Raw genomic sequence first — 125,351 nt, 5'->3', positions numbered from 1 at the left:
AGGAAAAGACGGGCACAGAGAGAAAACATGAGTTGGTCAAGGTCATGCCGCAGGCCAGCAGTGGAGCTGGGAAGACAACCTGGCTTCCCTTGCTGCCCAGTCCTGTGCCTGCAGCCACTAGACCACACTGCCATAACTGTCCAAGCCTCTCTTTCCCTGTGAGGCGCATAGATCAGCTGGTGGGTAGCAGAGTCCCGTGATCTTTGCTCATTTCCACCCCCTAACTCCCAGTTGTCTGTCCAAAAGCAGAGGTGGCGGGAGCAGCAGCTCTTCATGGGAGAGCAGGGGGCAAACCCGTCTCCTCTCTTACACCACGACTGAAGAGGAGCCTGCCCGTGAACAGGGACAGGCAGCCAGATCTAATCGCATGGGGCACAGATCCGCGGGAACTCCGTTGACATCCTCTGGGCTGTGCCCATTTGAGAGCAGAATCCAGCCCCAAACAGGCTGCCAAGGAGACCCCAGCATATTTAGGCACCCTACGGTCCACCCAGCTGTGAGTAACCCAGCACTGATCACAGATCGTGCAGCGCCAGGAGGTCATGACTGGAGTTTGCCAGCTGTTTCCCCAGATGTTCCATTTCCCCCCTCCCCTCCGTATGATGCACAGTGGAAGTTGCAAACCACAGCAAAAGCAATTCATTCTAGAACTCTTGCCACAGCTGGGAGCCCAGCTTGGCTGAGGACTTACATCTGGTGGGACAGGACATGACAGCCAGAGTGGGATTAAGGCCGAGGCGCTATAAACCTGGGCCGATCACACGGAGTCACGTGGCGAGAGCAGAAGCTCAGCTCTCGCTTAAAAATAAAAATCAGGTTTCTAGCCCTCATGGAAGCAAAAGAAAAGCTCAAAAACCTGATCCACGGGCAACTGACGCCTGCCTGAGATCTTGTCTACACGAGAAAGGTTACAACTGCATAGCTGCAGCACTTCAGTGTAGACAGGCCTAGGTAATCCACCTCCCCGAGAGGTGACAGCTAGATCGACGGAAGAATTCTTCCATCAACCTAGCGCTGTCTACGCAGGGACTTAGGTCGGTTTAACTACACCACTCAGGAGTGTGAATTTTTCACACCCCTGAGTGATGTGGCAATGCCGACCTAATTTTCTAGTGTAGCAGGCTCCATAAACAGGCACTTCTTGCTTGCCTGAGTCTGCAGAGAGCCTGAAACAATAGCTCCAGGAAGTGTGAATTGCCCCACTTGTCTTAATACTGAAACCTACCGCCATAAAGAGAGGTACAACCACAGCTTGGGGGCAGGGCTATGAGGGACCCCATGAAGGAAGTGGCTAGGGCCCCAGAGTGCCTTAATTTGACCCTGATGGCTGTCATTGGCCCAAGGGCGATAGGGACCAAGGCAACAACTGCAGAAAGGCCAGTAAAAGTCACTCCTGTTTCTGCTTCTCTGTGGCACAGTGAGAGTCAAGAGCTCAGGTGTTGTTGAACAGCCGGTTAGCGTGAGGAAGCACATTGTTTCGAGGCCGGACTAGTAAGAAGTCAGGACGTCCGTTCAGCTCTGCAAACAGCAAACCCAGCATTACGGATTTAAATGGGAAAGCATCCACCTGGTGACGATCCAGTGCTCTGCGCCCCGATTCTCCCCTGGTGGAGTCATGTCGGGGGGGGGGGAGATCATGGTTTGTCCAACAGGAATAGCTATTGTGCTTTACATACACACCTCTCTTAATCTGAGTCCACTTTCCAGAGTAGACGCTGCTAAACCAGAATGAGAAAAACTCACCCCCCCATTTTGCAGGGGTGTCCGAGCAGCCCAAGCTAGAGTGGAGAATCTGGCCTTTTGTAACTGGCTACTGGCTTTGTTACATGGCCAGTGATGTTGGGGGCCCAACTTGCCAGCCATTGGCCTCGTTACCCAAAGGGTTAACCCCCCAGCTCTGACAAGTTGCCCCTTCCCATAGCGCTGACTTAGTGACCAACCACTCCACCGAGCCCCCAAATGCCGACAGCGACAACCTCCCAGCACGCTGGCTAAGCTGGATGGCTCTACACGTGTTTCGCATCTCCGCTCCCAGCCGGGCCCATTGCTCTTCAAGGCTGCATTCTCCTTCCTCTCCCTGTTCAAAGCCAGGAAAATGCATCTGAAACCACAGCCCAGAGCGAGCAGCCCAAGGCCACTTGACATGAGGAGGCGAGGGGAGCCGCGCTGAGCCCAGGCAGCGAGTCCCTCTCACCGCACCCGCATTCTTCCCAGGCACAACAGAAAGTATTTCCACTCGCTGTTTCATTACTGGTGCTCTCGGTCTGGCCCCACTCCATTCTCTACCTTCTATTAAGGGACATTTCTTAACTTTAACCCTCTTGGGGGCGGTGGGAGAGTTTGCAGCTTGCTTGCTGTCTGCACAGCTCCAGAGACACTTGGTCTGCTCCTTAGGAGCCCAGCTCCCGTTGGAGGTTCCTTGGCAGCTGTCTGGGGCCAGGACCCCGCAAACCAGACGCTGGGGTTGCTTCTCGGCAAGGCGTCTGATGCAAGGGGAGGTGGCCCAGGGGTGCAGCCCACTGGGACCACATTCAGGAAGCACCAGGCCAGGCAGACCCAATCGGGACCACTTCCTTCTTGTGGCTACGCTCTGTGACCTTCTGAGCTGCAATCAATGAATCCCCCTTTCGCCCACTTGGCAGCTGAGAGTTCCCCCTTGCCCCTTCCAGAGCAAAGGCCCCTCACCACATCCCCAGAAGATCTGCAGGCTCCTAAGGGCTTCCAGGCCATGGTTTGCCAGTAGGCCGAGAGCAAGGTAGCTCCCATCCTCTTCCCCAGCGTGCCCCCACCCCAAGCAGCCCAGCACTAGGAGCAGCAAGGAGCTGGGCACTAGGAAGCAGCAGGAAGAGCCCGGCACAGGCACACCGGGCAGCGCTCAGCTCAACCGGCAGCCCGCAGGGGCCCCAGGCTCAGCCTTTCCAGGGCACCCAAGGCCGAGTCTCCCGGGCCCCTGCAAGGAACAAGCCCTCTGGAGTCACTTCCATTTGACGAGAAACTGCTGAGATCTCACTCCCCTCAACCCCGAGAGGGGATAATTGGTTCCACAAGTGGTGGTGGGGGGATCTCCTACAAGGCCCAACACCCACTGAAGGCAGGGAGCCAAATTTTCATCCACTTCGCAGAACTAAGGAGCAACCATCCAGCTGCATGGGAATCTGCCCCTTCCCCTCGGTTCGACTGGGCCTCCGCAGAGCACCACCCAGGGGAAATTAGACCAGTGACTCAGGCTTGGGGGTAGATGTTGCTCACTGCATTCTCCATTCACTGAAAGCCTCAAACCACCAACGCTCTGGCTTCCCACCAGCCCCCCAGAAAGCGGGGGACTTTCCAGCCCTTTTTTCCCCCTCCCCATCCACTCGAGGGGAGGGGAATGGCAGGAAAGGGGAGGGTCTAGCATCTTTGGAAAGGAAGCCGCCTTTGAGCCAGGCTCTTGGGACCCCGACCCCCTTGGAAGTCAAGTCACGTTGAGCAGGGCAGCGGGTTTCACAGCGTCTGCCTAGGCTCCGGTAGGGGCCCAGGGGCCCCAGCCTACACCCGTTAGCACCTTTCATGATCCTCCCTCCAACCCAAATAACAGCAGCTTCCCCAGGCCCATGGTTGAGACACCTCAGGCAGCTGGCGGGTAGGGGAAGGAACACCCCACAGCCAGCCCAGCACTGCTCTCCCCAGCCCCTCCGTTAGGGGAGCCCAACACGGCGACCAATGGGGACGTGCCAGGGCTACTCCCTCGCTTACTCATTCCCCAGGGAAGCGGGGCCTCCCCCGAGCTGAACCCAATCCCCAAGCCGGAGAAGGGTCAGAGGGATGAGACAAGGAATTCGCCTTTCCCTGCGTGAGGCAACGCGCCCTCAGTTTCTGTAGTTATCAGGCTGATTGTTGGAAAGCTCCTGCCTGGGAAGTTCCAGGCTCCACCCCTGACTGACCCTGCCCGGCCCAGCCCACCTTCCCGGCCAGATCCTTGGGAATTACCCAACTTGCAACATAGGAAACGACGCTCATTGCACAGGCAACGACAATGGAATTCAGCCCCCTAGGGACCACAACTCAGACCCAACTGGGTCCTGCAGCCCATGGCTGGAGATACCAAAGCTGCAGACATGGCGGGACTCGGTGGCTAGCAACCAGTGCTGGCAGGAGGCTCTGGGGCAGGCAAAAGGAGAGGCGGTATCAGCCCGGAGAGATGAAGCACAGATACATTGGACAACATACTGGTTCCAGGGGTGGGGAAGAGAAAGAAGCTGGTAACCACCCCTCGCCGGGGCATGCACAGAGAAAAGCCACAATGTAAGAGCTGGATTGTCACAGGGTTTCATGTTATCCCACTCAGGCGATGGCCCTGGCCCTGCAGCTGGGTCAACTAGCCAGAATCACTCTAGAGTAGCCTGGGGAGTGGCCCTCTGGGGCCACCCCCACTCCAAACCAGCGAAGATCCACTTGCTGGACCCTTCGTGGAACGGAGTTGTTTTAACCCTATGGTGGCAGGATGTACATTTGGCCTGCACAAGCAAGGAGATAAGGCCCTGTCACAGGTTCAGCTGGTGGTAATAGCAGAGCCTAGACTGAGAGCAGGAGGCTCCTGCGCTAGGGGCTGTACACACATAACGAAGACAGTCCTTGCCCCAAAGAACCTAGTCTAAGCAAGAGGAGGCCGAAGTCGGCTTCTCTGTCTCCATAGTGGTAGGATCCCGACGAATTAAGCTTGTGTCTCATCCCCCCCAAAATTTCTCATAGCAGGGAGTATCACAGACTGTCCCTCCTGCAGCTCCCTGGCAGGGCTCAGGGGACACCTGTGCATGGCTGCACAACAGTCTCACCTGGCAGGAGACTAAAGGCAGCAAATCACCATTAGCACTCAGCAGGGACGGCTCCCCTCACCTGCTGGCCTGGGCTGGAGAGGCGGTGCCTGGAAAATGGGCTGTGCTGCAGACGGAGCCCTGGCTGGGATCAGGCCGCTCAAGGAGCAGCCAGGTTGCAGGAACAGGGTGAGCCCACAAGGGGTTGACACCTAGTGCCACTTCCAAGCCCAGGCCTGGGCGACAAACCCCTTTTTGCCACTAGATCCCTGGATCACCATCCAACCAGCCCGCAGCAACCCACAGAGAGCCCAGCTGGGGCTGGGAGTTTACGCTTTATTCAGAAATCGAACGTGAGTGAAGCTGCAGACGGCCCCTGCCCGGCACAGTCTCAGAAGTAAAAGCAATGGCTCTGGGAGTTCGTGGGCAGCAGCAGAAGCAGGCAGGGCTAAGGGGATGCTTGGGACACTCCTTATGCGTCTCTCATTAGGAGACGCACCAGCCTCCCTGTATTCACGGCATCGAGGGCTGCCGCTGGCATCGTGATCCAGGCCAGGCCACCAGCCTGTCTGCCCCGGCAGCACCAGGCGAGGGGCACAGGCCTCCCCAGAACGCTACACGGCTGCAGGATGCGGTCCATGACTATCCGTCTCTCGGGTCCACAGTCACGTGTCCGGAGCCCCCCGGCACAGCTCTGAGCCCAGCGCCTCCTGCAGGGCTTCGGCTTCGATGCGCTGGAAGACGGCAGGGAAGGTCTTGCCGCCGTTCCGTTGGACTTTCTTTCCCTCCTCGGTGGAGGTCCCCAGGCGCCCCACGATAGGGTCGTCGCCCTGTTGGAGAAAGGGCAGTTGCCACATGAGCTGCCAACCGGCCGATGCCTCCCCTTCCCCAAGGGACTCCAGCAGCCTGGCTTGTCTGCAGCGTAACGGGCACATGGTCTGGCTGCTCCCATCACAGCCGGCCCCTGAAGGGAGATTAGACCCGAGCAGGCATCAAACCATGTGAGCCAACGGCGACTGACCCCTGCCTGGCTGAGTTGGGGGCAGTCGGTTGATCCACCGCCAGGATGGACCCCCGTGGCCCAAGCATGGGCCATATAGCCCAGCCGAACGGCAGCAGGGGACACTGGCTGGGTCCTGAAATCCAGCGTCTTTAGTCAAGTCCATCGCCAGGGGCTTCCTAGCAACAGCGCCCCCTCCCCTCACACAAGCCTGTAATAAGCAGCCAGCGTGTGAACATGAAAAAAGAGAGAAGAGGTTTCAGTGCGGGACCAGGTTTCACTTTCCAGCTTCTGCAGGCTTCTTGGAAACCCCAGGATGAGGGAAGAAACTTTTGCAGACTGAGTCAGCCCAGGACGGGTGCAGGCCTCACGGGTAGTGTAAACATTCCCCTTTTGAGCTCCTTCCCGTCCCAGCGCCCGCAACCCTCGCTCTTACCAAGTCCTCCAAGGGCACCTGGACGAAAAGCGGGTGCCCACTGAAGTGCCCGACCATCCACTCGTGCACCTCTTCCACGTCGGTGATGGTATACACCAGGCCCTGTGCGAGAGGGAGGGAGCAGCCTGAGGATCCAGCTAGCTGGCACCAGCCCAGCAAAAAGGGGATGTGGAGGGGCCACTGGACACCTACGCAGGGTCGGGGATCTGTCGCCCCATCCCAGCCATGCGGCAGTAAAATCTGAGAACCCAAATGGCTCATGCCATAGAAGGGAACTTCTCCGCAACCACCAAAAGCTCAGGGCCCTGATGGGGAGAGGGAAATCTCTGCTCAGAGCAGCTTACGGTCAAGGGACTTCCTCCCTAACTATCTGAGCTGCCAACTCTAATTAGCCAAATCAATTATGCTCTTTTGAATAATTCATGAGGCTACTTCCTCACCTCATCCTTTGACCGGGTGCCCACCCCTTCCCCTCTACGTCTCTCCAAGGTTGCCGATTTTGGCGGGACGTATTCTTGGATGTTTCATCATATGACATCATCTTCAATTAAAGATCCATCTTTCATTCCTAGAGACTCTGGGACAATCATGGAGGTTTGGCAACCATAGCCCTGCCCCTGGGGTCGGCATCATGGGGAAATGTTAACGGATTTGCCTGTGACTCACCCAGCCGGGCAAGGTGGGGCCCAACACCTATTCAACGACCTCAATTTGATCTGCCGGTTACGATCCCCAGGTGACGGCACAGGAAGGAGCAGACGGGTTGCCCGAGGCAGCTAAGTCATGAGCAGGCAGGTGGGAGCTGCAGAGGGCAGGCAACAGGCTTGCTCTGCCAACAGGAAGCCCTCCTAGCACAGCTCTGCAGGAAGCAGGGCAAAGGCCAATCCCTCCGTGCTGGGACCCATGCAATAAGTGGGGCTTACTCACCACGCCCTTGAGGCACAGCTGGGTTTGACAGAAACCTACAAAGTCTGTTGGTTGAGGGCAGACTCAGAGCCCTAGGAAATCGTCAGTGGAACAGCCCAGAGGTCTGCGATCAGCATGTTCCAGGAATCTTGTGCCTCATCTCTGACCCTTGCAATAAACTGAACCCGTCCCCACCCTGCTGGTTAATTTAGAAACAATGCAAACCCTTTCAGGGGAGGGTGGGAAGAGAGGGGTTAAACCCCCTTGTGGGGAGGAGGGGCTCTTTCCCTAGGCAGAAAGGCTTCCCTTAACCAGAGATCCCACGCAAGCCTCAGCACCCCCGCCAGCGACCGATCCCAACTCACCCCAACGCGCAGGACATAGGCGTATTCAGCCAGCAGCGTAGAGCTGATGATCCGCCACTTGTGCTTGGTCTTCTTAAAGTGCGGGTCCGGGAAAAGGAACATCATCTTGGCCAGCTGCAAACATGGGGGGGGCAAGCCAGGCAGGGTGGAGAGGGGAGACAGTGAGCCCTTCTAGTCACCGTAGCTAGCAGTGCCAATACCTGCTTGCCCCATTGAGATCACCCTAGTCACGGATGCATTCTCTGGCTGACCGGCCCCATTCTCCTGGGCCTGTTAATTCCATCAGTACTGCAGTTCTCAGAGGAACCTGCTCACCCTTCCCTCCCCAGGCAGGAGGGGGTATCATTGTAGTTATGGGAGCAGCCCCCAGCCAGTGTCAGTGTCTCAGGGACCGATTTGGGATAGGGGTTTTCCCCGCCACTGAGTTACAGCTTGTTTAAAGAACATTCAGGGTTGGGGGTTCCTCTTTTCAAGTAGGAAGGTAAAGAGTCTTTCGTTCCACAGCGATTTTCCTTCAAATGGGAGTAGACAAAGGGGTGCCCAGACACCACGGTGATAGGTGTCTTATCGAAGCTTACTTGTCATCTTAGAGCAGTTCCCAGGATTTGAGGGGTGGGGAGTGAGGGCTGTGTGCTCCCCAAGGACGGCAAGGATTGAAAACAGGAGATTCTATATATGACTGCCTAGGACAGCAGTGGCAGAGCCGCAAGGCCCCTGGCACCTCACCTGCCCCTTGTGAAAGAAGTTGGGTAGGTGCTTCATGGCATTGCTGCGGATACAGGCGATGTTCTGGTACTGCCCGGGATGGGATGCTCTCAGAGACTGGATCCGGTCGCGGACGTAATCCGAGACCTTCACTCGGATCTCCAGGCCCAGCATTAAGGTGTTGGGGAAGAGGGGTGACAACTCGACTGTAAAAGATGAAAGAGGAGTTAGCATCTGCTCACAGGGCAGAGCCAGAGCCGAGGAATCCCAGACAGAGGCAACTGTTCAGAACAATAAACCCCAGAGTGGCTACTTGGGGAAAATTCACCTGCCTCCCAAAGATGGGAACTAGGGTATCAGACAGGTCATTCCCACTTGCTCAGGGAAAGGCAGTGGGAAAAGCCCAGTAACAGAATCTATAAGGACACCAGGGTGAGACAGCCCAGGTCACCAGCTCTCCCTGATCCACACCACCGACAGTGTAACCTGTTTCCGATTTCCTGCATCGGGTCTGAGCTCTGTGCAGAGCAGTTCAAGGAGCTAGTTCCACTGGTGAGTCAGTGCTAGGCCCCAGCTAAGCATGCATAGTTCCACACCAGGTACTTCGGGACACATGGCCGTCAACAGACAGAGAGTGACGTGCCCAAGATGCTCTCTAGAGTCACAGCATGAAGTCAGGCATGGACCCGAATCTGGAGGAGGAAGAGGCTTCCCTGAGCAAACCTGCACCCTCCTCAGGACCATCCCACCACAGTAGCCTCGACCACACCCGCCCATCTACAACCTGCTGCGTCCAGATGGACGGAAAAGCAGTGCTGGGAATTTACCCAACAAGCCCCCATAACCGCAGCCAATATCAGCGAATTCGACTTGCGCCGCGGGCTTCGCTCTCTCCTCGGAGTCCTTCGGGTCATCGTGACGGTCATCTTTGGTCAACGGGGCGAAGAACTCAGGGTAGTGCTCAGCCCAGTTCATTTCCTCGGGTTTTGTGGGACTAAAAGAGAGGGGCAGGGACAGAGCTGGATTAAAAGAGAGGTCAGGAAAGCAGCTATTTGATTGGTGAGGGGATTTAAGCTGTGCAATAACTTTCCAATGGGCTAAAAATGTCCTTGCTAGGACTATTTCAAGCGGGACAAATGCCCAAAGATTTCAGGGACCAATCCTGACCCCAGGGAATGAGTCAGGGGGAGCCTAATCTAACTTGGCGTTAGAGGCTGTTTCTCCACCCAACTGTCCCAGTTCCTCTCTGGATTGTAAGCTCTTTGGGCAGGGACTGTCTCTTCCTCTGCAACCTGACAGCAATTCACAGAGGTGCTTTAGGAAGTAACGAATCAACAGTGTTTTCTTAAACACTCTGAAAGATGTACACGTGGACATCACTAGCAGCCTCTTAAGAGTCCTCCCAAGTAGGCTTTAAATGCTATTGTTGGAACAAGAGAGTCAGTAAAAGCATGTCAGGTCAACACTTGGAAGGCTTTGCACTAAAAGCAAATACTGCTTAAAGGGGCACAACTGCACTTTTGCTGATTAGCTTATTTCAGTCTCCCTGAGCGAGACAAGCAATACCGATAAAAGCAGAATTTTGTCTGTGTAACATTCACGCTTTTACAGGACAGTTATGTTGGACAAAAATCACAGCTCCTCTCATATTCTCACCCTCCCGCCCCATGACAGATACAGTGGGCTGGCACAAGCTTGGGTAGGGTAGACCTAGCCTCCGTATAACCTTTTACACACACGCTACCTAACCTAGGCACAGCTTCAGTTCCACCAGCAGGAACCTGAAGGGAGCATTCCCTGCCTACGCAGATTTATAAAATGTCAGCTCACACGTTCTTGCACATCCTCCTCAAGACAAACCCAGCTGCGTTACACCCTCTGCACCCTGATTAGTTCCCCGGGGCGGGGGGGGGGGAGAGGAAAGAGGCCTGCTTGGATACATACAGGGCTCCAGGGAAGGGGGCTCTCTCCCAGCCCAGGGGCTCTCCCACATGGGGGGGAGGAGGAATCAGGAGGGCTCTTTCAGAAGACAGGGAGCTCAGAGCGCCTCCCCCTCAGGATGAGGAAGGGTGAGATCCGGGGCTTGCCCCAGGGCAGTGAATTCGGGATCGAGGGGCCCCAAAATGGGAAGGGGGCAGGATGCAGGGGGCTCTCCGGGGCATGTGGGGTTCAATGGGGCAGGGGGCTCCCAGGGTTGGGGGGCTCGAGGTGATGGGGGTCAGGGGACTTGGGGGGGCTCTGGACCCCCCACTCACTAGCGCAGCGTGTGGTCCGCCAGGGGGTTGGAGTGAGCCCGCTGCCGGTAGAAGCGCTTCTGGGGCGGGGCCCCCGCCATGGCGCCCCCGGGCCCCCGCGCCGGGCCCGCCACCCACGTGCAGCCCGCGCGGCCCGGCCACAGCTGGAGTCGCGGGAACCAAACGTCACAGGAAACGCGCCACCAGCGCGTGCGCGCGCCTGCTTTAAAGGGAGCCCCTCCCCCCCGCCAAGCCAGGCCTGGGCCAGCTGGGCAGGTGTCACCTGCCTCGCCCCAGCCCCGCCCACTGACCCCAGCCCCGCCCCTCTGAGCCCCAGCCCCGCCCACTAACCCCAGCCCCGCCCCTCTGAGCCCCAGCCCCGCCCACTGATCCCACAGCCCCTCTGAGACCCACCCCAGCCCACTGACCTCCATCCTACTGACCCTCAGCCCCACACCACTGACCCCTCCAACCTCCATCCTACTGACCCCAGCCCCGCCCCTCTGAGCCCCAGCCCCTCCCACTGACCCCATAGCCCTTTCCCAGCCTTGCCCACTGACCCCCCAACCTCCATCCTACTGACCCTCAGCCCCACACCACTGACCCCAGCCCCACCCACTAACCCCAGCCCCGCCCCTCTGAGCCCCAGCCCCGCCCCTCTGAGCCCGCAGCCCCTCTGAGACCCACCCCAGCCCACTGACCTCCATCCTACTGACCCTCAGCCCCACACCACTGACCCCTCCAACCGCCATCCTACTGACCCCAGCCCCCACCCCTCTGAGCCCCAGCCCCTCCCACTGACCCAATAGCCCTTTCCCAGCCCTGCCCACTGACCTCCCAACCTCCATCCTACTGACCCCCATCTCCACCCACTGACCTTCCATCCTATTAACCCCCAGCTCTTCTGACCGTCACTGCATCTGAACCCAAACCCATGACTCCCCATCCCAGCCCCGCTGAACCCCAACCAATCCTACTGACCTTCAGAACCATCCCCCTCCTACGAACCCCCAATGCAAACTCACTGCCCCTCCAACCCCCATCCTACTAACCCCCTACTACCATCCCATTGACCTCCAGCCCAAATCCATTGATCCACCAGCCCTCATCCTATTGACCCCAAACCCAGTGAGCCCCCTGACTCTTGAATTACGTGACAATCTTACCTGTTCTGTTCATTCCCACTGAAGCACCTGGCCTTGGCCACTGTCAGAAGACAGGACGCTGGGCTAGATGGACCTTTGTTCTGACCCAGTATGGCTGTTCTTATGACTTCCAACCCCACTGAACCCAAACTCACTCGTCCCCCAACCGCCATCCTACCAGGGGCGGCTCTAGGTATTTTGCAGCCCCAAGCATGGCAGTAAGGCTGCCTTCGGCGGTTTGCCTGCGGGAGGTCCCCAGTCCTGCAGATTCGGCGGCACGCCTGGGGAAGGTCCACCGAAGCCGCGGGACCAGGGGCGACCGGAAGAGTGCTTCCTGTGACTTGCTGCCCCAGGGACGCGCTTGGCGTGCTGGTGCCTGGAACTGCCCCTGCATCCTACTAACCCAACTTCTACCCCTACCAGCCCTCTTAACCCAAATCCACTGACCCTGCCCATCCTTACTGACCCCCAAACTCATCTAGCTGCCTTCAAATCCACTGAACACCCACCCCAATGATCCCCTCCAGGCACCCCCCTACAACCCCACCAACACCCCACCCATGAACTGTCCAGTGAGAGAATTTCCCTAAAACCCCAGCATGGACAGAGCTGCTGAGGTCCTGGGGGGTTACAGGGATGTGCAGAGGGATGTGCAGAGACCGCAACCACACACACCTAGCAACATAGTTGCACCCACAGGTTGTTTCTTACACTAGCAGATTTCTTAGCTGCAGCTCCACCGAAGGTAGCAACGGAGGAAGCTGTAGATTAAAGAAGGTACATGTGTTTTTATCACCATGTCATCTGCCCCATCTGGCTACCACTGGTGAAGCTGATGAGCTGGTGAATCACAGCTACAGAATTTGCTCAAGCAGACAACCAGGGCTTGACCTTAGTTACAGATCGGGTCTGACGATGGGCAGCTTGGATGTGGCCTGGATCTGGGAACCAGCCCACAGAGGGGTGTGGGACAGAGATATACAATGAGAGTAAAAGAGGAAGAGATGCAACTATAAGGAACCTTCCCCCCCGCCCCACATACACGCACACATGCACATCTTCCCCGTGGCTGACACATGGGATGTGGCCAGCACATTACTGGAAACCAATCCATAGCGGGAATTTTGGGGTTGATGATAATTATGAGTCATGCACCTTGGGCCTTTGGCTGTTCACATCTTTTCAAATTAATGAGCAATTAGCAAAATGCATAGGAATTCTGAGGAAATGGGGGAGTTGGGTAAGATTTTGCAAAGGACAAAGGCTGATTGCTTTCCATGGCGTTTCCTGCCTTGCCTCGTTATTGATAGCTCTTTGCATGGCCCTGGATCCCTTTCCTCGCACCTGAAAGCACTTTACAAACAATTCATGAATCAAACCTCACAGCTTCCCCTGGCACAACTGAGGCCCAGAGATGGGAGTTCACACAGTAAGAAAGAATGAGCCAGGAAAGCGCGGGCAGAGAGAACTGATTGGTTTGCGTACTCACTCTGTCACTCTCTACCAGAGCCTGGATGTGCCATATACCTGGCAGACAATCTCGAAAGCAGCTTTATTTATTTTGTTTTAAATAACCAGGATCTGATAGAGCTCTTTTCTGCTCCCTGAGGCTCTGAAAAGTAACCTGCTTCCAAACTGTGACTGGGTAACTAGCTGCCAACTTCCATTCATTAAAAGAAATGTAACTAGTGTTTAATTTCCAAAATAAGTCCAGAGACATGCTACTAGAGCTGCCTGGATGTGGCAGAACAGTGTCCCTTAGTGTCCTCTTATGTGGGTATTTCTGATTGTGCTTTTATTAAAAAGTTGCACCAGTATCCTGTGATATGGATTAAGTCATACTGGTGCCATTACCATGCAGCCCTGCAGATTACTGTAGTATGCTATTCATGTAGGGGAATGTGTCACTTTCACTCTGAACAATACAGCTGCAGCCTAAGGACAGACCACATGCCTGCTGAGTGTCTCTCGGTGAGTCAGAGGGACACGAATATACATTGCTCTTGGGGCACATCACTGTACTGGGAATCCAGGCAGGAGGAATTATCATAGTCAGCATGGTTCTGCGCTGGACACTTCATGCTGAAATGGCACGTTCCGTGCCACCCTTGCTCCAAAGTTAATTAAATGCTGGTTCTATCCAAAGCAGGGTGCAGGGCTGAAACTGGGTGATTCTCAATTATTTCTCATCAATCCCAGTAAGAATTCATCCATGGTGAAAAACGCATTAGGCCCAAAAAATGATATCCTGGATCCCAACACAGGAAGCGTTTGGAATGGGACAACTTTTGCAATATTCTCTTGAAATGCCCACAGAGGATTTAGGAGTCTTGTTACTAACAGCAGTGACGTGACATAATTTTGTGGGCTAGGTCAAAGTTTCCAATTGTGATAAAAGTGGAGTAACCAACTCTCATGCTTCAGTGGGGCACAGACTGATCCCAGCAGGGTCAGGAAGGAATTGTGCAAAAATGGCCAGGTGCATTTTGTATGTGTGTGACACTTCCCCTACAGCATCAAATATATTAAGCATGGTTAGAGTCAGAGCACTGAACTAGATGGACCAGCAGGCTGATCCAACAGGGCAAATTCTGTTTCCCATGTCTGTTGATACCAGACACCCAGGAGCGGTGCCAGGGTTTTTGGCGCCCTAGGCGCAGGGCCGGCTCTAACCGTTTCACCACCCCATGCACAGCGGCATGCCGTGGGGGGCACTCTGCTGCTCGCCAGTCCCGTGGCTCCGGTGGACCTCCCACAAGCGTTCCTGCAGAGGGTCCGCTGGTCCCGCGGCTCCGGTGGACCTGCCGCAGGCGTGCCACCAAAGCCGCCTGCCGCCCTCCTGGTCGGAGCCGGCCCTGCCTAGGCGGGGTTCCTTCCCGCACTCCCGGTTGGCGGCAATTGCCGAAGACCCAGAGTGCGGAAGGACCCCCCACCGCCAAATTGCCGCCAAGGGTGGCAAAATGCCACCCCCCCCAAATCCTAGTGCCCTAGGCGACTGCCTAGGTCGCCTAAATGGAAGTGCCGGCCCTGCAGACACCTCTGTGTTCTTGGGGAACCAGGGTGCCGTATCCAGCCTGACTCATGAAAGACACCCCCCCCCCGCAGCCTCTGCTTAAACCAAAATCCATCAGAGGAAAAAAAACTTGCAGAGAGCAGTGAAGGGCTTGAGAGACACACCTAGACCCCCCTGACAAGGGTGACAAGATTAAGACATCTCCATTAGCATACAGCATACCCTCCAGTCAGTGTTCTGATGCTCAGATCCAAACTCTGCACCAGTTCCACTAGGACTCCCTACACTCCTGACTGACCGTTCTGGGGGCTCTGCCTGCCTCCTGCCCTCAGGACCCTCAGCTACCAGCATCATCTGGGAACCTCAACCAGTCCAAGCTTCAGGGAGTGGTGAGATCCCCTCCCTCTCTCTCTTTCTTTTTTCATTTTTCCTTTCTACCTTAGGTAGTAACCTTTAATAATGTATGTTATGTCGGTTTAGCCCTCCTTGTGTAGTTATCACCAGTATTCAATAAATAACTTGTATGGTTAAGCTGGCTGCTTCTCTCTCTCTGGCTGAACTTTACTCTTTTGTGTTTTTAGCTTCCCCCATTCATTCTGCAGCAACGCTTCTTTTGCCTAAGCTAAAGATCCCTGCAGCGCCCCAGATCCTGTGGGGTTTGCTCATCAAGTGGGTTACTGCCAGTACAATTGTGTTGCGAAGGTGGGGCTAGGGATGTGCTGAATTTGGGACACATAAGGGTAACAGCTTGGAAGTGCTGATTGACCCAGTTTGCTCAGACTTGTTCTGTTGATGAATGTGTGGGTGGGTGTGGGTTCAGCCGGTTCTTGGGCTAGAGAAACCCAGCCCCAGGGAACCTAGGTCCTGCAGGATAGCTCCATTGGGAGAGGACTTGTAGAAGGGAGAAGTAGAGCTCCATATGAACACACAAGTGACACAAGCAGTATATTGATAGAATTACAGAATCCCCTTCCCCAGAAAAGTAACCCAAATAAATGAGCATATCCCAAAGTAATGGGCAAATCTGGTAACACTGTGGTGCAGTCCCAGCTCCAAAGTAGATAGGTGTTTGAGAACAGGTTGAAATGATCTCCCCAGCCATCTTTCCAGCTCTGTCATCTCCCCTCTCCGGTGTCTCAGGGCTGCTCCAGCCTGATAGATATGGGAAGAAACAAATTTCTCTTTCTGCTTTCCCAAGGAAATATAGGGGCTCCTCATCAATCCCTCTCCTCCCCACATGGCCGTCACCTTGTGCGGCTTTTATGGCATTGCTGCAGAAGCAAACAGGTGCATTGTACAGCAGAGAGACTTGTGGCCCAGCCTGGGATGCTCTGAAGATGATCATCTCTGTGTGCGTGTATGACAGAAAAATTTAACTGTGGATAAGGGAGGAACCTGGTTGCTATACCAAACTGGTCTACCACTTTCGGGGTCCTTGCACAAGCCCTCCATTGCCCGGAGAACCACAGAGTAGTGGGATGGATTTTGCCATAGCCCCGCATCTTTCTTGTGATCTCTCTGCTGGGAGCCAGACGGGAAGTTTCTTTCTCTCTCAGAACTTCATCTGAGATGTTTTGCTGAGTTCTTGGTGATTCCTGGAAGGAGACGGGCAGCCTCAGCACTCGAGGAGTCCTGACATCTTGACAGGAACGGGAACTCACCAGCTGTGGGGTTGTGCAACAAGCCTTTGTGGTCAAATGGTATCCTCCTTTACTTCACGGTAATTGAGGTGACTCATGGGTAGAGAGCATTCACAGCCTCTGAGAGATCCTAGAAGATGGTGCAGATGTGGGGCACTTCCCGACTATTCACGTTACTGGACCTGAAAGCAGGGCTTCCGTTCAGATAAAGATGTTTTGGGCAAAGGGCGCATGGTAGCGTGGAAGAGTCACACCCTCTGCGGGAAATGCTCCTTGCACAAGGCGAGCTGCAGAGGAAGCGGAGGCCGTGGGACCTGTGCCGACGTAGAAACACGGGGCAGTGAGGCACAAAGTGCTCATCAGATTGGGCAAATCTGGGAAGGCAGGTGCTGCCCCACCCCTGCACCCCCATAAAGCAGCTGAATCGTGATGAAGAAGGGGGCTGCTTCCTGTTCGCACTCTTGAGCCTATGAGCCATCAACCCCCAGCCTGGACACTCTTTCTGAAGTTCTGGAAGTTTTCTGGAGTTTCCCTTAAGACTTGCCCAAATCACATCCCACTCCATCCCACAGCCCCGTCGGAACACTGCTGGTGAGGAGAGAAGACACTTTCTCAGCATGTCCCACAATGCACCTCACCTCTTACAGCATCTGCAGTGCCAAACCGGGCTTCCCTTGAGCAGACACCAAAATTCACAGGCAAACCACACGGTAGCTTTCCAGGCCCTCAAATGAGGGGAGCATGATTGGCCCAGGAGAAGCTAAACTCATGTTGCTAATGCAGTTGGGGAGAGCCCTGAGCCATTGACTGACAAAGAAAGGAACCTGGTGCCTTGAGCCTGTGTTTCTCGTGGTGTTTGCAGAATCCTCAGGGAACACTGGGAAACTTTCCCCTGCCCTAACCACAACACGTGCAAGAAGTTGGCAGCCCTGGGATTCCTGTAACATGAGTTTCTCATTGGCGCTATGGCCATGGCCACTGGCACAGGCTTGCCACCCGCATTAGCGACGGAAGCATTAACAGCCAAACAGCTGCTGCAGGACGCTCCAGCGACCCGTGGCTCTGACGCACTTCGGGGCCGGTGACTGAGGAGCCTGGCTCCTCCGTCAAGAGGCGAAAAGGACGTTGTTAAAGAGTAACGGACCCCGGTACGACCAGCAGCCCCGTGTGCTCCAAGAAGCTGTGGGTGAGCGAACACAAGGGCAGCAGAGGTCCTTCCAGTGACGGCGTCGGCGTGTTTGCAAGCTGGCAGAAACAGTGCCGGGACTTCTGCTTGCTCTCATCTCTGACCTGACGAAGCCTGGCCTGGCCTCGCTCAGCCACTGCTATTCCCTGCCCGGCTGCACCCAGCTCTACAGTGGGAAAGAAAGAATGGAGAATTCAGCTCCTTCTCCTCACCGCTCCCCACTTTAGAGGGCTCTCGAGATGGCTCAGCCATACATGGCGGGCGTCACAAGAGGCAAGTGAGAAGTCTTTGGTTTGCAACTTGTAAACCCTGTTGACTTGTCCAGAGGCATGTGCAATCTGGTCCCTGGGCTCTATTTACCTTAGAAAGGAGACAAATAAAAGGAGAAACTATAAAATAATGACTGGTCTAGAGAAGGTAGACTGGGACCTAGCTGCTGTTCTCCCTGTCTCATAGCACAAGAATAAGGAGACATTTAATTAAGCTAAAAGGTGGAAAAGTCATCAATGAGCAAAAGAAATACTTTTTTTTTCACGCTGTGTGCACTTAGCCTGTGGAACTCATGACCACTGGATGTTGTTGAGGCCAAAAGTTGGCAAGATTCAAAAAGGGATTAGACATTTATATGGATAACAAGAATATGGAAGGGATAGCAAACATCATGCTTCAGGCTTAAGCTGCTAGCTATAGAGATCAGGATAAGACTTAATGTGGGAGGCAGATTATCCCACTTCTGCTACAATGGGGTTCTTACACCGTCCTCTGGTGCACCTGGTGCTGGCCACTGTCAGAGACAGGCTATGGTGCCAGATGGACCAGGGGTCTGATCCAGGTCTCTTGTTCCCGGGGTTGATGCCAAGGGCTGTGTCCTCTCTTGAAGAAGCAGCAAATCCTGTTACCTATTCAGAAAGTTTGACACCTACCCCATCCCTGCTTCTGATTCCTTCTGTGATAAGCCCCCATCAAGCCCCTTTTCCAGCACCAGACAACGTTTATTCCGATCTCATTACACAGAACTAAATGTCCTTATCAGATGCAAGATGAGTTTGGTGCTGGCCATGTGGGGTTTAGGATGCACCCTTTGTTATATGAAGACCAGGAAGCGATTTGCACCATCAACCTGGGATGTGTGAATGGAACAGAGCCTGCAGATGGCTTAGGATAGGGAAAGTACCCCAGTGTTGTTAGCCCTGGGTAGCTGTGTTAGTACCACAGTGTTCTGCAGGGACTGTGGGTCTGTCCCTCATTGGACAGACATGGGATGCTGTGAGAGTGTGGGCTGAGCCTGGAACGGACGTCCCTGTAAGCATGGGAAAACAATGAGGATCCAGCTGCCACGTGGGATCTACTATGAGGCTAAAGGCCTAGAATGTAGCTGATCATTAGCTCCCTGGCTGTTTAACTGACCTAATTCTATCACCCAAACAAGCCAGGCTTGGAGGCCGGGGTCCCTAAGCATTGCCCTGCCGGGTTAACATTTAACTGCAGTGTGCGTCGAGTGGTGGCATTACCCCTCCCCATGGCTCAGCAGTGGATGCGGGTGGCTTCCGCTGGAGAATGAGATGTCGCAGGTAGGGTGGGGTTCCTGCTTTCTGATCCGAGTCAAAGGGCTGCGAGTGACGCTTCAGATAAACATCCCAAAGTTCAGATGTATCCCTGAACAAGGTGAGGCCCCCTCTCCCACTAGTGCCCCTGCCGATGGGATTTGAGCAGCCACGTTCCCAAGACAGCTTTGGAAATCTCGGCCATAATGCGTTAGCATAGACACCTGTCAGCTCCAAGCCAACACCAACATCCCAGCTCTAAGGCCAGGGCCTTCTGCCTTTTAGGAGTCTCTATGCTGTTGACTTTCAGAAGGAGGGTGCAGAGGGAGAACCCCGCAGACTCGGTTGAGTGTTTTCTTGTAGGAGCAAGAGCAGCGCATTAGGCCAATAACTGTGTCATTTACCACCCTGGATTTGCCTTGGTGCTGTGTTGCTGGGACAGGACTACCACAGGGAGGTAGGCACCTGCTGAGATAACATAACTCTCGTTGTCTCTGTTGCAGACAAGAGCATTGGGGGAGCAGCAGAATGGCCTTGCCGGACACGTTCCCATTCCAAATGAACCCTTTCCTGGTCTCGCTGGACACACGGACATCTCTGACACACACCCACACTCTTTATTGTATGTAAGAACTTCTGGATTAACATCAAAACCAACAAGGAGTCCGGTGGCACCTTAAAGACTAACAGACTGGTTATTTTTACCTACGAAAGCTTATGCCCAAATAAATCTGTTAGTCTTTAAGGTGCCACCAGATTCCTCGTTGTTTTTGTGGATACAGACTAACATGGCTACCCCTCTGATACTTGGATTAACATGGCTGCGAAACCACAGTCACGTCACATGCGTGAGCTGGCAGCAGTGTTAGAAAGGAATGACAACCTTGTGATTAAGGGACTTGGGAGAGCTAGCTTCAATTCCTGGCTCTGCCAACCCCTCCGTGCTTTAAAACAGGGCAAAAACAATCTTGCCTCCCTCTTTGTCTCTACTGCATGAGAAAGGTAGGAGGTCTGGCGCATTGGGCAGTAGAGTGGGATCGGGAGATTGGGGCTCTATTCCTGGTGCTGCTACAGACTCCCTGCGTTTAAGGGGACCATTCAAAAGGATGGCCCCCCACCGTCCCCGTTTCTTCACAGGTGCAATTTACACAAGCATTTTGGCCCCTGCAAACTGAACATCCGGGGCCAATCGGCGCATTCACGCCTCTAACGTAATTGCAGGTGTGGCGTCGCCCACTCTTGCAATTTAATCATGAGTCTTGCGAGACTTGGTTTTGGTCTTAAAGTTCCAACTGCTGGAGTCAAGAGATTGCAGGAGACATTCAGCTTTCACTGGGGGGAGCTGTGAGAGAAGACCTTGATGGAGCTACTAAAAGGTGGGTGCATAACTGGCAGGAAACTGTTCCCAGAGAGTAGTTCACAGTCATGCTGGAAGGGCATAAGGAGTGGGTTCTGGCAGGGATCAGTTCTGAGTCCAGTTCTGTTCAATATCTTCACCAATGATCTAGATAATGGCACAGAGAGTACATTTATAAAGTTTGCGGACAATATCAACCTGGGAGGATTGCAAGTGCTTTGTAGCAGAGGTTCTCAACCATTTTCTTTCTGCTATAAAAACTCCATGGCCCACTTGCACCACAATAACAGGTTTTCTGCATATAAAAACTAGGGCCGGCATTAAGGGGATAGTAAGCAGGGCAATTGCCTGGGGCCCCCCCACGCCACAGGGGCCCCCATGAAGCTACATTGCTCAGGCTTCAGCCCTGGGTGACGGGGCTCGGAGACCAGGACTTCAGCCCCATGTGGTGGGCCTTCAGTTTTCTGCCCTATGCCCCAGTGAGTCTAATGCTGGCCCTGCTTAGAGGCCCCCCAAAACCTGCTTGAGGCATTGTAGGGGTCCCCGGACCCCCGGTTGAGAACTACTGCTTTAGAGGATAGGATTATAATTCAACATGATCTGGACAAACTGGAGAAATGGTCTGAAGTAAACAGGATGAAACTCAATAAGGACAAATGCAAAGTACTCCACTAAGGAAGGCACAATCAGTTGCTCACGTACAAAATGGGAAATGACTGCCTAGGAAGGAGTACTATGGAAAAGGATCTGGGGGTTCTTGGTGGATCACAGGCTAAACATAAGTCAACAGTATAACTCTGTTGCAAAAAAGGCGAACATCATTCTGGGATGTATTAGCAGGAGTGTTGTAAGCAAGACGCGAAAAGTAATTCTCCCGCTCTGCTCCATGCTGATTAGGCCTCAGCTGGAGTATTGTGGCCAGTTGTGGGCACCACATTTCAGGAAAGATGTGGACAAACTGGAGAAAGTCCAGAGAAGAGCAACAAAAATGATTAAAGGTCTAGAAAACATGACCTAGGAGGAAAGATTGAAAAAATTGGGTTCGTTTAGTCTGGAAAAGAGAAAACTTAGGGGGGACATGATCACAGTTTTCAAGTACATAAAAAGTTGTTACCAGGAGGAAGAAAAACTGTTCTCCTTAACCTCTGAGGGTAGGACAAGAAGCAATGGCCTTAAATTACAGCAAGGGAGGTTTAGGTTAGACATTAGGAAGAACTTCCTGTCACGATGGCTAAGCACTGAAACAAACTGCCTAGGGAAGTTGCGGAATCTCCATCATTGCAGATTTTTAAGAACAGGTTAGACAAACACCTGTCTGCCAATATCATGATAACAAGTGGATGTTAATTTCACAGGGGCCTTTCCCCTCTTTGTGGCCCAACTCAGCTGCCTTCTCTGGCAGTGGGGCTGGCCGGGCTCGGCCCTTCCATGCCCCAAGTCGCTTGGATGCTAATAATGACGCCCCACGGAAACAAATGCCTAGGAAAAGCAGCCCATAACGGACCACTTACCTACCCCAGGTGAGCAGGGAGAGGCTCCTCCCCCCCGAGCCAATCTTCCAATGGGAGCAGCAGGTTGGCTTCGCCTATCCAATCAGGGGGCGGGGGCGGGGGCGCCTGAAGATGGCTGCGTCCAGGCAGCCGCTTTTTTGCCACGTGGAGTTCAGCGGGGCGGTGGCTGTCCGGGAGCCGCCGGAGGCCGCTCCCGCGGGGCTGGAGGCCGTGTTCCCCAGGGAGGTCGGGCTCTTCGCTGACACCTTCCCCGAGGAGACCCGCTACTGCTTCTGCGGCCACGTGTTAACCATCGCCCAGCACCACGGGGCCCGGCTCGGGGTGGCAGCGCCCGTCTGGGAGGCGGTGAGGGTCAGGGTGCAAAGGAGCCCGCTGGGGACGGGGGGGGGGGTGAAATGGGAGAGGGGTTGGGTGCAGGGGGAGGTGAAATGGAGGGTTAGGTACCTGAGGGGGGATGGGTGCAGGGGTTGAAATGAGGAGGTGCGGGGGTGGGGGTAAGATTGGGGGATGGATGCCCTAAAATACAGGGGGAGGATTAGCTGAGAGATTAGGAGGATCTGGGGAGGGCTGGCTTGGAGGTGGTGAGAGCAGGGGTGGAGGGGTCGAGAGGGAAAAATTAGGATGTTTGGCAAGGAGATGGGGAGAGCTGGAACGTGGGAGTTGGTCGGAAACCTTTGAGCTCTGGGGCTGGGGCATCCCACAGCACATGGAGCTGGGGCTGGTGGTGGCTCAGCACAAAGTGATGTGTACCTCAGTGCCTGTAGGGTGGCTTGGTGCTCCATTCACGGGGAGTGGCTGGTTCATCACATAAAGTGGGGGCTCTCTGTGCGGCTCAGGAGATGTCCCTGGCCTTGGGAAGCTGTAGCCTCTCAGTTGTTCCTCTACCCCAGAATTCCTGTTCTCCAGCTGCAAATGCCGTCCATTGTAGGCACGTCCATGGAAGATCAGACCTGCAGCTCATCTAATTCAGAATCCCGTCTTTGTCAGTGGCCAGTACTTCAGAGACAGGTGTAACAGGTCATTAAGAAATAACCAGCCTAAGTTTCTCCCTAAATCTATCAATTAAGAGTCAGTGCAGGAGGATCTGTCTCCCTTATGCTTTTGTTTTCCTGTCCTGTCTATCACCGGATGGCCTCATTCTCCACCTGTCCCTCTGCTCTTCTCATCTCTGCGCTGAAGGCTCTAACTCTGTGTAAATATTTTGAGAAGCAGAAGCTCAACTTCTGGGGCAAGAAGGTGATTGAGCTGGGCGCTGGGACAGGCATCGTGGGCATACTTGCCACTCTGCTTGGTATGTACAGTTGCTTCACAGATGAGCTGAAGCTTTGGGGGAAGGGGCGGGAGGCGGCAGTCATGCATCTGAACTGTGGCATTTCTAAACTACCTATCACCATAGTGTCTAACCACCTAAATGGGACCTGATGCAGACACATTGTACAGAGAGACCTGCTAAGGTTTTGTAACTGGCCTGCTGGCGACAGCTTGCAGGTGTGCCCAACTTTGCTCATCTCAGGATGGCATCAGCAGCTTAGTGGAAGTCCAAGGGCCTCCTCTGCTTATAGCATGGCAAAGATAACAGCTGTCCCCCAATTTAGTACAGCCTGTAGGTTAGAGGAGGCTGCTGGCTGAGTGTGCGGGGCCTCCCCCTAGCCCTGCATTAGCTGGTATGTATAAATAGCCTGGGGATGGGAAATATGGATCTGTTGCATGGTCATGGATCCAGGTAGCCAATGAAAATCCTGCAATGTCTGGATAATGTGTAGCGGGAGGGTTGGATTCTCCTAACCAACATCTACGCCTTCTGGGTTGCTCTTGTCTTTTCCAGGAGGAGATGTAACCATCACAGATCTCCCTCTGGCTTTGGAGCAGATACAGGAGAATGTCCATAGGAATGTCCCTGCAGCGCATTCAGCTCGGGCCAGAGTTTGTGCTCTGTCTTGGGGTCTGGACCATGAGGAGTTCCTGAGAGATTACGACTTCATCCTGGGTGCAGACATAGTTTATCTGAAAGACACGTACCCCTTACTAATAAGGACCCTCCGGCACCTCTGTGGCCCCCATTCAACCATCTACCTGTCTTCCAAAATGCGGCAGGAGCACAGCACGGCTGTGTTCTACGAGGCGCTGCTCCCACTGCACTTCGCTTCAGAACTGGCCTATAGGGATGAAAATGAGAACATTAACATCTATAGAGTCACCAGCAAGCAGAATAGCTGAGGTTAGGGTGGACCTTTCTCCCTGGCTGGAATGGTGCTGACTCTGCCAAGTTGAGAGTGCAGGGGGCCAGATTCCTTCTTTCTGCCACCAATATGGACCGGTGGTGGTGGTGGTGGTGCTAACAACCACCTGGGGAGAGAAGCTGGGTTTTAGCTTTTCCCCAGAGCTGGAGACAGTTTCTTGCCATCAGTGGAAGTTCTAAAGGCAAAGATCTTTAAGAGGATGGCTGTTTTAGGCCCATCCCTGGAACCCTGGCCTTCCAAGCCAAAAGGTCTTCTGCCACTGAAGTACACCAAGTGACTTGAAACAACCACCAAGAGCATTAAATGTCTCTAAGAGACACCATGGTGCCTTGTTCCTATAATTTGGGTAAATATATTTTTTCATAACTTTTCATATTTAAATTAAAGGTGGATTTCATGTGTCACTCCTCCTTGGGAATTGTGGTGAAGGGAAAAAGAGTTAATCAAACTGTAAATAACTGCAAACTATTTTGTACACTGGCACCCTGTCTTGGGTAGGCTCTAGCCCCCTAGATGGCAGTGCAGCTCTGCTTATGTGCAGGACTCGTACCTTCTCTCAAGAGAATGAAGGCTCTCCCTTGGGTTTTATTTAAGTAGAAATGGATGTGTGCGTGCCCAGTGTCTTAAATGTTGCAGGTGCTAGAGGCTGCACCTGCTGTGGGAACCACCCTTGGCCCCTGCCCCAGGCACAGCCACTTTCTGTGGAGGGGAGGGAGGGAGAGGCACTTCCTTGGCTGCTGTGTGGTGTGTCAGCAACCCATGTGTACACCCTTCACTTTTACCCAGCATGGGCTGTGAATATACAGCTGGGTGCTTTCCAAGTGATAATATCTACCTTGTAACTACATAGAAATGTTCCCTTCCGGGAGAAAGCCTTGGGACTCCATTAAACAGGCATGGCTGTATGTATAGCATGGGGGTTTTGTCAGAAAGTATAGGGGAAATATAGAGGCGCGAGGACTTGCAGTGAGCGGGCCAGGTCCCTCTTCTGCTCTGCACCCGGCAGGAAGCCTGAGTGTGTTACACGGGGCTGATATGACTCCACCAGGGCAATGAGCAATTGGCCCTCAGCACGGTATGGACTTTGCTTTGCTACCTCCTCCTGTTCTATGGTTTATTGGTAATGAAGGGGAGAGCGCAGGCTCCAGGAGAGGGGCTCAGGACTCCTGGGTTCTATTGCTGGCTTGGGTGGAAATCCTGGGACCGAAGGGAGTGGGAGGCAGGATGCCTGGGTTCCATTCCTGGCTGGGGGAGTGGAGGCAGGACTCCTGGGTTCCCCAGGTGGGTGTAGGGTGACCAGACAGCAAATGTGAACAATTGGGATGGGGTGGGGGGTAATTTGTACCTGAATAAGAAAAAGACCCCAAAATCGGGACTGGCCCTATAGAATCGGGACATCTGGTCCCCCCAGGTGGGAGGGGCATGGGCTGGAGGTATGGGGGGCAGGGTAGCCTTGGGTGGGGAGATAAATGAACTGGAGGTGGGTTGTCCCGCCCTTCCTGCGTCTGCAGCCAATGAAGCGGCTCGTTCCTTCCCCGCCTCCGTGCCATTGGCCCCTGTCGTTATCCTCTGCGACGGCCAATCGGCTCCGCGAGGGTTCACGGCGGGGGCGGGTGGGGCATTTCTCGCGCACGCGCCCTTGGGTTGGCTGCTGACGCCGGTGCCTATAGGCTGCGCGACGTGTGACGTATAACGTGCGCGCCGCGGCGGCCGGCCCCGGCAGGGAGCGGGATGCAGAGGGTGGCGCTGACCGGAGTTTGCGGCCCCCTGCGCGGGGGGGCCCGACCGGGGCCGGTGAGGGGGGGGTAGGCCGGGGTTTGGCCCCCCGCCCTCGGCCCGTCTCCCCCCAGTCTTATCCTGGCTCCTTGGGGGCGGGGCAGGACGCCTGGGTTCCCTCCTCAAAGCCCCCCCCCAGGGGAGCTGGTCCCAGCCCCCCGCCCTCGGCCCGTCTCCCCCCAGCCTATCCTGGCTCTTGGGGGGCGGGGCAGGACGCCTGGGTTCCCTCCTCAAAGCCCCCCCCCCGGGGAGCTGGTCCCAGCCCATCCTGGCTCCTGGGGGGCGTGGCAGGACGCCTGGGTTCCCTCCTCAAAGCCCCCCCCCAGGGGAGCTGGTCCCAGCCCCCCGCCCTCGGCCCGTCTCCCCCCAGTCTATCCTGGCTCCTGGGGGGCGGGGCAGGACGCCTGGGTTCCCTGCTCAAACCCCCCCCCCCCCCGGGACTCGGGGTATGGGACTTGCTTCCGCCCTCCCGAGCGTGGGGCACGGTGACCCACCCCCTCGCTTCCCCGGCCTGGTGGTGGCCTGGGGCGGCTGTCACTGAAGCCACGTGCTGCCCCAGCCCAGCCTGAGGGCCTTGTGTGGGCTCCCGGCCTGTGCATACACTTGCAGCAGGAGGAGGGGGAAGCAGTAAGGTGCATGAAGCCAGTGGGAGCAAATGAGAGGAAGGGGTGACATAGTAGGGGGCTGAACTAAGTTAATGCTGAGATAGACAGCAGGGCTGGGGCTTGGTCACCCCCAGCACAATCATTCTCAGCATGAGGCTGTTCCTTACCCCTTTCTTCAGCATCCAGTGGGCCTCTCCTGCATGCAACTTCAACTTTTATCTTCTCCCCCCCACCCCCCACAGGTCGTTTCCTGGCAGCCGGTTTGTCTCTTTCACGCTGGTCTCTGTGCATTTGCGGCAGATAAGGAGCTGCTGGTGAAGCTCAGGAAGAAAACCGGTTATTCCTTCTTGAATTGTAAGAAAGCCTTAGAGAAGTTCAGTGGCGACTCCAAACAGGTGAGAGCTGCTTCAACTTCATCCTGACATTGCACTGAATTTCAGTGGGATTTGGGTACCTAACTCTCTTAGGCTTTTTTCAAAGGGTCAGTCTGAGGTGAGTTGAGACTTGAATTCCTGCTTGGTTGCGGGAAGGGTGGCGCACTGCATTCAGGTGTATAAAAACAAAGGAAGGATATATTTAAAACTGAGCGGTTACTTACCTCAGTCCATACTAAAGGAGATGGTGTATAGATACCAAGGCAATAGGTTTAATTGCATTTCTGTTGTAGTCATTATGTAGGATTCTCTCCAACGGGCATTGATCATCAAAGGCTTGATTTTTAGAAAGGTCTGGATAATGCTGTGATCTCTATAGCTGTGCAAGCTGACACTGAAAGATGCATGGGGAATTTAGTTTCCTGCTCTCAAGGCATAAGTAGATCAGTGGCAGAAGGTCAGAAAGAACATATCCCTAATACATACAAGATAATGCTTGGAAATCCACCCAAAACATATTGCCAAACTCAATGTCATCCTCCCCCCCAAGATCACCCCATTTAACACTACTGTCCAAACCAGAGGAACAGCCATCAGTACTGGTGTGGCTCCCCACTTTACCAACCTCTTCATGGACTGCCTCAGGGAAAAATTTCTGGAAAAATGCACCATGGTACCAACAAAATATCTGAGATACTTCAATGATATTTTCATTCTCTGGGCAAGGATCTAAATTCCCTTAATTTCCACCACAATTTCAGCAACCACCACCCATCCATCAGATTCTCTAGAACACATCCACACGGACATCAGCTTCCTGGACACCACAATCCACTTCAACAATGGGATCCTACTAACAACTTTATACGAGAAGCCACTGATCACCATGCAAAGCAACCACTGCAGACACACCAAAAAATCCATAATCTACAGCCAAGCACTCCGTTACCACAGAATTTGCTCCAAAGAAAGAGTCTGGAATACGCACCTAAACACACTTAAAGTTGCCTTTGCTAAACAAGAACACTTCCCCAGCAAAGTAGATTGTATCATAGAAAGGGACATCCAAATACCCTGGAAGAACCTGCATCAGTACATGAAAAAGAAACCCACTGACCTCACCTCCCTAGTTGTCACCTACTACCCCACACTGGAACCGCTGTAGGTTATCGTCAAACAAGTACAACCTATACTTGATGGGAACCACATCCTGAAAGAAATGTTTCCTGAACCCCCTCTTCTGGCCTTCAAACAACTCCCAAGCCTTGCCAAACTCATCAGAAGCAAGCTCCCCATAGACTACGGTGGATAAAAATCAATGATTTAAAAGATTTTTTTTTCTTATTTAAATTGGAATTTTTTGATAAAATGTTTTTTCCTCACAGAGCATCTGAAGATCGTTTTAATTAAGATACGTTATAGCTCAAAGATCTCTTATCATGGAATAGGGATGATAAATTCTAATTCTATAGTGAAACAATATATTCATGTAATGTTTTAAGAAAAGTTTCTTAAATAAGCTCCAATAGTTCATGGATTAGGGATCCAGGGGCTTCTGTACAGATAATTTAGGTTAATCTTTCTATCTACCCAATGGAACTCAGTGCTCAGTCTAGAAGATACCATCAGAGATGCTTAGTTTTACAGTTCTCAAACTATGGATTTGTGTCTCCAGAGATAACATGGTTAACAGCAAAAATGTTTTTAAACAAAGGAATATATAGAGGTGAGAAATAACAGACTTCAACCCTTTTGTCCTGCTGCAAATTTGTGTACACAGAGTCAATCTCTTACCTCTCTAAAAGTGCAAAGTTTCAAAAAGTTCAATGAATAGAAAACTGTTGGGGGCAGAATAGATCTGCACAAGGAGACGAAGTCTGGAGATAAATGTGAGAATGGAGGAACAGGCAGTAGAAACAAAAGTGAAACTGAGCAGCATATTCCAGAATGCACTTTTATGCAGAAATCGATAATTGAATAGAGTCTTCCTGACTAGTGATTGAAATCAATTTGATATAAATCAAATCCACCCTGCCACAGACCAGAACGCACCAACTCAAAAGCCCACCAGACCCTGCCAGAACAACAGATACAAAACCTGCAGATACATCTCCATTGCTACAGTGACCAACACTCCCCAGCATACCTTTCAAGATTCATGAGTCCTACATATTCCTATTGCAACATGTGCTGTACCCCATCCAGTGCATCAAATAACCCACTAACAACTAGATGGATGAAACCAATCAGCTCTCAAATGAACTCACCCAGAAAAATGGTATACCACAAAAGCACCATATCACCTGTGGGTGAACACTTCACAAAGTGATTACTCCATATCTGATCTTTCAATACTGTCCTACGGGGGAAACCTGCCCAACGCCTTCAAAAGGCAAGGCAGGGAACTTAAATTCATAACTCTGCTAGCCACCAAAAGCCATGGACTTACCAGAGATGGTTATTGCAACAACTTGTAACACCTCACTGCTGCTACCCTTAATTGGCCACTTAATGGGCAGTAGGTTTAAAACAAATAAAAGGAAGTTTTTCACACAGTGTACAGGCAACTTGTGGAACTCCTTGCCTGAAGAAGTTGTGAAGGCTGGGACTATAACAGGGTTTAAAAGAGAACTGGGTAAATTCATGGAGGTTAAGTCCATTAATGGCTATTAACCAGGATAGGTAAGGAATGGTGTCCCTAGCCTCTGTTTGTCAGAGAGTTGTGATGGACAGCAGGAGAGAGATCACTTGATCATTACCTGTTAGGTTCACTCCCTCTGGGGTACCTGGCATTGGCCACTGTCAGGTTACTGGGCTGGATGGACCTTTGGTCTGACCCAGTATGGCCATTCTTATGTTCACACTCTTTATGCATAAGAATTTAACCCCTAATTGCGCACTTCATTTCAAGAGACCACCTCCAACATGCATTACTCCTCTTGCTTAACAATCTTTCCCAACTTGTATTTAGCTCAGATACTCTGCTTTCTGTCCCAGACCTAGAGAAGAGCTCTGTGTAGCTTAAAAGTTTGTACCTTCCATCAACAAAAGTTGGTCCAATAAAAGATATTATCTCGTCTCTCTCGTGTCGTGGGACCAACATGGCTACAACGGCACTTATAATCATCCCAAATGGGACAGCACCACACAGCTGGTCAGTGTCCTGTTGGCTTGGGTTTCTTGCATTTTTTGGAACCATTAGAACGTGGTCTGACCATTATGGTCTCTCCTGTGAGGCTGCTTTTCCACTTTCAGAGTTACAAAACTTAGGTCAAGCAGAGAGTTTGGGCTCTGAACTGACTTTTGTTGGGTTCATCTTCTTGGTTTTATCTTCAAAGGCTGAAGCCTGGCTGCATGAGCAGGCCCAAAAGGAGGGATGGAGCAAAGCTTCCAAACTGCAGGGCAGGAAGACAAAAGAAGGCCTTATTGGCCTGCTGCAGGAGGGGAACGCGGCAGTGATGGTGGAGGTAAGCTCCTCCTCTAGTGTGTGATGGCATTGGGATGGAGTAAGGTGTATTAACCTGGTAGCTTCCCCTGTCCCTTGAGCTGACCTGTGTGCATAAGTTCAAATCTTGCAGCTGTGAGTTTAACTTGGTTAAAATATTAGACAGACAAATCTGTCTAGTTAAATCATGATTAACAGAGAATGACTGGCATAAATGATACTAAATGGATTCCTTTTAACTGTAGGACCGACTGAGGATTTGTTTCTGTTTCTACGTAGAATAGTAATAGCCACAGGGAATTCCTGCTCTGAAAAGGTGGAGGACTTATTTCTGTCACATTGGGCTGCTGACTTCCCTGACAGCAGCTCTAACTGCTGTAACGGCCACCCCTTAAGTGGAATGGCAGCTGTCAGACAATGACTTCAGAATAATCAGTTGTTTCTCACTACCAGGTGAACTGCGAGACGGACTTTGTGGCCAGAAATGTCAAATTTCAACAGTTAGTTCAACAAGCAGCAACTGGGACAATGTTTCACCATCAAGGCGCTAAGGACCATTTAACCACCTATATCAAGGTAAGAGAGATCTATCGAAAGTACTTATCCTCCCCATCTGACTACCTCTCCCTCTTTAATGTAGATTTTCCTCCCAGCACCTCCATGAGGTAGGGAAGTGCTATTGAGCTACAGAGAGATGGTTGCCTTGTCTGCACTTTGCCAATATAGCTCTGCTGGCAGAGCTCCCCAGTGGAGAGACACCGTAGGCCGACAGACGCACACTTCTAGCAGCACAGTTGTCTACACCTGGGACTTTGATGTTACAACTATGTTGTCTGGGGGATGTGACTTTTTTCACACCAACATAGCTATGTCAGCAAAACTTTGAGTATAGGCATAGAGCGAATCTACACTAGAAAATTAGATCAACCCAGCTACTTCGCTCAGGGGTGTAAAAACCCCACTCCCCTGACAGGTCAGCTTAACTATGTCGAAGTCCCATGTAGCCAGCGCTAGGTTGACAGAATAGTTCTTCTGTCAACCTTGCTGCCGCCTCTTGGGAAGGTGGATTTACTACATCAAATGCTTCTCGCTGATGCTGGCCTGACTAAGACATCCTTCCCAGTCATGAGCATTCGGCCAAGCCACTTTACTGGGATATGTCCCAGCGAAGCAGCTATCCTGCCTCAAAATCCTTGTTTGGATTAGGGGATATTATGAAGTGTTGGAGGAATTTGTTCTGCGTAATCTCCAACATGTAGAAGTCGATTGAATAGGAGGTTTTCTGGCGGTGCTGTGTGAGACTACACCGCGTGAGGCATCTCTTGGAGTTGCTGGGGGTGGGAGGCTCCTGCTCTCCCAGAGTCAAGGGGCTTGCAGTTAACCCATTGTCTCTCATCTCTTTCAGCGTTTCATGAAGGCAGCTGAGCTTTCTCAACTGCGGACTGGGCCTGCTGGATGTTTGCTCAGCGACCAGCTGGCTCTAGCTATAGGTGGGTGCTCTAGTACCAGATGCCGGTTAGAAATAGAAATCAGGGAGGCGATTGTGTGGCTTCTGTCAGCCTTGTGTGGGATTGACTGAGAAACCCCTTCCGCTGGGAGGATTCCACCTTTCGTCCTGCGTTCACGGGGCTGACTGCCATGAGTCTTGTCTGTTTCCAGCCTCACGGAAACCGTTTGTGCCGATGCCTCTGACAGCACGGAGGATGCAGTGAGGCTTAACTGGGGACCATTACATTCTGTGAACTGTCCTATAACCACTCTCAGGCACTCAGAAGTTGTGCTGCTGCAAAGTAGTCCAGAGGGAGTTTTCTGATGTGGGGCATCCCTTTAGGCTACTGCAATGTACTGTCATTCCAGCATTTCTAATAAGCAGTGAGCTAACCAAGCTCTCTTTCTTACAGAAAGGGGTCTTCTGTTTTATTAAATGCAAGGGAGAGGGTCAGATACTGTGAGGACAGGCCTAGTACCTATATTGAGACAACTCTCCAGCCTTGAGCAGTAAAACTACCAAGGAACCTGACATCTCAAAGGTGGGGCAGGAGAGGGCAGAAAGCTGCAGCAAATGGCCCTGCCCCTGAACACTTGGCCTGATCTGTATCTTTCAGAGTGAAATAAGACCTGTTCTTGTTTTGGGTTTTTAAAGGTAAACTCGGGGAGAACATGGCTATCAAGAGGGCTGCCTGGGTGGCCGTGCCAGCGACCTACTACATTGGCTCTTACGTCCATGGGGCGCTGCCAGTGGATAGTCCCTCCCTGTCTAATGTGGCGCTTGGGAAGTACGGTGCCTTAGTGATCTGCCAAGCCTCTGAGCAGAGCCAGAAGTCAAATCTTGCTGATCTAGGCCGGAGGCTGGGTCAGCATGTAGTGGGAATGGCCCCTCTGTCGGTGGGATCTCTGGAGGATGAACCTGGCGGAGACACGGAAACCAAAATGCTTGCTCAACCTTTCTTGCTGGACCCCAGCATTACCCTGGGCCAGTACGTGCAGCCCCAAGGTGTGTCTGTGCTGGACTTTGTGCGGTTTGAGTGCGGAGAGGACACAGAGATACCAGAAGTGGAAGAGACGCAGCAACGTCTCCCACAGGAAGAAAACTCTTCGTAATCTCACGTCTGCGGCCGTGGGCCAGGCATTTACATATCGGATCAGTAAGGAAATAATTATGAGACAGGATCAATAGTGAATTAATCTCACATGTGCTGGACATTTCATACAGGTAACTTTTTTTTGCAAAGCATTAAAGGACCTTGGTAACTGTCCTGTACTAAGCATATGAGGGCATTTTATATCCAATGGGCTGGCCTGTTTCTAGGGAAGTCAGCAGGGAGCGTTGGATCGTGGCTGATGGTTCAGGCTACATGCACAGACTGCTGGAGTATATATTGAAATAATCTTAACCCCATGGGGCCAGGATAGGGACCCTCTGAGGTTTAACTATTTAGACCAATATCCATCTGCTGATCCCAGACTCTCCTCCTCTTAAGGTACTCCCACAAAACCAGACTAGCCCCTTCGCTCACATCCCCTCCCCTGGACAACAACAGTGTAGGGCAGCCAGCTAGCAGTACTGCGGGGCTGTTGCCTGATGTTGTTTAGACCCACCCGAAGAACAGTTCCTGCCCCTGGGCGCACGCGATCTTGCCAGGGAATTGAGTGATGTCTCAAGGGGCACAAGCTGTTTCTTCAGCAGGTGCAGCGTACGGGGCCGTGTATGCTGCCCACTAGGAAGAAGGCTCCAGTGCTTGACTAGCCATCTGGAGAAGATTCCACTTGATCCCAGCCCAACCAGTAGTGAGTATTTGGCCTGTATGCAGGACTGCCACCTTCCTCTTCAGCTGGCTCCAACCTGTGATAAAAGGGGCCACGATTTTTGCCTGGAGGAAATTGTTTCAGCCTGTAATAGAACTCTGGCCAGGTGTGTCTCTGCTACAGCGTGAGCCACTCCCCTGGAGACAGAGCTGCAGTGCACGAGGGTGCATTTTGAGACACTGCTGCATCCAGTCAAGGGGGAGCCTGATCTGTTACTGGCTGCAGCTGTGACACTTCACAGCCTTGGGGTGCTTGTAGCTTGGTGACTCAGTTAAAGGCCCAGCTTGCTTGGTAGTAAGCATTAAGGCACAGTCTCTAGTTCATATGATACATCTTTATTTTTAAAAAGTGACCCAGGCGGGGAGGCTACAGGCAGAAGATGTGCTAGAACTGGACCGTCTGCTGTTTGCAAACTAGCATCACCTGCATGCAGTGCTCCTCCAGAGAGGAGATACCGGCAGGTACCGTTGTCCTGCCAGCAGCACTAAACGTTTGAGACAATTGCTGACGTCTGGAAGCCGGAGCTAGTGGTACGTAGTATTTTGTTTTCCAGCCTCCTGCGCTTGGCTGGCCGGGTGAAGCTGAAATGCAGCCCGCATGCGTGGCTGCGCAGCCACAAAGGAAATGACCGTAAATGGGTATAAAAAGCTAAACTATCAGCTGATCGAATACACTTGCAAGAGTAAAAACTGCCCCCCCTCTCCTGTCCCTTACTGCGTCAGTCCCAGGTGTAGCATAGCCCCGGTGAGCCAGAGCCCACCCCTATGATGTGGGGCTCTGGATGTTCTCCACCTGTTGGCTGGGCGCACTGCTCTCTTCCTTAGAAGAGCCCTTTTTCCTTCTTCAAGTTGATCTGCTTCCAGCTGGGAAGAGCAGCAAATTCCTCCCTCCTGATTCCAAACACAGCCACAAAGTCACTTTCGGAGAGGTAATTCTGGCAGAGAAAAGGCTGAGCAGGTTAGCAGGGGTGGGGTGGGGTGCAGCTAGGTAGGAAAGGAGGCCAGGCTGCGTTTCCATAGAGCTGAGGGGGTGCTGGGTGGGGACTCGGCCTCCGGCAGCAGAAAGCTGAGCTAGCAAGAGCTAGGGCAGTGGGTACTCGCTCCTCCCCTCTAGGCCTCTCCAGTAAACCCTCAGCTCCTTTAGGGGGCTGCTGGCGGGAAGGAAGGTTTCCAAACCCTTTCACATCAGCGAGCCAGGCCTGGCTTCCCAAAAGGGGTTTAGATGCCTGTTGAAATCAATGGGAGTTGGGGGGCTAAATCCCTGCAGGATCTGAGCCCAAGTGCCTGGTCCCCAAAGCTCACCTCTTTCTTGGCAGGATCTACGTCTCCAGGCAGTTCCTCCTTCTGGTTGGTTAGCACTTCTAGAGGGTAGATCTGAGCCGCGCCAGCACTCTGGGCCCCAAGGCTGGGGGAGAGAGCCGTCCCGTTCAGATCCTACACAGCGTGGGTGGAAGGAGAAACACCGCAGAGCACGTCAAGTTCGCTAGCTCAGGAGAGGCATGCCCCTCCCTCCTGAGACTTTGGTCCTAACTCAGTTAAGTGGCTGCATGAAAGAGCCCCAGGGCCCAGCTGTTCTTGCTGGGATCCCTTCAGTTGCATTCAGCCGCCCTGCGGGTCCCCTTACAGTTTTACGTAGCTACAAGATCCCATGTCATCTGTGCCCAGAAATGGGCTTGTTTTGCTCTGCACTGTTAAACTGCTGTTGTGTTCTACGCCAGAGGTGGCTGCATTTCTCTGGCAGGGGAAAACATTCCTACGTGTGCCATTTGCAGTGTGCCTTGGGCTCTCTCTAGCTGGAAGGTGCAAGGTAAATGTAGTGGGTTGTCGCTTCAGCTCTCTGCCTGAGCACAGCAGTTTGTCTAGGCACTTAGGGGCTGATTTGTAGCAGTTTTGAGGAGATTACTGGGAGCAGCAGGTGCTCAGCGGTTTAGCCTGGCGAGTGGCTGCCCAGCCCAAAGTCTTGCATGAAAAAGGCAGGAAAGACCCAGTGGATGTGGTCAGGGCACGTAGGACAGTTTGCCCACAGCCTCGCTATAAGTTGTAAGTATGGGCACAGTGGGGCAAGGAGGGACCAGGTAGGGGAGGAGCAGCGTGCAGATTCTCTGTGTGACTCCCCGGAGGACTAGACACCCGCTAACCTGGCAGGTGGGACATGTCCCACCCCATGTTCTGCAGCAGGGGGTGATGTGGGCTTCCTGGAAGTCATCCCTATCTTTGGCCACCTGAGCTGAATCCCTCCCAGTTCCGGCCGCCTCCCTCCCCCCTACACCACAAACACAACTCACGGCTGTGATCCTGACAACGGCACAAGCATCTCCCAGCTCCTCCTTCAGCTGCTCGTAAGTCTTCCCTTCCTGGAAGAACGCAGAAAGCTGAGAACCCCACAGCTCACCCATTAGCCATGGTTATAGCAACAACAGGGTGGGGGGAGTCTTGCCCTGTTCACGGGGAGGTGCCCAAGTGGGTACAGGACTGCCCAGTTGTTACTGTACCAGAACTGGGAACTCCTGCGGTCAACCTGGGAATGCAACTAGAGGAGGAGAGAGCAGCTTGAGTGAATCCCTTGTCAGCAAGTCTCCAAAGCCAGAAGGGACCATTGTGATCATCTAGTCTGACCTGTAACAGGCTGGAGAAGTGCCCCAAAATAATTCCTAGAGCAGATCATTCAGAAAAATGGCCAAGCTTGATTTAAAAACCGTCAATGAAGGAGAATCCACCATGACCCTGGGGAAATGGTTCCACTGGTTAATGACTCTCACTATTAAAAGCTTACGCCTTATTTCCTGTCTGAACACGTCTAGCTTCAACTTCCAGCCACTGGATCGTGTTCTACCTTTCTCTGCTAGAGTGAAGAACCCGTGGTGAAATATTTGTTCCCCACGTAGGTAATTACAGATGATGATAAATAGATTGAGCTCTGTGAGTCTATCACTATAAGGCAGGTTTCTAATCCTTTAATCATTCGCGTGGTTCTTCTCTGCCCCGTCTCCAATTTATCAACATCCTTCTTGAATTGTGGGCACCAGAACAGGACACAGGATTCCAGCAGCAGTCGCACCAGTGCCAGATACGGAGCCAAAATAACTTCTCTCTTCCTACTCGAGATTCACCAGGTGATGCAGCCCAGGATCACACTGGGAGGTCATGATCAGCTGCTTGGTCATCATGCTCCCCAGGCTAGAGTCCCCCACACCGGAGGGATGGCCTCCCTTCCTTGTTCCTAGATAGTTACATTTAGCCCTATTCAAATGCATGTTTGTTCACGCTCAGTTGACCAAGTGCTCTAGGCTGCTGGAAGTGAGTGACTTGTCCTCTGGCCCAGCCTTATTCCTTGTGTTGTGACTTTCTCCTCCCCTGTTTACGTTCTCCATTGTTCCCACCCCAGCGAGAGGAGAGAAGAAACTGGAGACTTGAGTGTGGAGATCAGCCAGGCCTCCAGCCTCTGGGGAAAGGCAGTGGATACTGGGAAGCTGACTGCCCTGGGTGCCTTCAACAATCTCCCCCGTTGGCTCCTTATCAGCAACCAAAAAGCCCTCACTGGGCCCTGCTAGTCTCAGGCTCAGTTTCCTGTCCCCATCTGCTCAAGGCCAGACCCTGTGTTAGCAGAGAGCACAGGCAGGTGCCCCTGGACTGTGCACTCTAATCCAGAGCAGCAGATGAGCGTGAGAAACCCTGTCCCGTCTCCCGGATGGAGCCTCCCGCCCCACTCTCACATCAGCCTTCCACCTTGTTTATACTCACGCTCCATTTGTGTGTGTCCCAGGCTACGAACCACCCAGTGAAGTTGGGGGGCTCAAAGCCCTGCTTGACCACCAAGATAGGCGTGTCAGTGTCCCTCCCACTGGGGTGGGTGCGGAGATATTCCTGAGCAGTGGCCAGCGCTGCCTCCTTCTCCGTGGCGTTAGCGTCCGTCCCGAGCCACAAGAAGACCTGCAAGGGGAAAAGTCTCTCTGGTCAGTGGAATGCAAATTAGCCAGGAACAGGACTGGAGCTGGAGCTTAAGGCCAGAAGGGCCGGTTGTAATAACCTGGTTGACCTCCTGCCTAACAGAGGCCAGAGAACCTCAGCTGGGATTTATGCATTGTCCAGTCCTGGGTTCCCCCCAGCTCTACCAGTCCCCCTCAATCCTGACCCGCAGCCCCCCTGCTAGTCCAGCTCCAAGTTCTTCAGACAGACATTTCTACCAGGACCCCCCCCCCCGCCCCCGACCTGTAGCCAACCCCTCCACTATCCCACTTCTGGGCAACTCTCACATTGGGACAGCTGACGTGTCTTTAATTAAAAAGCCCCCTGGAAAACCCAAATCCCAGGGATTTTCCTGGCTAACAGGAGCTCCTGTTTGGGGCTGGGCAAATGGAAGCCGGTGGCTTTTGCTCTCCCAGCGCACCTGGTCCCACGTGTCGAGCAGCATGACGTCGCTTTCGCTCAGGTCATCCTGGCTGAAGTCGGTCACTTCCGTCACCACGAAGCGTCCGGTCTTCTTGGAGCATTCAAAGAGCCGGGGCGGGTGATCTGGGACCTCCTGCTGGAGCCTGCAACACACAGTTCCTTCAGCAACCCTCCCTGGCTGAGACCGTCAGCGCAACCCTCTCTGTGCCCTGCTACCTTTTGTCGCTGGCGTAAGGGGCTTTGCCTCCCAGCACTTCCCAGAACGCTGCTGGCTCCTGCCCCTCGGCCACGGTTTCCTGGGTGCTGTCACAGATGGTTGCAGCCAGCTGCTTCGCCATTTCCCGCTCGTCCCCGCTGGAGCCCTGGCGGGCAAGGAGAGAAGCTGGCACACAGCGACAGGAGAGGAACACTCGCGGGGGGTTCGCTTCCCGCTGGTTGCCGGGCCGGCGCCAGGCCGCCCCTTACCTTGCCGTACCACAGGTAGTGCTCGGTCTGGGTCCGGAGCAGGAAGACGTCATTGGAGTTGAGCGACGAGGCGAATGCCGGGACTTCCACGGCTTTGGTGTTGGACTGGTCGGTTCCGTGGATCTGGAAGAGCCTCACGGGCGGTTCCGGTTCGTTGCTGCTTTTCCTGGATGTCCCACCCTAGAGAGAAAGAGGGGGTGGGGGGCCCGAGCCCTGGTGCCTGAGAACGAGCCCCAACCGCGCCCCAGGAGCGAGAGCGTGGCCTAGTGGTCCCAGTTGGGTTAGGGCAGGCACGGGTAGGGTTTGTGCTGGGGAAGGAGAGAGCTAACAGGGGAACCTCATGCTGCAGAGGGTTTGGAGGGAGGATACAACAGCTGGGAATGGAGAAACACTCATTAGAGAAACAATCCAGCCCCTGCACAGGAGAGTTATGGCTCCAGGCCGGTCAGCTTCTACCTCACTCCAGCAACAAGGTGGGTGAGGGAGGAAGAGTCTCCGCCCTGTCACTGAGGCAGTGTGGAACACACCTGGGTTCCCTTCCCAGTTCTGCCACTGATCTACTGCGTGACCACGGGCAAGTCCCTTCCCCCGCTTCGTGCCTCAGTTTCCCCTCCCACCCCTTGTCCGTTGCAGATGGTGCTTTTCAGGGTAGGGGCTTCCTCCAGCTCTGTGTTTGTGCAGTCCCTGGAGCAAAGGGGCCTTGATCTTGGTAGCAGCCTCTAATTGAAACAGCAGCTGCCCCGGTGACTGGAAAATCCAGCCCAGCGTCTCCTGCCCCCAGCCTCCTCTTCACCCTGCTCCCACCAGCACGGCCGTACCTCGAAGATGACCAGCTTCCCTTTGAAGATGGCCAGAAAGTGGCGCGGCTCCTTTCCCATGCTCACGCGCACCTGCACCGGCTCCCCGTCCAACTGCCGGTCCACTTCCACCGCCTGGTACGCGGAGGCGGCCAGCTCGTCCGGCGTGGCGTGCCGACCCTGGGCATGCACAGAGGAGCCAGCTCAGACCGGCAGCCCGGAGGAGTCTCTGCTCCCGCGGCCGAGGCAATGCCCCAGCGCGGCGCGCCGGGAAGTGGAGACAGGGTGCCGGGTTCCGCCTACCTGCCAGATGTACAGGATGTAGCGGGACTGGTGGTTCACGCCATAGGTGTAAAGCACCAGGTAACAGTCTCCGCCGTAGAAGAAGCCGTGCCACTGGGATTCCACCGGGGCCAGCTCCAGATTCTCGATCCTCCAGACCTAGAGCGAACGGAAGTGACAGTAGCGCGTGAATCCTAGCGCTGGGCTCTTCTGGTGGCTGGTCGGTCCACGCTGACCCCGTGACGAGAGTGGTCTTCATAACGGGGCCGTTAAAAGCAGGTTTCCACCCCCACCCCGCAGACTCTAGCTGTTGTGCCATAGCATAGGGAGCTTTGGTTCGTGTTCTGCTGACAGCGTCAGTCCAATGGGGAGGCTGCACCCCACCCGTTCCCTGCACAAAGCTGGGAAGGGGGCCGTGGGAAATCGGGCAGATGCGGGACCCTCTTTGGGGCAGGAGCATGCGCAAGGGCGGAGCAAGCAGGGGCATGGGCCCTCCCCAGTCAGGGGGCACAGATCTCCTCCCAGGCCAGGGCACAGAGAGCGAACTCCTCCAGCCCAGCGAGGGTGGGAGAGGACAGCCCCTTTGGCCCTGGGGCTGCAGCAGGGAGAATCGGATCCTCCGGTCGTGGGGAGAGCCGGCTCCTCCAGCCACAGGCGGGGAGGGGCACAGAAAGTGCCCCTCCAAAAGCGGTCAAAGTTTTAATTCCTGGGCACACCCCTGCTTGGGGTCATTCAGAAGGTCTTGATCAGCACTGACCAGGGCTGGACGGCCCAGCCTAGAGACTCCGCGAGCCACTCAGGAATCTTCTGTGTGCAGCCAGGCCCGATGACTAAGGATTCCCAAGCCTCTCGCAGGCGCTGGACTCCCCTGTGGCTTGCCAGCTTGGGCACTGCGACGGCTGCCAGTGCTCGCTGGGGTGCAGCCTGGAGCCGAGGGGCCCAGGTCCCCCTGGTCCCAGCAGGGCAGGGGGCGGTGTGCCAGCAGCCCCAGGGGCTAAAGAGACACCTGCCCTGCCAGGGAAAGGGCAGAGCGTTCGGCTTCAGTGCCCCGATGGCAGCTCACAGCTCCTACCTCCACCTTCCCTTCCCCGTTATCCACCATCCGCTCCTGGGCTGCCAGCTCGGGCCGGGCGTGCAGCAGTGTGGCGTCAAACTTCTCCTGGCTGACTTTGGCTGCAAAGAAAGAGCATCAGGGTTTGGTCGGCAGCCTAGCAGGAAGGAGGGAGGCAGCAGATGCGGGCGTCAGGGCCACAGCAGTCAGTGTGGACCCTATACACTGTATCCCGACACCCTGAGGAAGACCTCGGCATGGGGAGGTAGGGGGCTAGTTTAGGAAACAGCCCGAGCAGCCGTGTGGCCCTCGTCTCCCTGCAGCCAGATCGGCAGCTGCGCCCTGCAGGCTGGGGGGGAAGGCAGCCGTGCACGGCACGGGATCCAGGAGCGAGGAGGCTCTTCCTCACCGATTTTGCCAGCGCTGTAGGCTTTGCCCAGCCCCACCGTCTGGTCCCGGATGGTCCACGTCTGAAACAGCTGCTTGAACATGGCGGATTCGGCGCCGTCGTTCACCGTCTCCACGTTGGTGCCGCAGGGGTAGCCCTTCATGTTGATGAACTCCTGCCGGGCCGGGGGCGGAAAGCGGCAAGGAGCCCCGTCAGTGGTGCGACCCGGCTGCCCGGCCTGGGGCCCCCACTCTCTGGCGGCAGGGAGTCAGGAATCCTGCTTTAACTCCGGGCCCCCAACTCGTCCCCGGTCTGTATCGGCTCCTCCCCCTCTCCACACGTGCATCACGGTTAGCGAGACCCCCCCCCCAACCTGGGTCCTACCAGAGCTTTGGCCATGGCGGTTTGCCTCTCTGCCTTGGTAGCCCCCTTCCCCTTCCAGACGTAGATCTTGGTCCCGGCGTGATCCAGGATGTAGCAGTCCTGGGGAGGAAAAGGTTAAACCACTCCCTGGGGCTGCTGATGAGGCCCCATGCTGTGCTCTCCTGCCTTGCCCTGTGAGGCGTGAAAGGGGGTTGGGGCTTAAAATGGGGCGCAAGGGACCCAATCAGGCACCACACGCCGGTTCGGGGGGCTTCCCGGACCACACCCCAGCGCTCCGTCCAGCCCCGGATGGAAGGGGCTGTAGGAGTTGCCAGAGTGGATCAGCCTCGACGTCTGTCCAGCCCCGTCTCCTGTCTTGGCCAGCGCCAGACGTGGCAAAGGAAGGCGCGAGACGCCAGCAGATGTGGGATGATCTGTTCCCCCAGTCTGGGCGCTAGCCCCATCCTGCAAAGAGGACTCCAGTTGGCTGGGGACCCAGGGCAGAGCTGGGCAGGCAGAGGTGGGGCTCTGGGTGAAGTGGAGTGACAGGAGCAGAGCCCCAGGGCACGGAGGTGGGTTTTAAACGGCAGGAGCCCCCGTCTTTCACTCACATCATGGTTCAACAGCTCCTGCACCAGCGGCCTCACAGCCTCTTCCAGCACCTGCATTTTCCCTCCAGAGTCCGAGACGCTAGAGAAAGGAGAGGGGTGGTGGATTTATTCCCCTGGGAGCCGGGGATGTGGGGGGTTCTGGGCCCAGGCGGGGAGCAGACACCAGGGAAATATGATGGGAATGTTCCCTGGGCTCTGGGACAGTTTCCACCCGCTCCCCTTTCTATGGGTTTCGGGCTTGGGGCCGTCAGGGCCCATCCCAATGATGCTGTAGCAAATCCAGGAGCCACCAGGAGACCTGCTTTGTTTGTGAATTCGCCAGCCGCGCTGGGAGCGTGGGGGGGCGTCCCTGGAGGAAGATCCCCGAGGAACAAAACCCAGCCGGCTCCGTTGCGCTTGGGTCAATCGAAGCCTGCGTGGGAGATGCGAATTAGCGAGGGATGGGGAGTGAGGCCAGGCAGACGCCCTGGAGCTAGCGAGATGGGGAAGCCCCTGTCTGATGTGCCCTCCTGCCACTACCTGCTGCTTTGCAGTGCACCCTCCTCCCCGCTTACCGGTAGAGCAGGACGGTGGCCTTCTGCTGCTGGGCCACCACCTCGTCCGGGGTGCTGGGTTTGAGCTTCCGCGGCCTGTCCCCGAGCACGCTCTGCAGCACCGTTGTCAGCTCCAGGCTGGCTCCTTCCCGGTCGCCGTCCACCACCCTGATCTCCGCCCGCCCCCCGCGCTCCCGGTCGCGGATGTCTTTGGCCAGGAGCATGGCCTAGACGAGACCCCCAAAGAGAACAATTATCGGCTCCCCGCAGTGCGCTGGGCAAAGGCACCAGATCGCCCCCGCCCCGAGAGCCTGTGGGGCCAGGCGAAGGGCAGATCACAGACTGATTACAAACACAGACCGGCACCCCGCACACTCACCTGGTCTGTGGAGAGAGAAACCAGCGCTTGCCAAATGCCCTTCCAGGATGTCGTACAGAGTGCACCTGCCTCCAGGGGACTGGGACGCAGGGCCTTTCCCCTCCAGGGGGCTGGTTCCCATCCAGCCTAGTAGGGCCAGGGCGCGGGATACAGGGCCTTCCCCTCCAGGACGCTGTTCTGATCCAGCCCAGTAGGGCCAGGGAGTAGGATACAGGGCCTTCCCCTCCAGGACGCTGGTTCCGATCCAGCCCAGTAGGGCCAGGGCGCGGGATACAGGGCCTTCCCCTCCAGGATGCTGGTTCCGATCCAGCCCAGTAGGGCCAAGGCGCGGGATACAGGGCCTTCCCCTCCAGGACGCTGGTTCCGATCCAGCCCAATAGGGCCAGGAGTGGGATACAGGGCCTTTCCCTCCAGGGCGTTGGTTCTGATCCAGCCCAGTACGGCCAGGGAGTGGGATACAGGGCCTTTCCCCTCCAGGGCGCTGGTTCTGATCCAGCCCAGTACGGACAGGGAGTGGGTTACAAGGCCTTTCCCATCCAGGGCGCTGGTTCTGATCCAGCCCAGTAGGGCCAGGGCATGGGTTACAGGGCCTTTCCCCTCCAGGGCGCTGGTTCTGATCCAGCGCAGTAGGGCCAGGGCGTGGGATACGGGGCCTTTTCCCTCTAGCGCACTGGTTCCGATCCAGATCCAGGGGGAGGAGAATGCTCCAAACTTCTCTTCCCTACAGCGGAAGGAGTAATCGGAACCCCGGGTGGGGTGGGGCAGGTCCAGCAAGGTTCCTACCTTCAGCCGCTCCCTGGTGTTGCTCTCGGGGCCGTTCCACTGAATAATGACCTTCCCCAGGTCCAGCAGGAACACATCCCCCAGGTTAAAACTGTCCCAGCTCATCTCCACCTGCGCCCGGGGGGCGGGGGAACGGAGAGGAGGCCGTGAGGAGGCTGGCACCAGGGGAAGCAGGAGGACCGAGTGGCAGTGGCCCTAGTGGCACTGACGTGGGCAGTGGGGCAGCCGCCATGCTGGGGGAATCGGGAGGCAGGGGCTGCGCCAGCACCAGGGTGGGAAGGCATCGGGGGCATGGGGCGGGGAGAGCGCTGGCTACGCTGGCCCCAGGGAATCGGGACCGGGGATGCAGGGGAGAAGGGATAGGGCAGGCGGTGGCCCAGGCCAGGGTTGGGAGGTGGAGGCCACGCTGGCCAGCTCAGGTGCTGGAGCCCAGGCTCACCTCGGTGGCCGTGACGTTCCGTCTCCCCTTGACGTGCAGCAGGCGCCGGACGTCGTAGACGTTGGTCTCCACGTGTGTCATCCCAGAGGCCACGCCGCCCTTCTTGTAGCTGGGGGAGAGGGGCGGGGGAAGAGTGAGCACCCACAGTGGGGAAGAGGGGCCCGGGCCAACCCAGCAGGGAGGAAGGGGAGACAGACACGGGGGGCACCAGGACCTCACCCCGGCAAGCACGGCCCTGTCGCCCCCAGCCCCCAAAGGTGCTGCAGCCACAGCTCCTTGCAGTGCTTGCAGGCTGACGCCCCTGTGTGGGGCCTGGGTGGGTGGAGACGGCCTGGAGTCCACTCATGCCCCAGACGTCCCTGTGTGAGGACTGGGTGGATGGGGATGGCCTGGAGTCCACTCATGCCCCAGACGTCCCCGTTTGAGGACTGGGTGGATGGGGACCGCCTGCAGGCCACACACGCCCCTGATGTCTGAGTGCAGTGGGCAGCCGGAGCCCCATGGAGGGACAGGATCTCACTCCAAGCGGGAGGGTCGGTGGGCCAGGCCCACCGGGACCAGGGCCCCTCGGCCTCCTACTCACATGATGCCCTGCTTGAAGTAGCCTTTGAAGAGGTCCGACTCGTGGCCCTGCACCTCCCGGTGCTGCACGGGGCTCCCGCCCAGGTAGTCGTCCAGCTGGGTGGTGTAGATGGCAGCGCAGCCCTGCTCATCCCGCGAGGAGCTCTTCCCGACCCAGTAATGGATGTCGTAGGCCAGGACGCCGCCCAAGCGCCGGGTCTGCAGCAGGCACAGAGCCTGAGAAGTGACCCTGCGTCTTCCCCATCGATCAGACCAGGTGCTCCCAGACCCCAGCCGGCAGATGCCCTCCCACTCCACTGCATGGGGGAGGGAGGGAATTTCTTCCTGACACCCAGCCCCGCTACAACCAGGGATCAGTTTGTCAGGGCCTGCCCGGAAGCCGAAACAGACAAGCCCTCCTTGCTGTATCCTCACTCCTGCCACTAATCCTAACCAGAACGATTGCCTCCAAATCATGTGGCAAGGAGTCCCACAGGCTAACAGGACATCGCACAGAGCATTTCCTTTTGTCAGGCTTAAACCTACTGCTGTTGCTTTTGCCTTTCATCGGTGCTTACCCCCCCCCCCACACCCCTTCTCTGTAGCTCTTCCAAGGCTGAGGGGAGGGGGCGGAGGGAGGAAATGGAAGAGATCAGCCTCCCTGAGCTGCTTGTGTGTCCCACACACATCAGGGTTAAAGCAGAGTGAGGGGCCCTGGGACGTGACATCAGGATGCTTCACTCCCAGCGCCACGATTCTACTGCCGGTGCCCATAGCGAGTCCCAGCCGTTCGGCTGCCTGGGGGGGTTAATGACCCTCCCCCCAGCAGGGATTGCTGCAGCCCTGGGGGGCACTCACCGAGAGGAGGACGTAGCAATCGCCTTCATAGAAACTGCCATGGGATTTTGGAGGCACCTGCACCAGGTCCATTTTCTGGGGGGAAGCAGAAGTGCATTGAGACCAGAGCAGCCCCCTCTTGTCCTGGCATCAGCCATGGGGCACACAACAGCCCCCCCCCTCCCAGAGCGTCGTCCCCCCCCCCAGCCGTTTATGGAAGTCCTGCACATCCATCACTGGAATGCAGCCACCTCTGGGCAGGGGCGTGGCAGGTGTTTATGGGAGTACCCCACATCCACCACTGGAATGCAGCCACCTCTGGGGAGGGGCTTGGCAGCTGTTTATGGAAGTACCCCACATCCCCCACTGGAATGCAGCCATCTCTGGGGAGGGGCATGGCAGCTGTTTATGGAAGTACCCCACATGGAGCACCAGAGGCAGCCACCCATGGGGCAGCACGGGGCAGCTGTGCCAGCAATGTTACGCCATTGTTTGGGACAGGAAGTGAAGAGGCCTGCCTGGACACTGGGGACTTTACGGACACACAGCATAAAGGTTTAGAGCTGGAATGAGGCCAGGGCACCACACCCCAGCCCAGCTCCCATGAAAGGGCCGTGGGAAAAGACAAGTGGCCCACTGGAAGCACTCGCTAGCCCACTGCCCAGACCCCTTTTTTCTGCACCCAGGAGGTCTCCCAGCCAAGCCCTCATTACCAGGCCAGACCTGGCTTAGTTTGGGATCTCCAAGGGGATCCCAGTCCCCGCTCACCTCGACCCTCCAGACGATGACGCCGGGCATGTTGTTAACTGCCTTGAAAGCGCTGCTCAGAGCCATCGTGCCCTGCACCGGGGACTTGCCGGGGAGCTGCTGGGCAAGAGGAGACAGTCAACCCAGAGCCAAGGCCAGCCCGGAGGAGCAGCCCAGCCCCACGCCTGCTTGAGAGCAGCTGCACACGTCCCAGCTGGGCCAGACAGGGGTGTAAAAAGCTTCTGTAAAAGCTTTGCCCAGAAGCTGCATGCTTTGAGGTGTGTGTGTGGGGGGGAATTAAAGGGGTGAAGCGAGGGGATGAGGGATAGGGGATCCCCCAAATGGCATAAGATGGAACCCAAGCAGCTCAACTGGGTGCACCATCCAGATGAGACACCCTCCCCCACACACCCCAAGGGCCAGACCGGATCCTGGATGCAGGGGCTGCCTGGGCCCCAGAAGAGGTGGATACTCCTCGGGGGTGATGCGTGCAGGGTGAATCAGCAGCCAACGCCCAGGGAGAAGCTTCCCCCCCCAGCCCGCCCCCACTCACGTGTCTCGCAGCACTGGGGATCTGCCCCGCCCCACATCTCAGGGGCTCACCTCTGTGATGCTAAAGGCTGGTGTCTGGTATTTGGGGCTTTCCCTTGGAGCCAGAGATCCCCGGCCTCTCCCTGAGTCACGCCAGCCAAGGGTTTGGGAGACTCCATGGCCCCTTTAAGGAGGAATACTCCTTCCCAGGCCTGGTCCCCCCACTCCTCCAGCAGAAGGAAGCTGTTAGGGCATGTGGGCCCCACCCAGCTGGTTCTTGTGCCATCCCAAACGGAGTCAGGCCGAGCTGCGCAGTCACACTGCACAGCAGCCTCTCCCGCTCTCCCTGCACCGCCGGGGATGGAGCCAGGCAGACAGCAGGTTTTCTAAGCTCTGGATCCATTCTCCATGCCCTAGATCCTGGGGCGGCTCCATCGCCCTGGCTGGGCTGGGAGCCTCTGGCTTCACCGGGGTCAGTGGCTTCACCGACGCAGCCAGGGCTCAGACCCAAGGTCACCCTGCGGATACTTACGAACACTGCAGGGATCTCTCCTGCCCACTGGGTGCTCCCTGCCTGCCCGGCACTGGGGTGGGGCCAGCTACCCAGCACGCTGGCCTGGGCACAGACAGGGCATGGGTCCTGCTCTATCCACGCTGCCCGTTGCACTGCAGGGAGGGACACGCCCTGACTGCAGGCTCTGGAGGAGAACGGGTTAGAGGGGCCTGGCTCGCAGCAGCCCAAACCGTAACCGCTCCCCTACCCCCCCATGTCTCCCCCAGTTTTCAGTCATTGAAGCCAGATGGTGTAACCTGACCCAGGGAGCCGGCCCAGCCGCAGCGCTAGGAGAGTGTCGGCTCGGTGAGACGCCATCAGCTGGGTTTGATTAGCCAGGAATGTGCTGGTTTCGGGGCTGGGCCGGCTGCGTTGGCAAGAGGCCGTTCACACTGTTTTGTTCCCCGCCGTTCACAGACATGGCCAGCTCTTTCCTACCATTGCCTGATCTCAGGCCCCCACTTTAGCTGCAGGGCATGCATCTTCTGAGCCCCTGGGGGGAAACGCCAGGGCCAGATTTCCGCTCCCCCTGTGGCATCAGCTAACCCAGTACTGAGGAACCTGGCAAGACATTCCCCGATCCAACACTTGGTTGGCACCAGTTCCTCCTGCCTAGGGAGCAAGTGATGGACGCTCTCGGATCCTGCCTCAGCTGGGATCTCTTCCCACCACCCCGTTTAGATCCACCTTGATTCAATAATTTCCTCTGCTCCTTCCCTGCCCAAGTCGCTGCCAAGGGCCCTTGCCAGTTCTCTCATTAAACAGCCATATGGTGGCATTATGCACCAGGAGTCCAACAGGAATTGGGGTGGGGGACTTCAAGTTACCTCTCTGAGCCCCAGCTATAACCCTCTGCCCTGAGCCCCACAGATCTGGGGCCAGCTCAGCCAGCTCCTCTCCCTCACCCAGCCCAAGGCAGGAGTGGTCCCTAAGGACGCTGATCTAGGTCTTCAGCCACCCCAAAGTCAGGCCGGGACTCACCTGAATTCACTGCTGTCCTCTGCAGGCGGCTGTTGAAGAAACCCCGGGGCAGCTGCTGGCACGAGCCCGTCACCCGGCGCACCCGGACCCAGGCGTTGTATTTGCCTACGTTTGCATCTCAACCACCTTTGGGCAACCCTGGCCGGTGAGCGCTGGCCTGGGCGCACGCTTGACATAGGCAAAGCAGAGGGAAAGCAGCTATTTGTTCCTAGGCAAAGCACTGCGGGGGGCAGGGACGCTAAGGCCAGCACCGCCTGGATCTCCTCCTTCCACGCCCTCTGCCCATCGATTTTTCTTAAGTGCTTGGGCTGATTAATAATTCAAAGGGGAGGGGGGAAATTAACCACACGGAACTGAGGCAGGAGACGGGGGGGGGAGCCGAACTCTGAAGGGGGCAGCTCTTACCCTGCAGTGAGGGGGCACCAGAGATGGGGGGGGGGGGCTGCCAGGAGAGGTGGAATAGCAGCAGCAAGATAAGCAACTAATAAATGGGGACAGGCCCAGGAAAGGGGGCCCCTAGGGTGTCTCCATCCTCCCCTCGCTGGAGGGCTTGGACACACCCCACAGCCCCTCCTGTCCCAGTGAAGGGGCAGATGGAGCGTAGGGCCCACCCCAGCGCCAAACATCCAGGCTCTGGCTGGTGACAGTCTGGGCAGACCAGGAGAGCAGCTGTAGGTTATTGAGGGTCCTGGCCCGTGCGTGGCCATTCCCAGAGCTGGAGCAGCTCCTGCTACCGCCATACCAGGAGGTTAACGGCATTGACCCCAAGCCATGGGGCCACTTCCCTGCTCTGCTCCCTGCACAGAGCTGCGCCCTTTCTGCAAGGGGGGCGGGGGAGAGGCACATGGCCATGAACCAGGAGCTAATGCACCAACTCAGCAGCCTTCGGGAAATCAGCATCGCGTGGGGTGAGCTCCCAGGCTCACGCTGAGGATCATAGAATCATAGACTATTAGGGTTGGAAGGGACCTCAGAAGGTCATCTAGTCCAACCCCCTGCTCCAAGCAGGACCAATCCCCAGATTTTTACCCCAGTTCCCTTAATGGCCCCCTCAAGGATTGAACTCATAACCCTGGGTTTAGTAGGCCAATGCTCAAAGCCCCGAGCTATCCCTCCCCCCATTAAGCTAGCGGCTGCTGGGGCAGGGATGACTCTTGGAAAGCAGAAGCCACTGACCCAGCAAAGGGACAGAGCATCACCGCCTGCCCCACTGCCTTGAGGGCACAGATCCAGCATCATCCTTCCCCTCGCCCGGCTTCACCAGCCATGAGCCCACAGAGCAGGGAGGGACGCTCTGCCCAGGCCCATATCTTCCTCCACACCAACACGCCACTTTCAGGACTTCTGCGGGCATCCTGGCCAGCTGGGGTAGCATTGCCTAGAGGGTAGACCCTCCTCCCAGGGACTCAGGAGCCCTGGGTTCTAATCCTGGCTCCACTGCTGACCTTTGGCAAGTCACATCCCCCCTCTGTGCCTCAGTTTCCCCTCATCTGCCTTGTATTTAGATGGCAGGGCCTGGATCCTTGAAGTCTATGGAAGCAAAGAGCCTAAATACCTTTGAGGATCTGGGCCTAAGTTCTTCTTGGTGGGTCAATGTCTATGCAGCACCCAGCTCACTGGGCCTTCAGTCTTGGGTTGAGCCTGTAGGGGTCACTGTGAGACAATGAGCACAAAAAGGCCAGGCCCTGAACCAATAACCAGACCAAGTCACTTTCCTTTCCTGGCTTTAATCGCAGTTAATACAAAGATTCCAAAAATAGAAAGAGACCGAGACAGCGGCCGGATTCAAGTTTTTTCTTTTGAATAAGACAAAAATGTAACAAACAAAAGGAAGTGACTGTGTCTCCAAAGCAACCGACATCTTTATGCCCTGGGGGGGGGGCACCCCAGGGCCTCACGCTGAGTGCACAGACCCCCACCGTGAGAAATGGGGGCACCCTCCCGATTGCAAGGGGGGGCCTGAGCAGAGCCGTAGGGTTTAGGGGAACATGGCCCCACATGAAAGGCAAATCAATGAGCTCAGGTGAGCATGTGAATGCTGGAAGGAGCCTGGGGAAGCCCAGCTCCGAGGCCCCAGCCAGGCTGCATTTTGGGGCTCACCTGCTGCCAGTTGGGGTGTCGGAGGCATGAGACCTGCCCAAGCACCTGCAGCTAGACTCTCCTGTCCTCAGGGCTCCTGGCTGCAGCACAGGGGGTGGGGATTTCCCACAGCCACGTGCATTGCGGGGTAACTCACCAGAGGCCGTTGATAGGAGTGGGGCTGGACCGGATGCTGGGGGAGGTCCCCCAGGTATGTGCAGGGGTGGGGCTAGGGCAGGAGGGAGAACAGGTCAGATGCAATAACCCCGAGATAGGAGTATGGTGGTTCCCCCACCTGGGGGGACGGGAAGCAAACAAGGGACCAATTTCACATCCTAGAAGGGGCATTTCAAGCCACATCAGAGGTTGGGGAGGAAGGGTCCTGAGAAGCTCCATTGAAAGAGTTGCGTTCCTGAGGAGGGAGGGAATTCAAGGGGGGGAGAGGAAACCTGTATTTAGTATAAGTTGGGGTGCCCCCCCCGCCACCCCATCGGTGCTGGTGCTCCACTGCTCCCTGCCGGGTTCCCCCTGCACAGCTGGAGTCCCCGCTCCCGGCACACACTAACATCTCCCCCATAAGGACCCAGTCACTGAGGAGCAGAGGAGCCCTGCAAGGGGGGAGGTTTCCATTGGCCCCACTCGCTGCACCCAGCTCCTCCGACCCCAAGCCTAGGCTGGCAGCCCTGCTCCTTCTGAGTCACTCGGACAGGTTCCGGCCCTTCCCAGCTGGGCCTGAGAACAGCACCCCCACGAGGGCAGGACGGGGGCCGGCCTGCCCCAGGGCCCAGCCAGGCATGGGTCGCACAGTTTTGGTCCCACGGTGCCCTCCGCAGGTCTGGGGCTTGGCAGTAACCCACAAACCTCCCAGCGGGGGCCAGCCCGAGCTGGTGATGGGGCACAGCTGCCTCCGGATCTTGCTCACGGAAGTGAAGCGGGTCAGACACGGGGACCAGGCCCAGACAAGGGTGCCCCCAGCACAGCACGGACTGGTCTGCGGCCTAATGGCATTTGACAGTGTAACAGCCCAGCAGAGTCCGTCCTGCTGCCAGTCCGGAGGGACTCTGCGCCAGGCCCCAACGCCACGCGGGCCGAGCGACAGCCACAGCCCAGCCCTCCCGAGAGCCCCCTCGAGGCTCACCTCCCAAGAGCGGGGATACTGCCTGCAACCCGGTCAACATTTGGCTTGGACGAAGAGCTGGTTCTCTTTGGAAAGGCCAAAGCGAAGGTGCAGCAGGGAAGGGAAGGCACCGAGATGGAGAGGGGCGGCTGCCAATGCCAGAGTGGCAGAGGTGGCTGGAGCAGCCATCACTCATCGGGGTGGCCACGGCTATGACATGCCACAAACTCCATCCCGGCAGATGCCTCTGGGCCTTGCGGGGTTGTGTTGCGGCACCACCTTGGTGTGGAACCAACGAGGAATGCTGGGAGATCAGAGAGCCGGAGGGCAGAGGAAGGGCCCTGTCTCGCCAGTCTGGTCTGGGGAAGTCAAGTTGTGCAGAGAGAGCGGGGTCAGCACAACGCAGAGCTGGGGGTGCTGGTGCCAAAGTCTCATGTCGCCCAGGGGCTCAGCTCCAGTGGGCGTTTCCTGAGACCACCTGCAGGAGCTGTTGAAGCTGAAGACGTCACCACACCGGGACTTCAGTGGGGGCCTTCTCACACTGAATATGTGGCTCCCGACCCCTTCAGCACCCCACGGAGGGGACGTTACGGTCTTCGCCCAGGCAGTCTGGTGGTGGAGGAGGAAGCAGCTTGTTTCTGTGGGCCCCATGCCCCGGATGGAGGGCAGCGGTGGGCCTGGTCCCCTAGATGGAGGGCACCACTTTGGACTGTAGCAGCACGAGGCCAATGTGACCCTCTCCCTGCAGCTCAAAGGTGCTCCCCCCGGCCCCTGCTTTGGGCTAATCCAGCTAGGGAGGTGGAGCGTGGCTTTGGTTTAAAGTTACCCATCAACTCGGCAGCCTCTGGCTAGGCCGCTCTCAGCATCTCCCCGTCCTTTGGAGCCGAACGGCAATTGGTGTGAGGCAAGGATCTCAGCTCCACTGGGCAACGGCAGCTGTTGGGAGTCACAGAGCCCAGCCGGGGCTGCTCCAGGAACATCCTTCAGAGCAACGCTGGCCCGAGGTTGGGATCCAGGCCAGGGAGGAGGAATCTGGTTGGGCTGGAGACCCAGCTCCTGGAAGGAGCAGACTAAGGGACAAGGAAGGATGGAGAGTCTCCCTCAGGATATGAGTCACCCTGGGCCTGGGCCTCATTGGGGCAGGGAGGAACTGGGGAGTGGGATGCTGACCCCAGACAGGCCTGGCTCCAACTCCAGAGGCCTCAGTAGGTGCATCCTGGAGGAGAGGGTTACAGGGAATGGGATCAGTGGCTCCACATGGGAGGACGAGACTGGGAGGTGGGGATGGCAAAGGCAGGGCTCTGGCCCAGCCCCAGGCACCGGCAGTGGGACTAGGATTCGGAGAAAGCCACAGCAAAGGTGCTGCAGCAACTGCCCCGCCATGCGGAACGCCTCCAGGGGCCGGGGGCACCTGGCGTTTGCCCTTGGAGCGCTGGAGTGCCGTCCTGCCGGGAGGTTGGCTGGCCATTCAGGCAGTTGCATTTAGGGGGAGAGGGGAGGCATTGGGATGCACAACCCTCCCCACCCCCCATGGCAGGAGTCGCCCAGCCAGGCCCCCCATGTGGAATCCGCAGGCACTGTGTGTCAGGGAGGTGAGCGGGGTGGGAAGCAGAGCCCCATTTGCGAGTCGGAGTGTGGGGAGCCCTGCAGCCCACAGTGCAGAGACCCCAGGGCTACCAGGGAACGGGCTCAGACCTGTGACCGGGGCTACAGAGATTTCCCCGCTCTGCAATCCAACACCCCGTCCTGCGCCCTGGTCCGAGAGGCGAGGGCTCTGGCACTGCCACTGGGGCCCGGGAGCCAACTCCTTGCCCAACCACCTCCTCCCAGCTGCTAGCGAAGGCACTGAGTGAAAATCCCCTGCAGAAATGGGCCGCCAGGGCGCTGGAGGCTCTACGGCGCCCGCAGCTGGCCGAGGCTGGTATAAACGTCCTCAGCTTCGCTCAGCTCTTCGAAGATGGGGATGAGGTTGAGCAGCTCTGTGTCCGCCATGTCATCAAACCAGGACTGGACAGGCACCTGCAGAGGGGCAAGGATGGGAGGGGAGGGTCAGCAGGAGCTCCACGGAGAAGTGAAGGCAGGCTGGGCCCAGATCCTCAAAGGGGCATGGCTTGTCTCCACTTCACTTAGCCACCCCCAGGAGCTCAGCCGTGGCCTGGGGATGGGGGGGCTCACCGCGTTCTCCGGGTGGAAGATGTAGGAGGCCGGCGAGTTGTCCAGGATGAGTGTCTTGTGCAGGTCCCGACCCAAGCGGCTGAGGTCCTTGACGTAGCAGCCCTGGTGGAAGACGCAGGACTCCCGGAAGAGCCGTGCACGGAACACCCCGCACTTGTCCAGAAGGTCCGTCACCGGGTCGGCGTACTGGTAAGAGCAAGAGAGCAGCACTTTGCTTAGAGTGGGCTCCCCCAGCACGTGGCGGGAGCGGCTCGGTTCCCCGCAGCCCAGCGCCAGGGCTAGCAGGAGCAGCTCAGCTTGCTCAGAAGATCTCCCCTCTCCCACCATGGCTAGGCCACAGCCAGGCCAGCAGCACAGAGAACCTCTCCCAACCACGTCCCTTCTGCCCGGAGCAGGCTGGCAATGTGCGGAAACACCCCTCCAGGTTTCCCTTACCTTGGCCAGGCTGGCAGTGAAGAGGATACACTCAAACAGCTCCCCCATCCGCCTCAGGAATTCGTCCACAAAGGGTCTCTTGAGCACATAGACCTAAGGAGGGAAGGGACCATCAGCAGGGGGCAGGAGAGACGCCGGGGTGAGGGGAACACAGCCCCCGGGGGGGACAATGCTGGCAAGCAGGGGGTAGGGTCCCCAGCACTGGCCTGGGGCTTATGCTCAAGCAGATGGAGCCTGGTGCCTAGCGCCGCCTGCCCAAAGCTGCCCCTTGGGAAAAAAGCTGGAGGGGCACCGACAGCAGGACGGAGGGGCTGCCCCGTGCTCACTGCTACAGCCAGCGTGGGGGCTTCAGCCCAGGTCCCGTCACCCTTCCCCTTCCCCAACCACTCACGGCACTGAACCCAGCCCTGTCGAGTCCATCTTCCTCCGGTGCCAGCAGCCGCCTCCTGAAACAAGTAATCAAGAATAGGCCGTGCTGCCTAGTAACAGCCTATCCTGGATTACTTGAAGCAGGCGATGGCCTCCGCAGATCCTCTGCAGCCCCAGGGAACTCGGCCTCCTCGCACCCAGGCCAGGATGGGCCCCGCTCCTGGAACAGATTCTGGTCACAGCACCACCCACCCCATCAGAGGGACACACCTACCTGGTGCAAGGTCCCCTCTATCTCCACAGGCACTACGAAGTCAGCATTGTTGATTGGCTGAGGGGGGAAGGAATCAAGGGGTCTGTTAGCACAAGGGCAGCAGAGGGGGTTCCCCAGCTCCCCAGGGGCAATGGGAAACCAGACAGAGCACGCATGCCATGGTGTCTCTGCACGCATCTGGCTCTGCTCTGGGGGAGATGGTGTCAGAGAATTTTGCTTTGGCGAGAGAGGAGCATTGCACATAGGAGCCTCCAGGACCTGCTCCAAACCCTCCAGCCAATGGGGCACAGCAGATCCCGACCTCCCCGGCTGCCCCAGCCCCTCCCAGAACATCTCATGCCTCGTTTCCAGCCCTCAGCGCCCCCGATGCGTCACCCATTTATGGGGCATTCACAGAATCTGGGATTAAGTATTCTCCATGGCCAGCAGTGGCTCAGAACCCAGCTCCTGAGAGCCAGATCCACCTGTTCCTGCCCCCACACCGTCTCTTCCCAAGAGCAGCCTCCCTCCACCCTACCCCCTGAGCAAGCACGTGGGGTCACCTTAAAGGAACTGTGCACCAGTGTCTCATCCAGGTCGATCACCACGCAGATCCTGCCCTGGTCCCACTGAGTCACCTCGGGGAGCAGGCACGTCCCGGGAATCTGCAAGCAGATACACGCCCAGCTGTCAGAGGGATTTGGGGAGCAGCCCTGGCCCCGGCTCATATGCAGTTCACAGGTTGAATTGCTCCTCCCCAAAGAGAGAAGGCTCCTCACCTCCAGCAGCTCCCCCATCTCACAGCGAGTTGGGGTGTCCGTCCATGTCCTGACACTGGAGGGTATTTCACTGGGGACCAGCAGGGAGACTCTAAACATCCCATCCAGATATCTGGGTGATACCCTCCCCATGACCCTGAGCACCCTACAGAATTACTACCCTCCTTGATCTACACAGCTCCTATCAGGAGCATCCTGAATTCCCACTGGGAGCGGCCAGGGACTGGGGAGAGACCTCGTGCCAAAGCTGCATGGACTGGGGCACATAAGACTGGCCATACTGAGTCTGACCAATGGCCCAGCTAGCCCAGGATCCTGTCTTCTCACAGGGGCTGGTGCCAGATGCTGCAGAGGGAGTGAACAGAAAAGGGAAATGATCAAGTGATCCGTCCCCTGTCGTCCAGTCCCAGGTTCCGGCAGTCAGAGGCTAGGGACACCCACAGCATGGGGCTGCGTCCCTGACTACCTTGGCTAATAGCCATTGATAGACCTCTCCTCCAGGAACTTATCTCCTTCTCTTTTAAATTATGCTTCTGGCTTTCACAATACCCTCTGGCAACGAGATGGTGGCGCTAAAAGATGGTGACCTTTACCTTTTCTCCAGTGGAGGAGTGGTCTAAATCCCACAATGCTCAGGGATGAGTGGGGAACTTTGAAGTGAGGGGGAGTAAGGGAATGTTACATCTTAAGCTTCTCCACCTTCCCTGGGAAGGCAGTTCGCTCTGGGCTGGAGCCAACACCCAAGCAAAATCCATAGGACTCTCACTGATACTGTGGGTTTGGATCAGGGCCTGTTTCCGTAGGAGAGGAAGGGGCATTTTCTTGGGAGATTGGAGCTGGGACTCTCAGCCACCCACACAAATACCCAGCGGCTGCTTAGCACATACCTGGTAGAACTGGTACTGAAGACACTGCAGCAGATCGGACTAAAGCAGGAAAGAAGAGGAGAAACGCAGGTATTAGGGTGACAGCCGGCAGCAGCAGAGAGACAGCGTGGCCCTGACTGGGCGGGGGGACTAACCCGCCCGTTACCCCTAGCCATCTGGGGACAGGACAGAACTCCCCTCCAATTTGCTGCCATGTGCTTACAACAATTCTCATCTGAGAGAAGGGGAGAGAAATCAATTAGGAAATAATCAAAGGCTAATGAATATCAGCACAAGCACTGGGTCAGCCAGAGAACATGAGAATTAAGACAGATCAAGCAGGGAAGGGCTCAGAGACAAAACTGCAGCAGGTATTTCTCTCTCACACAGACACACATTCATGCGGTGGCATATGGAGACTTGTTTATGGAGAAGGGGCCCAGTGCTGCCACCTGGTGGAACATTCCCATCACAGCAGGTGGGGGTACCTGCACCCGCACCTGCTCTATGAGTTTTGGGGGAGATGGGTGCGACTTTAGGGGGTTGTGCTTGGAAGAGGGTTCCTTCTATTCATGTCTGCAGCAAGGCTACAGAACCAGACTCTTTGGCTTTTTGGTTTACCGTGATCAATGATGAACAAGCTTCGTTCTTAAGACACAGGCATGTCCTACGTGGGGTCAGACACACCGGTGTCTAGCGGGTCGGTAGCCCAGCTCCAGTTCCCCCCTGCCCTGCAGCCCCCTTACCTTAGCGATGGTGCTGGGTTCCTCCTTGTGCAGTGCATGCTCCCCGCCGCAGCCCGACTGACCAACATTCTGTGCGCGGAGGCAACAGAAAAGCGCCTTGAATATGTTCTGGCCACGAGGCTTCTTGGGAGAAGACTTGGACACCAAGCCTGGAACAAGCAGCGAGAAACACAGCCAAGTGTAAGCAAGAAGGTCACCCGCACAAAGCCGGCGCCCCAGGCGGGATACAGACCAACCTCTCGGTACTGCAGGGTCTGGCGGGAGAGATCCAGTCCACTGCAGCGTGTTTGGGAGACTAGCTCAGCACAAGGGCTGCAATCAGTGAGGCATATGGGCCCAGCAGAGCAGGACTGGGGGGGAGGAGGGGACAAGTGAGCCCCTGAAAAATGAACCATAGCAGAAATCCAAGCAAAGGACTGGGGGCAAAATTCCTTGAAGGATGGAGTGGATTCAGCCCAATAGTCCTCACCCATCCATGTGCTAACCCACCACCACGCGTCCCTCCCCATTGCCCCATCCCACCCAACGCCGTTGAAGGCTGCGACCCTCCCAGCCCCAAACTGGGAGGGACCCAGGGCTGCAATGTTGAGTAGCAGCCAGAAGGTGGCGCTGCGGACCCGCAAGTCCCCAGCACCTTTGACGTACAGTCATGTCCAGGAGCTGCTGGAGGACCAGAGGTGGGAGGGGGAGCCCCCAGGAGGAGGGGGAAGCGGCAGGCTGGTGCAGCGGGTGAGATAAACAGCCCCTGGCTCAGAGCCAATGGTGGGGGGGACAGCCTGGGGGGCACATGTCACAGCCCCCCAGCGCGATCATTAGCCAAGTGAGGGTCACTGAGCCTGGGTGGGAGGTGAGCTAGGGACAACACATGCTGCAGCCCGCGGGAAATCCAGCCATTCTTGAGCACCAGGCAGTAAAAAACTCTGCAAGGTTCCCCCCGCCCCCCCGAAAACCAGGCAGCTGTTCACAGGGCGGAGATGCCAGCCCGGGCTTTGAGCCACTGGCCTGGGGAGGGACAGCAGCGTCTCTGGGGCCATTGTGCAATTGAGACCCCCATCCCTCCCTCCCAAAGAGTCTGAAAACGAAAGGCCCGATCTCGCTACCGTTGGTGTAAAGCAGGAGTAACTCAGTAGGAGTCGGCGCGGTCAGACCAGCAGGAGCGGCAGAGCAGGTCTGGAGCCTGCAGTCGGCGGGCCGCCCTCCGGAGCAGCCCCGAGTCACGCTCCAGAAACTGCATCCTTCCATCAGCACAATCCTGATGCCATAACTCCACTGCCCCGGGGTGCCACGGGGCCCCTCCCTTGCACCCTCTGGCTCCACCCCCTTCGCTGTCATTCTGCACCCCAGGTTTTGCTCCCCTCCAGTCCCAGCATATCATCTTGGGGTTTAGAGGCAGTTGAGAAGAATTCCCATCACTTTCCATGCCACCTGAGTCACCAGCCCCTCCAGGCAACCAGGTGTTGAGGCCCAGCAGCGTCTAAGCACAAATGGGCACCTGGGCATGGTAGGGCTGACTGGCTAACCCCGGGCAGCGCACCAGGGCTGCCCAGAGGATTCAGGGGCCCTGGGGCAAAGTGCGGGAGCTGCGGCGCTTGTACTCATCTGGTGGCAGTCCACGTCTTCAGTGGCATTTCGGCGGCGGGGGGCCCTTCAGTCGCTCCGCGTCTTCGGCAGCACTGAAGGGCCCCCCGCCGCCAAAATGCTGCTGAAGACCCAGATCACTGCTGGGCCAGGGCTCGCGGGGCTGGGGCCAATTGCCCCACTTGCCTCCCTCCCCCCCAGCACGCACTGGCCAACTCCATGCACTGGCCAACTCCAAGCACGGTGCACCACAACTCTCCCAACTCCCCCCCACCCCACCACACTTGTCTCTCGAGCACAGGCTGCCCACTAGGCCAAATGTTGTACCATGCTCCATGGAGGAGACGTGGGGCTTATCTGCTCTTGGGACCCAAGCCTGGATTTGCACCCAGGGCTCCAGAAGTGCCCGGTATCTCTCAAGGGCGCTGAGCACACGCAGCCCTTGTCTTAACAGAGATCCACCCACCTGTCCTGGCATCTCCCTGTCCCAGTGTAGCACAGTCAGACACAGCCCATGGGCCAGAGGAGCAGTCAGAGGCTGGCAAGTTGTAGTGAAGCCCATATGAAAATACTTCACACCAGCGCCGCTGTGCAGCCAGCCTGACTGAAGCCCCCGCACATTCGGGAAAGCAGCATGGCCACAGCAAAGGCACAGCGGGACTGAAGGCTAAGGATTCTCCCACCAGGAACTCTGCCACCAACTCATTGTGTAACCTTGGGCAAGCCCCTTCACCTCTCCTGCAACTAGTACCTTCTTCAGGGGGCTGAAAGTTACTCATGCATCTGCATGCTCACAGCATGCACCCGGCGGTGCCTCGCCTGGCAGGCTCCATCCCCGTCCCATCCTGGAGAGATCTGAGCAGAGTGTCCCCAGGACTGCAACTGGGGAGAGGAACCTGGGGCCAGCAGTGACCCCAACCCATCAGTAATCTGCATCTACAGCTCCCTGCGCTGGCTCCCGGCAGCGAGAAAGATCAGGCTGCGTCCCCGTTCCCATCCCCGTCCCCCTTCGATAACTGCAGCAGCATTTCCTCTTTCTCTGGCACCGTGCTCTGGTGGACGAGGTTAAACGGCATTAATCACCCCAGCCGCATTCGGTGATGGCTCCCCTCCCGAGAGCCCTAGCCCCATACCAAGAGAGCCATTCTCAGGGTCAGGGTGCAGAAGTTATAGGATGGCACAGAAAGGGCAACTGGGCAGGTGACTGGCTGGCTCCAGAGAGTCTGTAAAACCTTAGCCTTAACGGATCACGGGCCAATGGTCTCCTTGCACCAGCCACCTCCCATTTACAGAGACAAATGCAGGGGTTCGCTCCTAATTGTGACAAGAACCATTGCAATGGACCTGCCTGCTAGAAGCAGGGCCGGAACCTTTGGCCACCCCAGCATGAGCCTGGCTGGCTCAGGGCTGGGCTGGGTTAATGATAAACCTGATGTTTGCTTTGCTGACAATCCAAAGGGACAGGCTCTGCGGGGTGCTGGGAGAGCTCTGAGGGAGGTACCAGGCCTGGAGACAGCAGGAGGCACACAGGGTGGAACAAAACAACCACCCTACACACACTCAAGCAAACACACACACACACACCCCCACGCACACACCCAGCACATTTCCCGGGCTAAGATTAATTTATAACACCTGCTGCATTTCCTTGTTCCTCCCTGGTCAGAGAATTTCTTCATAAGCTGATCTGAAATTTCCTTTTTAAAACCTCCATTTTGGGCCAAAACTCTTTCCCCGTCTCCTTCACAATGCTGAGCTAAGCACCGGGAGGGAGAAAGCACCATTCACTCTTCCACCAGCTGCAGAAGCTCAATGGCCAACGCGACCAGCAACCAAGAACCCCCAAGCCACGGTCAAACTCAAGTCTCCAGATCAGATGCTCCCAGCCCCATCACTGCATTATCTGCTCTTTGGGGCTTCTCCAAACCCAGAAGTGCCAGGAACGTGTCCCTAGGGGAACAAACATTGAGAATGCCCCACTGAAGAAGATATAGGAACAGAGGGTTTGCCACCACAGCAGCCCGTGGACCCAATGTGTCCAGTATCCCAGCTCTAGCAGCGGCTGCTGCTAAATACTCCCTGCCCAGTTACTCCATGCTGAATGGTCAGGGCATGGTAAATTGCCCCCTCAATCAGGAAGTCTGATCACCTCTAAAACAAATCCATCGCAAACAAAAAGTAGCCATGAGCCATGGAAATGGAGAAGGCATGTCTACACATGAAAGTTAATCCAGACTAAGGTAGGGTGTGAATATAAAGCAGTTTATCTATTCCCAATTCCCTCCACATGCAGGTGCTGCTCTCATTCCGGAGTAAAACAGGAATAACCATTCTGGAATAACTCCCTGTGTAGACAAGCCTTAAAAATCTCTTTATGGTACAGACTTCAGTGTCCCGTGCCCAGTTGACTTCACTCTCTCACTCCTGGTGACATTTCAGACCACACTGGAACCCAATCCTTCTCCTGGAATTAGCGCCCGACCCATAGATCCACTCCCACCTTGGGGGAATCTTTCCAGGTTGTGGATTTCTATTTTCATGTTGGGCCGGAGGAAGGAGGCGACTTGGCTGATACAGACTAGACAATGAGCAGCTCAAGAAGCCTTCTCCACTCTCCAAGTTTTATGCTCATCTTGAGCCCCAACCTAACCCCACCTGGCTCCCTCTCTGAATTTGCATCTCCAGCTGATGCATCAGGAAGCAAGCAGGACAACTGCAGTCAATGAGTCAGCAGACACACACACACCTCCCCCAGCGCAGCTCACATGCACGTTCCAGGAACAGCAGGCAAGCTGGGATCAGCTTCCATGCTGGGTGAGGGGTCGGGCTGCCGGGGTAGTATCAAGAGAAGTGTTTTTTCAGGGAGCCTTAGCTTGGGAATGCTTCAAACCATCCCAAAGGTCGTTGGAACGTTCCTAGGCCAGAAGGGACCACTGTGATCATCTAGTCTGACCTCCTGCTTAGCGCAGGCCATAGGATGCCCCGGAATTCCCTCTTGTTTACCAGTAATGGAGAATTCACCATAACCCCTGGTAAAATTGTTCCAATGGTTAATTCCATTCACTGTTAAACAGGTGCCTAATTTCTCTTCTGACTTTGTCTAGCTTTAACTTCCAGCCATAGGATTCTGTTAAGACTTCAGTCTGGCAGACAAAAGAGCCCATTAGCAAATTTTTATTCCCCATGTAGGTACTTGCAGACTGGGATCAAGCCACCCCTTAACCCTCTCTTTGTTACGATAAATAGATTGAGCGCCTGATGCTGTGAAGAGGACCCTGACCTCCCTGTTGCTATCAAACACGTTTGTCACATGCTTATTTGTCTAGAGGAGCACCTGTGGCTTGAGATCACATGTATGTGTTTTAAAGGGGGAGAGAGATGGAGAGTGAGTTCCTTAGGGCCAGCTCCCAACCCCTGGCATAACAGGGTCAGGGACATGGCTCCCAAATGGAGCCTCCAGAGCATTTCCAGCACCACTGGGTTCTTTATGGGCCAAAACACACTCATTGGAAAATACTGTATTTCCTACCGTATATGCCGAGGTGCACCAAGGTGTGGGGACATGGTGGCGTAGGTCAATGCATGAGTCAGCCAGCAGCTCTCAAAATAGCCAAGACTGAAGTCAGTTACAGTAACCCAGTTTCCAATGCAGCTCTTGAGAGGAAGAGACAAGTAGCCAGCGGCAAAGGTACAGGAGGCTGTGGTATATATGGTATCCAACCACTTCTCCTGAGGTGGCTCCCTGGGTACCACTGTCACAGGCCCAACATCCTGCAGGGAGCCGGGGTGGCTGCTCTGCAAGACAAGCTCCTGGTCACGATGGACGCCTGGTCTCAAACGGTGGCAAATCTATGTGCCAGGGGAGCCAGGGTCAGGAACAGGGAGAGGGATAATGAACTGGAGAGGTTCAAGGGATACCAAGTACCATCTGTGAGAAGAATCCAAAGTCAGCGGAGACCTTTTCCTTGGCCACAGCATGGATCACTCCGATTTTTTCTATTATCCAATAAACATCTTTCCCCAAACCGCTTTCAGGGCTCATAGCAGCACCAGCTCCTCGTAGGAAAAAGACATTGGACAAGTCACTGCTGTGAGAACATCACCCCCTGCCAATTCCGGTATTTCTAGAGCACCCATCACCATAGTCTCTGGGCCCAGAGGGTGCTGTCGTACTGCAGCTGTCATCTCATTTGTCCACCTCAAATTTTACTTTCCGGATCTTCTGTCTCCACAGTGGCAGTTCCAGCCGGATGCTGCAGGCGGTGGGGTCTCGCCACCTCCCTTCCAGAGTCTCGCTGTTCGGGGACCCATCACTCAGACTGGAGTGCGGGGGTGGGTCTTCCAACCCAAGCCAAAGTGCTGGAGGTTAATGAGAGGCAAGAATCCTGGGCTAAGGTAAGACATGACCGTAGGGAGGGCCAGGCCCAGCCATTGCAGGGAGAGCAGAGAGGCGCATCTTGCTGATGACTGAACTCACCTCAGGAATCAAAGTGCTGCCACTACTCTGTACCCTGGGGGTGGGGGCTTTAGTGTAGCACCCCCACCCCGATTGTCCCTGTAAAGAGTCAGACTCACCTTCCTACTGCAGCCCCTGGAGAGCCTATTTCTTGGTGCAACGACAGTGATTTACTTCCTCTGAGGCACACAAGGGCACCCCCCTTTCTGTCACTCCCCCACACATCCTCCCCCGCTCCCCACCCCACGCCCACACTTTGCTTTGCCAGACCCCACCCCTCCAGTGCACTTCAGTCCCCGCCCACTGCCCGTTCTTCTCACCCCGCCCTCCCGATTCCCTGTTCTGTCTTGGGACACTGCACCTGTCCCCTGGTCTCACACTTGGACTCTCCCCAGGTAGTTACTTCTCCTCTGGGTTTCTAGTTGCCTGGGGGAAGGGGGGAATCTCAAAGACCCTCAGCCCCAGGGGAAGCCACCCAGAGGAGCCCAATAAACGTCACCCACCAATTTCCAGTCTGTTTGGACTGGAGCTAGAATGACAACAGAGGGGAAATGGGCGGGTTATCGGCCCGTCCCAACAAGCCCAGACTTCCCTCCCCAGCCCATCCCCATAACGAAGGGGAGATGACCCCCCATTTACACCCTGCAGCTGGAAGCAAGCTCAGCTTCAGCCCATAATGCTGAGGGGCTGAGCCCCCCCATCCTCCCTGGCCCAGGCACTCCCACAGTGAGCTCCATGCACCAAAGCTGCCTATTAATCCATTCGCTGCTGATGCACAGAGCAGTTACTCAGTGTCAAAAATACACCCAGCGCATCCTCAGCACGTCTCAGTGACCTGGCCCAGGGCCCCGTGCAGCAGGGTCAGTAGCTGGGAGGGACGAGCTCACAGAGTCAGGAAGGGATTGGGATCATCTCTCTTTGTGGGGCTGGGGGAACTAGCTACTCCTTCTAGGAATCCCAAGGGGAAACTCTGTCTGTCTGGAGCCTGTCCCCGGTGTGGGGAGATCAGGGCAAGGCAGCAGATTGGGATCCCCTGGGATGAGATGCAGAGGGGAGGAAGGGTCTCCAGCACCTGACAGCTTGCCTGACCTGTGGCCCAGGAACAAGCAGTGCCAAGGGAAAGGTGACTCCCCCTGCAGCTCCCAGAACAGGTGGGGTTGCCGCTGCCTCCTTCCTTAGCGTCCTGCCTCCCTCTCTCTGCAACTTCACTCCCAAGACAAGTGTGGAACCTCAGGTCAGACTGGGGGTGCTGCAGAGCAGACGAGAGGGAAGGGGTTAACCCACAGCAGTAACGGCGGAGGCCCCAGAGCAGAAAGGAATTATGGCAGGTCCCAGAGCAGATGAGCCCTTCAGAGCAGGCAGGCAGGGAGCTCCAGGACATGAATTATTCACATGCTAGAGCCCCTATTATATCAACCAGTTCCAAGGGGCTGGACACGGCAAGCACTAAGAGCCCCCTGGCTAGGGAGTGGGGCTGGGAAGGAGCAGGAGACCTTTCCCCTTGCGCAGATTTTGCAGCTCCCAACAGGGGGAAGATTTAGAGCTCATGAGCAAGGGACCTTCCCCTTGCACGAGGGAGGAGGGATTTAAACAGTCCTGAAGCCCACCCTAGACCTGTGATGGTGCAGCTTCCGAGCTCCAATCGGTAGCAATCCCCCTGGTACTTTTCACCCTGAGCCCAGCCCTTGTGACATGTACCCAGCCCCACTCCTCAACTCCAGATCCCGTGGCATGAGTCAGACCCTGAACATTATTTCAGTGCAACTTTGCAGAACAAAGACCAGTCCCTCTGTCCAGGCAGCCCACAGCTGCCTCCCACTGGCAGCTTCCTCTCACAGAAAGGATCATGGAGAGGGAGAGCTAGGGCTATCTGGGGGAGGCGGCTCATGTTTCTGTGCTTAGAGGCATCCGCACAGGCATGGTGCTGGGCGTGGTACAGAAGGAGTTGCTTTGCAATAATCCTAGCGCATTCCCAATCCAGGGAACTGTCATTAAGGTAACGAAGCAGAGAAATTACATGTAAAAAGTATTGTTTATTTGTTAAACATCCCAACAGCATCTCCCACCTGCCCTGGGGAGAACCTCCAACTTGTTTCAATCACCTGCACGGCGTAAGCGGGGCCAAGGGCACAGGGAGAATAGAGATTTAAGATCTTAGCAGCACACTGGCTGTGTGTAGGAGTAAAATATCCAACATCCTGCAACCAGCCTGCAGCACCCACTGAATGAGGAGGCTGGAAGCTGGAGATAAATACACAGATAAATACAAGTCACTGAATAAACACACTTTGGCATTCTGGGTGCCAAAGACCATATCCCCGGAGCAGGAGATTATGCCCTGAAACAATCCTGAGATTCAGGCAAACCCTTCCATGCAGTTCTGTATGTTTTCTGACACTACTGGAAATGCTCCCAGGATACCCTCCAGGTTTCCTGATGCCAGCCTCCGAAACAAAGGATTTTAGCCCTGTAACTCCCACCACCAGTGGAAGTTGAGGGACAGACAAACCTCAGATGAGCTCCGGTGTTTTTAACACCCCCATCTCTGGCAACACATGGCGCAGTCACCCAGACTGCAAACTGGCAGGCGGCAAGTCTGAAGTTCAACCACCCCCAAGCAGGTGACTGCGCTTACAGAAGACAATAGCACCGCTTGTTGGGTTTTCCTTTTTAAAAAAGGCCAAACAAATCCAAACGGATCATCTCCTCAAAATAAGTAGATCTAAAAAAAAGGATGCGTTGCTCCTAGCCCTAGCCAAAAAAAATATCTCAGGAACCGGAGTGACACATTCACCTCAAACCGCAAAAGTTCACCTCTTGCTTCAGTGTCCTCACTCGCGCAAAACACAGGAATCCCAGGGCCCAGCCCCTGGAGTCCCAGGTAAAGGGTTTGATGGACAGCAAAGAGCAACGCTGAAGAGGGGTCATTCCTGCTGGAGCAAAGAAATGTGGGACTGGGGGAAAACGGCTTTCAGTCACAGGCCATCCCTGAGTAAAATGAAACCTACTTTCACCTGGAGAGTGACCCAGCATTGAGTGATGCCCCATCCTCCATACCAGCCTCCGCCCAGATTTAGCGAGAAGTTGCAGCAGGAGAAGCTATGGCTTTTGCCTGGCACACAGCTAGTCCAGTCCCTATGAATCACAACCACAGTCACTGGGGCTCAGCAGCTGCCAGTTCAATCATCCACCTAGCAGAAGGCAACTGGTGAGGACGAGGCAGGCAGCACAGGCTCTCCCCCAGCTTAAACCTGTTTAGCAAAGGCTAACAGAGCACAAAAATAGGAATTCCTCCTGGGCTGGGATGCACAGCATAACCCTGCTTCACCCACCAGCTTGTTAAAAGTCTGATTCACAGCTTCCCAGGACTTCCTTCTTGCACACACTGACGGGAGGAGGTTGGTGGCTGGACAGGATGAGTTTCTTCCATTAGAAGTCCAGATGAGCTAATGCTCACAGCCAACACTCCAGGTCTCAGTCATGTCACCTGGGTCAGATATTATCTCCCACTCCTCTACAAGACAGTGGACAGGCCCCTTCCCCTTTATAATTTCTGTCTAGACTCGCCTTAAGGAGGAGATCACAAAACTGGTTCAGTGCTATTTGGGGAGACTCTGATGACCCGGGGCCAGTCTTCCAGGACAATATGTTGTCTCACCCCAACCCGCTAGTTCACAAAGTCTTCCCTGGAACTCAGAGGTACCCAAAGCCAGAGAGGCAGTAACAAGGATAGCTTCACCAACCGTCGTAAGGCCGAACTGCCTGGTCGGAGATGTTCAGGGCTTGTCTACACTGGATACACTACAGCAATACAGCTCCAGTGCTTCAGTGTAAACACTATTTATGCGGATGGGAAGGGTTCAGTGGTAGCAGATGACAGAACACGAAGTAATGGCCTCAAGTTGCAGTGAGGGAGGTCTAGGTTGGATATTCGGAAAAACTTTTTCACTAGGAGGGTGGCGAAGCACTGGTATGGGTTCTCTAGGGAGGTGGTGGAATCTCCTTCCTTAGAGATTTTTAAGGTCAGGCTTGACAAAGCCCTGGCTGGGATGATTTAGTTGGGGCTGGTCCTGATTTGAGCAGGGGGCTGGACTAGATACCTCCTGAGGTCTCTTCCAACCCTGATAGTCTATGATTGGTGTAGGGTATTCTACCGCCCCGAGAAGTGGCAGCAGCTCAGTCAATGGAGGAATTCTTCCATCAACCTCGCACAGTCTATGCCAGGGGTGAGGCTGGCATGGCTACCTCGCTCAGTGAATGAGCTATGCTCATGAAATTCCCTGTGTAGACCAGTTCTTTGCCAGAGTAAAGAGACACCATGACTGTGGCAGGTATTTGAAAATGGGACACAGGCCTTTAAAATCCAAATTGCAGATCTCCTCTTCCTCAGCTGCATTAAGGAGAGAAAAGTCGAGTCAAATTCATGAGTCTCTTTGGCTGAGCATCCTGGCCAGGATTTAGGGCACTTAGCTCCCATCTGGGGAATCCCAGCCCTTGGTCTCATCTATGCAGCTGCCATTTACTGAGTCCAAGTCCTGACACATAAGGTCCAGTGGACTGAACATGAGAATGGGATCCAGGAACTCCTGGGTTATAATCCCAGAGCCAACATCGGCTCCCGCTGTGGCCTCGGGCAAGTCACCTCTCTGTTAAACAGGGACGGTCACAACCACAGCGCGGGGAAGGGAAGTGCTAAGGTTAACATAGTGAGCATTTGTACTATTGAAACGCGTGATATAAGTGCTAAGGATTATTAAATCTTCCAGAGCAAACCAGCGTTTCTCCCAACAAAAGACACGGCTCCTCACCCCAAGCGCAGAGGCCGTACCTACATTAATCTTCTTTCTGAATTACTTCCAGTCGCTAATGCTAGTACAATTTCAAAGGGGGGAGGGGAGAGAAAAGCAATAGTGTAGACAAGGCATCTGGTGCCAGTCTGTGTTTTAAACACTACATCATCTGAGCTTGTCACTTCATGCCCCTGGGGCATGAAAAACGATGATGGTGGCCCAGAGCCTTCTCTACACTAGAGCTCCCACCAATGGTGCCGCAACGGTACAAAATAACCACCTGGAGGAGGCCAAAGGGAACACAGCTCAGCGACACTCCAGGTTCTTGCAGGAAGAAGCCAGGAGTCGTGCTGTGAAGGGGGGAGGGAGTCAATCGTATTTAAGGCTACGTCTACACTACAGGATAAATTCGAATTAGCTTAAACCGATTTTATAAAACAGATATTATACAGTCGATTGTGCGCGTCCACACTAGGCACATTAATTCGGTGGTGTGCGTCCATGGTCCGAGGCTAGCATCGATTTCTGGAGCGGTGCACTGTGGGTAGCTACTGTAAAATAATGAGGCCAATAACGTCGATTTGCATCCACACTAACCCTAATCCGACACAGTAATATCGATTTTAGCGTTACTCCTCTCGTTTTGTAGGAGTACAGAAATCAATTTTAAGAGCCCTTTAAATCGATATAAAGAGCAATGTAGTGTGGACGGGTGCAGCGTTAAATCGATTTAACGCTGTTGAAATCGGTTTAACAGCGTAGTGTAGACCAGGCCTAAGATGGAAAGGCCTCTGTGTTCTACAACCAGCGAGCTCTTATTGCACAGCCACTGCAATCCTCCCAAAGATACCCGAGCCCGTGCTGCCCTTGCGCCTCTCCCTGCCTATGCAAAGTTTAGGAGTTAGGTGCGGAAGAGGCCAATTCAGAACGATGAAGTGTGACCCTCTTAAACGGACGGGGCTGGGTTTGCAGATCCAGGTTATTGGGGAGGGGAGCACCATGGTAGATTCCCCATCAGCTCATAGTAATCGCTGCCTAATTAATTGGCATCTCCGTAAAAAAAAAAAAAAAAGGCCTTCTCTGCATTATATCACTGAATCAATACCCAGCAGGACTCACTTCTCTAAGGGAAGCACCATTTATAGCGAAGCACAAGGAAAAGGCCAAATTATTTCAAGCACATGACAAGGTATAAAAGGCAAATCCAATTAAAAGCCTCTGCCCAGAGGGACGTTATTCTGTGAGGCTGATGCTATATACGATCTTTAGGACAGGTGCGGTCACTTATCACAGATTTGTACAGCACCCAGCACAACAGGCCCCAATTTGGTTGTGACCTTTTAAGTGCCGCTGCAACATATATGTCGAACAACAATACCTAGCCTATGTTGGAATTTCTGCCACTGATGTAGCTGCACCAATGCAAACTCCTGATGTAGCCCCCCAGCCCCCACTGACCCTGGTGTCCATCGCCCTGCGGTGGCGCATGTCACAGCTACGCTAGGCGGCTTACATTGGGATGGTTACATCTGTGGGGGAAATCCCAGCATTGATTCAGAGATTACAAAACTAGAAGGAACCATTGTGATTATCTAATCTGTAAAACAAGGCTTAAGGGTGTAAGACAAGATCTAAGGGTGTGGGGATTCATAAATCCTTGGCAAGATCTATCCTGTTTACTTATATGGCCCTCCGTACCATGATATCTGAGTACCACACACTCTTATCTTCACCACTCTTCGGGAGATGGAGCAGTGCTAGCAGGGGAACTGAGGACAAAGCAACTAAGGGTGGGAGCCACAAAGGGAATTAGGCATTGCAACACTCAACCTCATGGCACCTAATGTCTAGGCACCTAGAAATTCACAGGAACGCCCCCGCCCGCCCCCCCGCAATCCGCAAAACCCAAACCAGGGTCCCTAGACAATGAATGAGGAGAGACAGGTGCCTTACAATGGGCAAATCCAGCATGGGAGGTGGGGAGCCACCTAAGCTAGCCAATGGGAGATGCCAATGATGGGGAGGGGGCCTTCTAAGCCTTTGCCCCTTTCACAGATAAGCACCTAAATCCAGGCTGCAAGGAGACACCTAGCGAGCCACGAATGGGAACCCCACTCCTGGAGTCAGGCAGCTTAAGCACTGAAGCTGTTTCTTGCCTGCCTCGCACTCACCCAGGATGTGGGAGACCCAGGTTCAATTCCCCCTCTCTGCCAGAGACAGAGAAGGGAGACACCTGGTCAACTCCTCTCTCTCAGGAGAGCGCTCTAACCACTAAGCCATGGGCTATTCTGATTGGGGGACCCAGTGTCTGTTGCTGAAGCTGTTCCACTGTGGATAAACAAAGGCCTGCAGGGGACTGGACCCAAGGTGTCCCATCTCCCACCTAACCACTGACCTATACAGTGACTCTCTCTGGCCCAACGACTTCACTATTTAACCAAAGCGGAACAGCAGTAATAGGAGGGACTAAGGCCTGGTCTGTGTATGGACCTAGTTACATTGTTTGGGGCTGTGAAAAAATGTCAGGTCTTGTGCAATGCAGTTTGGTCAATCTAATTAACCCCACTAGGTCAAAGGAAGAATTCTTCCGGCAACCTAGTTATCGCCTCTTGGAGAGGTGGCTATGCTACGCCGATGAGAAAACCCCTTCTTTTGATGTTGGAAGCAATTACACTACGGCACTAGAGCGACACAGTTGTGCCCCAGTAGTGTAGACATGGCTTCAGGGAGCCCCACATCAAAATACCCCTAGCTCAGTGGTTAGCGCACTCTCCGGAAAGGCAGGAGATTCCTGTTCAAATCCATTCTTTCCCTCTGGCAGAGAGAGGGAACTGACTAACCACTGGGCTAAACATTTTAAGGTGGGAACCATCCTCACCTCCTCCTCCAGTTGGATTCTGACAGGGACCTGATCCTGGAGGCAGTTTCTCAGCACGCCTACCGGATTGGACCCTGCACATCTATCTTCCCCCAGTTCGTTAATCGTTCTGGGGCTTCGGCGGGGCATAAGCGTCCAGGTGCCTCGAGGAAGACACTGCTGTGCCTGCATAAAGGCAGGACATAGGCGTCGAGGGAACTGTTATCTTGAAAACTTAGGTGCTTAAGCACGTTTAGGCACCTACAGGGTTCAGCAGGAGTTTGGCAGATCAAAGTGGAGCCAAAACTGGGAGTTAGGCATGTATATCTGGACTGTAGATGCCTAAGTACCTTTGTGGGTCCCACTTCAGGGTCATAAAGCAAGTCTGTGGCCAAGCAAGGAATTGAACCTGGGTCTCTAATCACTAGACAATCCTTCCTGCTGGACACTTTGGCATCATGTTCTCTACGTCCCTAGTCCTTCCCAGGCAAGTACAGCTATAACTTATAATGGGATTAAGAAACATTTCCGAACTGCAGCTCTTTTGCAAAAATCAGCAAGGAGCACGTTTTAGTATCAGATTCACGCTAAATGAGGTTTTTGGTGCCTCTCTTTCAACAAATAAAATAAGAGAGAAAAGCTGTTTTGTGGGATTAAGGGAAGAGGGCTCAACCAATGCTGCTCCCGAGCCATTATTTTGTAAATGGATTGAAAGGGCTGGTTAAAATGTATCTTAAAATGGCCTCACACCCCCCAGTCAGTTACCTCCCTGAGCATTGCAATTTGCAGTGCATTTTTCGAAACAGAGGAGTCGATACAGCATGTTGCTGTTTGATCTGACTCCAAAAATGGCTGTCACGACCAGAAATCCTGATCCCTTGCAGCAATCAAAATCCAGCCCTGAGAATAACTCAACAGGAAAAGCAATCCTGCCCAATCCCAGCCTTTAGGAACACCAACCACCCCGGGGAGGGGGTGGCGTGTGTGCACCTGGTACCGAGTTCAATGGTACTGAAGATATTGTAGTCCCTAAGGACATATGGAAGGAACACATACTTCCCTCTCCGAGGATCTGCTCTGGGGACATTTCAGCATGAATCATTTGCTTTGGGACACACACACACAGTTTGGGAAGTTCCTAGAAATGGGGGGAAATGCACATATACAAAGTCCTAGTGCTGCTGACTGAGTTAAATGTCATGTTGCGATATTGTGTTCAAACCACAAACACATAGAAGAGGAGGAACTATGTTTTCTGGTTGGGAAGTTACTGAACATTTAGAGCCAGAGTGGAGAGAGAAAGAGAGAGATCCTCTAGAAAGAAGGATTTCACTGGCTTTCTCCTGCTTACACATAAATCACTGCTTCTAAGAAGGGAAAAACCCATTACAACTTTGCTGTTCTGTAAACATCCCAGAGGTAGCAGGAGCAGCTCCTACTGAGTCTATAAATTATCCTTAACTACAAATCTCACCCACAAACAGTGGGAATACCTTTTTAAAATTTGTCTCTGTATTTTCAAGATTTAAAAAAAATTGAGAAAAGACCTCAAAACTCCTCTGCAAAGATTCCAAACCTCTAAAAATCGAAGGATCATTTATTTCATTGGACAATAAAGGACTTAATGACAATTTTCCTATGAAGCAGTGTTCTTCTAAACTAATTCCAGTAAGAAGGTTTGACAATCCTGTGACTATCTTCCTGCTGATCATGTGGGGAAGGACGGGGTCTGAGAAAAAAAAAATCAGGTCAAATATCAAGAGGGATCTCTCTACAACTGCAATTGTGATGGTCCAACAACTAGATATTTGAAACCTCGCTAACAATTGCTGAGGGCAAACTCCAAAAAGGAAAAAACAAACACACAGAAACCTCCACTTTAAGAGGAATTAACACCCTTAAAGCCAACGACACAAAAACTGTTTGTATTGTTCCTATCAGGCAGATACTAGGGAGTTCAGACGCTAGGGAAATCTGTCTTTGAAACGGTCATTTGGGGTCCACAGACATCCAAAGGATGATCAGCACACACAACCCACAGGGGCTCAGTAATGGGGAAGGACCCATCTCATCTGCACTAACCCTGCTAACAGTACCCCGTTGTGCCAGCACCCAACAGCAAGCTGCGGAAAGAGGGGATCCAAAGCCGTGTGCCCCCCACGCTCTGACTTGCAGTTAATCACTCCCCAAAAAGACAACATTTGTTCCACTTCCTTATCAAGATCAAGTTTTACTAATAAAATACTTGAGAATTATTCATCTCCTTTACTGTGCCACCCACCGAGACAAAAGGAAAAAAAAAGAACACACAGGCCTCCTCCCGACCAACTTCCAAAGAGAGCCAGCTTGCTTGTTTGCAAGGGATTTCTCCACCCAAATTAGTGTTTCTCTGGGCAACTGCCATGAGCCTCCATTTCCCTGAAACAAGGCAAGCCAGAGTAGCGACTAGATGCTGGCATTCAATTAAACCTTTCTGTATCAGCCAGGGCACCAAGAGGAAGGGGGTGGGAGGCTGGGGGAGAACAACAAATTCAAAGCCAATGCCACCTCCAAGATCTCTGGCACTGCTGCCAAGAGCTAATCAGTAGGTAGGCCCAATCAGCCAGAGGGAACGGTGGTAAACAAACTCCCTTCACTCCCGGTGGGGCACACAGCTGATTTCTAGCATCCAAGGGGCAAAACCTACTGGACTTTTGCACAGTTTCGCCAATGTCAAAACACTGGGTGCACCCAGCATGCCTGCAGCTCTCGTTTAGGCACCATAAGAAGTGGCTGGCCCATGGAGTGGTTGGCTCTTTTGGAAAAATAAAAATAAAAATTGAGCAGGAGCTGCCAGGTGCCCAGTGCTTTGGAAAAAAAGGGGGGGCCTTTATTTAGATGCCTAAAAATTGGAGCGGAGCTCTTTGGGACAACGTGCACCCAACTGTGGGTCCTGAGCACTTGGGAGGAAGGGCAGAGGGAAATAAATCGACCCCTGAACTTTTTCGGAGTTCTGGCCCCAGAAGGAATAACACTGCCTCTTTAAGAACATGGAGACACTGGGGAAAAGGAACTGGAGAAAAACTGAGACCCCAAATTAACCCGCCTGCAATCCCAGAGCATTCAAAGAGGGACGACAATTCCATGTTCTGTTGCACACAAACAAATGCATCACCAGGGCAATCAGAAACACCCAATAAACAATGGACTAATTATTCCTACTCCTCCAGTCACCGCACTTCAGTCTCCGAGTACAGTTTTGCACAGCTGATTTCAAGATCTCATCCCTCCAAACACCCGCCCCACACACACACACGCAAAAGCCACCGCATAGGTTTTATTTCCCCTAGATTAAACTAGTGGCTAGTGAAAAAACCAAAGCAGAACTGGACTACAGAGCTACCAATAAGGGGCACATTTAAACTGGTTCGTGTCTCCAGCTAGGTTTTCACTACATAAGCCAAAGAGGATCCATCTTTTAATCGCTGTGTCCTGCAACTGGCAAAGTCCATTGGGTCAGCCTTGTTTTTTCCATGATGAACCCATGGCGCTCTGTGCTGGGGAAGCCTGCAAAGTTAGCAGCCTGTGGCACGGCAAAAGCAAGAGACACCTTGGGATTGAACTACCCCCGCTGCCATCTCCTATACCAGCTTGGCAAACGCCAGGTTTGGGAAAAGGCTGCTTGGAGGTGTCAGCACAGAGCCACATCCAGTCCCTTGGACCAACGTGAGAGCACCCACTTGTAGATACGGTGATCAGATAGCAAGTATGAAAAAATTGAGACACTTCTTTTGGGGCGGGGAGGGGGGGTTGCCTACATAAGACAAAGCTCTTAATATCAAGACGTCTGGTCACCCTACTTGTAGACAAGGGCGGGGCAGAACAAACAGCAGCTAGTAGGAAGCAATGTAGCTCAAACCTGACGTTTTAAGAGCTCAGATGCAAAAAAAAAAAAAATCGTTTCAAATGCAAGAAAATCCAGGAGTTGGGCTCAGCGGAAAGGGGGAGGGGGAACGCATGGAAGCCCCTGGCATTCTTTCCTCTCCACATAACTAGGATGTTTATGAAAATTCCCCAAATCCCAGCCGCCCAGGACAGCAGAGGAAGGAGGGGAGAAAGCCGATCACAGCGACAAAAAACAAACCCACCAGCGAGGGGGAAAAGGCAGGAAAATCGCAAGCACATTTAAGGGTCAAGTGAGGATTTTGCGTCTGGGTTGAGTCGCCCCCTTTCAAAGGCTCTTTTTGCAAACATTAATAAAGGGGGGGTGTGTGTGACGGCAGGCGAAGGGCCCCGCGTAGCTGCAGAGATGGAAGAGCAAAGCCCCATACACACGTCGCTAAACATCGCTACTGCGCCGAACGCGAGTGGGAAAGGGTGCAAAAGACTCCCCCTCCGCATTTGCACAGATCAGGAACAGCCCCTTCGCCCCACGTTGCCTAGATCAGGAGTTAGCTCCCCACCATTGCACAGATTGGGGAGGTGGGGGTGATTGTGGGGGTGGGGAGAGAGACGCCTCCTGTTTCTCATTGCAAAGTTTCTAACTTTCTCTCCCTTACCTTGTTTTGCAAGCACCAGGGCTTCCTCCCTCTGGACTTGGGTGATGATAGAACCGCTTTCCATCTAACAATCCCACAGATCCAGGGGATCCTTTGGGTGGGAGGGGGTTGGGGGAGGGAAGAGGCCCAGGGAGGTGGGGGCGGGGGTGCTGTGTGTAGGAGGTGTGGGGTGGTCCTCAGCTGCAAATGCCCTGGAGTAGGCTGCATGCATGCATGCAAGCCGAGCAGCGGCTCCGGGCTTCTCAGATCGGGTCCAACATGGAGAATCCGGGGCTGGAGCGCAAAAAAAAAAAAAAAAAAAAAAAAAAAAAAAAAAAGCCACCCCCCCACACACATATATACACACACACACACACACACACCCCAGAGGAAATGGGACACAGGCGCGGTTTCCAGGCTCCCCCTCCCTCTTCCAGATAAACAACCAGCAGCCGCAGCTCCCCGAGGCAGGCTGAGCCCGACCTGCGGAGCGCCAACCCCGGGCAAATCACACAGAGGGCGGGAGGAGACCCGCCAGCCGAAGGCGGCGCACAAGGAGAGTGGGGGACGCGCCCCCCATTACTTTGTTGCAACGTTCGAAGCTTTGTTATTTTGTATCGGTCGAGAAGCGCTCAGACTGGAGTGGGGAACCTTGAAACTACTCCCGGGCTCTGATTGGCCACCGAGGAAGAGGGCGGGGCTAGAGCGCTTACTATGGGGTGTTTACCTAACAAACATTCCAGCCGGCCAGGGAGTGGGCAGGGGTGGCCCCGCCTCTCGTCCCAGGGGCCGCATCTCACTCTGGTTGTGCCTCTGTTTACCCCAGTGATCCGTGCCAGGGTGGGGGAAATACACCCTCCCCGAGTGTGCAGGAGAAAGACCTGGAAGGTTCGGTCAAGCTGCAGGATTGTGTAGCCCACCATAAGGGAAAGAAGCTTTATGCAACACGTTTTAGTGTGATAGTGGCTTCCTTCCCCCTTACCTTGAGAAGAGGACAATCGCTATGAGGGGTGCATGCCCAAGCTACCTTAATTTGCCCCCCTTGTACTTAGGCATTATGATCAGGAATCCTAGTTCTCAGTGATACCCCTTCCTCCCCCAATTCTCTGATTAAAAAAGCATTTAAAAAAGTCTGTGTTTTTCCACAATTAAAATGAAACGCTGAACTTTAGTTTCTCTAGACACGATAGGGAGCCCTGTCACAGGGGGCTGACAGTCCAAGCCCTGACCCAGGATAATATGGAGAGGCAGATAATGAAGGCTCAGATAAACAGGGTTCTACAGTATGGTTTTTTTTTTTTCCACAGAATGTAAAAACTAAACATTCTCTGTAAAAAAAAGACCCCACAAATTTGGTGTTTTTCTGTGACAAATGGATTTCTTGGATCCCTGTTATGATATAGACTTGAATTGCACTATTTTTTCCACCTGTATCCCTACTTCATTCAGGGTAGGGATACAGAGTACTTGCTGACTGAAATTTACAGAGCTGTATTCAGTGCAGGCTAAAGCATTGGTGCACAGCATTTACAGTTTGGAGCCATGCCTACCATGAGAAGGATAAAACAAAACAGTCTACACCTACCTCATTCACTGTGCATGGAATTAGGCATGAATATATGATCACATAGTTAAATACTACTAAAATTATCAATTATTGTATCATTGTAGTGCGTGCTGTACAAACACAGAACAAGAATATAAGGTTGTGCGACCTTAATTTTGTCATTTCCTCACCTAGGTTCAGTCTGTTAAAAAAAATTGTTTTTTTATAGAGACAGCATCCATAAACAACACAGGTGCCCAACTTTTTCCTAGCTGTCAGGGCTGGATTTAACTTTTTGCCGCTCCAAGCAAAAAAAAAAAAAAGAGCGCTGCTCCGCCGTGACACCCCCCTGAGCGCTGCGTAGCCGAAGCACCCCCGCAAGCGCTGTGCTGCTGAAACACCCCCCTGAGCACCACTGAACACCCCCCAAGCGCCGTGCCGCCGAAACACCCGCCACCCCCGAGCACTGCGCCACACCACCGAAACAAAAACAACAACAAAAAACCCTGAGCGCCCCCCACCACCCCAAGATTGGCCGCCCCTTACAAGGTACTGCCCCAAGCACATGCTTGGTCGGCTGGTGCCTGGAGCCAGCCCTGCTAGCTGTTCACCAAAGCTAATTTGGATAAAATAGCACAATAATAGTTAGACTCATATTAAATACAGAGACCCAACACTGCAGAAACTACAGGCTCCTTCACGAAATGCTCTTCTGACACCTGCTAATCACTGTGCTCATTCAATGATAATTATTTCAAAGAAATCATTTTTATTATCTCAAATTTTCCCAATATACCAAATTTTATCTGAAGATAGTATAACCAGACCTTACCTTCTGGGTACAATCTTTGAGCAGTTATTCCACGATTTCTGCTAACTCCTGATTATAAGCAGTGTCTCAATAACTTCCAGCTTGACTGAATTTGGCTGGTTAAAGATCACCATGGCAAAAACTGCCTGAAAGGAGCACCTGGAATACTACTCCAGTAGCATTATGGACCATTGGAGCAACTTACCAAAGGTTGTGGCAGATTCTCCATTACTGGCAATTTTAAAATCAAAATTGGATGTTTTTTCTAAAAGATACACTCTAGTTCAGGGGTCGGCAACCTCTGGCACACAGCTCCCCAGGGTAAGCAGGACAGTTTGTTTACCTGCTGCGTCAGCAGGTTCAGCCGACAGCGGCTCCCACTGGCCGCAGTTCGCCATCCCAGGCTAATGGGGGTGGCGGGAAGCGGTGCGGGCGAGGGATGTGCTGGCCGCAGCTTACTCTGGCCAGCCACGAGCCGTGTGCCAGAGGTTGCCGACCCCTGCTCTAGTTCAAAGAGTAACTCATTCAGGGGAGGCCTATGGCCTGTATTATGGAGCAAGTCAGACTAGATGGCCACAACAGGTCTCTCTGGCCTTATAATCTACCAATCTCTGGTCAAAAAAATCCCTCCACAGCCCCTTAAAAGACGGGCAAAAGAAAAATGACATTTTCACTGTCCCTAAGAGCAGCACCTGGGATTTATTACACAATATCTGATAGCTTCCTACACAGCATCTGAATTAGAATCCTACTTATCAGATAAGTAGCAAGACTGCCTGGGACCCCTGGCCCAACCCAGTACCCTATAAATCTTTCCTGATTTAATTAAAACAGGTGTAAAGGAAGGCTGCCAGGCCAGGTAAGGATGTAGGGATACAATCTGTAGAATCTGGGATCAGGAAAATAAAAGGAAGCCACAATCAGAGCTGAAAGAAGAAGTAAAGAGAGAGATGGCAAGGACTATGTTTCAATCTTTACAGTATATTAGCATTTCATGGCAATAAACCTTATCTGCAACTACTGCTCCATCCTGCAGGGCTGGAGAGCATTTCCCATGCTCAGTGTAATAATCATACAACAAAGAGGGAACTCTGCTTTCTGGGAATTAGCTGGTACAGCAGCATTCTCTCCCTCTCTTTCGTGATGATGGCCCATGTCTTGTTCACTTTGGCTGCCCAGATGAAAAGTCTGCAAGAGGAAGTCAGAGGGTGAGGTTCAGGAGACAGAAGGGTGCAGACTTCTCAAAGGTGGAGAGTACCTGTTTTTGTTAAAGCCTCGGCTGACGTTCAATAATATCATTGCTGCTCCCTGAAATGAATGCTGGGAAAATCCCTGAGCTGGGAGACAGCACCATGAACACACTGTGTCTCGTGCAGAGCAGACTCTCTGAGTGATGTCCACAGGGAAAGCACGCTCTTCAGCAACAGACTGAAATAAGACAGCAGGCCAGGAGCAGGGAGAGAGAGAGAGAAAGAGGAGGCTGGATGCCAGGGAACGGGGAGGCCCTGGGGACAGAAAGGTGAGGAAGCCACCAATTTGGTTGTGTATTGTATACCTCTTTCCCAGCTGACAGTCACAAGTTCAGATATGCACGGTGCTCTGCTGTGTGACTGAAACCTCACAATGCCATTTTGACACTGACGATGCATTCAGAAGCTAAGCACTATAAATGGGCTTGTCAGAATTTGATTTTTTATATATATATAATATTAAGGGATATCCATTTTGAAGCTTCCCCCCCATTGTTTATCAGTTTAAATATTCACAATTGCAGGAAATTATGGGGTGGGGGTTCAGACAGGGCAACTAATTATTTAATGACAATAAACTTTGATTTCAAAAAGTTAAAGCTTTATAACTGGTAAAACACAAGTTGTCTCCACCATGTTAAAATATACAAATCAAACTCTAATAACTTCTCAAGCAGCATTTTTCTTACTTGTCTATCTGCAATTCGCTATTGTTAGCAATGGAAATACGTCTTCCTTAGTTTGTGCCTGGATGGTGAAATTGACATTTATCAGCATTTACTGATAAAAATCTAGTCTTTCCAAGCCTACCTTTAAAATGGAAAGCAGAACTGAAGTTAGCAGAGAGCAGGCTATCTTGGGAACTATGGAAGAGGCATATTGGCAAACTAGTTTATAAATGGCTAGTAAATTTTTGTAGCAACATTAAAAAAAAATTCTCCAAACACCTGTTTAACTCGCACATCTAACAATAAGCAAGTGAGAACAAAGCTGGTCTCTGTAATAGAATTTTGCGGCTGGTCCACATGGTTTGACTCTGCTGGTTTATAGATTAATATAATTCCTCACAAATAAGGGTGGAGACATTTATGGATAGGTTTAAAAATAGCTATTCCTTGCACACTGTATCAACGGCTCCTTCTGTGTATAATTTCACTAGGATTTCTAGTGACAAGCCCTGGAAAAAACCAGAAAAGAAACCCCAACACCACATCCTACAAAGAACAAACACATCGTTCACTGAGGCCATTTGAAAACATCCTACTTCTCAGCAGACATCTGAATCTAGTTTGCGGAGTTCCTAGCGGAAAAAGGTTTGTGTGTGGACATTTGGCGTGTGCAGATCCGCTCCAGGGCAGGCAGCAGTGTGGGATGCATGGGGGAAGATCAACTTAATGGCTGTTGTTTTAGCTGCACCAGGGTTGAAGGAGACTCTTCTTTGTCCCAACGTTGAGAATCTCTAATGTACTAGTTATCAGATGCAATTAAAATTCTGCCTTAAAGCAATTCTAAGTTGTGCATTAAATGTTGACAAAAAGTCCTCACTCCTTTGCAGTTTGGAGCCATCAACTATTATTTAATTTTAAAATGTGCAGTGGGGGAAGAGGAGGGGATTTTCCATCCCAGTAGCGATTCTAAAAGTAATTCCTCCCTGAAGGAGAGGCGTTCCAAAGCATCACAAGGGCTGCTCTGGTACTTCATCCATCTCCGAGAGAGTAATCCTGTCTACTTCTGCCTTCCTTCCAGCTCCCAACTTTCCTCCCAGCACTTTCTTTCATTTGCTTATTCAGGCCTAGCTGCTGGGGATACTTCCATCCAATTAGCCCCTCAGCTATACCACCATTTATTTAATTGGCCTCTTCTGCCAAATGCCCATCTTTCAAACAGTTGATATAAACTGGAGGGGATTTGAGTGACAGGGTGCTGAGTTAGCTCCTGAGTCCACACTCCCTGTTACGCACCACCACCACCACCCTCTTCTTCCCAGCCAGGATCTCTTCTTCTCAGTGCTGTGTTTTCTCTTGCTCCGAGCAGTTCCCTTCTTATCATTCCCTGCTCTGTGTGGGACCCCACCTTTGGGTCTCTTCCCGGCCCCTTGATGGGTGTTCTCTGATGTCCACCCCCTCAAAGAACAATGGGCCGGCTTCACAATTTGGTCTTGGCCCAGCTATCCTCACACTGAGGGCACTCAGCAGGATCTTCCATTCTCTGACGTCCCTCTTTAACCTGTCGCTGTTTTACTCCTGATTCTGTATTCTGTTCACTCTCCAGGATATTTTGTTCTGTTCCTTGTTTGTCTAAAGACTGATTCTCATACGGTCTGTTCTTGGGACAACATGAGAGACCCCTTCTTCGGTGGCTAAATCTGTACAGGTCTCAGTCACTAGCCTCTGATTTACCTGTTTCTCTTCCTTCTCTACCATCTTCATCTCTGCCTGGGATTCTTTCTTCTCTTACTGATCTTCCTGGCTTGTAACCTATCTAGGTTCTCCTATTTCTTTTTGATCCCCCCCAACTCCTCCCCACACCCTAACTAACCCTATGGTCTCCTGGAATTTCCTCATTCACTCAAGGGGAAGGGTTTCCAGTCAATTCCCAACATGACTGGATGGGTCAAAGTCATTGCCACCCCCACCATTTGTCTGTCAGAGCCATTTCACATAGCCAGATTCCTGGGGCTCTGCTGCCGCCCCCAGCCGCAGGACTCATCAGATTCTACAGCATCTGGTGCTGTGCTGCCATCTCCTCCTTAGTAAATTCCTGGAGAGTAGGGTGACCAGACAGCAAATGTAAAAAATAGGGAAGGGATAGGGGGTAATAGGAGCCTACATAAGAAAAAAACTGAAAAATCGGGACTGTCCCTATAAAATCGGGACATCTAGTCACCCTACAGGAGGGCCTTCTTCTGCTCTGCCTGCCACTCCCTCCCGGACCATTGCTTTGCTTGTTGAAAGAGCCGCATGGTCCATTACAGCTCCTTTTGTTGTTCTACCCACCATTAAAGGATTTCTTCCATTTCTCCCTGACCACCGAATCTTGCACCAGTTCTCTCTTCAACTTCCCACTCAGATGAGGGACACTAATCCTGGACAAGGCCCCAGAACGTCATGGGGTGGTGTTGGTCCCCTGAGAGTTCTTTCCAGCCTCAGTCACTGAGCACAACCACTTCAGGGCTTCTTAACCACCACTGTGCTTTAACCACCACTGGAGGGGGATCTGAGTGACCAGGTGCTGAGTTAGCTCCAGAATCCACACACCCAGTTACAGAAGGGCATGTTTCATATCCTCACAGTGCCCCCTTCTGTTAATTAAAGATCAATGCTGATTAGGTCATTGCTGGCTGAGGTGGCTGGTTGCTGCAAGCTGAGGGAGGAAGTTAATGTGGGGGGTGGGTGGAATGGGCAGATCCCCAGAGCCATGGAGTATGTGCCCAGAGAAGCCACAGGGGTCCATGTCAGCTACTGAAGTTTGAAGGAAGAAGGTACCAGAAACTGGAGGGTTCATTCATGTTACAGAACATAGGGTAGGACGTGGTTAATAGTTAGATCTGTAAAGCAGAGACCTGTGTATGCTGCAGAATAAGGACACTATTATTCTGTGAGGAGAGAGGTTATCGGCTATTCTCTGTTTTCTGGGCTAGTTAGGACCACCGGCTTACAGCATGTTTGGGACCTCTCTGCTCCAGTCTTTCTGGCTTGCCAGGGTTTGATTTTACTGCTGAGACAGTCTGTATCATTGGTAGATTAACCGCTTCTATCTGAGCCCAAGAATCCCTGTTTCAGCTTGATTTGGTTCTTCAGATGCATTCAGGGGAGACTCAGGAGAATTCATCTCCATACATTAGAGGGCAATTAGACACACATGGGAGATTTCCAACACAAACAATACTTAATAAACATTGGATTTTACACACATTCAGAAACGAATGGTAAATAATGAACTTGTAATTGCAGATGATAAATTAGGCTGAATTAATTACCTCATGGTGGCTCTTTCAGTTAGACACGCACTTGAGCGGCAGCACTCATGCTTCAGCAGAGTACTCGTCCCCTAAGGGTTGTGAGCACAGAACTGACAAACTAATGGAGACAGGACAATCTGCTTGGAGGAGATGAAGATGGACTTGCCAACACTATGGAATGCTGCAGGTTGTATGTGAGTTTATAGGTAGATCTGAGGCATATGGGTAAAATTGCAAAGGGCATCCAACTTCACATCAAATCACTGCTAATGGTGAGCTCAGTCTCTGCTAGCAGAAGCAAGGAGACAGTCTGATGGAGGTGGTCCTCTGATTTATACCCAGGTCCGTTCTCTCTGCTGATCCTGTCTGCCATTTTAACGCCACCTGTATCATTAGTAACATCTAGGATGTTGGTTTAAAGAAATCGCAGATCCAGAAGCAACCAAAGGTTGTCCTCATCTGAAGGCAATTTGATTACCAGTGAGAAATTATTTTGGCAAGTCGTAGGCCAGTTTCTAGAAAGCACATCACAAAACTAGCACTAGTGTGACCGGGCCCCTTGCTAGCAGTCTCAGCAGCGAAGCCAAGGATGAAATGGGTCACAGAGAATAATTCCTAGTAGAGAGGTCCCTCCGAGTTAGGGCTGAAGCCTGAAGCATATTGGCAGGATAGTTTGAGGAAGGTCATGCACAGACCCTGCTCCTGTGGTTCCTATTCTGGGAACAAACAGAGAAGGGTTTAAACCTCCAAGCCCATCAAATTGGGATGGTTCACCAGCATTAACTTGCCTTAACAAATGTAAAAGTAAAACACAGCAACCACTGTAGATACAAAAAGAGAAGAACAATTCCCCTCATGTCTGATGTGTGAGTCAGAATGTAACATCCCCCATGCTAGGGCTCTCCTTCCTCAGCAGTTCACCTTTGGATATTGGCCTTTCCTTGAGCAAGATGGAGCAGAAAGGCCCAAAATAAGTTTTGATGCAGATCCAAGAGCTGTGAGCAATAAAGTGCCATGTTTCCTTTTGGGTTCCAGCTATCCCTGCGTGTGGCTGGTAAACTTGTGTGAGTGTCAGGGATATAGTTTCTTGTTAACTGTCTATCAACTTAATATATGGAAGGAGAGAGTTCTTATGATGAGAGACAAGTAGAAACTCAGGTCTCATCTCCCAGAGCTGGATGAAATGGCATTTCCCTTTTCTTTCTCTTTTTATACAGTACACTGGCCACTGAGTGAGATAGCGCAGGACTTGGGAGGAGCACACAGTTCCAAGGATGAGGCGATTGCTGTGTGATAGTGAATACATCACCCCTGTAGCCTGGCTCACATATCTGAGGTGAAGGGTGGGCTCAGTAAGAGAGGAGCAGAAAGGACAAGCAAAACCAATAGTTTGGAAAGCAAAATAAACTGGGACCCTCAGCAGTGGCAATAGCTATATAATAATACCTAGCATTTTCCAGCTGTAGATCTTTACAAAGGAGGTCAGTATCATTTTATGGACAGGGAAACTGAGTCAAGGAGACTTGTCCAACGTCACCTGGCAGCAGAACCAGGAACAGCCCCCAGGTCATGTGACTGCCAGCCCAATGCAGTATCCATTAGGCTACACTGCTTAAGAATGTCAGAATGCCACACTGGGTCAGACCAACGGCCCATCTAGCCCAGTATCCAGTCTTCTGACCGTGGCCAGTACCAGATGCTTCAAAGAGCGTGAACAGAACAAGGCAATTTTGAGCGATCCATCCCCTGGCGTCCAATTCCAGCTTCTGGCAGTTAGAGGTTTAGACAGCATTTCCCCTAAGTGACATGTGCCCTCGAAATTATATTAGGATATAGCGCAAGAAAGCAGTAAAAAGGTGGATCCTATTCAAGAAGGGAAAAGTTAATGGGTCTGATTTTTCATCCAGCAGGAACCTTTCATTAATTTGGACAACATTCCTCCTGGGAATAGCTGCCTTTTTCCAATTGAGGTTTACTGTTATTTTGACCTACTTTTCCCCAAGCAGTTATGCAATATTGAGAGAAATTAAACCACAACATGTGATATGCCTACACATACCTAATTTGTGTGCCCATATATAATATATATTTCAGTATGTCCAGAATACTACAGTGTTCTTACGTCAAGCTTTGAAGTATTTGCAGTGGAATAATGTAGTGTTTTTGCATAAGAGACAGCAGCACAACATAGAATATACTGAAACACGCAATATATATTGTGTCAATTCTATTTGCAAGCTCTTGTGTGCTTGGTCGCCGTATGCAGCAGGACTCTCTAACAATTAAGTCACTCTTTTCGCAGAACACTTGACTCAAAGCAGAAGTTTCAGCTGATGTTAGAGAGGGAGGGTGGTCTTGTAGTGAAGGCATCATGCTAGAATTTCTATTCTGTGGAGATAGATCTAGAGTATGAGGTTAATATAAGAACCTGAGTGCCTTTTAGCATGAATAGGCATAATTATTCTTCCCATTTTGTCTGTCTTGAATGTAAGCTTCTCAGGACCGAGCCTCTTGCTTCATATGAGCTTTACATACCCATAGGGGGTCTTCAGGTGCTTCTGTAATAAGTGTCACTACAACAGTGGTTCTCAAACTTTTGTACTGGTGACCCCTTTCATATAGCAAGCCTCTGAGTGTGACCCCCCCTTACAAATTAAAAACACTTTTTATATACTTAACACCATTATAAATGCTGGAGGCAAAGTGGGGTTTAGGGTGGAGGCTGACAGCTCGCGACCCCCCATGTAATAACCTCACGACCTCCTGAGGGGTCCTGACCCCCAGTTTGAGAACCTCTGCACTAGAATGAGAATTTGCAAATACATTGAACCAAACCAGAACTCTCATCCTGCTTCATTAGAAACAGCACCAGCATGAGTGAGCACACCTCCGCAGTGAGTGAAATAAAGAGCATAGATGTGCAAAATGATCATCCAGGGAAGGTAGAAACGGGTGAGCCTGGGTCTTCCAGCCAGGCATATCACTCACAATCCCCTTTGCACATGCTGTGTGCGCCTGCAAGCTCTCAAAGGATTTCCAGGGAGAATTATTAGGACTTCAGGAAAGCCCTTTTGCCTCTAAGGTACAACAGCAGCAATGAGTAGTTTAACGGAGCAGCAGTTAAGAAGGTGGTGATCAGGAAGCTAACATCCTGTTGAGATTTCTTCCTATGCTGTCAAGCCTAAGAGTTGCGCTGATAGAAGATTTCCTCTGCTTGCGCACTGCCTCCCAAGACTCAGGAGGATCAACCAGAGGTCGATCGTAAGGACTGCAGGGACAATTTTCAAAGCTGCCCAAGTTACTTAGGACTAGGAGCCTATGTTTTATTGCAAGTCAATGGGTTTGTGCTCCTAAAAGCCAAAATCACTTCCCCATGCGGTATTTACAAAGAGGTGAAAAGGAGCCCAGGGAGACAAGTAGGGAAGATCAAAAGCAGGAACATAGCTGGGGCAGTGCTTGAACTTTTAACCAATCATGAGACACTTTTTCTCTTCTCACACCCCACATTCCACACCCTTTCCATTCTTGACATGCAGGAATGACTGGTAAAACTCCATCACTTCCAAGAGCTGAGCAAGCCAGGATTCCCTTGGGACATGAGGGAAGTGGCTGCTCTGCTAAACCAGAGCCGGCTCAGGTGGTTGGAATTCATTAGATACTTGAACTGACAGTCAATAGGAAAAGAAGCATGTAGCTATAATTGCATGGTATAGGGGCAGCTGACTCAACATTGTTAGGACAGTTCCGGCTTCTGGAGAGTTTGGCTAGACCCTGAATGGTGTCTGTGAGGTGAGAGGACAGGAGTGCAGTCTGTCCTCTTTACTCAGCAGATTTGCAAGGTCTAAACATTGGTTTATTGTACATTAGCATGCTATGTAGTGCTAGTTTTCTTTGTACGCCTGACCTGTACTACCATACACATACCATATTACCCAAGGGGGTATGCTTTGACTCTGCTGATCCTAAACAAAGAAGTCACATGTCATATTGCACTCTGTACAGTTCTCTGAAAGATACAAATATCAGTAGAAACAACTGTGATTATGGAAGGCTGGGTACCTGTAGAAAGGTCCCTGGCTGAACTCCTTCTCTGACTTTTCACATAACTAGGTATTTGTGAGCTAAAGCCCATCCTTTATAGTGATCTCTCCTATTTCCCCAGGCCAGGTTTAGAATCTCCTTTTCGTGTTGGTGGGCCGTATCGATAATCTCCTTTAAACCTTCCAGCTGAAGAGATTTAAGATCTCCCAGTCATTTCACTTGAAGGAAGATTCGAAGTCTGTAAGACTCTGGCGCTCTTGCACAATGCGAAAATCCAGGCTGTGATATTACTTACTGCCACAGCGAGGGTGAAATAGTTGAGGTAATGGAAAAAAGAGGAGACAGAGCCTCCAGGGTGAAACCCACCTCTATGCAGGACAACATAAAGTTAACACCCTACTTAAATCACACTTAACTCCCATGGTGAGGACTTAAATGGTGCATCAGCCTCGTGCTGACCCTCTGAATAGGGGTGAATTTTGCCCTAAATTAATACAATCCATTCCATTGACTGATCTTTAACCATTGTTCAAGCCCTGTTACTCCAGGACACCCAGTCCTCACTGACACTATGAGAATGGCCATACTGGGTCAGACCAATGGTACATCTAGCAGTATCCTGTCTCCAACAGTGGTCAGTACCAGGGCTTCAGGGGGAGAATATAGGACAGGGGAATTTTGGAGAGATCCACCTCTGCCTGCCTTCCTCCCTGGCTTCTGGCAGAGATTTCGGATCACTCCAAGGATGGGGTTACCTCCCGGACCATTCTAATAGCCAGAGATGGACTTATAGGCTCTTTAGAAGCAAATAAATGGCAACAAAAGGCATACAGGGCAAGAGAAGGGAAGACTTCCTGAGAGAGACCCAGAAAGAGGTGGTCAGAGATAACGAGAATGAGAGAGAAGCCCAGAGAGACAAGCTGAGACATGACATAACAGGGTGATGCTGGGCTAGGATCCAGGAGACTTGATTTATTTCCTGGCTCTGCCACAGACTTCCCATGTGACCTCGGGCATGTGACTCCATGGGTCTCAGTTTCCCCACGTGTAAAATGGGGTAATAAGCCTTTTTCTGTCTGCCTTGTCTATTTAGGCTGAAGCTTTTCAGAATAGTAACTGTGTTTTACCATATGTGTGTAGAATGGGGGGCCCCAATTTTGATTAGTGGCTACTTTAATACAAATAACAAATAAGAAGAAGATATGAGGAGAGAGAAGTGGGGAAGGAAACAGATCTGAAACTTTTCCTCTACAATAGAATGTCAAATGGGAAATTATAGCTTGACTGTTATTTAGAGATAAGGGCAAACAGAAATAAATAGGAAAGGGAGGCAGAAATGACATCAGATTCCTGTCTTCCCATTGGATACATCTCTGGAATGTATGATAACCTTATACCATAAAGGTCATGTGACATCATACCCCAGGAGTCAGGAGTTAATTTAGCAGCAAACTCCAGTGTATTCTCCTAAATAGGGAAGCGGTAGGAGCAGATAGGGTTTCACCAAGCACAATGTTTACGGGTTACTTCAGCAAAGCAAAACAGGCTGATCTCACTTCCAGCTTCTCCAGCTGAGTTGCTCATCCTTGCCTTTGCCAAGCCAGCCTGGTTGGTGGGCCTCCCTTCTGCTATCATGTCACCACTGCACGGACCAGGGCTGGACGGTGAGTTTCAATGCCAATGACAATACTCTGAGCTCTCCGCTCAGTAGAATGATTGTGGAGCCTGCATTTACCCTCACACCCCTGCCAATGCTCTAAGACCCTGACCTGCAAGAGCAGCAGCAGCTTCCTCTTGTGGGCTGGGTACACCTGGGGCATAAATGATGGCTCTGATGTCCCCAAACTGACATCACCCATTCAGGATTGATCTCAGCTACTGACCAGCACCCATTACCCCATGGGGGAAGCATTATTAGCTAAATGAATTAATAACAAATAAGAAAACAACTATTCTAATCTATTCCTTGTTCTGGGCTGTCCAGTGCCATCTGCTTTCTCTGTGTTTGTCTTTTAGATTGCAAGCTCTTTGGGGTAGGGATTTTTGCTGTGTTTGTCTTTTGCCCAGAGCCAAGCATGATGCTGTTCGTGCTTAACCAGTAACTGATAATCAGTGAGCCAGTGCCTGATCCTGTGCAAACAATCTGCATATAAAATATGCCCCCTGCCCCAAGGGGTTGACAACCTAATGCTTAGACAAACCATGTGGTACGGACACATGAAATGCACTGGATGATGGCTCCAACTCATCAAAGGGCAGATGTCATTGATAGATCCAGGGGAGGCTCTAGCTTTATTGCTGCCTCAAGCACGGCAGTCAGGCTGCCTTCAGCAGCTTGCCTGTGGGAGGTCCCCGGTCCTGCGGATTTGGAGTACCCACCACCGAATTGCCGCCGAATCCGTGGGACCGGTGGACCTCCCGCAGGAATGCTGCCAAAGGCTGCCTGACTGCTGCCCTCACAGGGACTGGCAGGGCACCCCCCATGGCTTGCCGCCCCAGGCACGCGCTTGGAGTGCTCATGCCTGGAGCTGCTGCTAGATAGATCATCCCTCCAAAGCAGCTAAATAGAGGACAGAAACAAAACAAAGTAACATTTGAAAAAGGAAATTGTAAAGGACTCCGATCTAGCTTTGTGTTTCTAGTGAGCCCATCAGTGGAGTATCTGGGCAATGCCTCTTCTCGAAGCTCCAGTTGCTTTGGGCATCTTTTACTCCTAGGCAGTGAGATGCTCTGTGCTGCACCATTGAGGCTCTGTGCTACTGACTCAAGTGCTGATGACTCTGAAGTGACAGTGGGGCTGCTGCTAGGTCACCAGCCATCACATCCACTCTGTCCAATCTCCTCTCCTCAAGTCATTCCCAGTGCCTTACTTGGTCACAGCTGTAGAGCGCAGAGTGTAGCTGGTCTCCGGAGCCTGACTGCTGATTCTGGTTACCCAATGCACTGCAGGTGCTTGGACCCAGGGGACAGCCTTACTCAAATAGCTTGCCAGTTAGATTTTTCTGGCTTCCTGTTCCAGGGCTTGGCCTAGCCCAGGGTAGGAAATCTCCAGCAATTCCCAGGGCTGAAGCAGATAGAGCAGAGCTTTGAGACTTAAGGTTGCCTGAAGCCCGTCTGGCTGGGGTGAATCTCCCCCGTCATTCTCCACAGTGAGTGTTAGGGAGAGAGACTGAGATGAGAGCAAGCAGTGTGGTGAGCCCAGCGAGTGGGCAAGCACACCACAAATTCTAAGCGGCAAACTGCCCCTTTAATCAGCACAAAACTATTGTTATTGGCACCGAAATCTGCTGTTAAAAAACCACCCACACTCTGTAATCAAAAACCCTGGAAGTGAGGCAAGACTGTAGTTTACCAGTCACTGAAACCATCACAAGTCAGAGGAAAGTGGGGAGATTTTCAGAGGAGAGAATCCCGTTCCCACAGTGGACCTTGCATTTCACATGTGATTTTTGCCCTGCTATCTGCTTCACCATTACAGGTTCCCAGCATTCAGGTTGGTAGTGCAGGTCTCCAAATTATAGTTTAGACTCTGTTCTTTAAAAAGTCTCCCAGTCCTAGGATTTATCAGGGATTGTATTTGTCTGAGAACATGGGGTTACCAACCTGCCCTTGCAACCTCAGCATGGACTATAAAATGAAAGCACTTAGAGCAGAGGACTGGAAGTTTGCACTCAAGTTTCTAGTCACAGTTGGCAATTACCATGGGTTTCCACTCAGAGGCAAGGTCTGGGAGGCAGGATTCCTAAATCCTAATCCTGGCTCAGCCACTGACCTGCTGTGTGGATTTAAGCAAGTCATTATCCATGCCTCAGTTTCCCCATCTGTAAAATGGAGAGAACAACAATTACCTATCTTCTAGGAGGTTGAGTCTTCCTTAATTGCTATTTAGAGAATGCTTTGAGATCCTTGCATGAAAAGGCAAAGTATTATTGTTATAAATCTACACTCCCTTCAACCAAACACTAGGCTTTCAAAATCAAAGATGCTCCCCGTTTTTCCTCGATTGTGAACTCAAACACTTGGGAGTGACTAAAGTATTTTTAGTGAGAAGAAATCTCAGTATTTCTTAGCTGCTATAGGCTTTTCCCCCCGCTCTCTTTCCAAGACGCATGAGTGCAGCAATTATTGTTTCCCTAAGTATAATTTAGAGCTGAGTAAATATGCAGTTTAATCAATGACTAGGGAAACAGCATTGGGAAACTGTTGCTAACCTAGCAAGATCCACCTCTACGGTAATCAAGCGATCGGTAATGTTAGGGTCACCTTCTGCCTCAGATATTCTTCCTCAGGTAGACTAATGATGGGCACCAGCATGTAAAAGCCCTTTTAATAAGAATGCAGAATTTTTGAGGAGGTGTCATACAAAAGTAAAAACGCTCCTCTCACCCGGCCTGTTCCTGGCTGTGGGCTGTGTAAACTGGGGCTATTTGAGGAGGAGAGTTGGTGAGCCTTTTATCTTTGTTTGTCCTAGTTTGAATATAGATTATCAGGTCCCACATTAAGTGACTTCACCGAGTCCCCTCTTTATCCCACTGCTGCACAATCAACATACGATTTGACGCAACCAGATTTTGCTCAGGAGGGTTCCAAGACTGGACTACTGGGGGGGTCTTCAGGTTAGGATTTAGATTCAATGGTAGGTTTGTGTTTAAGGAGTGGCCCACAACTGGAATAGCAGGGGGTGCCGGGGTCAGGAGGGAAGTGTATTGCACCAAGTCTGCCCATGGTATGCCAGCGTGGGACCAGCATTTTCCATTTCACACTTTCAGGTGGCAGAAGCTATTCTAATATGTTTCATATATATGGCATTGTTATGAGAATCACAGTCAATCTGGTTAAGCTCTCTGTTCTGATGGAGCCCTCTATACTTTGGATTTACGCTATAGAATAATTACACTTTAAAAACCTTCTCAGTCTTTCAGCTCTGTTATGAAACCACGAAGGGCCATTTGAGGCCACTTCCTTTACTATCTGTCCCCATAAACATCACACTGAATGATGGGGGCTGGGAGGAGAAGGGCCCACTTCCCTTAGGATTCAGAAATAAAGATTTGAGCCCATATTCAGAGAGGTCATTAAGCAATTTGCACTCTGCCTTTTGTTTTGATTCCACGAGTTGGGATAAAGATCTTGGCGATGGAGCAGTTGTGTGCGCCATGCGAGGGTGGGGAGGGCGGCGGGGGAAGAAAAAGCAGCTGGTCTGAATTTTCCCTCTGTGAGGTGGGTTCACCAAAGGACTCACTTGTTTGTGTGGCCTTGAAATCCAGCGTCATTGTTATGCAACCAGACTGCCAGGAGAATGGCTCCCCTGCCAAGGAGGCTGGGATGGAAATGAGAGAAATGTACCTTCGCAAGACCCTTTCTTGGGTCTGATGCTGATATTTTCCACATGGGCTGGCTCTTTACAGCCCTGATTTTGTGTTGATCGATACCACTGAGCTCGTTATTGATTATGGAGGAGAGATTGGGGATGTCAGTGTCAGTTCCATAAAAGGTATCACAGCCACAGAAGGAATTTGGGTTTGAAAAAAGAGCCAGACAGGAGGGGAGGCTCTGCATTGTATATTTCCAGCAGCACTGGGATCTTGAATTCCTATCAGGGAAGCTAATTTAGCAATCAAGACAAAGATTCCAAGTAGTTTACAAGTGAAAAGAGTGGAGCCTAGCCCTCATCATATAAGTCACTAGACATGTAGGGCCAGATTCATCGATATGTTAGGGCTACTTTATGCTGGTCTATTGGGTTTATGGATGCGTTGCATCACTGGAGCAATCTGGTGCCTAGCTCAGGTTGCAGTAGCTAACAGCTGCACCCAGCCTCCTCTCACCACACTCTTCCGTAAGGGTTTTGTGACAGTTCCCGCAGGATTGGGAAAGGAAACACCAACAGCTTCAGCACTTCAAAGCCTGGGACACGGAATCAGTCAAAACTGTTCTGCCAGGAGAACGCTGCCGCTATTCCTGAAAAGTACAGCTGCTGCCTCTCGCTTGGCAGAGTATAAGGAGCCAGAGCTGTTCCCTGGAGACAGCTGCTCTCACAAGCGGCCAGGCAGGCAGGCAGCCAGCCACATGGGAAAGAGGAAGGCTCCAGTGCAGATTTTGGTTTGCATTGATCCTGTTCTGGAGACCAGTCACGCCACATCCAAATACCCAGGATGACAGCCAGAGTTTGAAAAGGAGCTCCTGAGCCCACAGAGCTCCCGTTTGGAGCTCCTGTGTTGCAGTTCAGATGCCGCCAAACTTTGCCCCGGCAGATGAGACGCTTTGACAACCTGCTAGGAATGCGAGCGTCACACCTAATTGGCATGCAGCGGAATAACTGAGCACAGAGGAGGAGGGAGTGCAAGTGAGGAGACAATAGAAAAGTCAAGGAGAAAAGGCTCAAGGAGGATAGCATGCCTCTGGCCCAGTAACATCCACTGGGGTTTTGCATCTCTAGCCCAACAGCATCCCTCTGGCCTCACACCTACAGCTCCTTGTCCTTCCTCCAAGCCTTGTGTCACTGTTTACAGGTATAAATTGATTTAAAGAAACAATTTGCCCAAGCTCACACAGGGGAGCCTACTATCAAAGAGGTGGTTTCACAACGCAGACTGTTCCTAAGTGATGAGTTCCAGTTTTTCCTCTAGCCCAGGGCAGGCAGAACAAATATGAACAGAAACAAGCAGGGGGAGTCCCTTGTTTTGATCTCATTCATCACGTCCAGCATCACTGACATTTGGAACACCTGACCAGCAATTGAGTGTCCTGTGCTGAGAAGAGCTCGATGTCTCGTGTGGAAGCCACATAAGAATAACGGTAGCTGTTGTTTATTTTCATTGACTTAACCCTAATCAGACAGAGACATAGAAGGAATGTCTTTTCAATCAATATCTGTTGGAGCAAATAATAAAACTAATGAGAGAAATGCCCTAGAAATTGACCTTTTTTATAAGGAACACATGTTCTGAACCAATCCTATATTTAAATAAACAATGACACCCTCTTTTACCAAATACCCAAGGAAAGAACAGACCCAGGGAAGGAATACTGGTCTTCTGCACAGTTGAATGTCTTTAACTGGTCTTGTCAGTATTTGCTAATTTGGTAGCAAACTGTTTGTGTTACGAGATGTCCTCATTTTCCCACTATGAAAGGGAGGGCAGCAAAGTTTCTCTTGAAGTTTTCAACAGCCTGCATTAAAACAAAAACACACAGACAGACAATGTATTACCCGTGGCTTGACATGAAAAAGGCCCATTACCAAATAGGCGTGGAGAGCATTCTTCTTACAACCAGATCAGGCTGAGATGTCAGACAGCCACGCACACTCTGAGACTGGCTGATGCCACAAAGCAATTCAGAAAGTTAAAAGGCAGAAACCAATGAAGATACACTAACATTAAAAAAGCACAAAGTACAGAACTCCCTGATTTCTTTTCCTTTCACCTTCATTGTTCAGCTAGATCCAGACATTACAGAACAATATAAAGACTTTGAAGCACCAGGCTTCCCCATAAAATTGGTATCAACTTCTCTTAGGCCTGGTCTATGTAAGCTGCCTTGCATCAACCTACCCATGGAAATGTCTTCACTTAAATCTGGCTCCTGTTGATGTAAGCACGTCTCTACAATGATTTGGTAACACCACCTCCCTGAACAGCGTAGAGTCATGGTCAATGTAATTAGGGGGATGCAGTGTCACTGAAGACGCTTCGTTGCTTACTTCGACTGTTATGGTATTCAGGAGCCATCTCACAATGCCCTGCACTGACATTACAATTGATACATGCACTCCTGGTGAATACACACACTGCCAGCACAAGGGGCCAACCGTGCCTATGTATGAGCAATTTAACAACTGTGGTGGCTGGATGCCGATGTAAGTTAGGTCAACACAATTTTGTAGCGTAGACATGGCCTTAGACATCTAGATTCTAATACCATTGAAAGTGAGCAGATTTACATACTGCAGTTTGAAAATCTTTCCCTCCACTGGTTTTAGCCTACTGCTACGATTGACAGCACTTTGAGCAAACGTGTGCTTGAGATGAACCCTTAGTACAACAAAGCTACTGATGGTTGATAAGTATTACTGGATGCCACACTGCATTCAAACCACTTTTCTGCATGTATCAATAAACCGAGAGATGAGGCAGTCTGTACACTTGATTCTGTAATTTGTCTGACAATCCCAACTAGGAGAGAAGTTTATTGTTAGACTTAAAGGGCTAGAGTTCCAAAACACTGAATGCTTTCTGAGAGTGTAACAGACGCATGCTCAGTGCAAACTACTGCATGGGGAATTAGCAGAGGTGCATGGCCCGCTGCATTGTTCCTCTCCAGATGGATGGATAGGGTCACTGGGAGCCATAGCTCCATTGGAAAGCCATTGTCTCCTGTGAATAAAAATGGCTAAAGCTGAATAGACGGTTGGGCAACCTTTCTTGCTCTCTCCTTTTGCCTGCCACATTCTCACTAACAAGCCATTCAAAACTTTCTGGCTTGTATTTCAGAGGCATGGCCAGCTGTCCTCTGTGGATAGCTTGCGAGTCGTGGCAGAACTCAGGGGTTTTGGAACCAACGTATGTCATGACCTCTTTGTGGTCAAAGGTCTCTTCTGCATATTCAAGTGACAATTTGCAGATTCCCTGTCTGTCCATATCGGACGTTGCAATCACCTTCACATGGGTGGAAAAAGCCAAAGATGTTGGGGAATCCTGAATCTGATTAGTGTCATCTCTCTGAGAGTATCAGTAGAATAAGTGATGAGCTTTAAGAAGCCACCAGATCTGGAAAAACTTGTCGTCCCTCCCCAACAGATCCCATTTACAAGAATCTGAGAATACTTTGTGTCAGTCCAGGAAATCATTCTCTCAAATTATAATGGGTGCTTTAATTCAGAGTAGAAATTAAGAGTTGGAATCTATAGTCCACTAAGGTTACTTTGCACTTTTATGCAGTAAAAAATGGCCTCAAACTGGCCAGAGATTCCCATTCTTATAGCCACCTCCTACAGCTGCCCTGCCCTACCCTACTTGGCACAAAGAGGAGAAGGAGGGTTGTTTGGGCAGGGGGAAGGAAGGGGAGGGAAGGGCAGCGGGAGTGGCAGAGAGCACAATTTGGACATAGCAGAGAATCAGGGCCGTTATCTCTTCCACCCCTTTTCTATAAGGATAGGGTTTAGCAATGGAACTAAGGAATGCATCGATTCTATCAATTGGATTTTTAATAAACCCATCACCATATTCTCCAGACGCCATATACACAGAAAAAAAGCATCCATTTCCACCATGATCTTTGCCCTTCCATCACTGATCCAGCTTCTTTCACTAGTTTGTTTTCATTTTGTCTCCAGGAACGATGCTGATGAGCATCCCGAATACATAATCGACGAGGACGGCCTGTGCAAAGGGATGCATCTTGCCAAGTCCCCTCAAAGTGGTAAGATTCTGGCTCACCGTGGTCTCCAGCAGTAGAGAATTTCAGCTGAGAGCCTGCCACTCCCAAGAACTTTATTCTGAGATGCATTAGCTATAGCCACAGCTGTTATGTTGGATCATTAAAAGAGAAGTAGTCTGTGCGGTAGCAAGCCCCCCCCCCCCCCGCTTTTACTCTACCTCTTAGTTTGGCCCACTAATTGTGGAAGGTGTTGGGGAGAGTTGCACGTCGGTAAGTGGGTGTGAGTCAGAGTTACGTGTTACTCAGACCAGTTTAGATTCACCCTCCATTTGGCCCAGAGAATATATGCTAATAGAAAGAGGAATCCAAATGAGACGTTGACACTTTATATCACTTGTTTCCATTCTGAAAAACACACTCAGTGCTGCTATTTGGAAGATATTTCCCTCTCTTCCCCTTTGACTTAAAAAAAACAACCAGGCTGGTGCAGATTTCATTACTGAGCGACTATCAGGTCAGTGCTAAAAATTGAAGTGTATCAGAGCCCACCCTCTGACACAAAACTGGACACAGACACACTTGCCTATTATGGTCACCCTACACTCAAAAACATACGGCAAGACACTTCACACACACAGAACCCCCCCACATCTGCACAGGCAAACACGCACAAACACAAAATGAACACTGGGCAGTAACCTCTGCAGAAAACTCTCAATTAACTGCATTTTTTACTGTTGGCCATTAGCAACTGACCTGAAAGAATGTTATCTTTCATTGTTGGGCGGGGGGGGGGGGGGGGGCAGAAATCTGGAGAAAATCTTAAAACAATCATCTTATTTAATGATCGGCGGTCTCACTGTTCGGAGACCTCTCCAAGCAGGAATCTTGCACACTTAAGATGTTGTTTACATTCAGTCTGTGTTTTGAATTCGTTGCCCCCACTATAATCTCTGAGGTTATTTCCTATTGCTGTCACATTGGCTATGCATTCCTGGGCGTTGAGCAATGGCTTTCCCCCATAGGCAGATGTTATGGTCTTGTAGCAGATTGCTAAGTGCTACAGACTTACAGCTCACTGCGCAGGTCAAGATGGAAAAATACCATTATACTTCCGATTCTACCTTGAGCCTGAATGAGCTTCACTGATACTTCTTCATTACTATCTACAGAAATCACATCTTCTTCTGGTGTCTCAAAATTGCAACTAACATGGAGATCATACAAATAATCCTTTGTGTTGATACAGAAACTATTACTAGGAGTTTAATGGCTTTTCATTATGTGCTTGTTGCATTTCTGTCATAGTAGATTTATACCAGAACCTACACCAAAATGGCCCAGCCCTAAAGAAATTGGAAGGAACTTGCTGTAATTTCAGAACATACTGTGCTATATCGCCTGGCCCTGGATGCGTAGAAAAATGTAAAAAAAGTAGAAAACAGAAAGAAGCCTATTTTATATTGGTCAGCAGGGGCATATGTTGGAAAAGAAGGCATTAAACGAATTATTTTGGGGCCATATGAGGAATTTTAACTTTGGGATTAGAAACTGGTTGAGTTTTGGTATAACTATTACTGGGGTTCTGCCCAGGAGGCAACAAGCTCATGCTGGCCTCGATTATTTAAACTCAATATTCGCCTCCAGAATCATTATATAATTAATACACAACATCAGTTCTAGTGTGTGTGTGTCATACTGTAGAATTAAATATCCACCCACAGTACAATCCATCAAGAAACAAGTAATTTATTTCCCTTGTTCCAACTGCCATTTTGGAGAGAATCTAGGATCATTCCAAGACACAAATCATTAATTTGGAATTTAACTGGGATCTTCACAGCCGCACATAAATCTATGTACTCTGAGTAGCAAGAATAGCCTGAAGAGGACTCTGGATGTCTTTCTGGTTTCAAACCAGGGCTCTTCTCTGCTGAGATTAACTGGACATGGGAATGAGAAGATGGCAAGAGTTCGGTAAGATGGCCTATTCTCTGTCCTTTGTTCTGTAGTTCCCATGTCCAGGATTGTAAATGTGGCAATCCTTGTTTCTATTGCTGCACTGTCGATGAACCTGTATGAGGATTACTGGCTCCTTACTCACCTCCAAGATGACTGGAAACAGCAACGAAATCCCCCTTCCCTAGCACCTATTAAGTTCTATACATTGTCTGCATTTACAAACATATCCTGTGAGTTAGGTAAATATTATCCTCCTTTTGCAGATGGGCAAACTGAGGCAAAAAGTAGCTTATCCAAGGCCACTGAGGAAAAACAGTGCCAGGGTAGGATTAGAAATGTAGAGTTCCCGAGTCCCAATCCTATGCTCAGCCCACAGTATCTCTCTCCTACCTTTTGGACGGACCTTGGTGTCTGCTTTGTACTTATGAGATTTCAGTCATAATGGCCAGGGAGTTGCCTCACCACCTTCTGACTCAAAGGCTGTGCAGGAAGAGCTGGCTAGCCACATAAATACATTTGCCTTCCTCATTTCCCTTCCAATCCGGGGAACTCCCAGATTCTGGCAATGTGTTTATATGCATTTGGATCACCTTAAGTATGGCAATTATAATGAATTGTAAATTTAAAGTAGAGGAGTTCTTCTGAAATGTTTAACATTTAGTTGCTTCACTGTGGTTTTGCTGTGTGAATATCTGCATTAACAAATCCAAGTGCCTCTCATATGGCTTTTTGACACGGAGTGCTATCTCCATATTGTATGAATGAGGCACGTCCTTTAGTCTTCTCCATCCAAGAAACTGGACTGTCCTGATTCTTAAGGAATCTGATGATTTTTTTGGAGGAGGAGGATTATAGAAGAATCTATCTGCGGAAGTCCTAGAGATGCCCAGGGTGTGTTTTTAAACATTGCAACTGCTGCATAAGGAAATGAGATCTAGGTTCCCCATCTGGCCTGCTTCAGGAAATTGGCCATCCCCATGTGGATAATATTCCATGTGGAAATTGATCCTTCTCTTTACGTAGTGATCCTTCTTTGCAGCCAAGGCCTGCACTGTCCTACCTTGTTGCTTTCCCCGAGGCTTCTCCTATGTTCCTGGCTTCATCCTCTCTGAGTTCATAGGCCTCCCAATTCCCTGCTCTCAGGGAGTGACTGCAGCCTACTTCCCTGAAGCCCCCTTCTGTTGCCAGCTACCTGGCTTTATACAGAACCCAACAGTTCCTGTCCAGCTGAGCCTGCTTCCAATTAGTTCCCTGCTTCCTGGCTCTTCCTCCAGGGGCACGCTGTGGAGTTAGTTGGCCTGCCCAGCCATCTTAACCCCTTCTAGTCCTATGTGGGGTGGACACTACATCACAGTTAGTCAAAAGAATCATCCAGCTTATTCTTACATGTTGATGCAGCGTCAATCTATCAAAAGCAGGACAGCTCAACACCATGGAGATGTACAGAAGTAACAAATGGATGTAGGGACATATGCCCCATTGAAATCTGTCTCCCTTTTCCTCCTACATTCTCTCTCTTTCTAAATAGTTTTCCTATTAATGCAACATCCTAAAACCTAGTGCTTAAACTCAAATCTATGGCAGAAGATATGGCCTGCAACCACTCTATCTTGGCCTTGTCAGATATCACCATTAGTCATACCATATGATCTCATCTGATATCAGAAGTTAAGTAGCATTGGATGAGACTTCCAAGGAACACCCCAGAGTCTCAGGAAGTGGAATTGGTAACTTAGGCCTGGTCTACACTACACAGTTAGGTAGACATAAACTGCCTCGTATTGACCTGTGCAAGTGTCTTCACTTAAATTTGTCTTCTGCCAATGTAAGTGCTTCTCTACGCCAATTAAGGCCATATCTACATGTACAGCACTGAAGCAGAACAGCTGCACCGGTACATCTGTGCCACTGCAGCATGTGTGGTGAAGATGTTCTATGCTAGGGGTAGGCAACCTATGGCACGAGTGCCGAAGGCGGCACGCGAGCTGATTTGCAGTGGCACTCACACAGCCCAGGTCCTGGCTACCGGTCCAGGGAGGGGGTCTCCGCATTTTAATTTAATTTTAAATGAAGCGTCTTAAACGTTTGAAAAACCTTATTTACTTTACATACAACCATAGTTTAATTATATATTACAGACTTACAAAAAGAGACCTTCTACAAACATTAAAATGTATTGCTGGCACGCAAAACCTTAAATTAGAGTGAATAAATGAAGACTCAGCACACCACTTCTGAAAGGTTGCCAACCCCTGCTCTATGCTGACAGGAGGGACCCTCCTGTTGGCATAAAAAGACCATCCCTGTGAACAGCATAAGCTATGTCACAACATAGCACTGCGCATACTAGCGCTTATGTCAATGTAACTTATGTTGCTCAGGGGGGTAGAATAGTCACACCCCTTAGCGACAAAAGTTTTGCCAACATAGGCGGTAGTGTAGACATAGCCCCAGTAAAAGCACCTCATTGACACAGCATCAGTGCAGACACTGCATTGCTTATGTCAACTGTTACAGGCTTTCAGAAGCTGTCCCTCAATGCCCCTGACAATACAGTTGATACAAGAGCTCCTGGTGAGGACATGCACCACTGACACAAGGAGCCAAGTGTGCACATACACAAGCGATTTCATAATTGTGCTGGCTGTATGCCGACATAGGTTAGATCAACACAATTTTGTAGTGCATACATGGCCTTGTTAGATGCATTTCCCTCTGACTCAGAAGCTGCTGAAAGGATTGCTGCACATTTAAGACCAGATTCAGACCTGCAGGCACAGGATGATACAAACTTCATCCTCTGCCTCCACAGGAACATCTTTGCTAGAAAAGATCCACCCGCATGAATCACAAATAGCTGTACCATCATTGTCCTTCTTCAGGTCAGTTTGGCTGGCGAAGGGTAGCATTAAAATCCCTGGAGGTTGTCTGAGAAAAGCCCTGAATAAGGGTGTCTTCAAGCTGGACTACTCTCATCCCTTCTCTCTACTGGCAAGTGCTACCAACTTCACAGGTGCACTGTGCAGTTCCAGCCCAGTCCTCACAGGCAGCTTGCACCACTGAGCCCCCATTTCCAACAGACCCTCTGTGGCCAGAGGCCAATGAATGAATCTTGCCCTTGGTCTGTAAAGTGCACTGCAATGAAGAAAGCCAAGATATTATTATTGATCACCTCTTAAATCATTTGGCTATCAGAGTGCAGATAGCCAGCTAGAGTGCTAATTAATGTCGTGCTGTTGAAGTTAGCTCAGATTTGCAGGGTAAATTTATGTATTTATTTCTTCTAATTTTAAAGATACAACTATAGGGTCCCATCCAGAGCTAATTAGGCCTTTTAGTAATTCAGTGGCTAACATCCGTAAAATACACTGCATGGAACTGCGCCCTCTCCATTTAACCTTTCTTAATCAACTAAGGAATATGCAATGGATAACATCCTTCTGCTTTCCCTAGGTACGTAACATGGCCAGGGCTGCCAAATCCCTGTGTAACCTTTTCACTCAGTAAGCCGTTGTAAGTTGGAGTGTCTCGCCTGGAGGTTCTAGAACCAATGGACCAATTCTTGGCCTTTGGCTCATTCCCTTTGTGCCACTCCACTAAACAACCAAGGAGATTAAAAGGATCCTGTGAGGTAAAGGGTTCTGTATATCCAGTCACAAAAGATATTTCAAATTAGAAAATGAAATATATAACGTGCTAAAAGTATTAGAAAGATTGGATGTTTCCAGTTCCTAGAACTGATGATTTTTTACTATATTAATCTCAAATAATCATGTTCTGAATAATACAGACTGACAGTTATAAGGGGAGGTGGTGAGAGAAATGTGCAGAGACTCTTAATAATTTTCCTGGCATGATAAAAATACTCACCATTGGATCTTAGATGATCTGGCACCATAATCCTGCCAGCATAGCAGGATTGTATAATGGAATTTATTGGTTCTACACTTTCCATAAAACCCCACCCTTTAGTTATCAGCTTATCTAAATGGTGATGGCATTCCTTGAAAAGAAAATGTCACCTTTTCTTCTCCCCTTTACTTTGGTCTCATTGGACTCTCCCTCTCATACAGATTTGCAGCCATACTAGACACACAATCTTGTAAGATATCCAATCATACAGTGCGCATAGCCATGTAGGATAGCCCCATAATGCCACAATTTCACAAAAGCAAGTCATGTAAAATACACAACAATATAAGACTCTCAAAGCCTTTCTGGAAGTATCTCCATGCATAGACTCCAGGGTATTACCCATGTGTAACTTCTGCAGGACAACTGTCTATGTCTTAGGTCCCATGAAGGGGCAAGCATCTGCTTGGAATAAGTACTATACAGTATATTATGAATGTTTCCTTCTATTTCACCTGCTTTCGATAGGCATTGAAATATCATACTATCTACTATAAGAATAAAAACTTTACTTGCACGTTTAAGGGAAAAATGAGGTAACCTAGGACACAAATTATTAAATTAAATTTGTTACACCCCCAGTTAGGCTGATGCCCTCTTTGTTTTGGGCACTGTACAAACACCAAATAAGAGAAAGTCTCCTGCTCCCAATATATTCAAATCTACATAGACTTACCACCATCTCTAGATTTGGTAACCTACATCACTCATGGATAACCACTATTCTGTAAGACATGGTAAAACACAGACCTATGATAACCTGTTCTGGCCACATTTGGATCATAACTGGAATTTTTGTATATTCTCCATCACTAATATATATGCTGAAATATATCATGCACGAGGAGCTTGTGCAGGGTAGTGCTGGAAGCAGGAAAAGGAAGCTGAGATGTAATATTATAAGAGGCATTGGAGACTCTCTCAGTCTAGATCATGCAGTTTAGTTTGCCAATCTTTCAACACATTTCATTACAGGAAAAGCTGTATTAATGTATTAAACTCTTCTCAGCTGGACAATCCTCCTGACCGGCACAACAGACATTCCAGCGAGTGGGTAGCACTGGGGTTAAAGCACCGGACTGGAACCTAAAGTGATGGTCCAGACTTTTGGTGTGACCTTGGGCAAGTCACTTATTCTCTCCATGCCTCACTTCCCCCAGTTGTAAAATGGTGATAATAAAACCTAATCCCCAGGGGAGTTGAAAGATATTAAATGTATTAATGTTTGTGAGGCACAGATACAAATGTGATAAGACCCATATAATAAACAGACTAATTACTTGCATTTCACCAAAACAATCAATGGAAAAGATAATTAAAACATTATCTGAATTCCTCAGACAACAGATAACACACACTTCTCCATCCAAGAAATTGACCTGTCCTCATTCATAAGGAATCTGCTGATCTTTTTGGATTATATTATTATTATTCTATAGAAGAATCTGTCTGGAGCAGTACTATTAGTGTCCAGGATGTGATCTGAAACACCATGCAGAAGAAATGGTGTAACTCCTATCAGCTACGTAAGCACATGGTGATGCTACACCATGGTCAGCCAAATGCATGAATTCAATTCCTCTCTTCTTTCACCAATAAGAATGACCTGGTTGTCTTCTGAAAAACTGCTGGTATAATTTGGTGTCTTCGATTACCTTGAAACAACTGGAGACAAAGATAAGAGGGCTTTTCCTCTGTTATTGCTACATTTTCAGGGCTCTATATGAAACCAGGAGACAGATACATACTAGGCTTGCTGTGATTATTCTATCCAAGGACTACACAGTATTCAGTTAAAAGAATTACTGCTATGCAGGAAGGCAGGCCAGCATCCCATAGTTGGGTGCAGGTATGCATCTGCAATGCAGGAGAGGGATTTTTAATAGTTCAAATTGAGATTTCTGAGTTTCTTGCTGGTTGCCACTACACGGCTGAGATGGGACATCAGTTGAAACACAGGTAGGTAGCGTTAGAGACAGAGAGATTCCAAAAGAGCTTTGATATTGGTTTAGTGTCAGAAACATTCTTCTGCACAAATCTGCTCCCTGCATATCTCCTGAGTCCTATCCGCTTAATTTATTCACAAAAGCAAAATTTCTGTTCTCACCATTGCTTCAATACCAATAAAGATGTGAAGGAGCGAACTGGAGTCTGTTGCATCCTCCCCCCTTGTTTTCAAATACATTGTCAGCTAAGCTCAGATCCAAGAATCTTTACTGTTGGTGATGATGTAGGAAGTAGGGAGAGCACAGCTTGATTTTCTGAGACAAGGCTGAACTTGCGATGCCAGCTGGAAGATTTTGAGTTATAAACGAACGGTGCAGCCTACTTATCTGAAAATCACTGAGGGGAAAGATATGGAACAGCAGCATATCATTTTTAGAGTCACTTCTGTAAGCTTGGCAGCAATATCTGTAAAACTCAACCACAAACTATAGGTGAAAATAAAGTGTCTTTGGGAAAATAATGCATTTGCAGTTTTGGTATAACTACAGAGTATCCCTCTCTCTCAGGAGCGAGGCCTGACTTTGGAAATGGAGGGTTAAATCCTGGGTCTTACCTGAGAGATGGCCACATTAGGAATGGCAATGTAAGATTGCAGACTGGTCTGGAAGGGTGAGGGGAGTTCCAGTGTGCTGCTATTCAGCGTGCTGCTGTGGACTGAACACATGGAGTGGGGTTACTCACCTCTCTTGTTCCACACCCACCTTCTAATTCCTCATTCACACAGAAGCACCAGACTGGCTGATTGAAACAAGATGGATCATCTGAAAGCAACAAGCGGCACATTGGATTCATTCACCCACCAGGTCCCTCTTTTTAAAACCAATAACCATGTGAAGCATGCCTTGATTACGGTGATGCAAGCCCCATCTGTCATGGCCCTTTCAGAATGGCACAGAATGGGCTGGATGGTCCTGAGCCTCTCTCTCTCTTTGTACCTCTGGGACATGCACTGTAATTGAGATCACAGCTCCTACTGAATTATTCACGGCAGCTTTGAGTGTCAGTTTTATTATATACATGCAGATTACTCCAGCATACTTTCCCCTGCAGGGGAAGGATCAATAGAGGAGTTCTCTCCTCCTGACTTTTCCGCCTGCATTTGTTCCTATTTCCACTACTCCTTACACCCAGACCTTGTTCCAAGTCCACCTGTACTCTTGATACCTAACACCTTGCTCCAGCCAGGGCCATACTCGGTTTTCATTTCAGCAGGGTGCTGCTAACACCTTGAATTCACTAAACTGAGTCCACTTTCTCTATGCACAGCATCTGCTTGCCCAGCACATCAAAGCCCCCAACGCTCTCTGACCCAGGGTCTCTTGCTGCCCTTTAAGATCACTTCAGTTTAGCCATTAAGTCTCTGATCCTTGGGTCCTACACATCTCCCTTCCCAATGTAATAAATATACCATATAACCTGTCTGCTTCATAGGTCAGGCTACTGCAGATTAGTTCACATGCCCATTAAAGCTCATAGGGTCCCCTCCTATTGCCTCACTTCACTGGAGCGCAAGGATTCCTTACATCTCCAGAGCAGTTATAGAGAACATATCCTAGTCTGTAATAAAGTGGCAATGGTAATGTACATTAAAGAATAATGAAATGCAGTGATATTTCAGGCCTGACAGTCCTATTTCTGTCAGTCTCCGAATTAATGTGCTAGGCTTTGTGCTGCAGCTGCTACTAGGAACCTTCAGCGTCTTTCTAAATACATGAATAGAGCTTCCAGCCCTTCAGTTCAAATCACTGCAACTATTTATCCTGCCTTTGCTTTCACTGTACCCTTTTTTAATTTGGAATTTTAGAGTCTTTAGAGTAAGGAAATGCAGTAGCAAGTGCAATGCATACCAAATACTTTTTAGGAACAGGAGAGGGATTAAGGTCCGATATTCCACTTGAGTTCTGGACATCAGATACCTCTCAAATCCCCAGATAAATCTGGGAGTTCCCCCCCCGCCCCAAGTCCTATTTCAGTTGCAAAAGGCCCCCTTCAGTCAGCATGTGGTTCCTCTCCACCTCCTAACTTGTCTTTCTAGAGGCAGGCCTGAGAGGTTAAGGCCACAGATTCCTAGCTGGTGTAAACCAGCACAGCTCCACATATTTCAATGGAGTTTCGACAGTCTACACCAGCTGACAATGTGGCCCAAAAATCTACTGTACAATCTGTATTTGGAAAACAGTTCTGAATCCAATCGAATCCAGATTGAACAACTAATGTAGACAAGCAACATGCATTATGCACAAAGGCAGGACCTATCAGAGGCTGTAGTGTTGCAATAGGTATAGAATGCACTACAAAGCATTCCACCATATTGCAAAGAGGTATAGACTATCACTGGGCCCCATGCCAATCACAGAATTGTACATTAGCCAATTGCATTATGGGGGTTTTCCATTCTCCTGTGAAGCATCAGGTATTAGCCACTGTTGGAGACAAGAGTATGGCAGCATGGAGCACTGATGGCGTATGGCAAATCCTATGTTCCCAGGGACCTAACTGGCAAGAATAGAGTATGAGTTATCCTATCCTCCACTCTTCCCTGTTTGCCCTCAGTGATTTCAGTAACCTCTCATCTGTTGCCAGGCAGTTTTAGCACTTTGTAACCCCAGAGGCTTCTGTCAGAGCGTGAGGAAAACACAAACCACAATTCAAACCTTTATGGGGCATAAAAGAAGATAGGTAACACCAGTGACCCCCTGCCCTTGTGACCCGCAACTCCTCCTGCCCTCCAAGGGGCCTGAAAGAAATATTGTTACAACAGAAGTGCGATAAAATTAGCTGAGATCCATTTCCAAGTCACATTTGCTGCCCTAATGGTAAAGGCTGCCACATTTCACACAATGGTGCCTCGTTCCAATAACTATAGCACCACAGATTTCCAAAATATCAGTGCAAAGGAAGAGATTTGCCTGCACCAGACTCAGGCCTGGAGAATGTCAGCTTCTCATTAACATCCCAGTCCAATACTTTGTACTTATCTCTGGCTTTGTTCCAAGTCTAATCAGGGGAACTCTGTTCTGAGAATCTGTTGCTGCCTTGTGTCTCTCCACGTCTAGAAATGGCCATACTTCCTGATGCAAATATTTAATAAAGAAAGTCAAGAGACCCAGGGTTAAAATATACTCTCGGCTATACTGAAGTCCCACTGAAGTCAATGAGGGTTGCACATAAGTAGTTGAGATCTGACAAAAATAAGGAGGGACAGGTAGATGTTTGCATGGAACTTGCTCAAGACTTTAATGGAAGAGTAGATTTGGAATCTCCTTAATATCCCCAATACTTTGTGGTTTTTGCAAAGAACCTCTGAACAATTAAGCTCGAAGAATCATAACAGCTTCCTTTTTTCCAGCTGAAACTTTGTTTTACCAATGACTCATTATATTTATACCTTCTCAGAGAACATTTAAAGTTGTGTTTTGTCATCTTCTTATCTGTTGGCTTCCCATCAGCAGACAGTAAGAAGCTTTATTTATCCCCAGGTGTGGATGATACTAATAGAATCCCTCTCTGTAAAACTGTTTTCCATTTAAGCCTTGTCAGGCACCAATATACATTTATTCATGTGCGGCTTTTGTTTCAACATGTTTTATGAGAAGTATCTCCACCATAACTTGTGGTTTGAAGCTGTTCAAATAGCTGATGACATGCCTAGTACAGACGGAGAGGCTGATGATGGCTGAAAGCAGCAGTTAGTTTTGTAAAAGAAATTGCTGGAAAGGTAGAGCCATCATGCCTGGAAGATGAATGAGTTCTTGTGTTCCTATTACTGCCATCCTCATCCTCATCCTTCCACACCCAATTACATTCTGACCTCACCTGTCACATTTTGCCCTGTTGAAAATTGTAAGCTGTGAGGGACAAGGACTATATTTTATTTTACATTTGTACAACATCCAACACAATAGTAACAACAAGCCTTAGCTCTCATCTAGAGCTTTTCATCCATAGATCTCAAAGCACTTTACAAAGGAGGTCAGTATCATTGCTCCAATAAGGTCCCCATTGTGATGGAGTGCAACTGTAGTTCTGTTAATACTAACGTTGATTAAGTGTAATATAATCTAGGATGGAATGAGCTCATCCTAGCAGATCCATTCTTTAATTTCACTTGTGACGTATTTATCAGAGATAAAATGGTTATCTGAGTCCTTTCTTGCCTAACTCAGCATAAGAAGGGGAGGTCAGGATTACAATGTAGAATACGACCATAATCTGGTTTCAGATTTTCAAAACAGTGCAGGGGATTTAGACACTCACCTTCCATTAAAATGACCTCTGGTCATTTAAAAGGAGGCAGGAAGTCTAGAGAGCATATGGCGGGGGGGTGTGTGTGTGTGTGTGTGTGTGATCACAATGAGATCCTTGCTTAAAGATCCCACAAGAGGATGTGTGGCTGGGGTCAGGGAGTACTGATCACAGTGTTTCCATGAACTATAAAGAGAGTGTGATGAACTGAAACACAACATTCTAGGAGAGACCAAGCCTACTAAAAAGTACTGAAATCACACCGAGTGATTGGCAGACATAGTAAGGGACCGATATAAAGAGAGAGCAGGAAACCTGGTCTTTATGACAGACTGCTGTACTAATTTGAACCATTCCCCACTTTCCCCACACAGGGAAAGGGAGAGCCTAAGGGGCAACGAGGAAATGTTACACATTCTCCCCAAGCAACACAACACTGATCACAAAAGGGTTTATAGTTCCTTTGGGAGCCTTTTTATTCTTTTCTTCAATGCCAGCAGAGGAAAGTCAAATTTAAACACACGCATACCACAAAGTTATTAACCACAGGGAAGACAGAATCCCTGCTCTTCCTCCGCTTCCAGCTGCTGCATGAATTTCGACCTAGCTGTTGCCACACCCATGATGCTTGTCTTAGAACTGCTTCTCCAAAAGAGATATTTAGAGGGTACGAAGCCCAGTTCTGGACCGCTATATGTCCTGTTCACCTGTCCCATTCATGTAATTGGCAACTGGCCATTTCTTTTCAGCTTGAGAAAGTCCTAATAGAAAGAAGTAAAAGACACTTTCTTTTGCATTTCTCTTGGCAGGGTCATCACTTTGCCACTCGGTCGGACCACTAATTTTGCCTTATAATGAGCCATAACAGTGAAATGCATCCAAAAGAATAAATAACCAGCTGCTGACTGAACATTTAAAGTGACATACAATTATTTTCTTCTGAGAAACTACTAGCAGTTCACATAATGGATTTTCAAAGCCTTATGTGGCCTAAGGTCACACTGAATAGCTGACCAGTTCTGAACCTTCATGCCTGGTGAACTTGCTGCTACTTTGTTTGAAAGTCAAATGCAACATGTCCTGAACAACCAACCTAATTTAGTACCAAGTCTTCTAAGCTGAGACCTTGGAAGTGGACGCAGCCTGAAATCCAAATCCCAGAAGCGGATGTGAAACAATGACAGCATTCAATTTTTCTTAGTTTCATTGAGAGACCTAAGAGTGGCACTGTGACTTGGGTAGCTAACCCAAACACAGGGTTGCCAAGCTGCTCATCCAGCTGTGGTAAGAGCTGGTATTCTATTAACTGCATCACTAACCCATCCATATGGGTAACACCCTGGCCAGACTGGAATTCAATCCCAGATACATCATCTCCAAAAAGGTGTCAGTGCAGAGGATGGTTCATTGTTGAAAAGCTGATCCAATGATACTGAATCACCACTCACTGGAGGCTGGCATTACAATATTGAAAATTGCAGAAAACAAGTGTTTTTTGTTGTTGTTTTTTTAAAGGGCTTCCATACTGGAGAGAACTTTCAAACAGATCAAATCTAACTGTAAACCTTCCCCTTTTCATTATCTCTTTACTCAGCCATGTGAGTATGATTCAAGAAGGCTTTAGCTCAGGTTTTCTCTCCTACAGGCTGCCTTTTGTTCTTCTTGTTTGACCCTGAAAGCAACATCATGCTGCTGAATTTTTCACATCACAATCATTTCCCAGATGTGAAGATTATTAGTTCCGTGCAGGATTTCAGGTGAGGTGGGCTGTGAAAATGCTACATTGCCAGAGGGTGGACAGATACTAGAGCAGACAACCAACCAATAGAGTCCCCTATCTAATCTGGAGGCCCAGTCGCATGCACAAATACAAGGTAAAAAATTATGCACATGACAGGGAATGCAGAAGACCCTAATCCTGCATTAATAAGAGCACTGTGGTGTGTTTGCCAGGTTTCCCCTGCCTTGTAGTAAGATCCTAAGATGGGAGTGTATAACTCAGTATATCACTTGCACTTAAGAGACTTGCATTTAAGCCCATAGCTCCTCCACACCCTGCATGTTATATATTCTGCATTCTTGAGACTAAGGGAGTGGGCTTGGGATTTAATTCCAGTGAGTATGAACGACTATGCACATCAGATCACCCTACCTGTGCTCATGCATAGCCTCCACTTACACTTGTGCTGCAGCCCAACAACTCTGCACAACCTGTAAGGACTTGGAGGACCGAGGCCTCTGTGTTACCACAGCTAAGACTCAGACTTGGACTCTGGTGTGGGTCTGTATGGAGCAGCTATATGAAATAATCCAGAATAATTCATTTTACCCTTGCCTGTGCTGGTAGAAGCTGGAATGAGATAGTCTCCTCTGGAAGTCACCCCACACTGGCCTTGCATTCTGCTGGGAGTCACATATCTCTAGCTGAACAGAAAGGAGCTGTGTTAAACGGGTCTTTATTGGAGATCACCTTCCTGGTTGAGCTATTAGGTGCTGTGCTGAACTCTATCAGCTTGCTGGTAAGAATTCTATATAGCTTGTCTCAGCTGGGAGTCGCCCTCTGCAGATCTTATACAGTAATGGAGAAACTCCTTATTAAAAAGTAATTATTTTCAGTAATACCAAAGGAAAAATCTCTGGCCTGGTAAAATTTCTAGAGTGGTTTTTCAACCCTGAGATAGGGCTAAAATCTATAACTCTAAACTTGCAGATTCATCTGCTATTGCCTTGTAAAAGTCCCAAGGAACAGTGAAGAACAGTAGCACCAAGCTTTCATATAGCCTTTTTTCAACAGTAGATCACAAAGTGCTTTATGAAGTAAGGTCATTATCATTATCCCCATTTTACAAATGGGGAAACTGAGGCTCAGGGAGGGAAACTGACTTGCCCAAGGTCATAAGAATGGCCACACTGGGTCAGATCAAAGGTCCATCTAACACAGTATCCTGTCTTCCAACAATGGCCAATGCCAGGTGCCCCAGAGGGAATGAACAGATCAGGTAATCATCAAGTGATCCATCCCCTGTCGCTCATTCCGAGCTTCTGGCAAACAGAGGCTAGGGACACAACCCCTGCCCATCTTGCTGGACCTATTCTCCATTAATGTATCTAGTTATTTTTTCAAACCTGCTACAGTGCTGGGCTTCACAACATCCCGTGGTAAGAAGTTCCACAGGTTGACTGTGCATTGTGTGGAGAAATACTTCCTTCTGTTTGTTTTAAACTTGCTGCCAATTAATTTCATTTCAATTGAAATTTGCTCACTCAGCAGGACAGTGGCAGAGGCAGGAACAGCAGCCAGGTTTTCTGAGTTCCAGTCCAGTGCTCTATCCACTATATCCCACTGATGAAACAATACAGAGTGTGCCTCAGAAAGCACTGGAGGGAGTAATGCAGTGCCATGCAACAGGCTTGCCCCCCAACCTAGGACAGATCAGTGGCACCTCAATTTTGTTAACATTTGCCAGAATCTGTGGTCCAGATTGAACATGGCTCAATGTGTATGTTAAACCATCTGAAGTGAACTCAGTATTTCTTCTGAGGATCCTGAAATAATACATCAGATTTAGATTCAGCTCTACAAACATATGAAAATGCTAAGGACAGAGAACACCATGGTGTGAGAGGAAAAACAGAGCTGTTTATTCAGTCTGATTACATCAGAGACACTAGGACTGTCATGCGCAGCCCTGACATCTGTTTTCTGCCACTGGAGCAGAGGAAACTACACAAAGAAAACCTGATGCCCTTAAATATTTCTTTACTTAATCCTTCAAAAGACAATGTAGGTACCTTCCCTCTGTCCCTCCCCTTTCCCACCCCCTTGCACCTCTACTGTACAAAAGGAAATCATTAAGCAACTGTACATGTAATGGGGGGTGGGGAATGGCAGACTGCCAACCTCAGGAAGAATCAAACACAAATCTCTCATCCCCACTCTCATGCAAAGCACTTTGTGTATGCGTTTAGTCATCATCTCCTCCTGCAGTTTAGGGGAAAATCTCGTAGGGAGGGCTTGCATGGGTCTCTGGAATTTGATCAATTGTGCAGGGTCTGACTGAGTGGGCAGGGCTTGTCGAGGTGTGCAGCGATTGCTCAGATGTACACGACTCACCCAGGTGTGCAGTGCTTGCAGGGATGTGCTGGAGTAGACAGGGTTTGGCTGGGTGAGCTGCTCATGAGCAAACTATCCGAGGAATGCTTTGGTTTGTCAACTATCCCATACCTGAGTTATGACAGATTGATAGATTCAGAGAACCTGTGACTGAAGCTGTCATTTTTTTTTTTTTTTACAGGCTTGCCAAGCCTCAGCACCCACATTATATTTTATTAATTATTCATTGTTATGGTCTGCATTTCTGGATAATTTTAGAAAAACAAAATGGCAGCTGAATGTCAAATATTAATCACAGCAGCAGCAAAATTTACCTTCATGTCAACAGCTATGTCAGAAAGAATCCTCTGTTTTTCAGCTGTAGGTTAAATATTCCCTCTCTGGACATCTGGATGGCAAAACCCTTTAATAGAATCTCAATTTGAGGATCAGTTTATTAATTTATTTACATGTGTATCATTTTTATGATTAAATGAATTAACAATAACTATCAAAGCAAATATACTTTTAAAATGTGAGTCAGGGAGAGGGTGAGTAAGAGGCCAATAGCCACTCAAACACCAAAGATTTATAGCTTTTCTTAGCCAAATTCTACAGTAATGTTGTTGTAATCAGCCCCTGAGAGCCGTGAAATAACACCAAGACAAAAAGGGAGAGAGCCAAGGAAGGAAGCAGAGTCTTATTTAACTTATGAAATGTTCTACATGACTGTTACCTATATTTAGTGCTCTTTTTCAATAAGATGTAGCGATTATGGTGAGTAATTATTGTCAAACGGTATTTTATTAGCAGTTAAAAACAGTGCTCAGCACTGTGCAAGACACCAAAATAAAGACAGCCCTTGTCCTGAAGAGAGACACAGACAACGGGGGGCCTGATTCTCTGTAGCTCTGCTCCTTGTGTACCTGTTTCCTCTCGCACGAAGGGGATGCAAAAACATAATCAAATCAGAATAGAGATGCTTGAACTTGATGCCGTGTCCAAGGGTAAGCCAATGGAGGGATCCAAAGAGTGGGAGTGGCAAGTTCAGTTCAACGGACCACGAAGATAATTTTAGCAGATATATTTTGAATGGATGCATGGCAGGCTAACGTTACCAGTTGAACATCAGCCTTTGTATTTCTAATTCTCAGGAATGTATGGGCATCTTCAGTCAGAATACTGCCCAGTTGGAGCACCAGGTAGCCTATGCAGCTTGGCAGAGAAGCTGGGCAAAGTTTATGTTGAATTTGGCATCGCAGAGATAAACTTTAAAACTAGGTTTCAGAGTAGCAGCTGTGTTAGTCTGTATCCGCAAAAAGAACAGGAGTACTTGTGGCACCTTAGAGACTAACAAATTTATTTATTTAAAACTAGTTAAACTTTACTTGCCTGCCTAAAGCTCTAAGCTGAAATCAGTTAATCAACTCATAGAAACTAGAGATGGAAGAGACCTAATAGATCAAGTCTCTTCCATCCCTCAAGGTGGCCGATGGAGGTGAAAAAATATACACTGAATGTGCGTTTGGGTTCAGCCGAAGCCCAGTCTTCACTAGTGGCTTGGTCTCTCCTTACTGCTTATCCAGAGAGGAACACTGGGCAGGGGAGAGAGGATGTATTTTGCAGTCACAAACACCAGTAATGAGAGGCTTTCTTGGTGCAGCAGAGGAGATTGGCAGATATTCGATTCACGATTCTTCTGGTTAAAAGCTTTGGAAATTCTTCAGGCGTTGCTGTGAAACAAGAGTGTTCCCCTGGGAATTAAGAGAGTGACTCTCTGTCCTGCCCTGGGAGCAGCTTTACCTCTTGAGGGCCCCTTTGCTACAAGGGAGTCAAATGTTTAGTTTCATCTCGTGAAGCTCTGGAATTACCACACATTTTACTTTTACACACTGAAGAGGAAAAACAAGGAGAAATTTTAGAAAGCACTGTGGTTAAATAGCCTTTACCACTAGCAACCTTCTGCCTCCAAGAATTAGTCCTCTTCCTAGCAGGGACAAACCAGAATTTGTCTACCCACTCTCTGGGAGTGGCATTGAGTTGTTTGGAATGGGGGGGGAGGGGGAGGGAAGAAGGGAAGGTAACTAAAACAAAGCATAATTGTAAAGATTTTAAAGCCTGTTTTTCTTCCTTCATGAACTAGACTGTTCCATCAGTGCTGGTTGACATAAGGAGTCTTTGGAATATTTACCATCTACAGAACCTCTCTAGCTACTTAAGCATTGCTATTTTGCCTTTGATGGTCTGTATTACCTAAACTTTACTTGCTCTAATACCCAAAACAAATTTGCAGCACAGCATGTCACCAGACGTGGATCCTAAGTTCCAACAGCTTTAAAATAGACCAGAACACTTTGCTTCCCAAACAAAGGTACTTTGTTAAAATAGAATTTCATATTCTCTCCCCTGTATATGTTGTAAAATTACTGTACACCCAAGTGAACTGTTAAACTGCTGAACAGTAGAAGCTTAAGTGTGCCATTAATTTCTGGGTGACTTTTGGTTATCTTTCAGAGAATTATGAAACCAACAGCTGTTGCAGTAATGGTATTCTTACACATTTTCTTTTCTTGTGGATAAAAAGCTAAATGACTTCAACAGTGACAAGGGTCAATTCTACACATTGCACCAAATTTTCAAAGGGGCCTCAAACCAACCTCCAAATTTGAATCCACAACATGTACGTTGAAAAGCTTGACTGAGTGCACAAATGGCACTGCTGCATCCAGACAATGCTTGCAAGTGCTGCTTGTGCAACCAGACTCAGGTTTTCATAGACACAAATAATCCACAACATTTTGGACATTTTTCCTTTTAAGTTTTCCTTCTATGTCATGTCACACCTGATAAGAACATACGAATGGCCATACTGGGTCAGACCAGAGGTCCATCCAGCCCAGTATCCTGTCTGCTGACAGTGGCAAATACCAGGTGCCCTAGAGGGAGTGAACCTAACAGGTAGCGATCAAGTGATCTCTCTCCTGCCATCCATCTCCATCCTCTGACAAAAACAGTCTAGGGACACCATTCCTTACCCATCCTGGTTAATAGCCATTAATGGACTTAACCTCCATAAATTCATCTAGTTCTTTCTCTCTGATGCTTTCGGGGTGAGCTTCCAGACCACGGAGAAGGCTTAAACATTTAGTTCTACACATCATACAGACATTGTTTTATTTTCCAATACAGTTAATGGGAAAAACATGCTGTCCTAGACTGGTCATTTGGTTTTCCTGTAAAATACATGCTGGAGAAGCGGGTTGCTGAATAAAAGTTAACAATGGTAAAATGGCACAGCTGGATTCAAGGTAAACAAGGAGAGGTGCCACAAGAGAGAAGACTGAAAAGGGGAAAGCCTGATCTAAGCAGAAGTACTTCCTGTATGGTTCTTAACCCTAAATCAAATGTCCAAGATTAGTAAACTGGAACGTGCCCAACATGGGAGCTGGCTAAAATGTGCAGCAGCTTGCTTTTTTCCAGTTAACTGGAGAAAGAGAGAAGGAGATTAAGAAAATAATAGATATGCATGGGAGGAGGGGAAAGGGAAAGAGAGACAAACCAAAACACAAAAGGGGTGCTTTAAACATAGTTCCCAATGTTAATGCCCCACCTAATTTTTGCACGAATGATTATGTGAGCTACCAAACACTGGAGATGGGTTGCTAACATTTGCTTTTTTGTTTTGTAAAAATGCTGGATTTAGGTGTATTTCGTTTGGCTGGGTATTTGCTGTGGATTCCAGCCGAAAAGGATTTGTGAAGCAAACAGCCAAATCAGAGGAACTATTTTCTTGTATTTTTAGGAAACCGATAAAAACTCAGAAACTGCTAACTGTGCTTTTTGTGTAAAGTTTTTTTTACTCTAATCTAGGGATTCAGTGGAGGACCCCTAAACTCATCTCAGTTGTAACCTCACCCAGATGCGAGAGTTCCCTGGAAAGGTGAAAGGCCAGTGCATTAGCAATTCACTTGTGCCATTTAGTTCCGGAATCCTAGCCAGCATTTATTAATTCCTTGCTTCTCTGACATGGCTATTTGGGAGAAGAGGAACACGCATGCTAAGAAATCAAGGATAAAAGAAATCGTAAAACATAAAAGTAAGGATGCAAGAAAATGTAGGCAGGAGGCAAAACTGTGTTCCTTGTGCGAGGCTGGCTGACCTGGCAGTGTCACTAGACACCTGACTCCACTGTGCTTTGCTACAGAGCTCTGAACCTCTTTGCACACGTCTCTATTTCTCTTTGAGTGTTGTTTTGACAGAACTCTCTCTTGTCATTTACTGACAGCCTAGTCTGAACATGTTCATTGTCTCTTTACAAACTCCTCCCAGAGCAGGAGTGTATTCTGGGTGAAACACCTTCATGTGGCTTAGAAAATGTTTCTTCCATTCAGGAGAATGCATTCAACAGCAGCAGCAAGAGGTGTAAGCAGGGGGTGGAGCAAAGGAGCTTTTATTGTCTCTAACTTTAGATTAGGGCTGAATAATTGGATGGGCATTAACTTTTGTAAATGTCAAGTATCAGAGGTGTAGTCATGTGAGTCTGGATCTGTAAAAGCAGCAAAGAGTCCTGTGGCACCTTATAGACTAACAGATGTATTGGAGCATGAGCTTTCGTGGGTGAATACCCACTTCATCGGATGCATGTATAAATGTGCATGTTAAAGCAACAAAGAGTCCTGTGGCACCTTGTAGACTAACAGACGTTTTGGAGCATGAGCTTTCATGGGTGAATACATGCATCTGACGAAGTAGGTATTCACCCACGAAAGCTCATGCTCCAAAACGTCTGTTAGTCTATAAGGTGCCACAGGACTCTTTGCTGCTTTTACAGATCCAGACTAACACGGCTACCCCTCTGATACTTGTGCATGTTAAGATAATGATAAGAATAATCAACTATTCTGCTTCAAAACATCAGCTGATCACCTTCAAGGAGCAGAAAAGAATCCACATTCCTTCACCTTCCACGTATAACACTGAACCAATAACAATGTTTCTCTGTCCTCAGAAACATCAGGCACAATCCATTGTTGGAGGCAGGATAACAGACTAGGTGGACCTGATTCGATATGGCAACTCCCTCCTACATACCTAATTTGACCAGTTTTCCTGCGGCTGCAATCTCCTTCATGTATACCAATTAGGTACGGTCCTTAGGCTCCTGGCAAGTTTGCTAATCCGATTCATGGCTAGGCAGTATTTTAGTAGGAGTACCTGCTCTAGTTCCACATGGCAGTGTCCCATATCCATAAGAAAAGGTGATCTCTGATAAGCAGTGTCCCCAATGGTCTATGTTTTCCATTACTGAGCTGTCTGTAGCCCTGGAAGCTTCTGAAGTGTATGCCATGTACTGGCCAAGAAGGTCTCATGCTCTTGGCCTTTGCAAATTTCTGAGCAATGTAAAAAGAAAAGCAGCTGCGGGTATTTCTTTGAAGTCAGGTATGAGGAGGAGGAAAGATCCCGAATTGTTACAAACTGTGGGGGGTAGGAAGGGGAAAGAACCATCTGTCTGGAATTTTCTAAAGGCCTTGTAACTCACCATGAGATTTTCAGTTCAACTACTGTTAGGAGAGGAGTAACCAGTCTGCTTATGTATCACATTACAGCTGTGCTCTTACTGTTGCTTTTCAAATGGAGGTCACTGAAGGCTAATTATGGATTGTGCTTCCTCCGGTTACATCGGTAGAAAGATAAAAGGGGGGAGCTGCTTTGTCCCAGAGCCTCAAACACCCATATTTTTCCTGAGCCATAATGCTCATTTTCTACATGCTTTTATCCTCCCCCTCACCCCCGCCACCTCTCATCTCCCATGCTGGGCCCTCAGTCATGCTGCTTACACCTAAAGAAATAAAGAGTTTGAGGGATGGAACTTCTGGCAGGACAAAGCAAACTGGCAGGACAGCTCTTGGCAGAACACAACAAACATACGCAGCAGCAAACTCCAAGATGAGTGAAAAATGGCCCCTGAAGTGACAGAGGGAAAGACAGCTATGATGTGGCTGCCCTACGGGCCTGAGTGGCAACACAGAATGCAGGGGCTTAAAGTAACAGACTGAAGCAGATGGGAGCCCTGCAAAACATGTCTCAGAGGAGCCTCCGATAAGCAATCAGCAGCTCCATTTTTCTATATTTAGGGCTTTCCCCTTTACTCACTCTCTTTCCTAAAAGGTTTACAGAAACAAACCAGAAGAAAAAGACACTTGCTCCCTCCCTGAAGAACTGAGAAACTTGCACTACTCATTCCCTGCAATGAGTCAGTGTACCCAGCATGTGAGGCATACTGTACATACTCTGCATTTCCTGGTGCTAAATTGACAGGCCATTTGCAAATGTGGGGATACTTCTGTGAATTTCACAGACGTTTTATTATCCTGCTTGAGCTTGTGTTTCTAATAGGTAAAAAAGGCGTAAGATTGTGAGACATTTTGATGTATTGCATCTCCTGATAGCGTATCACCTGGTGTTACCTCCCCAGGTCATTGCCATGTACTTCATTCTCACCACCAAATACATCTTGAGAGTTGCAGGGGGGGTGGGGGGGGCACAATTACAAGCAAAAGCCCAAAGTCTGCTTGAGATGAGCTAAAATGTTGCAGGGAAGATTTAGATTTCATTCTGCCCAACCAGAACTGCTGGAGTAAAACAAAGGGTCGTTCAATCCGTTTAGCGGATGGCATCTAACAATCTGAGTTTCTGTTGTTCTTGGCACTGATCTAAAAGGCCACGTTCAATCTACCAGAATCAAAATCCTACGTGCTAATCACAAAGGAGAACAACGTCGTCTTTTCTGCTCTAGAAATGGCCACTTCTTCCTACTTTTCAGTACAAAATTATCTACTGCTTGCTTCTGCTCTTGGTCACATGGAGTTGGGTTTTTTATCTTCATTAAATGAATAAAATGTCTCTGGGCCTTAATGAATAAAATAAATCGAAAGGTAAATATGGGGTATTTACACATATACACACACACAAATGCTGGCATGCAGAAGACAAGGATGTTTCTCCTTTTTTCACCGCTGGTAGCTGGGATGCTTTTGCACTGTATGGGTACTGGATACTACCAGAATATTGTAAACAGTCTACAATTTATTTGTTTACCCCTGCTAGCATGAATATAAATAACCTGCTGGTGGGATCAGTTTGTCAATTGGGCTTCGAGGTGTGGTAAGTGCCCGAGAGATAGAAAACCAGCTTTTCTTATAGCTCATATGTAGTTCTATGGAGGGCGAAGAATTGCAGAAATGAAAACAATGCAGAGGCCCCTCTCCCCTCCCCCCATTTCCCGCCTCCCCTCCTTCTTCTTTCCCGCCTTGCTTCTGTTTGTTTTGCTTTCTCTCTTTCTGAATGAACCCCCCCCCCCCCGCCGCCCCATTCTCCTTTCCGCCCCCTGCTCAGGCCCCAATGCTGGTGCCTCTTTCTTGGAACTGTGCTGCATGCCAGTTGGAGGCCAGTGTGGGGAGGGGAAGCAGGGAAGGGGAGGGGGCAGAGGGAGAGAGCTTTCCTGCAAATCACATGATTACCCAGCTTATATAAATCACAGCTTGTTTTTCTCCATTTGCTGTAGATTTAAAGGCACAGGGTCTCTTTTTCAGAGAGGAGTCTTGTTCGGCCATTTCAAAGTCAGGCCTCAGTCCTGGTGTCATGCACATAAAGAGGGAGAATGATCCGTAAGGTCTTTTTATCAGTATTAGAATAAGTCAGTAGATTGCACTTTCTGATGCAAGGAGAGGACACAGTCATGATAATAAAAGATGCACACGTCCTAGGGCATGCCATAAGCTCTATACATACAACTTCATTAAAATGCAGCCATATCTGTGGTGAAAGACGACAGCTAGGGAACTACACCCTGCACACCACCAGCTGAGGAAAATTTTGGCAACTGAGGCAAACGTTTTCCTTCTAAGAAAGCACCACAGGATCTTTAAAGTCAACCTAAAGCAGGCAACGCCTTGATTTTTTGAGACTCATGTACAGTGAAGTGTGTGAAACTCAAGTTTATCTACCATAGAAGAATGAAGTGGTGAGTCAGTCCAGCCAGAGGAGTATAGATATATCAAATCTGATGGTTACATTCATCCGGATAGTTACATTCAGCTTCCACTGTTAAAGAAACTATTACGAAAAAACAGGAACTTGTCTCAAATAGCAAAGCTAGAAAGATATTAACTACAAAAGTAAGGTAGATGCAAATAACCATTCTATAGAAAGAGTTGGCTAGCTGGCGGAATTTTGGAAAGCACTCTGAAGGTGCTATGCTAAGAATTCTTAGCCCTTGGGTTTGTGAGGAAGAGCAAAGGGTGTTAGCTGTGATGTTCATTTCAGTCTCCAGCGGGTTTTAGAAGACTTAGATAAATCTCTGCCTCTTGTCCTTCTAGGAAGTTTTCCAACTACCCTTCATTCTGTATGACACACCTATATTAGTGCTAACATCTCTCTCCATCCTATGCAGACCTATAGGTGAGTGGACTCACTTAGGAAGAGGCCACAACGGGAAACCAGAAGACTGTCTCTCCATTTGTCATGTTGTGCATTTCAGACCACATTCCAGTGAATGCTGTGTTGTCAAATAAAATGAGGACCAAGTACTAATTTCTTTCATAGAAACAAAGCAGAAACTGAGAGGAAATGGAAAAACTTAAAAGAAATATTTTTCTGCAAATGTTAAAAAGCTAAATTATTTCTTCACCAAGTTTTTTTTTTGAGGGGGGTAGGGGAGTTATATATTTTAATGAGGAGGTGCTAATGTTGAAACTAGGGCTGTCAATTAATTGCTGTTAACTCTCATGATTAACTCAAAAAAATTAAACTGTGATAAAAAAAATAATCTTGATCAATCACCCTGTTTAAACCAATAGAATACCAATTGAAATGTATTAAATATTTTTGGATGTTTTTCTACATTTTCAAATATATTGATTTCTATTACAACACAGAATACAAAGTGTACAGTGCTCACTTTATATTATTTTTATTATAATTTTTACAGTGCAAATATTTGTAAACAAAAGAAATAGTATTTTTCAATTCACCTCAAACAAGTACTGTAGCACAATCTCTATCCTGATAGTGTAACTTACAAATGTAGATTTTTTTTTGTTACATAACTGCACTCAAAAACAAAACAATGTACAACTTTAGACCCTGCAAGTCAACTCAGTCCTACTTCTTGTTTAGCCAATTGCTAAGACAAACAAGTTTGTTTACATTTATGGGAGATACTGCTGCCTGCTTCAGTGTCACCTGAAAGTGAGAACGGGCGTTCACATGGCACTTTTGTAACCAGTGTTGCAAGGTATTTACATGCCAGATATGCTAAACATTTGTAAGCCCTTTCATGCTTCAGCCACCATTCCGGAGGACATGCTTCCATGATGATGATGTTCGTTAAAAAAAGAGAGCATTAATTAAATTTGTGACTGAATTCTTTGGGGGAGAATTGTATGTCCCCTGCTCTGTTTTACCCGCATTGTGCCATATATTTCATGTTACAGCAGTCTCAGATGATGACCCAGCACATACTGTTTGATTTATGAACACTGTCACTGCAGATTTGACAAAATGCAAAGAAGGTACCAATGTGAGATTTAGCTACAGCACTCAACCCAAAGTTTAAGAATCTGAAGTGCCATCCAAAATCTGAGAGGGACGAGGTGTGGAGCATGCTTTTGGAAGTCTTAAAAAAGCAACACTCAGATGCAGAAACTACAGAACCCGAACCACAAAAACGAAAATTAACCTTCTGCTGGTGGCATCTGACTCAGACGATGAAAATGAACATGCACCGGTCTGCTCTGCTTTGGATCGTTATCAAGCAGAGCTTGTCATCAGCATGGATGCATATCCTCTGGAATGGTGGTTGAAGCATGAAGGGACATATGAATCTTCAGCGCATCTGGCATGTAAATATCTTGTGACACTGGTTACAACAGTGCCATGCGAACACCTGTTCTAACTTTCAGGGGACATTGTAAACAAGAAGCGGACAGTACTGTCTCCTGCATATGTAACCGCGCTTGTTTGTCTGAGCAATTGGCTGAAGTAGGATTGAGTGGACTTGTAGGCTCTAATGTTTTACATTGTTTTAATTTTGAATATAGTTTTTGTTTGTACATAATTCTACATTTGTAAGTTCAAATTTCATGATAAGGAGATTGCACTACAGTACTTATATTAGGTGAATTGAAAATACTATTTATTTTATTTTTTACAGTGCAAATATCTGTAATCAAAAATAAAGTGAGCACCCTACACTTTGTATTCTACGTTGTAATTGAAATCAATATATTTGAAAATGTAGGAAACCTCAGAAAAATTTAAATAAATGGTATTATTATTGTTTAACAATGTGCTTAATTGCGTGATTAATTTTTTTAATCACTTGACAGCCCTAGCTGAAACTACTCTGTATATATAAATATAAGGTGAATGTATATCGTTTGTAACTGTACTGAATTAAAACTAGCAAGATGCTTGAGACAATTAATTATTTTACACAACACTTCACAATGTGTGACACTAATAATGAAGCAGCTGGCATCACAGAACATTGTATTACTTAGGGGAGGAGGGAAAATCAGCAAGCTGAAAAGGGACAGAGATAAACAGGTCTTTTCAAATGGCTAAAATCCTTCTCAGATATAAAAGTTCATAACACTCAAAAACATGGGATATAAAATCTTTTCCTCCCACAAGTATTTCTTCTTTTGTTCTTTGTTACATCATCATTTTAACCTCTGAGGATCAGACAAGAAGCAATGGGCTTAAATTGCAGCAAGAAGATTGTGGAATCTCCATCATTATTTTTAAGAGCTGGTTGGACAAACACCTGTCAGAAATGGTCTAGATCACAGGTGCCTAGATTTTTGTACTGGTGACTCCTTTCACATAGCAAGTCTCTGAGCATGACCCCTCTTATACATTAAAAACATTTTAAATATATTTAACACCATTATAAATGCTGGAGGAAAAGCAGGGTTTGGGGTGGAGGCTGACAGCTTGCGACCCACCATGTAATAACCTCGTGACCCCTTGAGGGGTCCCGACCCTCTGTTTGAGAATCCCTGGTCTAGATAATATTTTGTCCTGCCTTGAGTACAGGGGACTGGACTAGATGACCTCTTGAGGTCCCTTCTAGTTCTATGATTCTATCATCCAAGTAGCAGACATAAAAACATTCTGGGCCAAGTTCAGTCCTGGAGTGGGAAAACTCCATTGGCTTCACTGAAATTACACCTGCTTACTTGGGCTGAATGTGGACTCAGATCTCTATATCGTAATAGCATCAATGCTGTCAGGAAGATCATATACTTGCAGCATGTGGCATTGTGTATTTGCCAGAGAAAATAGCCTGGTCCTACAAGGTGAAACTTCCTGCGGATTGGGGAAAAGCAGAATCATGTGCACTCACCGGTCTGTCCCTGACGGGCAGTTCTATGAAAGAGTCTGCATCAAGACTGCTTTGATGGATTACTTGTTCATTCAAACAGATAGAAGTCATTTGCAAGTGTGTAAAGAGATCTTCTAGAAAATAGCAAAAATTTAATTAGGGATGGGAGAGTCTGATCAAGTGCATTTTAAACCCATTTAAACTTTCTAGTTCCACCTTTACTCCTAGAACTACTTCTTTGGAAAGCTGTGAAGAGTTTGGTTATTTTGTTTGTTTTCCATATGCACACTGAAGGAGTCTATCCGCTTACAATTCTCTGAAAGAAAGTCACTAAATATTTTGCTGTTCCTAGGCAACCACCATATCCACCAGCATGCCAGAGTTGCTGTCAGTTGTGAACACGGTATCTTGTAAAATTTAGAGGTGCCAGCCATCATCATAGTAGTGTATTGTGTGTGGAAGGAGTAAGCTGCTTTGATTCACAAGTGTAGCATCAACAGAAAGAATACTGGCTGATACAGGCACTAGAAACAACACAGGATGTCAGGATTGACCCAATGTCAGGATTGACCCAAACTGATACACTGTTGTTGGATTTAAAAATGACCTGTGATGAATCTCATGCTAGCAAAAGAAATCAAATCACACCTTGGACCAAATTCTTCTCTGGTGTAATTCCACTAAGTCAGATGAGTTACGCCAGAAAGGAATATGGCAGTCCCAGTAAATACAGTAATTTACTGCAGTGCCTTGGAATCTGTTGATAAATCTTCGTAAATATTTGGATGTTAGTCTGTTCTGTTGGACTTTAAATTTATCTTCTAAGGTTTGTAGGGTAGGGTGTAGATTGCGTCTCAGGGAAGGACTAGTCACATCAGCATCAACTGAAATAATAGCAAGTGATGTGAATTTATGAGGGCTGTGCTAACAGCACAGAAGGGGAGTGAGAGCGTGTGCGTCTATAGGGGGAGAGTGCTGCAAATCTCTATGTGGAAAGAAATGGTGTTGAGTGTGTTCTGGGCATATGTGTATGCAGGGGAAATTATTGCGTTGCTATGTGTGAGGGAAGGCACGTAACTGTGGTGCATGTAAGGGTAGCAGGAATGGAGTGTGCCTGTGGTAGAGACAGCGGTGTGTGCCTGTGTATTTGTGTGTGTGCACAAGTGGGCAGGAATGTGAGTGTGAAGAGACTTGTTTATTCTGGGAATGAAGCACTTATGGCTGACCTGAGTGGAGCTGTGCATAGCAATGACAGGGTTTGGCAGTGTGCAAGCGGCAGTTGATTTTGCTTTGCCTTTATCAGTACATGTCACTGAAGCACTATGCAATTACATTATTTTTCAGCAGCTGTGTTTATCCTGTCAAATAAGGACATAAAATTAAAAACTTCTTATAAAAATAGAAACACAACTTCCACATTTTTGTATTTTAATGTAAAATCAGATGAAGCAATACTTGTTACACTG

General features: G+C 50.5%; 5 protein-coding genes and 2 long non-coding RNA genes across 16 annotated transcripts; 3 read left to right on the top strand and 4 right to left on the bottom strand.

Moving 5' to 3' along the window:
- Positions 1–5,115: 5,115 nt before the first annotated feature.
- METTL1 (methyltransferase 1, tRNA methylguanosine) lies at positions 5,116–10,642 on the bottom strand. The gene is made up of 6 exons (XM_050925316.1): positions 10,461–10,642; positions 9,033–9,199; positions 8,227–8,411; positions 7,501–7,614; positions 6,230–6,331; positions 5,116–5,623 (listed from the first exon to the last, which is right to left on the bottom strand). Exons 1-6 carry the CDS (start codon positions 10,538–10,540, stop codon positions 5,459–5,461), a joined length of 813 nt encoding a protein of 270 aa, XP_050781273.1. The 5' UTR covers positions 10,541–10,642; the 3' UTR covers positions 5,116–5,458.
- An 11,304-nt stretch (positions 10,643–21,946) lies between these two features.
- On the top strand, positions 21,947–24,479 carry EEF1AKMT3 (EEF1A lysine methyltransferase 3). Its single transcript, XM_050925319.1, has 3 exons — positions 21,947–22,180; positions 23,015–23,126; positions 23,661–24,479. The coding sequence occupies exons 1-3, from the start codon at positions 21,947–21,949 to the stop codon at positions 24,050–24,052; spliced, it is 738 nt and encodes a 245-aa protein (XP_050781276.1). The 3' UTR covers positions 24,053–24,479.
- Positions 24,480–25,783: 1,304 nt separating this feature from the next.
- TSFM (Ts translation elongation factor, mitochondrial) lies at positions 25,784–34,104 on the top strand. Of its 2 annotated transcripts, XR_007769791.1 has the most exons (7): positions 25,784–25,869; positions 26,699–26,851; positions 30,169–30,297; positions 30,729–30,851; positions 31,681–31,765; positions 32,419–32,988; positions 33,931–34,104. XR_007769791.1 is itself a non-coding variant. In XM_050925307.1 (6 exons), the coding sequence occupies exons 1-6, from the start codon at positions 25,807–25,809 to the stop codon at positions 32,874–32,876; spliced, it is 1,011 nt and encodes a 336-aa protein (XP_050781264.1). In that variant the 5' UTR covers positions 25,784–25,806; the 3' UTR covers positions 32,877–33,036. The 2 variants fall into 2 exon arrangements, 1 of the variants encoding a protein (XP_050781264.1); XM_050925307.1 differs by lacking the exon at positions 33,931–34,104 and having other exon boundaries at positions 32,419–33,036.
- A 2-nt stretch (positions 34,105–34,106) lies between these two features.
- On the bottom strand, positions 34,107–48,501 carry AVIL (advillin). 5 transcript variants are annotated; one of them, XM_050925284.1, is made up of 20 exons: positions 47,269–47,508; positions 46,227–46,322; positions 45,480–45,554; positions 44,644–44,840; positions 44,061–44,169; positions 43,622–43,732; positions 42,481–42,686; positions 41,927–42,005; positions 41,337–41,435; positions 40,974–41,127; positions 40,586–40,686; positions 39,535–39,672; positions 39,253–39,411; positions 38,435–38,614; positions 38,186–38,331; positions 37,968–38,112; positions 37,322–37,510; positions 35,866–35,934; positions 34,883–35,014; positions 34,107–34,515 (listed from the first exon to the last, which is right to left on the bottom strand). In XM_050925284.1, exons 2-20 carry the CDS (start codon positions 46,290–46,292, stop codon positions 34,402–34,404), a joined length of 2,469 nt encoding a protein of 822 aa, XP_050781241.1. In that variant the 5' UTR covers positions 46,293–46,322; positions 47,269–47,508; the 3' UTR covers positions 34,107–34,401. The 5 variants fall into 5 exon arrangements, with proteins under 5 accessions (XP_050781241.1, XP_050781239.1, XP_050781238.1 ...); XM_050925282.1 differs by lacking the exons at positions 34,107–34,515; positions 34,883–35,014; positions 47,269–47,508 and adding an exon at positions 48,271–48,501 and having other exon boundaries at positions 35,243–35,934; XM_050925281.1 differs by lacking the exons at positions 34,107–34,515; positions 34,883–35,014; positions 47,269–47,508 and adding an exon at positions 47,552–47,613 and having other exon boundaries at positions 35,243–35,934.
- A 1,476-nt stretch (positions 48,502–49,977) lies between these two features.
- On the bottom strand, positions 49,978–75,620 carry CTDSP2 (CTD small phosphatase 2). Of its 2 annotated transcripts, XM_050925314.1 has the most exons (8): positions 75,309–75,620; positions 57,090–57,238; positions 56,365–56,403; positions 55,262–55,363; positions 54,720–54,776; positions 54,077–54,169; positions 53,642–53,827; positions 49,978–53,485 (listed from the first exon to the last, which is right to left on the bottom strand). In XM_050925314.1, exons 1-8 carry the CDS (start codon positions 75,370–75,372, stop codon positions 53,360–53,362), a joined length of 816 nt encoding a protein of 271 aa, XP_050781271.1. In that variant the 5' UTR covers positions 75,373–75,620; the 3' UTR covers positions 49,978–53,359. The 2 variants fall into 2 exon arrangements, with proteins under 2 accessions (XP_050781271.1, XP_050781272.1); XM_050925315.1 differs by lacking the exon at positions 56,365–56,403.
- A 12,847-nt stretch (positions 75,621–88,467) lies between these two features.
- On the top strand, positions 88,468–116,301 carry LOC127035437 (uncharacterized). 4 transcript variants are annotated; one of them, XR_007769804.1, is made up of 4 exons: positions 88,468–88,560; positions 96,234–96,319; positions 109,213–109,687; positions 110,049–116,301. It is a non-coding gene; the product is annotated as an uncharacterized LOC127035437 (long non-coding RNA). The 4 variants fall into 4 exon arrangements; XR_007769806.1 differs by having other exon boundaries at positions 109,213–110,160; positions 111,675–116,301; XR_007769805.1 differs by having other exon boundaries at positions 109,213–110,160; positions 111,672–116,301.
- Positions 103,646–122,424, bottom strand: LOC127035438 (uncharacterized). Its single transcript, XR_007769807.1, has 3 exons — positions 122,236–122,424; positions 104,840–104,919; positions 103,646–103,816 (listed from the first exon to the last, which is right to left on the bottom strand). It is a non-coding gene; the product is annotated as an uncharacterized LOC127035438 (long non-coding RNA).
- Positions 122,425–125,351: the final 2,927 nt, after the last annotated feature.

Source organism: Gopherus flavomarginatus, chromosome 16 (assembly GCF_025201925.1).
Source record: "Gopherus flavomarginatus isolate rGopFla2 chromosome 16, rGopFla2.mat.asm, whole genome shotgun sequence".
Classification (NCBI taxonomy): Eukaryota; Metazoa; Chordata; order Testudines; family Testudinidae; genus Gopherus; species Gopherus flavomarginatus.
This window is presented reverse-complemented; position numbering and strand designations above follow the sequence as displayed.

Excerpts from the sequence above, each read along its gene's own strand:
- METTL1 (XM_050925316.1), bottom strand. The coding sequence starts at position 10,540 with ATGGCGGGGGCCCCGCCCCAGAAGCGCTTCTACCGGCAGCGGGCTCAC. Across the intron at positions 7,615-8,226 it reads ACTTCTTTCACAAGGGGCAG|CTGGCCAAGATGATGTTCCT; the intron begins GTGAGGTGCCAG and ends CCATGTTTGCAG. Across the intron at positions 5,624-6,229 it reads AGGTGCCCTTGGAGGACTTG|GGCGACGACCCTATCGTGGG; the intron begins GTAAGAGCGAGG and ends TTTCTCCAACAG.
- EEF1AKMT3 (XM_050925319.1), top strand. The coding sequence starts at position 21,947 with ATGGCTGCGTCCAGGCAGCCGCTTTTTTGCCACGTGGAGTTCAGCGGG. Across the intron at positions 22,181-23,014 it reads CAGCGCCCGTCTGGGAGGCG|GCTCTAACTCTGTGTAAATA; the intron begins GTGAGGGTCAGG and ends TCTGCGCTGAAG. Across the intron at positions 23,127-23,660 it reads CATACTTGCCACTCTGCTTG|GAGGAGATGTAACCATCACA; the intron begins GTATGTACAGTT and ends TGTCTTTTCCAG.
- TSFM (XM_050925307.1), top strand. The coding sequence starts at position 25,807 with ATGCAGAGGGTGGCGCTGACCGGAGTTTGCGGCCCCCTGCGCGGGGGG. Across the intron at positions 25,870-26,698 it reads GGGGGGCCCGACCGGGGCCG|GTCGTTTCCTGGCAGCCGGT; the intron begins GTGAGGGGGGGG and ends CACCCCCCACAG. Across the intron at positions 30,298-30,728 it reads ACGCGGCAGTGATGGTGGAG|GTGAACTGCGAGACGGACTT; the intron begins GTAAGCTCCTCC and ends TCTCACTACCAG.
- AVIL (XM_050925282.1), bottom strand. The coding sequence starts at position 46,292 with ATGGCTCTGAGCAGCGCTTTCAAGGCAGTTAACAACATGCCCGGCGTC. Across the intron at positions 41,436-41,926 it reads AGGAGCTGTTGAACCATGAT|GACTGCTACATCCTGGATCA; the intron begins GTGAGTGAAAGA and ends TTTCCTCCCCAG. Across the intron at positions 35,935-37,321 it reads GGGACACACACAAATGGAGC|GAAGGGAAGACTTACGAGCA; the intron begins GTGAGTATAAAC and ends GCGTTCTTCCAG.
- CTDSP2 (XM_050925314.1), bottom strand. The coding sequence starts at position 75,372 with ATGGAAAGCGGTTCTATCATCACCCAAGTCCAGAGGGAGGAAGCCCTG. Across the intron at positions 54,777-55,261 it reads TGGTGCACAGTTCCTTTAAG|CCAATCAACAATGCTGACTT; the intron begins GTGACCCCACGT and ends TTCCCCCCTCAG. Across the intron at positions 53,828-54,076 it reads TCACTGCCAGCCTGGCCAAG|TACGCCGACCCGGTGACGGA; the intron begins GTAAGGGAAACC and ends TGCTCTTACCAG.